At 46.0% G+C, this 144179-nt stretch overlaps 1 protein-coding gene across 3 annotated transcripts; it reads right to left on the bottom strand.

Annotated features, from left to right (window-relative positions):
- Nucleotides 1–37310: 37310 nt before the first annotated feature.
- Nucleotides 37311–127658, bottom strand: LOC146772812 (uncharacterized). 3 transcript variants are annotated; one of them, XM_085637748.1, is made up of 6 exons: nucleotides 127394–127581; nucleotides 91406–91604; nucleotides 77117–77274; nucleotides 59777–59920; nucleotides 53085–53252; nucleotides 37311–37783 (listed from the first exon to the last, which is right to left on the bottom strand). In XM_085637748.1, the coding sequence occupies exons 3-6, from the start codon at nucleotides 77252–77254 to the stop codon at nucleotides 37652–37654; spliced, it is 582 nt and encodes a 193-aa protein (XP_085493874.1). In that variant the 5' UTR covers nucleotides 77255–77274; nucleotides 91406–91604; nucleotides 127394–127581; the 3' UTR covers nucleotides 37311–37651. The 3 variants fall into 3 exon arrangements, with proteins under 3 accessions (XP_085493874.1, XP_085493873.1, XP_085493875.1); XM_085637747.1 differs by lacking the exon at nucleotides 91406–91604 and having other exon boundaries at nucleotides 127394–127658; XM_085637749.1 differs by lacking the exon at nucleotides 91406–91604 and having other exon boundaries at nucleotides 77147–77274; nucleotides 127394–127592.
- Nucleotides 127659–144179: the final 16521 nt, after the last annotated feature.

Here is a 144179-nt window from a genome sequence, read left to right as displayed (position 1 = left end):
TAGGCACGTGGAGATTAAGTAATTTGCCCAGAATCACAAGATGATGAGCGTCGATGCCGAGACTCGAACCCGGTTCCCCAGCATTGAGGTCGACCGCTCTAGCTGGTAGGTCACATCTTCTCCCCTAAACTGTGTCCAAGTGCAATTTCAGTGCAACATGCACAAAAGGCTAGTACTTTTGTTGCATCTTTAAGAAAAGCTCCGGGCTAAAAAATCTTTTGTTTTTTGTGAACAAAAAAGGTAATTGTAACAAGATCTTATGACGGCAAAGCAAAACAAATGGACCTGGAAGTGTGATTAATTGCAAGCTACAGTTCATGCCGCATCTTCAGTCTACCCCAGCCCTTCTTCACAAAGTAATGGGAACACAAACTGTCCAGAAAGTACCATTGCCTGGATGGACAGCCTACCCTAGCAAAGGCAGACTACCAACATACATGAAATGCAGTGTCCAGTGGCTATAAAGGGCTGCTCCAAGCCCAATCTCTCTGTATGTCTTCCTATTGTAATTTGTGTACAGTTGGGTGACGTGAGGTCTTCTCGACAGCTAAAGCTTTCTGGCTCCAGAACCAGATCTAAAACATAAGTCTGTTTAATGAGAGCGCGTTGTGACTTGATGTTTTTGTTATAAATTCCATCGCTCGAGCCAGTTGGCTCCTCTCTACATTCCCAACTGATGTATCACACACGTCCTTTGGCAAATGTCTTAAAAGGTTCCACTTTTATTTGAAAGTATTCGTTGTAGGACACCGCCATCTGGTGTCCAGGTGTTATACTAGCAAGCCAGTTAACTTAATGAATAAGACAAGCTAAAAACGCCCCTGATTGTACTAAAATATCTTGCAGGCTCAGCAGTCAATCTTCAGGACTGTAACTCATTTTGGTTTAAAGTTGCACTTTCCAACTGCGAACTTTTCTAGCATTTTCCTTTTTATTAATATTTAGACTACATGTCCATATAAACATATTCAAAACAACGTGTGCATACGTGTATTCAGAACCAGACTACATCTGCTTATATTTATTGCTTACATTTGGGGCTCCCTGTTTTCCGTTTTTACAGATTTTTACATATAAATACAGACACAATTTTTTTTCCTGTTTGTATTCATATTTAAATACAGAAAGATAGGGAAAATAGGCCTTCTTTGGATGATTTTTTCTGCTGTCAATCATGAGTGTCTGGTCAGTAGGTGTACAGATCGAGAGGTAGGGGAGATGAAAAAACGACAATAGATTTCCTAATTAAGCTTAATTAAGTGCAGATCTACAGTTATTTATGCTATTCTACAATGTAAGTGTTTTCAGATAATGCTATTGCACTGTATACTGCTGAAACCTTTTGGACATTCAAATGCAAATGTACATTTATCAGTTAAATAAATGTGAAATAATACACATTTCAGCTTCATTTATACAGAAAATGCAAAATAAAAATGGATGAATACAGACAAAATGAGCAAAAAATAACGATGGATAAATGCAGACGGAAATGTCTAAGAAATAAATACCATAAAACCTGGAGCCCTACTTATATTTAATTTTCTGGTTCATGTTTTTCGGTTGCTGGAGCACCAGCATTTCAGTGTCGAGGACCCTCATCACAAAAGCAACAGGTTCGGAACCTTTCACTTTTGGTGTGGGGGCTCAGACATCCAGGGACTGTTTTACAAAGGTAAACTTACACTTTTGTGTAAATTTTCGATCGTTTGCTATTCACAAAGGGATTTACGTGTAGTATCTTTACGCGTGTCGAGTCTCTGCACATGAAAACACCTATTTTATTTGTGGAGACTCCGCACTGGTAAATATATTATTCGTAAATCCCTCTGTGAATAGCAAACAATCGTAAACGTACACAAAAGTGTACATTTACCATTGTGAATCAGGCCCATAGATCCTTGTGCGTTTGATATATTTACAGATAAATACCATAGAGGTCGTGGATCAAAACAGTGTTAGTATGAAAAACGGACCTATCAAAGATAAGCAATGCCTGGAAAAATTGGTTAGGAAAGTCCAATGTGCTTTCAACTGTAGCCTTTAAATGTGCACAGCAAAAAAACTGGCACCAGTGCTAAATTTGAAAAAGAATAAATGTCGGGTTACAAAGTGTTGCGCAGAATCCCGCGGTCAGTGCTACTGAATGTCAGGAGTACTAAATACCAAGGCTGCATAGTCTTTTTTTTTTTTTTGTATTATTTTTATTTGCATTTTTTTCTTATCACAAAACAAGAACAACCAAACAGACAGGTCATCACTGGTCATCACACCCACTTTGCTTGTCTCCCACCGCCCCCCCTCCCCCCTTCACAATCGTCCTTAATGTTCATATCTGTCCAGGCTCCTGGGCTATCCATGCCCTCCGTGGACCGTGTAGGAACCCCCTCCCAGCCGCCCTCCTAGGGACCCCCCTCCAAGCCATGATATTTCCTCCACCTAGACAACACTCTGCTAAAGTTCTTGGGACATCCCCGTGCCTTGTATGTAACCCTTTCTGCCGCCATGTAAAGGTCGAAACCCCTCCTCCATTCCTCCAGTCGGGGTGGCGCGGGCGCTCCCCAGTATTTCGCTACGTCCCTTTTAGCCACCACTAGGGCCAGAACCAAGAAGGTCAGTAGTGGGCGAGTGAGATCTACATCGTTGGTCATGCCCAGTAATACCAGTTTGGGATCTTCCTGCAATGGAACCTCTAGCACTTTACCTAGTTCCCCCAGGATCCCTCGCCAATATGTCTGAATCTGTGGGCATTTCCAGAGTATGTGATAGAAGTCCCCTCCTTCCCTTCCTCATCTCAGACAGGTCGTGTCCCCTATCTTCCCCATTTTGTATAATCGTATTCTGTCGAAGTAGGTCCTATGCAGGATATTAAATTGTATCAGCCGCAGCCGAGACTTAATCGCCACTTCTCGTGGATGCATGAGAACTGTGTTCCAATCCACTTCGTCCATCTTACCCACTTCTTTCTCCCAGGTATCTCTAAGTGCCCCCAGAGTGTCAGGCATGCTGTTCATGAGGGTCCGATATGTGAGGGACACCGCTTTCTCTATCATGTGTTCCTGTAATAGGCGCCCCTCAAGGGGTGCGTATTCCGGGAGTGAGGCCGCCTGCAGCCCTCCCGCCCTCGATGCATGCTTCAGCTGAGCATATTTGTAGTATTGCGTGGGGAGTAAGCCAAATTCCGTCTTAAGTACCGAGAATGACTTCAGTTCCCCCCTTACTAGCACGTCCCCCAACGTCGAAATCCCTATGGTGTCCCATTGTTTAAACCCTTTCAACTTATTCAGTTCCGGTAACCACGTACAGTGCCATAGAGGCGTTTGTCTAGTAAGTTTCTGATCCCATCCAATCACCCGGTTCGCCCTTTTCCATATCGCCAGGGTGAGTCTAGTTGCCGTTAATAGCCGTCCCGTACCTTTACCACCATAGAGGTAGTGGTTGTATGCGTGTGTGCTCATGGCGAACCGTTCTAAAGCATGCGTTGGGTGTGTGGCTGGGACATGAAACCAGTCGTTAATGGATACTAGGTGTTCCGCCCAGTAGTAGGTTTCAACGTTAGGAAGTGAGATCCCCCCGCTATATTGGTGTCTCTGCAGGGTCTTTAGCGCTACCCTGGGTTGCTTGCCTAACGAAAGGAAGCTACAGACCTCCGAGTCGATCTCCCGGAAAACCCTTCTGGGAACTGGATAGTATTCATTTTGGAATGCGTACAGGAACTTGGGCAGCGTCATCATCTTAAACATGGCTGCGCAACCCAGGATCGTAAGCGGCAGCCGTCGCCATCTGCTAGCGTCCTGTATGAAGTTGTTGAAAACCCTTCCTACATTCCTGTCATAGGAGACGTTCTGGTCAAGCAAGGCTGCATAGTCTTGATTCCACCTCAAGCCTCTTTAAACCGCTAAAAGACAGACTCTCTCTTTCCCTTTATCTCACTTGTAGATTCTTTGTCATTCCTGCTTTCTCTGTGTGTCATGTTTTTTTCTGTCTTTATCTTCCTCTGGCACTCACCTAGAACGAGTGTTGGCCTGGATGGGAGCACATCTTGAACTCTCACAGACCAAGCTGCTGCCTACTGTTGAGAGGTATGTTGTTACCACACCCAGGGGCCTATTTACAATGCCCTGCAGCACTTTAATGCTGCTGAGCATCACTTTTGTGAAGCTCCGGAGGCCACACAAAGCCACCCTGCATGGCTTTTCATGACCTTGTAAATATAGAGTAAGGCAATGCCTTACTCTGCGTGGAAGAGGCATTCCACGGGGGTTGCTGTGGGTGTTCCCATGCAAAACCCATGTTTTTTTGCACTGCTGCAAATTTAAAACAGAGCGTAAATCTGGAGCAGCGCCAAAACAAATACCTTCCCAAAGCAGGCTTAACGAGGAAAAAGTTTTACATTTCTCCTCGCTGTTTCCTCTTTTTACGTGTGCTGCATTGTGCAGCACACATAGAATGGGGAAAATACTTCCTTTGATTGTTTTTGTGCGGGAAGGCGTCCATTCAAGGTTGGAAGGTGTCCCTCCAGGGTTGAAAGGTGTCCCTTCCTGCACAAAAACAATCATGCCAACAACACAGACAGCCTTTCACCGTGGTGCAAGGGTGCCTGCATTGGCACTTAGCTGCAGTTTGTGCACCAGCAGAAAGGACAGAAATGCGCCATATCTTGTAGATATGTGGCATTCCTGCTGTTTTGTTTCACATAGGGCAGCACAACTAGAAGGCTTGCGGTGCTGCCCTATGCCAAAATATTGTAAATATGCCCCCCCCCCCCAAGTTACTCTGTCCTCTTGACAGCATTCCTTCTGCTCTGCAGTTCTGTTCTTAACTGCACATCTTCTGCCTGCACAGTAACCTTCAAGGCACTATACACTATTTTCCAAAAGTTGTATGCAGCTTTCGTCTTCTGTGAAGCTGCCAGATTATTGAGCAGTGGTGTGTTTTTTCTTGTTTCTCCTGTGCAACGTCTTCTTTCATTCTTCAGTGTCAGTTTCCCTAGTTCCTTGTTGTACCACTCCCTGCAATTTTCTCCATCGCCACTATTGCTTTGGTAAACAAATTCTTCTTCACCTTTTTAGGTACAACAGCAAATGGATGTATTTGTATTTATTTAATGCATTCAAGGTATATGCACAGTGGCAATAGTAAACCCCACCAGTAGCTAAAGAGGTTGCCTGCACAGTTTGCAGAACTTCATCACAAAGTCAGCTCTCCACTGGACCCCAGAAGACAAATGGAATAACACCTGCAGGCGAACTGTGGAAACAAAAATGAACACCCTGAACCTCAGCTTGGTATTGTACAGAAACTTGCCCAAGACAGACATAAGTGGGTGGGCCTTCCTTGCAGGTCTACATACCAGTCAGCATAATGGGTGGGAAATAAGTAAGTGAGAAATCTGGTAAAGGGGACATTCAATACACTAACCACACTCTATCTACCAGAACATGTAACCAGTTTGTGGGGCACATAGGAAACAACAGTCTTCTGATGGCAGTGGGGACGTGGAGGGAGCTAATTCAAGTAAGGTTTACTCATCTGGTCTACAGGACTTATCTACAGCTAAATCAGAATACGATAGCATAAAATATGCACATTTGAAGAATGGCCCCAGTGAACTCTTTTTATCTAAAGATGGGGTGGCAGTGGTCATGATCAAGCATACCCGCCTGGATCTAATCAATAGAGGATGCTTCTTGCTAACTTACTCTCACACAGACTGGGTACACGCAAGGTACATCTGAATAAACTTTTAAAGTACCTGTTTCTGAGGACTGGTAGGAGATGAACAACTATTCCTAGAACTGGACACAGGGCTGTTGGTGCAAGTAGGTGCTGATAGGGTCTGGGTGAGTGGCTGTGACTTGGGCCCAGAAGAGTTGTGTGACTTGATGGTAATAACTGAGGTGGGGAAAGGATGTGTGGTGGGTGCTAGGTGGCAAGTCCCTACGGTGGAGCTGGTGCATGGGGTTGGGTTTGGGGAGTATGGGAGCATTTGAGTAGCTCCTCAAGTGGGAACAATGCTTTGTGGCAGGTGGGCAGCGATGAGTTGGGCAGATGCAAGGGGTCAAGTTGGTAGCAAGTGAGGCAGGGCAGGGGCCAGCCATAGCATTTGAGATGGTGGAAAGGCTATGAGGACTAGGTAAGTAGCAGTTGAAGTGAGGCTAGGGTGTTCAGACTATATGTTGGTGACTAAGGTGAGGATATTTAGAATGGATGGGGGTGCTGGGTCCCTCCCTGACTTTGCACTGGCTGTCTTTCTCTTGCTAAAGGGAGCTCCACATAGAGTATGTGATGAAAGTTAGATATGAGAGCTGCGTAATCTAACACTCAAGAGGTGCAGTCAGCCGAGAGTGGCAATACCTCCTTCCAAACCATGCAACGATACCAGTCTATGTCACCATCTGAATTCTTGCACCCAATACCTGCCACGACCCAATCCTGACATCCAAGTGCTCATTGTAACACCCCGTACCATGTCATCCTTTACATCCCTGTCACCATCCTTGCCCCCCTCTGTGACATTTCCAGTCCCACTCTTTAACCATGTCTCTCTCAGAATACCAGTCTCTTTCACCACCTTAATGTCTGTCACATACCAGATCTCTGCCACCCTGTTAGAAATGTTCTGGTCAGGTTGAAACTCCACAGTAGCAGAATTGTTGTCATGCCACTCCTGCATGACTTCCTGGCTGGATTCAAGGTTACCGGAAGCTTGCTTCTAAAACGTAGCCATCTGGAGTCTGAAGGCCAGCATGTAGGTCAATACATCCTGAGGTACCTTGCTGGGAGCTTGCTTCCACCTCTCTTTCACCAGACTCAGAGGTCGCCGACAGGGTGCTCATACAACAGTTCAAAGGGGCTGAAACCCACTCCTCTCTGTGGCATCTTTCTGTAAGCAAACAACAAACACATAAAGAGGATATGCCACTTTTCTTAAAGGCCTCAGGAAGGCTTCTAATCGTGACTTTGAGGGTTTTGTTGAACCTCTTCACAATCCCAGGTTTGTGGATGGTAAGGGGTAGAGAACTTGTAAGTTACCCCACACTCCTTCCACACTGACTGCATATAAGCAGACATGAAGTTTGTCGGTCCCAACTTCCTTGGGGAAACCCACTCGGGTAAAAATCCCCATCAGGGCCTTTGCCACTGCGGGTGCAGTAGCAGTCCTCTGAGGGATTGCCTCTGGGAACCTAGTGGCTCGATCCACCGGGACCAGGATAAACATGTTGCCTGATGCAGTCAGGGGATCCATCGTCCCCACAACGTCGATGCCCACCCTCTCAAAGGTGGTGCTAACGACAGGCAAAAATTAAGGGGGTCATTCAGCCTCTGCCCTGTATTCCTGCTGGCCTGGCATGTCACACACCTCCTACAGAACGCATCTGAGGAATTCTTGAACGTAGGCCAATAGAAGTGGGGGACAAGCATTGTTCCAAGCTTGCCATCAACCAGGTGTTGGAGCAGCTCTGTAAAACAAAGATCAAGATTGTGCTCCTTCATAATCAAGTTGAGCAGCCCTGAATACTCATCTGTTTTGCTGCCCCTCACCCAGCCCTTCAGTGCCTTGCTAGCATAATCTAAGCAGTCCGCCCAGCTCTGTGATATGATGTGATGTTCTGACTGGCTTGAACCTCTGTTGGTATTTCTCAGGTGTCAGCCCAAACTAAGATGTTCTTTATTGCAGTGTAGCTTGTCTGGTCCTCTACCTCTAGTGTGAGAAGCCTATCCCTCCCCACTGCTGGCATGTACCTCCATAGACTACCACCCCAGAACTTCTCTGGGACCTTGTACTCTCTTAGGAGCCACTTCATTGGCTGCAAGCACTTGTCTAGGTCATCCCCCACCACATAGGTTTGCACCAAATCCTTTGGGATTCTGACTCTGGTTTTACTTGAAGACACTACAGGTATGCTACCACCACTGCTGGACCCCCCCCCCCTTTACAGGGCTCTCAGGTCCAGGTCTCTGAGGTTTAGCTCATGGGTTATTTTCCTCTCTTCTAGAGCCAACCTCCTTTCTTCTAGAGGTTTGTCTTTCTCAAGCTGGGCAAGAGTCTCTGCCTGCTCCAATTTCATTTTGGAAAGCTCTATTTTGATCTTTTCCTCCTCCCTCCTGTCCATCAGCTCCTCTGGCGACAGGCCTTTTGAATACACACTGCTCCCTGTTCTGGGAACCTGCTCCTGGCAATCTTCATCCTAACTAATCTTGGCTCCTACTCCTTCTCAATGACCTCATCTTCTGCCACTTGGGCCTCTGCCGAAACCATCAAAGCTTTCTGCATCTCCACTTTTAGGTTGAAGCCTCTCATAGAGATTTGAGATTCCCTGCAATAGCTCTTCAATAGCTCTGGGCCACAGTCTATGAATCCTGATCAAGCTCCTCTGCTGCAGGTGCAGGTGCTGTGGCTACTTCCTCAGAGGTAGACATGTTTAACCCCTTGCGCGCTCATGACGGAACTACTCCGTCATGAGCCACGGGCGGCGTGTGCTCATGTCGGAGTGGTTCCGTCATGCTGCGGCCGCGCCGCCCACGCGTCGCTGATTCCCCGCCTGTGCGGGCGAATTAGCGAGTGGGCGGAGTCATGACGGAACCACTCCGTCATGAGCACAGCGCGCCCGTGACTCATGACGGAATGGTTCTGTCACGAGCATGGCGGCGCCGCGCTCACCCCACACCCCCCCAGCGCCGCGGCAAAATTCGCGCCGCGGCGAAGGGGTTAAAGCACAACAAATAAAAAGGCCAAAATCAGGGAGAATTAAAAAAAACTCAAATTGGTCTTGGTATAGAGTTGTAGTGAATAATGAGTTACTATAAGGTATTGCACAAGTGCTATGCCACCACTGCCACCAATGTTACAAATGGGATTCCTGTTTGGTTGGGGTATGCACCCAGGCCAGGCAGGAACCACCACTCTAATCAGATTAGGCTCGATACACACTAAAAGATAATCTGTGCTCACCCTCTGGTAGCTTGACACAGGGCAGACAGGCAGATCTAAAGAGGCAAGGTGTAAAGTATTTGTGCAAAATACACACACAGTAACACATTAAATAGACTACAAAAAGACTCCACACGTTTAGAAAAATAGAGAATATTTATCTGAGTAAAACAAGACCAAAACAGCAAAAGTCCAATCAGTATAAATTGAGATATGATTTTTTAAAGATTAAATCCAAAAACGGTGCTTAGAAGCCAACAACACTAAAAGTTTACTTGGGTCATGCACCCTAGGATAAATTCAAAGTTTGACGGCGTTGGAGGGTGGCTAGCCACAGAACTAAGGCAGGGCCGCTGAGAAAGTGCCTTGGATGGAGCAAAGGGTCGACGCTTAGGCAACGATGTGTCAATCTTTGAAACGCAGTCGGGTTGCTTCATCGTCGTTGAGCTTCGCTGAGGAGCAGGCAATCCATCATCATCAAGCCGTGCAGAGCGTCAGTGTCTGCTCACGCAGGCTGTAGATCGCTGTCATTAAACAGTCTCTGCATTGGCGTTGAGGGTGATGCGCCAGTTCTGATCGGTATAAAGGTGACGATGAGTCGATTTTGTAGCAAAACAGATGCAAAACCCACATCTGAGGCCCAGAAAGGCAGAGGGCACCCAGGCAAGGGTAGGACTCACAGATGTCAGCAGCACCAGCAGAATTGCCAAAAGTCTTTTGTGTCCCTGAGACTTCAGAAAACAGGAGGCAAGCCAGCAAGCCCATGGACATCACTTGGAGGGAAGGCAGAGTCCAGCTCTCATTCAGCAGAATCAGAAAGCAACAGGTAGCAGGGCAACAAACAGAAAAGCAGTTCTTCCAGAAAAGCAGTCCAGTTGATTCCTTTAGGCAGCACAACATTCCGTCTGATCGAGGTTCAGTTCAAGATCCAGAAGTGTCTGATTTTAGGGGGGCAGAGACCCAGTACGTATACACAAAAATGCCTTTGATGTAGGAGGTGACTTCAATGAAGCTCTCTGAAGTGCACAAGGATCCTTATCAACCCAGTCCAGTCTACCAGGCTATCTGTGGACTTCTCGTGCCCTTAGGGGTCATTTTAAATCCCGCTCTGCCCTGCCATTTGCCTGTGGGATTCGCATCATTTTCTTTGTTTTGGCGCTATTTCACTCCTTGCCCTTCTCCTTACCCCCCTCTTTGGGGGTGGGGTTGATACTTCCAGTCTTTTGTTCGTCCCGTCCAAGACCCACCACATTTCTGGGCCTTGGCGGGGTTTAGTTCACCAGCCCCTTTTTCCCCATTTGGGTGCAGGCCTCTGTCCTAAAGGTGACATCCCATGAATTTTCCACATGTGATGGCTCTTCTGGCAGAAAATAAGTAGTTCCCTCACTTCTGCATGGAGATGAAGAACAATTGGTAAACCAGGACAGGTGATGCACTGATGTAAGGAGGACCTTTCATGCAACCAAGCTGTAAATGAGGCCCTTAGTTAGTCAATGACCATCTAGTTATAATAGACCCCTTCTCTTGAAGCCCTGCCCACTTTAATGAGCAGTCTTGTGATTCCCTGAGATCCATTGTAGCATAGGTTGTGCAGGTATCCTGTAGGACAGGAGTGAAAAGCTGAGACGGTGTCTTTAGCTTAATCTAACCTGGGTCTCCCTCTCCCCAAGCCTGATAAGCGACTTTCCTAAAGGTGTGAAGTGCAGTCACATATAAGAAGCGAGGGGATTTCATCCTTTCCCGACTCATGCCCTGCTGCCTCACAGCAGGCCGCCACCCCCATCATCCAACATTACCCAGGTCTGAACATAGCCAAGCCACAGCTCATCAGGTCAGGGGACTCTGCTGTGACCGTAGGGCAAAACCTGGGCATGCCTACAGAGCCCTTGTCGCAGCAGCCACCACCGATAGAAGTCACAGCCACACACATTGTCCCCCTCCCAGTCCTTGCCACACACCCAAAGTCTTCGACCACCCCAACTCCTGTCACACTCCCACTTCCAATTCCAGTCACAGTCCCACTTACAGTTTGTGTCACACTACCCTTTAAAAGTAGAGGTGGGTGAGCCCAAGAATTCATGGGACGAGTCGAGCCAGAGCCCAGTCAGGGGTCCGTTTGGCTCTAAGAGCCCAAGTACGAGCCGAGCCCAGAAAGAAAAATCACCATGGGAATTATGAAAATGTAACTCACAGCTTCAAGCCCTGCAAAAGCCAAAGAATAAGCAAGGCAGGCTGATTATAAATTAATTAACATAGCCCTCTCACTGGTTCATTGGGCTGTCGGGTCCGTGAGTCCATTAATTGTTTACAGTGCTGCTTTGCTGATGTGCTAAAGGGCAGTGCGGGCAGGCTGATTAAATGTAATTAACACACCCCTCCCCATGGGGCATTGGGCTGGGGGTTCTGTAACGATGTGCTAAAAGGCAGTGCCTTCCTTCTCCTACTGGCTTTTCTTTTTTTTTTTTACTATTTTTGCACAATGCTGTTTTTCACAGCCTGTGAAAACCAACATTCTGTTACAACTTTAAAAAACACCAACACAGGTGTATTTTTTATTAGTAAAAGTTGCCACTCAGGGGAAGGGGCTGAGCTCGGATGTGTTAGGGCCGATTGTCTATGAGGACCCCGAGCCAGAGCCAGGCTCTTTTCAGGGCTCGTCAACCTCTGTTAAAAAGCATGTCACACTCCAATCCCTGTCGCTTATTAATCTCTAGAACCCGAATGTGGGATAACAAAATGGTGTTAGAGAAACAAAGTTTTGTGTGGAAACCCACCACTGAAATGTGCTGCAGGTCCCGCGCAAGACACAGTCGCATTGACTAAGCCTGATCGGAGTTGGCGAAGTGACCAAAAAAACTCCACCGCACTACTCGGTGTTCCGCAAGTGGCAGACTGCGTTACATCATGCCGTTCACGCTTTTAGCATCGGGTGTTTGTACAGTACGATCGGAATAACACGCAGCGCAAGAGGGCAATGCTTCTTTCTACCGCTTGAGTAGATGTTCTACTGGAGCAGCTTCCTCAACGCGAATGGAAGGTTTCTCAACAGGAGCGGTAGCGAAAATCCGGGACTGCCCACATTGAGAAATCTCGCCGGGAGGTCTGGAGTAAGATGTTCCTCGCTTGCGCTTGCCAACATAACATTGGCGAGTGCAGGAAAAACGATACTCTGTGGAGTTTTTTAGAACCCCGCACGCTACAGAGCGCAGAGTGGGAGAACTCCACGAGCAGAGAGGAATTTCACACCCAGGCCTAGCATTGAAACAGCTGTGTGAGCGCACCAGTACAGGAACAGCAGGTGGTGCTGCGCGTCAGCAATGAGGTTAGTTACCAGATCTGTGTGTTTCACAGAGTCATCATGTCAGAATGGATGTTGATTTGGCATTGACAGAGCTGGGCGTGTGTACGAATTATACCTGTAGTCACTGAGGGGCATATTTATCAAGGTTTTGCGTCGCCCTTGCACCTCGCAGGAGTGTGTAAGGGTGAAGCAAAACCTAAATGAGATTTATCAAGCCACACCAGGCCACCTCGCATGGCCCTGGGTGGCCTGATGAATCTAGAGTAACGCAAGGCAGTGTAAATCGCTGCCTTGCATTACTCTGCAGCAGGGAGATGTGTCATGGGTAGAGCATGGGTGTTCCCACGCATCCACCCATGGATTCTAACCCATTCCCAGATTTACCAAAATTGGTAGGCCTGGGAATGCAACAGATTTGTACTCCCAGAGGTTCAACAAGGAGAAATATCTTTATTTATCCTTGTTTTTCTGCAGCACACATAGAAAGAGGAAAATGCCTCTCAGGATGTTTTTGTGCAGGAAGGTATCCCTTCCTGCACAAAAACAATCCTGCTTACAACGCAGGCCCCCTTGCACCAAGATGTAAAGGTACCTGCACTGGCATCACCCTTAACAAACAAATCATTAAGAAAACCAAGATGGCTTGGTTGCAGCTTCCTCTATGAAAACAAGCATTGGCATAGCCAAGAGGTCTCGCCTTTGGGACCTTGTAAGTGTTTAGCCATGCAGCACATCACCCACAGGGCAGATTTCTGTAATGAAACTAGTACTTATGTAAAGTGCTACATAATGCAAAAAATAAAAAGGAATGAAAGAAGAAGTGCTTGCAGATTTCTGAGATGACAAAAACCATTAGGTTATAGGATCCGATATTCGTTTGTGGCAAATGTATCATCACAGCGAATCGACATTCTAACACTTGACACTTTAAACTGAAAATGCAAATACGTGTCAGCAAAGACAGAATCCTAACAAAGTGAAGTATGCAATTGGCAACGCCTGAAAGGGAGAAACATAAAAAAATGTAAAAAACACCGGGCTCTAAATCTGCACGAGGCCGGCCCAACCTTCGCACTGTTCGTAAACATGTTGCACCTATTAATGTATGTATATTCTCATCATTCGGTATATCGTTTTGAAATTGGCAGTTCAGTTGTATACTCCTTTCTACAGAAAGAAACACTATTTTGGGACAAATACTCGTTCGAAACACTTTCTACACAAAAGTTCTTTTAAACTAAGGGGTGACTATTTGCATTCGAAGCATCAAAGAAGAGGGGAGCTACTAGCCAATCAACAGTAAAGCGATTAACAACAACGTGGGAATAACATGTACCCTGTATCTAATTGCATACAAGGGATCGGCTTTTAAAAGGGATTCCATATCAGGTATGCTTGAATCAAGTTTTAGAGGCGGTTTGATGTAGTTTTTAGGCCTAAAACGTTTTTGAAGGGATTAAACCTTAATTCAGACATTATAACGTTTAATCGAGTTTAGAAGACAAATTACTCCATAAGAGGGGTATTTATACAACATTTAAGGGTATGCGTATCCTAGATGATGTGTTACATAAAATCAAAAAATAGTATGTGTGATGGGAGATCGCTTACATTTCAGGGGTAACAGAGCTCCGCATATTCCAAATAATGCGAGAGTATCATGTATACAATTATACATTCTGACGGAGTGACGCATTAATAGGATTCAAAATAATTTGCCTTTGACAATGCACACTAGACTAGTTCACGGAGCGGGAACTGTACTGGAAAGTTACAACACCTTCGAACAGCAATCACCCCACTGCGAGCCAATAACTGCACAAACACGCCGCGCTCAAGGTCCCCCGAGGGCACTTTAAAAATGGCAAGGAAAAGATACGAACCGAGCTGCTTAACTTTGCAGCGAGTGTAGCCAGGGCTCTAAGCTGCTACAGAGGGTTCGTAATGTGTGTCACAAGCCCGGCCGTCCTGTAAACACGGGTTCTGCGCGTGGGGAGGGGTGGGGGTCACCTGCCCTGGGAGAACCCGTGTGTGTGTAGCACCCAGATGTGCAGCAGCCGGGCGCGCTGCTGGCCCATTCCTGCTCTGTGCCGGGGCCGGATGGTTGTGGAGAGTTGTTTGTGACATATCGTAGACACCGGATGTTCGTGCAGATTGGGGCCTGGCACAATTCGGGGATATCTGATACAGCCACAGGGTGGAACAATGAACGCTTGGGTGTGTAGTAGTGTTGAACGGAGGTGTCCATTTTCAAGCACCGCACTCGCGCCGCTGCTCGCTCCCACAAGGTGGATGCCGCCACAAGCACGAGTGTGTGCTTGAAAATGAGCAGAGCGACGGCTAAAGGCCGTCCTATGCAGCGCATGCACGCTGCGTAGGCGAGACCTAAAAAAATGAAACCGTTTATTCCAGAAAGAGACTTCACAACTGCCCTTCTAGCCCTCGTACTCACAAATGTGGCAACGCCCTGCTCTGTGGGCTCCAAAACCCAGCAGGTGCCGCACTTACAGGCATTCTCTATGCTACTGCACACTTTCAATAAAGGTCCTAAAGAAATATGATCACATCACCTCAACCCAAATGGAACTAAGTTGGGTCTCCATGCTGGCCCCCATCACTATTAAGGCCTGCAGCAGGAGGCAAAGGGAAGAGGAAGGCCAGAGAATCCATCTAGTGCCAGTTGTAACTGCATTAAGGCATATCCCAGTCATGTTTTTAGCAGCTCAGGGGCACTGGCCAAGGAGTTACTCTAATCTACCGAGGAGGAGACACGTGAACCTGGACTGAGTGCGAATGGCATTTGATGGGAGACAGGAAATGGTTTTAAACTACAAAGATGAGGTGACTGAATGAAGAAGGGAGGGCGTGAAAAGGACTAGAGGATTGCAAGGTCATGGCAGGGGACTGAGATGTTGACCAAGAAGGGGCAATCAGGCAAGTGAGAGTTGGGAAGGACTGTTAAAATAGGGGGAAATCAAATGGAGCTTGAGTGTAACAGAGCAGAGGAGTTTGGAGTATTACCTCATATGGAGAGGAGTTGGAGAACACAGAGCATAGAAAAAGGTGAGGCTGGTGGAGGTGGTTGAGGAGAGAACGGCTCACTCCAGGACTGGTGGAGGGAAAAAGAGGATAATGTGAGAGGTTGTTAAGGGGTATGGGGGGAGCAAACAGACACTAAGCATTGGGGCATATAAAGTAGAAAGGGGATAAGAGTTGTGGGGTTATCCTTGGGGAGTGTACAAGAGGCTGCGGATAGGGGCATGGTGTAACAAAAGGTCTTTATAGTGGACGCGCTGGACGACTGGCTGGGTGGGTACTTGGAAATGGGACTAGCATATAGATTACGGAAGGGTTTTAGGCATGGCTGTAGTCCAGGTTAGGGTAGCCCAAAAGCAGGGAGCTGGACATAGCATTTGCGGTTGGCCCTGGTGAAGCCAGAATTGTTCTGCACAAAGTGAACAAAGAGGTAGAGGAGGGGAGAGTTGCTGTAGCCATTCGTGGATCTCACTGTATTAGACTTTACAGTGTATTTGGTTACTTCTGTATATGAAGGCGAGGGATCGGGGAGTCTACCCACCTCTGTTTATGTACTTTCCCTGCATCATGGCCTTCTAGAAAGGGGCTTTGTGTTCTGTGCAGTTTCCATTTGACAACCTGGCAAGAGGATCACTGCATTTACCTACATTTCACTTCCCATTTATAAGTCCTGTAAACTTTATACTGGTCATGAGCACCTCGGCCCACACTGCCCATCAGCCTCATGCTGCTGTGTCCTCCATTGTAATCTGGGTCCCTCCCCACAAGAACATCATCCTGAAAGGATCATGTCTGGGTTCCCGGTCTATGAGCTGTGTGTCCGTGAAGCCTCTAGGACTCCAATTCACTAGGGTGTCAACTTTCCATTATCATTTCACAGGACACTTTGTGCACAATGAGACATTTTTGTGCATATAGAGACATCAGATGTGTGTTGAGGAGCTGGGGCGGGGGCTGAGTTAAGTAGCTAATTTTTAGAGTTTCATTCTATATCCCTCGTCTCTAAATCCGGGCATCTTGAAAGATATAACTTAGGAGGTTATGAGCCTATTATCATAATGGAATGAATTAGTCATAAGCCCTGAAACATCAGTGGTAAATTCACCATGGACACTACTCAGTAACCTCCTACTGCCTCAAGACCTAAAGAAAAGGTTTTGCAATCTACTTTTGTCTTTTTTAAATTAAATATAAATATTAGGGGAGCTTAAAAGAAGGCTCAACGGAGCTAGTGGGTGCTACAGAAAAACTATTTACAGGACCTCTGACAAGGTGGATAGACAACAGAACAACGGGCCTGTGAGAAGTTGGCCTGGTATATGATGTTCACTAGTTAAACTGACCACCTTGTACCATGCCAAGCAACCCTTATGGTGTGGTTGTAAGTCAACCTTTTCGGACTAGCTGCCCTAGTGGTAGCATAGGCTAAGCAGTCTTTGAGGCTAAACTCGTTAAAGCGCGTTAAGCAGGCTGTTTAACCACATGTAACCCCCCTTTATACCAATGAAAGGACACCACACAGATATATATTGAAAATATATATGTATTTATTCTTCAAAGTATCCCCTAGACTCTTTATGAGCACAGGAGCACAAATCGTTAAACAAGACAACGTTATAATATACAGAAGTTCCACTTTATATGGATGGGCCCTGGTGGCCACTCAAACCATATACTATAATAGTGGTATAAGTACCACGAACAGGAAAGGGAAAAGGCCTAGGGCCTCTAGAATCGCTGGGCCTACAAGGATCTAACTTCAGTTAGTGACCAGGAGGTCCACGGGTCGCGTGTGCAGTGAGGAAAGTTACACACGGGCTCCCATAGGTTTTCAATGGGTGCGTAAAAGTTTAAAAGTTACTGCAGAAAGGGTCTTCTGGGTGGACTACGATCTTAAGATTCAAAACACAGACACTAGAGATGTTTCTCTACACTTGGGCACCGGAGTGCCAGCTTTACCTCACCCACAGGAAGCGGGTGCATAGGTCTCAAAGTGCGTCTGGTTTCTTCTATCGATTCAATGGAGCCTGATGACAAAGATGATGCAGGCGGTCGGTCCAGAAGAGATGCGGTGGATCCATGAGTGGATCAGAGTTGTAGAAGACCTGAAAGCAGAGGGGACAGTGTTCACAGTCACTAGCCAGTGACCGGCGTGGCACCAGGTAGGTACCAGGCGATGTCGGGTGCAAACAGGTGGTGAGGTGTAGCTTGTCTCAGCCACGTGGTCCCTGAAGGTTGACGACGTCCAGGAGTCGAGTCACGAGCTGTCCCATGCAGGCTCTCGCTGTCGGCGGTGTCGGCAACTCAAAAGAAGCAAACAAGCCTTGGCAAAGGCAGCAGTCGTGGAAAAAGAGGAAAGCTGATTGTTTGGACCAGCAAGGTCAGAGGGGCTGCTCTTTTGGAGAGCAGCTAGGGCCTGTCTGGAGCAACCAGACCAGCGTCGTTGATTTCAAAATAGGTCGCCAAAATGGCCACTAGCCAACGGGCCAGGGACCGGGCAGGCGCGTCGAGATGCAAAGTGCAGAGGGGCCCCACGCAGATCGTGGAGATGCTGGAGGGCTCACCTTTGGTGCAGATGCTGCTCGGTGGTTGGACTTCTCAGGACCCAAAGCACAACTTGGAGGGAGCCTCTGTCGTTGCGCTTGCAGCTTGTCGTCGGTCTTCCAAGATGGCTGGCTCCACGTGTCTCGGTGCCTCCACGGGTTCCTTCTTTGCAGGGACTGTGGATCCGGCGGTGAGAGGTCTGGAGGTCCAGGTCTTGTCGGGCTCTGGGCTCGGGCTCCGGCAGGAGGCGGCGGCAAAGCAGACGTTCAATAGCTGGTTGGTGCTTGCGTTAGCAAGATGGTCACTCCCTGACCAAAGGGGAGATTTCCTTCAGTCCTCTGTGCAGCAAAGCGTCGAAGTTCCCGTCTTCTTCTTGTGGTTAAGTTGATTCCAGGATGTCTGAAGTCTTAGGACACAGCTCCTACCTTTAAGCGGATTCTAGGGGCAGGACTACCTGCTAGGTCCCTCCCTAAGGGTGGGACCAGGAAGGGGGGTGGTTACACCCCCAATCCTTTGTCCAGCTCGCCCCAGGTCCGGGGCTGGTGTGCCCCAGGACCGGTTTGAACTGGCATATGCACCGAGGCTCCTTGTGAGCCTCAGGCATGTCTGGTTTCTTTCAAGCCCTACCTGACCAATACACAAAATCCTGTCTGGGGTGGTGATCGCACCTCCCCTGGCAGGAAACCCTTTGTCCACACCTCCCAAGCTGGAAGGACTCCCAGCAGCAGGAGGGCAGACTTGTGTCTGTGGTGGCAGCATCCATTTTGTGGAGCTGAGGCTATGTCTGATTTTTCCCGGGTTTCAGGTACTGTACATGTCGTGTCCCTCTAGAAGGGTGGAATGCTAACCCCGTCGCCAGAATTGGCGAGGGGTTAGTATTCCAATTTGTATGACACCTTACTCGACATGTTTTGATAAAGCCAAACCAAAGTTAGCATTTAACCGCGAGGTTCATAATGCACTTAAGAGTATATGGTATGACGATATCTGGAAACAGTAGAAGGAAGTTGTTCCGACCACTGCAGACAGGCTCAGCTCATGCCAGAGCACCATCTCACATGGAACCAAGCACTCTGCCTTCAGGATTGTTAAGGCCTGCCATAGGAGTGACTTATAGGTTAACATGTGTCCCATTTAAGGTTAGATATAGGTATACTACACCTAAGTAAGAGGTGGTTACACCAACTTACCCCAGCTGAGTGATCAGCCAGTTGTGTCAAATTTGTTAGAGAGAACAGCAGGCTGGGGGTCTGATTAGCAGGCCCACAGCCTCAATATGTCAAAAACCAGTGAAGTAAAAAGCAAAAATTTGGGGTGACCATAGGATAGCAGACCCTACTCTCCTACAGGGCCTAATTAAGAGTGGACCGCCAATCTCGCCGTAGAGGTGTAGTGGCGGTCGGGGACTGCTGCACCAGTGGTCCGACCGCCATTTTACGAGTACGATGGTCGGACCGTGAGGGGACCGCTGCAGGAGCCAGGGATCTGCGATCCCTGGTGCAGTGGTCTTGAGGCCGCAATATTCTTGGCAGTGCCATTCCGGCTCAGCCAAGCATATTACATGTTTCCTCACTGTGAACCTAACCGAGGCGGTGGGACCGCATTGGAAAGGATGCTGGTGAGGAAACAAAGGGGGCCCTACAAGGCCACCAGGTGCCTCTGGCCTATGGGATGATTGCAGGGGGGCACATGATGTACCCCTCTGTGTGCACCCCCTTTCCTGCACAGCATGGACTTCATAGTCCATGCCGTGCAGGAACGAGTTTTGGCGTTCCCACTGCAGTGCCTGTTTCAAAGACATCACTGTGGGAACGCCAAAGGACCGCCAGCCAGACTTCGAGGAAACTCATAATCTGGGAGGCAGCCGGTGGTCGAGTTTGGCAGTCTGGGAGCTGGGCAGTTGCATGCCGTCTGCACCGCCAAACTCGTAATCAGGCCCTAGGTGTGTTCTAATGGGTAGTTTTTGGCCGGGGAACCAGGATATTTGACATCTACTCTCGGCCTTTCCTCTTATTGTATTCTAAAGCAGAGAAAACATTAACACAGTGACTGTTCCAGGGAAGGTTAGTTTCCCGGCCCTGCCATCAGTATCACTGCCACTGAGGTTATGGTCTAGTGGACTAGTTGGAAACTGTCGAACCAGGGCACATGGTTTTTAATGCTGTCTTCCTCTTGTGGCCACATTGTGTGCTCTTAGCCAATCACTCTTTGACCTGTTTCTCTACTCCGATTTTGGAAAGGTTTGTAGTTTTTTGAAAAATGTAAAGGTTGCTATTAAAAGTATGTTTAAAAAAAAAATTGACTGGATGTTATCTGGAGGGTGTAGGGGTTGGGCAGTCTCAGTGCGCAGTCTTATGGTATATTTACTAAACTGCAATATGGTGGTAAATTTATAGATTCAGGGGGATGCAGTCGCAGGCTTCCTGGGATTATCATACTCGCTCTGCGCCGCTGCCCACTAATCTGACATGTGAGACATCTGAGACAGGCTTAAAGCCCGAAATAAACTCAGTGATGGCTGGTGGAAATTGAAACTGGTGAGGCGTATTCAGAATGAATCAACGTATGCGAGCGAGCGCAGCGAGCGAGCGAGCCCGATGGCAATAAGTGGGGTTCAGGGGGTTCACCCCCAATGAAGAAATTTAAGAAAAATTGGCATCTTTTTGGTGCGATTTTCAGCACTATTTCTGTGATAAATGAACTAAAAATTCAGTTCTTCTAGGCATTCATAAAAGAAAACTCATACATTATTTCAGGGAATTTCTGGGTTGCCAAGAAAGTCTGACTTCTGAAGAGGGCTAGGGTACTAAGCATGACTGCTTTGGCTCTACACTTTGCAATAGAAAACACTAGTTAGCGATGTGAACAAGTTCAATGGACAAACCTGGGGACTAGGGAGAGTCTGTCTCCTGAGAAAGAAATTTAAAAAAGATTGGCAAATTGTGCATTTTAAAGCAAATGAATGCAGCGATAAAGCAAGGCTTATTAAGCAGTGGGAACGTATAGTCTTGAAATATGAAACACATTAAAAACTGCCCCGTATCTTCTTGCATTAATTTGTTCATCAGTTACTGTAACATGTAAATTGTTCTGCATGATAACTTTTGCCCATTAAAATGTATGCTTGCCCAGTGTCTTGCACTGCATGCAGCGTTAACATTGGAAAAATATGCTCTAACCAGACTTCGGGAAGCACCCACAGCTGCTGGCTGTAACCAGTCATATAGAAATATGTGCAGATGAGTGAGTTGAGGCAGCCTATCACGTATCCTTTTATAATAATATCCCAATAATGCTTGACCGTGCCTTTTATTTCATTAGACCTACCCTTAGCACCAGAAGTGCAGAAGATTTAAAGTCTCTTGGTTCCATTGCTAAAACCTAACCACTAAAATATATGTAGTGGTGGCATTGGTGGTCTTTTCCACCCAGTGAATTTCCCACCATGGTAGATGTGCTGTTGGCATGAGTTTGATTGATTGGTAGGCATTCCCTATACGAAATTAAACCCTCCCAGTGCTTGCAGATAAGGGCATAATAAGGATAGAAAGAGATGGGAGGAGCTGGAGGGAGACAGTAGATAGGCTTTTTTCCTGTGTCCTGGGCCCCAAGCAGCCACTGACCAGAATCCCTGGTGGATGCTGTTGTTCGCCATTGGTGTCACATGGTCCAGGATGTCATTGGATAACAAACTAACTCTTGGCCCTTCAAAGGGACAAAGGCAACCTCAAGAGGTGAGAGAGGAAACAGATACTGTCACAACTAATCTTATTAAATAAAGTCAATGTCCGCAGATCTATGTTTATTAAAGAGATGAGGGGCCTAGTTTGTAGGAGGGTGGTGTGGCATGAACCCCAGAAAATGCACTCCCAACATGGTACGAATTAACATCCAAGCCCACAAAGTGTCCTGTAAAATCACAATGTGAAGTGGGCCATCCTGAGCTAACATCACAGAGCTGTCTGAAATTAAAAACAAAATAGACAAGTGGAGAAAACACCCAGCTGTTGCAAAATAAAAAACAACAACATAAAACACGTCCTCCCATCGGTGTATGATTGTCCATTCTGTCTCTCATGCCTCTGGATTCATCAACTCAAAAACTGCACCTTTATAAAATGTCTACTTTACATTTTTGGAGAAATGAGATGTTTGCTGTGTGCAAAGAGCAACGTTCAATAATAGACATGGGGATGGACAGCTGTTACAACCAATGCGGTGAGATCGCATTCATTTCCTCTCATTGAATTGGCACACAGACTGCCATCTGCGCCTGCCTTACCAACAAGTGGCTGTAAACATGCAGCCGCAGGATGGAGGCTGGAAGCTATTAAAAGCATCTCTGAGCTTATACAGCCAAGCGTCACTTGGGAGTCTTTCAAGGATAATCAAAAAGCCAATACACGCTGCAGCAAGACAATAAAAGTACAGAGCTATTAATGTCTTTGGGTCGTTAGTTACTTTCTATGTCAATGTTCTCGCTAAAATATACGAGTCTCTGGACAGTTACGAATTTTGTCAGAAGTTATCAGATATTACAACACCTGTTTTATAAAGGATTGTGTTCAGAGTACATAATCCAGCTTTTGATACTGTAAGTCAAAGTATGAAAAATATTTTAAAATGTGCAATGCTGGAATATTGGAAGCTTTGCCATCAGCCATAAAACGATGGGAGGCACCACCACGCAAGCACGCACACAATTGCAGCTTGCATCGCAATTCTCGTGGGGGGGGGGTTGGAATGAATAAAAATAAATAAAATAAAAAGAATGAAAACTTACCTGACCGCCGGTCTGCGGCGCATCTTCTGGGCCCTTGGCGCCTTCACTGGAGTGGCAACCCCGCCCTCCTCAGCCAATACTGGTGCTGGAGCATCGCCAGGATTGACTCAGGGCACAGTTACTCTCCGCCCGCCTGCCCATTAGGAGACCGAGGTTTGAGCCTTTGCTCAACCCTCGCTCTCCTAATGGGCATGCGCCAACCAGAGCGGACACAAGTGCGCATGACTGGGTACGGCACGAAAATTCGCTTACCTTCCCTACTCATGCGCACTTGTGCTGCTGCCCCATGTCTGACAATGCATGTCAGTCAACATGACGCTGGACCGCCCACCCCCTTCAGAGTCTGAAGGGGGTGTGCGGTCCGACGTCATGCTGACTGACATGATTGTCAGTTCTCCCTCGGTGTCTTTGAACTTAAGTAAGTTCAGAGACACCGAGGGAGCTGCGGAAGCGGGCGGGGGGGGGGGGGGCAATGCCCCAGCGCCCTAAAGGACGTACCGCCCCTGAATAAGCTCCAAAGGTATATTTGAAACCCAGGACCCCAGCATGGTGTCCATTCACACCTTAAGGGTAGTTTAGCAACCAGTGGCGGCATTCTGTAATTGCCTTTATAAAGCTGAAACTACATTCTCCAGAACCCACCCTGTGCTGCAGTCACCCCTCCCCCCCAGTACTACAGGCACCTCTTCATCAGCTCCAATGAGGTTGAAAGAAGTGTGAGTTGAATCTACTCTAGAGAGAAAGGCTTGGTTTGGTAGTTATTTTCTCATACTCAGAAGTGAACATAATGTTGCAGATTGACTAGTACAAACATGGCAGAGAGCTGGTTCTCATCAGTTTTAATACAAGATCTTCCCATGGCCAGCCCAACTATGTTTTTTTTCCTCTTTAGTCAATTCAGAGCATCTTTGTTTATCTTCTTTTATCTCGCCCATATTGCTCTTTTACCTCTGCATATTTATGATTTGTTTTTGCTCTCTGCAAATATTTAATGTGTATAGTTTTTATGTTATCACTCTCAAGCCCCACCTAACCTTTCTTCCCTGATCTCCAATTATGATCCTTGTTGGTCTTCGTGCCCTGGTTCCATGTGTCTTTTGTCAGTCCCTGGTGCGCCTTGTTTTTTGTCTAGGTTTCATTCTTTTGTATCTCTGGCTCCTTGGCTACGGAATCACCTTTGACTACAAGCAGGGGCGGTGCGTCCATTAGGGTGCTGGGGCGTTGCCCCCCGCCTGCGCCCGCAGCTCCCTCGGCGTCTCTGAACTTACTTAAGTTCAAAGACGCCGAGGGAGAACTGACAATCATGTCTGTCAGCATGACGTCGGACCACCCACTCCCTTCAGACTCTGAAGGGGGTGGGCGGTCCGGTGTAATGTTGACTGACATGCATTGTCAGACATGGGGCAGCAGCACAAGTGCGCATGAGTAGGGAAGGTGAGCATTTTCCTGCCGTACCCAGTCATGCGCACTTGTGTCCGCTCTGGTTGGCGCATGCCCATTAGGAGAGCGAGGGTTGAGCAAAGGCTCAAACCTCGGTCTCCTAATGGGTAGGCGGGCGGAGAGTAACTGTGCCCTGAGTCAATCCTGGCGCTGCTCCAGCACCAGTATTGGCTGAGGAGGGCGGGGTTGCCACTCCAGTGAAGGCGCCTAGGGGCCAGAAGATGCGCCGCAGACCGGCGGTCAGGTAAGTTTTCATTCTTTTTATTTTATTTATTTTTATTCATTCCAACCCCCCCCCCCCCACGAGTATTGCGATGCAAGCTGCAATTGTGTGCGTGCTTGCGTGGTGGTGCCTCCCATCGTATTATGGCTGATGGCAAAGAGCGAGGGTCAAACGTTAAAAGCTTCCAATATTCCAGCATTGCACATTTTTAAATATTTTTCATACTTTGACTTACAGTATCAAAAGCTGGAATATGTACTCTGAACACAATCCTTTATAAAAACAGGTGTTGTAATATCTGATAACTTCTGACACAATTCGTAACTGTCCAGAGACTCGTATATTTTAGCGAGAACATTGACATAGAAAGTAACTAACGACCCAAAGACATTAATAGCTCTGTACTGCCACCTTGTGGATTTTGAATCATTCATTTCACTGTGCGTGCAAAATTTATATGCTGACTCGTTAAATGCAGGGCGAAATTCCATTGCTCTGCCTTAGTCACGTATGACACACACCCACTTGGGAATAACTCCTCTCTCTAATCGCTTGCATTGTCCCAGCCTCCCAGACAATATTGCCTTTCCGCTTCACTCCCATAACAAGGTCTCCATTGCCCATCCCACATCTCACTCAATGTACGGTCGCTGAAAATAAGTTTCCCCCCCCCCCCCCCCCCACCAAGACTCAGCCCTACCAGTCACTTTCATGGGTGTTTTAAAACACTATATAATCACCTCCATGACCGTTTTGCTAACAAGATGCCCTGTCCTTTATTGAGAATACGTCACGCAAAATGGAAAATAGCCCATATGTTCAGATTTGTGTGCAGGGAAACTGTGAGTTGAATCTACTCTAGAGAGAAAGGCTTGGTTTGGTAGTTATTTTCTCATACTCAGAAGTGAACATAATGTTGCAGATTGACTAGTACAAACATGGCAGAGAGCTGGTTCTCATCAGTTTTAATGCAAGATCTTCCCATGGCCAGCCCAACTATGGTTTTTATCCTCTTTAGTCAATTCAAAGCATCTTTGTTTATCTTCTTTTATCTCGCCCATATTGCTCTTTTACCTCTGCATATTTATGATTTGTTTTTGCTCTCTGCAAATATTTTATGTGTATAGTTTTTATGTTATTACTCTCAAGCCCCACCTAACCTTTCTTACCCGAGTTTCCAATTATGATCCCTGTTGGTGTTTGTGCTCTGGTTCCATGTGTCTTCTGTCAGTCCCTGGTGCTCCTTGTTCTTTGTCTAGGTTTCATTCTTTTGTATCTCTGGCTCCTTGGCTACGGAATCACTTTTGACTACAAGCAGGGGCGGTGCGTCCATTAGGGTGCTGGGACGTTGCCCCCCGCCCGCGCCCGCAGCTCCCTCGGCGTCTCTGAACTACACCAGTATTGACCGTTTTGTTCACAAGATGCCCTGTCCTTTATTGAGAATACGTCACGCAAAATGGAAAATAGCCCATATGTTCAGATTTGTGTGCATGGAAACTTCATATCGCCGATGTAAATTTAAAGCTATGAGCCCAGTAGTAAATATTTTGAGCACCCCCTTTATTGGAACCTGTCAATCTGTAATTCCACATTTTAGTCACATTGAAGATGGTTGTGAGGAAAGGGTGTGTTGCACTGAGCTACTGCACTGACGTGATGACATTTTATGCTCATTACGTGTGCACTGAGAAGCACTTGGAGGCACTGTGAAGTCGTTACATTTGTTATTTCAAGTTCAAATTTTCAAAGTGTGTCTGTTTTACACATGAATCAAACAATGAATGGTCTGCCAACACGTGCTTCACTGCAATTTGAATATTTGGAATAAACTTTTCATGGTAGAGCAGATATGCTAACACAAAGCATATCCTAGCCAAGCAATTAGTGGTCTTAAGCATCACAAAAAGAGACTCAACATTAAAACAGGTGAAGCCGTGCCGCAAGGTTTCTCTCACGAGTGGATTATTCGATTCACATGCAAATAATACAAACATTGGGAATATTAACCTAAAAAACATAACAAATCAATTTTGAATCTGAATCCTTCTCTTGCTTTCCACTTTTGTGACATCAATTTGAGTTACCGGCTTAAACCAAAATCCATTGCCCCGTAGAACATTTTTTTTTAGTTTTCTTTTCTTGTTATTGTCAAGTAATTTTAAGTGACACGTTTTTGCATGGTGCACCTTTTATCTTTAGTATGGCCTTATTACACCTCTGGGGTCGATAACCTTCATGCCCCGGTTTCAAGGAGTTCATCACAGAGGAGTCTGGTGTTGTTTAAAGTGTGTTGTTTGCTCGCATTACTTAGAGGCAAGCGGTGCTGTAAATGTCACTGCTTACTTTGCATAAATGTCAGCACTTGCACTGTATTCCAGAAGCGCCATCGGCCTGCCACTCCCATCCTCCCATCCGAAGCATCAGGTGTGGAGATTGGTAAATCTGCAGAGTCAGCCGCGGCGCGCGAGAGGTGATCTCCCTTCTCTTTTTCATCTTAAGCTCTGTTTTTTCCCTCTGATGTAGTCAAAGATAAATCAGCTCGCTGGGCCACCAACTACTAGACTTGATTAGTCAGACACCAGGAAAGCAGCTTTTATTGTCTTGCTGCAGCGTGTATTGGCTTTTTGATTAGCCTTGAAAGACCCCCAAGCGACGCTTGGCTGTATAAGCCCAGAGATGCTTTTAATAGCTTCCAGCCTCCATCCTGCGGCTGCGTGTTTACAGCCACTTGTTGGTAAGGCAGGCGCAGATGGCAGTCTGTGTGCAAATTCAATGAGAGGAAATGAATGCCTTCTCACCGCATTGGTTGTAACTAACAGCCGTCCCCCCATTGAACGTTGCCGTTTGCACACAGCAAACATCTAATTTCTCCAAAAATGTAAAGTAGACATTTTATAAAGGTGCAGTTTTTGAGTTGATGAACCCAGAGGCTGGAGAGGCAGAATGGACAAACATACACCGATGGGAGGACGTGTTTTATGTTGTTGTTTTTTATTTTGCAACAGCTGGGTGTTTTCTCCACTTGTCTATTTAGTTTTTAATTTCAGACAGCTCTGTGATGTTAGCTCAGAATGGCCCACTTCACATTGTGATTTTACAGGACACTTTGTGGGTTTGGATGTTAATTCGTACTATGTTGGGAGTGCATTTTCTGGGGTTCATGCCACACCACCCTCCTACAAACCAGGCCCCTCATCTCTTTAATAAACATAGATCTGCGGACATTGACTTTATTTACTAAGATTAGTTGTGAAAGTATCTGTTTCCTCTCTCACCTCTTGAGGTTGCCTTTGTCCCTTTGAAGGGCCAAGAGTTAGTTTGTTATCCAATGACATCCTGGACCATGTGACACCAATGGCGAACAACAGCATCCACCAGGGATTCTGGTCAGTGGCTGCTTGGGGCCCAGGACACAGGAAAAAAGCCTATCTACTGTCTCCCTCAAGCTCCTCCCATCTCTTTCTATTCTTATTATGCCCTTATCTGCAAGCACTGGGAGGGTTTAATTTCGTATAGGGAATGCCTGCCAATCAATCAAACTCATGTCAACAGCACACCTACCATGGTGGGAAATTCACTGGGTGGAAAAGACCACCAATGCCACCACTACATATATTTTAGTGGTTAGGTTTTAGCAATGGAACCAAGAGACTTTAAATCTTCTGCACTTCTGGTGCTAAGGGTATGTCTAATGAAATAAAAGGCACAGTCAAGCATTATTGGGATATTATTATAAAAGGACACGTGATAGGCTGCCTCAACTCACTCATCTCCACATATTTCTATATGACTGGTTACAGTCAGCAGCTGTGGGTGCTTCTCGAAGTCTGGTTAGAGCATATTTTTCCAATGTGAATGCTGCATGCAGTGCAAGACACTGGGCAAGCATAAATTTTAAAGGGCAAAAGTTATCATGCAGAACAATTTACATATTACAGTAACTGTTGAACAAATTATTGCAAGAAGATACGGGGCAGTTTTTAATGTGTTTCATATTTCAAGACTATACGTTCCCACTGTTTAATAAACCTTGCTTTATCGCTGCATTCATTTGCTTTAAAATGCATCATTTGCCAATCTTTTTTAAATTTCTTTCTCAGGAGACGGACTCTCCCTAGTCCCCAGGTTTGTCCATTGATCTTGTTCACATCGCTAACTAGTGTTTTCTATTGCAAAGTGTAGAGCCAAAGCAGTCTTGCTTAGTACCCTAGCCCTCTTCAGAAGTCAGACTTTCTTGGCAACCCAGAAATTCCCTGAAATAATGTATGAGTTTTCTTTTAAGAATGCCTAGAAGAACTGAATTTTTAGTTCATTTATCACAAAAATAGTGCTGAAAATCGCACCAAAAAGATGCCAATTTTAAAAAAATTACTTCATGGGGGGAGAACCCCCACGAACCCCCCTTATTGCTGTCGGGCTTGCTCGCTCGCGTACGTTGATTCATTCTGCATACGCCGCACCAGTTTCAAATTCCACCAGCCACCACTGACTACAAGTGCCATCGACTACAAACTTCTGGCCCATGGAATGTTATGATCTTATCCTCAACGTAATCCCTGGTTAGGTTGGCCAGCAAAACACAAACTTGTTTATTATTGTATATTTTGCATGTGTTTGAATCTAAGACCCATTTTTCGCATCTAGAAACTAGTGTCTCCTGTTCAGACATGTCAAATTGAGATGGTCAACGTAAAGATGGAACTGGAGATGTTTATCTTTCGAACTCTGTAGAACAGGCTGTTACACATCGGATCTATGTCTTTGGTGTGATTTCTTATGGCAATCTGGGTAAGTCGCTTTAAGTGTTAAGAAAATGTGGTAGCTGTGGGGTGGCCTTCACCCTCATCCCATGAGCAAATAACGTAGGGATGTGATTAGTGGAATTAATGTTCGGACCCTTTTTATTGCAAATGTGCCCTGCTTGATACAATGGATTGTTCTGTTTTAACACTGCATCTTCTATTAGGATAACAGCTGGTCTGTTTTTTTTTAGCCTATTTTTGTATTATTTATATTATTTTTACTTTGTTGATCTGTGTGATTGAAATAAAGTATTTTGACTGGCTGACTGCTTGACTGGCGTAGGCCTGGAAGTGGAAACCATTTCAATTACCTCAACGCTGGGCACTGTTGTGTAACAAATTGCTGGAATATCCCACAAAGCAGTACAAAAGGGGGTGGTGATGGACGGAGCATCAGAACCAATCAAACACTCACACCCAGTCAACAGATCTGGGTTTGATCCATCACCGTTCTTTAGCCCACTCGGCCACCCCAGTTCAGACATGGCCATATGCAAATCAGTCTGACCCTGTGCCTCATGGGAACAGTCCAGCCCGAACTGCCAAGCCATGCCTTCCATGGACCGGAAACAAGCTTCCTAGGACCGGTTTCTGGCACTTCAGCCGTCTTCAGCCAGGCTTGCTTGAATCCAGTGGCAAAGTGAGCAAGGGACTCACGTCTGAGCATACCCTGCCAACTTATGGCGAACAAAGCAGTACAAAAGGGGGTGGTGATGGACGGAGCATCAGAACCAATCAAACACTCACACCCAGTCAACAGATCTGGGTTTGATCCATCACCGTTCTTTAGCCCACTCTGCCACCCCAGTTCAGACATGGCCATATGCAAATCAGTCTGACCCTGTGCCTCATGGGAACAGTCCAGCCCGAACTGCCAAGCCATGCCTTCCCTGGACCGGAAACAAGCTTCCTAGGACCGGTTTCTGGCATTTCAGCCGTCTTCAGCCAGGCTTGCTTGAATCCAGTGGCAAAGTGAGCAAGGGACTCACGTCTGAGCATACCCTGCCAACTTATGGCGAACAAAGCAGTACAAAAGGGGGTGGTGATGGACGGAGCATCAGAACCAATCAAACACTCACACCCAGTCAACAGATCTGGGTTTGATCCATCACCGTTCTTTAGCCCACTCTGCCACCCCTGTTCCCATGAGGCACAGGGTCAGGCTGATTTGCATATGGCCATGTCTGAACTGGGGTGGCAGAGTGGGCTAAAGAATGGTGATGGATTAAACCCAGATCAGTTGACTGGGGGTGAGTGCTTGCAATGTTCAACACTCCGTCCATCATTCCCTTTGGTTTTGCTTTGTTCGCCATAAGTTGGCAGGGTATGCTCAGACGTGAGTCCCTTGCTCACTTTGCCACTGGATTCAAGCAAGCCTGGCTGAAGACGGCTGAAATGCCAGAAACCGGTCCTAGGAAGCTTGTTTCCGGTCCAGGGAAGACATGGCTTGGCAGTTCGGGCTGGACTGTTCCCATGAGGCACAGGGTCAGGCTGATTTGCATATGGCCATGTCTGAACTGGGGTGGCAGAGTGGGCTAAAGAATGGTGATGGATTAAACCCAGATCAGTTGACTGGGGGTGAGTGCTTGCAATGTTCAACACTCCGTCCATCATTCCCTTTGGTTTTGCTTTGTTCGCCATAAGTTGGCAGGGTATGCTCAGACGTGAGTCCCTTGCTCACTTTGCCACTGGATTCAAGCAAGCCTGGCTGAAGACGGCTGAAATGCCAGAAACCGGTCCTAGGAAGCTTGTTTCCGGTCCAGGGAAGACATGGCTTGGCAGTTCGGGCTGGACTGTTCCCATGAGGCACAGGGTCAGGCTGATTTGCATATGGCCATGTCTGAACTGGGGTGGCAGAGTGGGCTAAAGAATGGTGATGGATTAAACCCAGATCAGTTGACTGGGGGTGAGTGCTTGCAATGTTCAACACTCCGTCCATCATTCCCTTTGGTTTTGGAATATCCCACAAGTTAGCATTATAACACACATACAGTATACCACCAGGCGGCTTGAAGGATGTTTGTAATTTGAATAATGATCCACTTTGTGCAGTTTAGGTGATTTTGGTATGTTAAGAGTTAATTGGGAGCTCGGATACAATGTATGCAACCTGAACAGTAGTCCACTTTGTGCACTTCAGACAGTTTCGTGATGCAAGTCTTAGGGATAGTTTGTGGTTATCCAGAAATTCATGCATCTGAGACCTTGGTTTGACTGTGCATTAATCTATTAGAGATCAACTTATAGCGAGGTATTCCAGTAAGAAAATCCAAGGCTGATCATTACGTCACTGCGATCCTACATTGCCAGAGCAGATGATATGTCCAAACGTGTGGACATAGTGGCCTATTTAATCATTGAGGAAAAGTCATTGGTGATTGAAGACGCTGTAGAAAATAGTAAGAGGAGTAAAGCAAATCAGGTCACCATGCTAAGAGATAAGGGAAAAAATCCAAGAAATAGAAAGAGGTGTTAAAATGTACTTCATAAATCTTTTGGGTTGTAGTAAGAATTTTCCAGCAATAGAGATTGCTAATGTTTGTAATAAATGTGCAGACAAGGCATCTAGCTCATGAATGGGACGTGGCAGAGAAGATTCAGTGAATTTGGCATTGAGTGGTTGAAGAAAACTAGGACTGCAGTGTAGAATGTGTGTCAAGCAATCACACTCCAATTTATGTGGTAGATGAGGAACCATATGTTCCACCTAAAGTTGTTGAAAACATTGATGGAAGCCAAAAATAGGTTTTGGCACATTTTGGATCACTGTTACCATTATTTAAGAACAGTATTTTTCCAAAGATGCTAATGACATTAATATTTAAGCAAATGGTGGTTGTATTATTAATATAGTTGTTTTTTCGTTGCAACAATATGTTTTCATGGTAAGTGATTTCTTGGAAAAGTGTATGTAGGTATTAATGTTCAACCCAATTAGGATATCCTGGATCAAAAATTCCAGTTTCTTGTATGTGTATTTAGATAGTAGGACTAGAGCTTATTTTAAACAATTATTAAAATGTTTCCAAAAGAAATTAGCAGAGATTGAAGGACGTGACTTGAGCACAAAAAACAGAATTCAAATATGTTACTCCTGTCCAACATAAACTGAGGAATGTTAGGAAGGATTTATTCTTATCGTTGAAAAATGACTGCAGATGACGTGGTTGAGATAGTGACTTCCTCACAGAGGATTGCTCCTGAAGCTTTGGACCTCAAAATATCAGATTCATTGAGCTTCTTTGCAGATTTACAATGTTTAATCACTCAAATTGTTGTTGATTGCCTCCCCCTACCAAGAATTCATGACATCTTGAGTGTTGGAAGGTGCTAAATATTGTTCTACTCTTGACCTCAAGATGATTTACCATGAGATTATAAGTATGCCCAAAAGCTGTGTTTAGCTACATTCATTACACATGATGGTGCACTCAGTACCTAAGGCGGGCATTTGGGTATCGTCTGCTCTTACCATGTTCTAGAAACACAGACCTTCATGCTTATGAACATGTAGGTGGTGCCCCCTTTAAAAATGATATCCTAATCTTTACTAACATGCTAGAACACCACAGTAATACCGTAGTCAAAGTATTGGAACTCTTACTCTATACAGGAATGACATTACAATTAAACAAATGCATTTCACTTTATAAGTAGAGCATTTAGTGTATACATTTAAGGTGGTGATGATAAAATGAAAGATGATTGCTTTAGGCCATTCTACTACTGAAAGCACTGACCAATAAAGATCATCTCTTTGTCCATGCGCATATTATGCTAGGATTGTGGAGGTTTCTTTTGAAATAATTTGTCCGTTTAATTGGAATAAGGAGCATAATTTGGCTTCTGAAAGCGTCAAGTTTCAATTATAAAAGTACTAGCTCTCAGTTTTTTCTCAACTTGAAATACATTTAAGGTAGATGTCAGGTTGGAAGGCTTAGGGTAGTGTTGCCCCAGTGGACAAATAAGAAGTAAAAGCCACTACAGTGTCACTAAGGCTCTAGCTACTGTTAAAAAACCAATTGTCATCCCTGGACAAAGAAGTGCCAGTCTGGCCCTGGACTGTAGAGCATTTCAAGGCTTACATTTGGGGGGTAGCCATTTAGTTTTAGTAACTGATCATCAACCATTATGTTGTTTAGAAGGTACTGGAACAGGAAAAGCTTCTGTAAGCTTAGCCTGCATTCTGACTAAGTTGTAGAAGTAAATTTGCTACACACTAGAATCTGCCTGAAAGCAGTGTTTGGGACTGATCTGTGTTTGTTGCAATCATGGTTCTGGAATATGAGGAAGATGTAATTTTGTCTGTTGTGGTAGGGGCCTGGTGCTTCAGGTTATAATGGAGGACCAGTGGTTTGCAGATGAGCAACTAGAGAATTAGATGTCGGTATGGCGCGGCACAGCAATTTGGTATTTGTTTTTCTTTGGTGGTTTCCTTGCTGCTGTGGGGAAGGTTTGATGAACTGGAAACTTAATTCTGACTCCAGAGACGATGCTACATGGGGGCATGTTTTCCTTTGCAAACCCTTTACTTAATGAGTCAATATACTTCTCTAAGATAGTGTTTCCCAAGCGCTGTGGGTTAACCGGCTTAGGCGATGCAACTGTTTATGGATATGGGAGAATCCAAGATGGAGAAGGAACAGTGAATTACTTTTAATCCTAGTTCTATAAAATGAATACACCACCCACCCTACTCAGCTGACATCAGGATCAAGGACCACGCAGTGGTTCCTGGAGAGCCTCTCTCTCATTCTGATCTACAAAAGGAAACTGCTTTGCAGATCCTGCTAAGCTAGACGGGAGTGCTGGTATCTTGTAGAATAAGTGATGGAAGAGGGGCAGATGTTTATCTTCCACTATGTAGGGAGTTCAGTTCTTGCTTTTTTAACTGCTTCAGATATGGTACACTCTCCTCCTGTAGATTTCCGACTATTGCACTTGAACTGACAGATTTAGTTAATTGATGACTGGTTTTAAACATTTAAAAATGTTCTGTTGCAAAAGTAATTTTAATTTAAAATTGTATGTACTTACTGAAATGTGCTCCGTGATCATGCAGAAGGGTGAAGACATTCTACTAATTAAGAATTTTAAAGAGAATTCCATGATGAATAACAAGACAGAGAAACAGCAGCGGAGTGATGTGCCGCAAACAGAAGCTTGAAATAAGCAGGCTTTGGCTCCACTTACTCTTTTATTTAAGTACAAAGGGCCTTACTTAGAGCTTGACGGATGCAATACTCCGTCAGACCGTGATGGATATCCCGTCCGCTGTACTACAGGTACCACAGGCGATAATGCACATGTAATATGGTGGACAGAACTTTGATACACTTGTGACAGAATATCTCGTCCACCAAACTCTAACTAAGATTCAAAGTAAATTATTTGCTTGACTGATTTGTCAGTCCCAACACTTTCTCAATCTTGCATCATGCCGTTGTGAAGGTCGTTGAAGCCGTCTAGTACATCAAACAGCACCGCAGAGTCGCATCCTCTGGTCCATCATCTCGAAGATAGATCTACCACCATGTAGGAGGGCCGTCTCAGTATCACTGTGTGGACAAATGCCTGATTGCAAATTTCCCAGGTTGTTCTCAATTAACTCAAGGTGTTGCTGGGTAGCAGTTTTATTTCCACAGCTTTATCTGAACAGGGACATTTGAGATTGGATGATGATGGTTACAGTCATTTAGTCATAGAGATGCTTTTGTTAATAACCTAGTAACCTACTCAGATTGAAGCAAGTGAGATCCATAGGTGAATGAAATCTGTAGTGGAGTGATGGGAGGATACATACTGTCAGGAAGACAGGAACATGAGGCACTGCAGCATATAACAAGCATTTGCAATGCAATAGGTCTCGCATTTACTAGAGTTTGAGCTATTGGCATAGTAAATGACAATGCCTTTTATTTATGTGTTGCTTTTGAAACAGATAAATAAAAGGCATTGTCATTTACAATGCCAATAGTTTAACCTCTTGCAATTGTGAGACCTATTAGATTGCAAATGTGTGCTATAACAATCAAAATAAAGCGTTAGGAGAGAGCGTGTCTTGCCTGCAACAGCAGGCGGGACAAAGCTATTTGAGAAAATAGTGCTCGGAGGCTGTAATTAAAGCCTACCGAGTAACAACACTCATAACAGGGGGTGTCGCAATGGGAGATTACAAAATGAGATAAGGCGGTACTAAGGAGGGACTACTAAGCCTATTGACCAATGAACATCCAGTTTACAGTGGACAGTGACACAAGCCAATGAAAAATATGGGAGAAGAGTGGGCAGAGCATCAAGTCCCTACCTGAATACAGCATGCCTCACAAAGCAGCGCATGCGCTGCCCAGGCTCAACCAAAAAAGGGGGTATACTTGTAGCAAATTATAATCAGTGGAAATAGAGACTGGGGGAGTTTCTATTGGTGGGAGGACAGCAGACACAAAGCACTATGGGACAGCAGCATGGGCACATGTAGATGCTGTATAATAGGTGTAAGGGACACATGGGTGCTTAGAAAAACGAAAGACACCAACATGGGTACTTGGAGCAAACAGCGACTGAGAATTGCACCTCTGCATCAGTAACAGAGATGCTGTTAAAGAACAATATGGACTGGTGGAGATGCTGCCAAATCAGCACACAGAATCTAATCTATCAGGACTAAGAGGGAAGAAGACATGTGACATGGTTACCTGGGAAAGAAGATATTCATGAAGCATGGTAGAAAAGCAACAGCGATATATGGAGATGCTGTCAAATCAGCATTCAGGAAAATAAGAGGATGAGAACAAGCAAAGGAAAAGGAAGAAAGTTACCTGGAAATACCAGAACCTGCAGAGATGGTGCCAGTGCAGTACCCAAAGAAGCAGAGTTAACAGCACAGACTAAGCAGGACCAACAAAGCAGACCTGGAAACCAAAATGGGACAAAGAGACAAACAGCAGACGATCCGGCTACTCAGAGACTGCAACATATGATGGGTGTCATCACAGCTAACAGACCAAGGATTGCAGCTGACAGGCAGGATTTAACACCCCTTTACAGCACAAGCCCACATAGAACGGAGCTGGTTCTGACTCACATCTACTGATCTTAACCTATCCCACATTAGTTTGATAAGGTTCCGGTCTCCGGCTCAAAAGTACCAGAAAAGCATGTAGGTCGCAGAATGCTGCAGAGAAACAGAGTCAAACCCTGAATGGTGCACAAGGTGCATTCGCCCCAACCCCACAGCAGTCTACTGTTATAGCAGCAAATAATTCAGTGTTAAGAGTTTTGCCATGTCATTTAATAACAGCATGCTATATTTATTTAACCATTATAGCACGCTGCTGTGGGCAATAACAGTTCTTAAATGCAACAAACCTAGGTTATTGCCCTGAGCTGCAGACGACGGCCTAGACAAGGGTAAGGAGCCTTAACAACTGGTATTGCCTGAGCAAGTAGTGCTATAAAACTAATAAAACATTACACCCACGGCTGGTGGGGCTAGAATGTTCTAGGTTAAAAGGGAGGAACAGAAAGACAAACATTGGAACATTGTAGCAGGATTTCTCAACCAGCCATTATTGGCCCAAGCCACTCCTTTGTCTTCAATGGTCTCCATGGTCTCCCTACTGTCCAATGTTCTAATAAAATGGATTGTAAAATGGAATCATGCCACTGACATACCATAACTATATGTAGGCAATGTAGGATACTGTGCTCTTGCCAGTGATAGCACTGTGTAGGATGCAACGTTTGTGATACATTCAATAGCCTCCTTCTGAAAATCACGATAAATCTACATTCGAGGGAAAACAATATTTGTATATTGTAAATCAGCAAATGGAGCTCCGACCGAGGGTTTTGGCCACACAAATCCCTTCAGTAATTACCTGGTGGCTTAGGCGCCACCAAAACAGTGTACAAAGCGGAATGCTTTGCAACTTTACAGGTCGGAGACCAGGCATCCCGCGCTCAATCTGAATCAGACACAAACACTATCTGGGCACATCCCACAACCATGTGGTAAAGGAACTTGCCCAGTGTGGGTTTGTCCCCGTTTATACCAAGCCTTTCAGAACAAGGCTCTTAGAATTGTCTAGGATTTATGCTGGGAAGACCTCAGGGTCCTAGAATGCCTTCCCAAGCATACATTGTTCACCTTCTAGAAACATTGGGCCAGTAACTTATTGTTCTGACAATGATAAGCAAGGATGATGGGTCTAAAAGAAAAATATGGAAGAAATGAAATACGCATATCCAACTTAAGAAACCGCTTTATTGAAGGTTACCATACTCGGAAGAAGCAAATTTTCCATATTATTGTTCTGATGGTCCTTCCTGAGAACCATACTTTACTGTAGTGGAATATGGAGATTTTCTTAAAAGCAAGAACTTTTAGAGGGGTCACAAAGTGGGGGAAAGTCAAGGACTATACTCCTGCCCCAAGGAAGAGCTCGTCCTTGAAACCTCATGGTTCCACGGTGGACTAGTCCATCTGTCTTTCCTCCTCTATGTCCCTTCTCTACAAAAGCTCCATCAGCATCTTTTCCACTCGCTTGAATGCCTTCCTCCAGATCTTGTGCTGCAGCCTGTTCTTTTAACGCTTTTTCTTTTCTTGGTTCTTTAGATCATTGGCAAACCTTTCAATTATCTTCCAGTATTCAGAGAATTCAATTTCCTGGCTCTTAGAATCGAGGCCCTTCAGCACCTGGCCAGGATCTGAATACGCCTGTATATAAACAGAAAGAGCAGGTGATAGGAAATTGGGAAACATTAAACGTGTAACAAAAGGCAGAGAAAGTGAATAGTAGGGTAAAGGAGTGAGGAAGTGGAAGGGGAGAGACCAGAAGGGCAGAAGCATGACAAATTGAAGAAATGTTAGTCTCTTCATTGATTCACTATGTTTACTGAAAACATTTTATAAACATTTATAGTCAATTGTATTAAATGGTCAATTATTTACTTACATCCACTTAAAATTACCAACTTCCAATGTTGAGTCTAGTCTCTGAAAATTGTAAAACTTCAAACCAAGAAACAGTAACTGCTTCGTTTACTGATATAGGAGTAGTGTTTGGCAGGTGATTAGCCCCCACAAAAAAGTAAGAACTTAAAAGAAAATCGGGAAACTTGCAGAGAATGCAGATCACACGCTATTACATTTGTACCCATCTAGAAAGTCTTTTTTTGTCATAAGCTAATGCTCATGTGCCACTTCAGACCTTTATCGAATGCTCCAGTTAAATGGACCAAATACTTACATGTAGAGTTTGATGGGCCACCTAATCAGTTGTCACAAGTAGGTGCAAAAAAGCTTCTGACAGCATAAAATACAGGTGCATTCTAAGAGTGCTGAAAGGAGCTACAGCCTGAGTTCAAACCCTAAAGTGAAGGTTTGTAGAATTTAGATTGCCTGCCCTTCAAATTACCATAATACTCCAGTTTTTGCTATACTACTTTCGTTCATGTAGCTATCAAGACACAGGCTAATTAGCCCACACATACTCAAAGGATACCTGATTAACTACTATTGTACAAGACTGCAATGGAGACATTCATTCATTTCTACAAATAAATGTTTCAACATACAAGTTGATCCTCGAGCATCAATCACGTTATGGGGAATTTGGAGTCAAATACTAAACTTCTCTGTGGGATCTAAGAACAATAAATAATATTTTAGAATAACAAATTGGTTACAAGCACAACAAAAAATATATAATTTCTCATTGTTGCTAGAAAGCAGAGATGTTCGACCAAGGAGCAGGAAGGCAAGATCCATGTTGAATTATCAGAATAGGAACTATCTATCCCATGTCGTTTAACATATGTAAGGAATATGCTACTTACCAGTATGCATCTGTTCTTGGCATGTAGAGCTGCAGAGTTGTACACTTAGCATAGATCGCCATCTGGTGTTGGGCCCGGATGTTTGCAGTTTGTTTTTGTTCTTTGGACAGTCTTTGGAAGTCACGAGTTCGGTGACTCCTCCTTCGGTCCGTACTGCGCATGGGCTTCGGTTCCACCCTCAGATTGTTTTTCGCCAACAGGGAAATGATGGAGCGTAGTCATAACAGTGAGAAACCCATGTGTGTTGTATCTAAATAAGATGGACTGGAACGGATACAGGTAGCCGGGGAGGCGGGTGGGCGTGTACAACTCTGCAGCTCTACATGCCAAGAACAGATGCATACTGGTAAGTAGCATATTCCGTTCGAGGCATATGAGCTGCAGATTGTACACTTAGCATAGATTATATAGCAGTACCCAACCTTAGCGGCGACCACCGGTATCCGTTGCAGTGGTTTGAAAAAGTGTCTTTAGTACAGCCTGGCCCACACTAGCTTGCTGCTTTGAATGCACATCTACACAGTAATGTTTTGTGAAGGTGTGCGGTGTTGACCATGTGGCTGCTTTGCAGATGTCATCTAAGGGTATGTTCCCTAGAAAAGCCATAGAAGCCCCTAACTTTCTAGTAGAGTGGGCTTTAGGTGGAACAGATAATGTTCTTTTTGCCTTTTGATAGCAAATTTGTATGCACTTTACAATCCACCTAGCTATCCCTGATTTAGAGATGGGGTTGCCTTTATGTGGTGGAGAGAAGGAGACGAACAATTGTTTAGTCTTCCTGAAAGGTTGCGTTCTTTGTATGTAATACAGCAAAGCCCTCTTAACATCAAGTGTGTGTAAATCCCTTTCTGCAACAGATTGAGGTTGCGAGAAGAAGACAGGTAATTCCACCGATTGATTGAGATGGAAGGGGGAAATGACCTTGGGCAGAAACTTCGGATTTGTACGAAGTATGACCTTGCTGTGGTGTATTTGTAGGAAGGGTTCCTGTATAGTGAACGCTTGTATTTCACCAACCCTTCTAAGGGAAGTGATAGCTACGAGGAAAGCTGTTTTCCAGGTGAGAAACTGTAGCTCACATTTATGCATTGGTTCGAAGGGCGGACCCATTAGCCGTGTAAGAACTACATTTAGATTCCATACAGGGGAAGGTGGTGCCCTGGGAGGAATTACTCGTTTAAGGCCTTCCATAAAGGCTTTAATAGTGGGCACTCTGAACAGTGATAAATGCTGTCTGTTTTGTAGATAAGCAGCGATCGCTGCTAGGTGTAGGCGTATGGATGAATATGCCAGGTTACACCTGTGAAGATGGAGCAGATAGCATATGATGTGCTGTATGGATGCATCTAAAGGGTTGATTGTATTGTTACGGCAGTAAATTACAAATCTTTTCCACTTTGCAGCATTGCATGCTCTAGTGGTAGGACGTCTGGCTTCCATGATGATGTTCATGCAATCAGGGGGAAGGTTAAGGTATCCAAATTCTAAGATTTCAGGAGCCAGATCGCAAGGTTGAGCTGAGCTGGGTCCGGGTGCCTGATTTCTCCATGGTTCTGGGTTAGGAGGCATGGGGAAAGGTGCAGTTTTTGATGTGGTACCACTGATAGTTGTAGTAGTGTGGTGTACCACGGCTGCCTGGCCCACGTCGGAGCTACTAGAATGAGTGTGAGGGAGTGCTGTTGTAGCTTCCTTACCACTAATGGAATTAGTGGGAGAGGTGGAAAGGCGTATGCAAATCTGCCTGACCAGTTCATCCATATCGCATTGCCCTTGGACAATGGGTGTGGGTACCTGGCGGCGAAGCTTGGGCATTTTTTGTTTTCGTGGGTGGCGAAGAGGTCTATCTGAGGATGCCCCCACTGTTGGAAGAATGGGTGAATAACTTGTGGATGCAGTTCCCATTCGTGTAGTTGTTGCGTTTGTCTGCTGAGCAGATCTGCCATGGTGTTTTGTACGCCTGGAACGTGCTGTGCCAGGAGAAAGATGTTTTGGGGAATTGCCCATCTCCATATGCTCTGGGCTAAGCGGGAGAGCTGGGGAGAGTGTGTCCCCCCCCTGTTTTTGGATATAATACATTGCAGTCATGTTGTCTGTGCGAATGAGGACTGCTTTGCCCGAAATCTGTTTTTGGAAAGATTTTAGGTCTAGAAAGATCGCCAAGAGCTCCAGATGGTTGATGTGGAGCGATTTTTGCTGTGGCGTCCATAGACCTTGCATTGTGAGGTGTAGGAGGTGCGCTCCCCAGCCGGAGAGCGATGCGTCCGCTGTTAGAATCACCTGAGGAACCGGGTCCAGGAACGGCCGTCCTTTGGAAAGGTTTGTGGTGTTCCACCACTGCAGAGAGTGATGGGTGCGGCCGTCCACCAACACCAGATCCGTCAGCTGACCCTGGGCCTGGTTCCACTGTCGTGCTAGGCACTCTTGAAGTGGATGCATGTGGAGTCTTGCATGGGGCACTATGAAAATGCAAGACGCCATCATTCCTATCAGCTTCATAAACACTCTTGCTGGAAGAGAGTGTTGAGGAAGGAATGTTTTGCGCAAGGCTTGTATGCTTGCGATCCTGGCTGAGTTTGGATAGGCAATACCTTTGGAGGTGTCTATAGTGGCCCCGAGATATTGCTTTGTGTGAGATGGTACAAGGTGGGACTTTTGGTAGTTCACCGTGAAGCCTAGTTGGTGGAGCAGCTGGATGGTGCTGTTTGTATGTTGCACACATTGGTGGTAGGACGCGGCTTTTATCAGCCAGTCGTCTAAGTAAGGGAAGACGTGAACATGTTGACGCCTGAGGTGTGCTGCTACTACCGCTAGGCATTTGGTAAACACCCGTGGTGCGGTGGTGACCCCGAAGGGGAGAACCGTGAATTGGTAATGCTGACCATCCACCACGAACCTGAGGTACTTCCTGTGAGAAGGGTGTATTGGAATGTGAAAGTATGCGTCTTTCAGATCCAAGGTAGTGAGAAAGTCTCCCTGACAGAGGAGCGGGAGGACTTGTTGTAGGGTGACCATGTGGAAATGGTCTGAATGTATGTATGCATTTAGAGGCCGGAGGTCCAGAATGGGCCTCAGGGTCCCGTCTTTCTTTGGTATTAGGAAATACAGAGAGTAGACCCCTAGATTTTGCTGATTGACGGGGACCTGCTCTATAGCGTGTTTTTGGAGGAGGGAGAGCACCTCCTGTTTGAGCAGTGTGGAATGTTCTTGAGACATTGGACGGTGCCTTGGTGGGATATTGGGTGGGGTAGATGTTAGCTCGAGACAGTACCCTGACCGAATGATTTGGGTCACCCATTTGTCCGATGTTATGGACTCCCATGCGTGGATAAAGTTTTGTAGCCTGCCCCCGACCGGAGTGGGATGGTCTGGGGGGAGCGGAGGGAAGTCATTGTGCGGGTGGGGTGGCAGAACGGGTGGTGTTAGTTTTGCCCCTGCCCTTATTGTTGTTGCCTCTGTAACCACCCCTTTGATTGCCCTTTTAAAAGGTATTTTGAGGAGGGGACTTGTAGGAGGTAGAGGCGCTATCGGTGGAGAAGCCTCTGCCTGTGCCACGAAAGGATGAGCGTCGAAAGGAACGTTTAGAGGCTTGTGTTTGGAGTGCCCCCATAGACTTTGCTGTGTCTGTGTCCTTTTTCATCTTTTCCAACGCTTCGTCCACCTTAGGCCCAAAGAGGGTCTGTTGGTCAAAAGGGTGATTGAGTATGGACGCCTGGACTTCAGGCTTGAACCCTGAGATCCTCAGCCAGGCATGGCGACGAAGCAGGACACTGGTATTTATGGCTCTAGAAGCAGTGTCGGCTGCATCGAGGGCACACTTAATGGAGGTGTTTGTAATTAGTTTACCCTCCTGTATCAGGTCATGAGCCTTGCGCTTGTGTTTTTCTGGAAGGTGCTGCATAAGAGCCTCAAGTTCGTCGTAGTGTGCTCTGTCATAGCGCGCAAGTAGTGCTTGTGTATTTGCAATGCGCCACATGTTTGCAGCTTGGGAGGCAGTGCGTTTGCCAGACGCGTCTAAAAGTTTCGATTCCTTGTCTGGCGGTGGGGCTTCTCCTGAGGACTGGGAGTTAGCCCGCTTTCTAGCTGTGGAGACAACTAGGGAATCTAAGGGAGCAGGGCCCTTAATGTATGCAGGGTCTGTGGGTGCCGCCTTGTACTTTTTCTCTATTCTAGGGTTCAGTACCCTGGCCCTGACAGGGTCCTTGAACACCTCTGCAGCATGCTTGGTGACACCCTTAAGCATGGGCAAAATAGACGTGGATTTGTCCTGAATGTCAAATGTGTCCAGTAGGAAGTCGTCTTCCACTGGTTCGCTGTGCATGTCCACCCCATGGTAGTGTGCTGCTCTCTGCACTAAGTGATGGAACCCTAAGGAGTCCTCTGGGGGAGACGGCCTAGATGGGTATAGGTCGTCCTGAGGCATATCAGGTATGTCAGGGTTGTGGTAGTCTTCCCATGGGTCTGGGGTCCCCGGTGGAGTGGGATCCATGGGGGCGTCCGCTGGGTCATAATCCGGGTCCCCGTCATCCGGATCTGGGGACGGGGTCGGGGAGTAATGAGGTAAAGGTGGCGGAGACCTGGGAGGGGGAGGGGGTGGAGTAGGTGGAGGAGGCAGAGGAGGAGGTAGTGGGGAGGGCACTCTGAGGGGAGAAGTAGCAGAGTCCTTCCGTTTGGGTGGTGGAGGAGGAGCCGGAGTGTCCAGGCGTCTTTTCTTGATAATTAAAGTCAATAGCCCAGTCTTTGGATCTTTAGATAGAGTCTTTTGCAAAGGGTCTGGTGTAAACAGAGCTAGTGGCGCCGAATCGTCCGCTGGCGCCGATGATTTCGGAGCCGAGGACTTCGATGGTTTCTGTGCGCCATGCTTCTTTGGGGCCTCCGGTTTTTTCGGCGTCGAAGGAGTTTTCGGCGCCGGAGCGTCGGTGCCGACAGATTTTTGTTTGTGTTTGGTCGGCACCGAGAGTCCAGGCTTCGGCACCGGTGGCTTCGGAGTCGAGCTGGGTATTACTTTCTTCGGTGCCGTATGCTGTTTTTCGGCACCAGGCGTCGGCTGGCTCGAGCCCGAGCTGCCGTGAGACTTTTGAGGCTTCGACACCGGGCCCGAAGGTGGGGTGATAGAAGCTTTGTGCTTGGTTTTACCCAGGCCTGCAGGCGAGGGTGTAACCTGAGTCTCTTTGGTTTTGGGCGCGGGGGTGGGAGGGGGTACAGTACTCACGACCCGCTGCGCCGGTGTGATGTCCTCCACGTCGGAGTCGTCGGCCTCGGAAGCGCTGACGACGTCGTCCTCCTGCTCGGTGTGTAGTTGCCCCGAAGCTTCGGCGCCGTCTCCGAAGATGTCCGGTGGAGCTGCGGACGATGAGTGCGCCATGGTGCGTCGAGCTCTTCGATCCCGGATGGTCTTCTTTGATCGAAAAGACTTACAGGCGGGGCAGTCTCTAGCCTCGTGTTCTGGAGAGAGGCAAAGGTTACACACCTGATGGAGGTCGGTGTGGGGAAATTTACACCCACATTTTGGGCACTTTTTGAACGGAGTCCTTTCCATCGGCCGGGACCGGAGTCGAGGAGGGCCCGAAGGCCGGTGCCAATGTACGTGATGGAGAAAAGTGCCGCTTCGAGAGATGAAGATGATGAAGAAACTCGAAGAAACGAGGATTTTCCGTCGAGGCTGGAACCGTAGAAGTTCGAAGCCGGAGCACGAAGTATCATATCCGAGCCCGATGGCGGAAAAAAACAATCTGAGGATGGAGCCGAAGCCCATGCGCAGTACGGACCGAAGGAGGAGTCACCGAACTCGTGACTTCCAAAGACTGTCCAAGAACAAAAACAAACTGCAAACATCCGGGCCCAACACCAGATCGCGATCTATGCTAAGTGTACAATCTGCAGCTCATATGCCTCGAACATATATGTTTTGAGGATATTCTGAAAGTTATGCATGGACCTGGCCCTTGTAGGCCAAAATTAGGCACAGATACCCTGTCAAAACGTGGTGGATATCCTATCCACCCTATTACAAGTTACATAAACTACAGCGCACTTGTAATAAGTTGGCTGGGACGTCCGCCATGTTTGTGATGAGTTCTCTCATCCGTCACACTCTAAAATAGTCCCTCAGCATCTTGTGAGGGTAAGACTTCTAATTATGCCTCTCTTGTTTCCAAGGCTCCAGCTGACCTGCAGCCCTGTTTCAAGGAGTTAGTAATGTAGTAGTCCAGTTTCTTTGCTTCTGCGGAATACTTGCAGAGAGTATTTTGCTTTAGAATAAATTATGTTTGTGTTAATGAAGTGATAATTCACAATGAAGTTCAATAGTCTACATGTGACTCTTCCGTTCCTCTTCACGTTCCTGGGGCAGCTTAAATTCGAGCTAATTTGACTTCAGCTTATTTGAAAATGTTTTTGCTTCTTCACTTTGGTTTCTTGCTTGAAGGTTGTTTCTATCTCAACAGAAGGCTGGTCTAATCTTTTATCCTGATATTACGCCATGTACTTATTATTTTTATATAGGTGCTTTGCCGAAACGCGTCTGTTGTGGGTGCACGAATAATCCAATGAAAAGGATAATTCTTCTCCCGATATATATATATATATGTCTGATCTCAACTCGAAAACTAATTTGGATACTCCTACAAGTGTCAACTTTAATTCCAGAACTCACTGGCACTTCTATGTTAAAATAATTGATAAACTATACTCAGAAAGGTACTGATTTACACTGAACAAAATAAAACCTCTACATGTCTGCCAGTATGGTTTACGACCCGTTCATGGTACCAGAACGTCCACTCTTAGGGGGATGTATTATATACTTTGGGCATGGCCACACCTAGCTGCTTATTGTACATCTCTAAGTGGTGTCTGATACAGTGGACCATGGAGCTCTCTTTTACTGTGCTTCAAATTGCATGGGACTGTAGGTTTTCGAATGGTTTTCATTCTTTCCCTCTGGACGCACACAAAGTCTACAGACTTGTCTTTGAGATCCTTCCACTTGCACTGTCTTCACCAAGGCATGGATCAAAACGGTTCCTCTAAATTTAACATGACAACGTTAGTGTTTCTACCAGTCTCCCAGAGGAAATTTTCTTTTCTGTGTTCAAGTTTTTCTTACTCTCTTTTCCAATATAATACTTTTTGCCACTTTGGTTTTATTCGTAAAATCGTAATTTTTATTTTTTTTGCTGGGTCCTAAATTGTCTTTTTGTCAACATATTGATAGTAAAACACAATTCAGCCCTTAATTACTGCAAATGACTTTAGTTTTATTATTCAGGCACTAGTGCTTTTCTTCTTGTGCAGAATGGAGACTTGTTTGGTTTTCCAAAATGTATTCTCTAGCTATTGAGGAGTGTCCCCATCCACCTGCTTATCTTGTGGGAGTGGCGCAAGGGTCCATAATTTCTAACAATCTGAAAGACATCTAGCCGCAGATTCCTTACCTATGAATTTTCCAGGTGTCAGACTGGATCCCCAAGATGTTTGTTTCAGCAATACACCTGCCAGTAGATAGCGTTGGTTGGCTCCACTTGATGGCATTGTCCGTGCCGTTGTGACCTTCACATCACTTCTATAGGCACCACCTCGCCGCATTGATGTCTGTTCTTTTCTTTCTGTGCGAGCCAGCGCTGATCCATGAAGAGAGCTACCCTCTCACTTTTTGACAGGCTTTACTTCAAAGGTTGGCGACCCCTTTTTGGTGTGTAGGTTACCTCATGTCCAAGAAACGGTGTGGCGCCTGCCACCACGCTATGTCGGTGACGGAGCCGCATCTGGTTTGTCTCTGGTGCCTGGAGCGCGACCACGACTCAAAGCCGTGCTGACTGCCAGGCTATGGCTCCGAAAGCTTTGAGGGATCGGTCCCTAAAGCTGCTTGCAGCCCGGCGCTCGGCACCACGTCGTTCTCCCCGGAGGTCTTGTTCACGGTCCCAGTTGAGAAAAAGTGTGGCTACTGCTCCAGGAGTCCTAAGTCTTCGTCATCCCACTCGAAGTTGTCGAATCGATCAGGTAAGAAGCACAAAAAAACTGCGTGTTTCGACTTCTCCCCGTCCATCGGCAGAGGTGACTGAGGACTCACGGTGCTCTAGGCCTCTTCCCTCGAAACCTACACCTGGGTCGGCTCCCCGCTTCCCAGCCTTCCCAGGAGCCAAAGCGGCCCGGACAGCTCAAGGAGTTTTATGACGCCATGTGCCTCATATTTGGGCAGCCTGATCCTACCGGCGCACCTTCGGGCCCCGGAGTCTCACAGGGTGCTCCTTCGGGTTCTGCACAGGTGGCTCCAGCCCAGCGCCGATGACACCCCATGGATCCAGCGATGGATCCGGACCGATGCCAGTTGTACCGCTTCAACCTCTTCCTCGGTGCCAGTCCCGATGTCGAGAATCCCTGTGTCCACCAGCTGTGTCGGCCCCATTCTTTTCCCCAACACCCCATAGCCAGATCGGCACCGAACAGAACTCTTAGGTTCTAGGTCATTTCCTCAGCCCTATTCTGAACGGCTAGGAATAGAGGAAGATTGGGAGGAATCACTGGACCCTTTACAAGACCAACCTGATCAGGAAATTAACTGCTATGAGGAATTGGGTGAGGCCAGTGGACTGGATACCTCTCCAGATTCTGGCCTGCTTTCTCCCCCTACTGTGGCTACAGAGGAGGGAGCATCATATGCTATTGTGGTGCAAAGGGAGGCGGAGGTCCTGGGCTTTCAGCTCCCTTCCGTGGCAGTCAAGACGAATATCTTGACAGAGGTTCTGTAGCCTGGTGCTTACTCCTCAGAATCCCTGGTGCCTTTCAACAAGGCCTTAACCAATGTCCTACTGAGAACCTGGATGAAGGCCAGCTCAGAGGTTCCTGTGAATAGGATAATTGCCAGAAGCAAATTGCCCTACACCGAGGGAGACAAATTTCCTAACCAACCGCCCTGCCCCGAGATTGGTGGTCCAAGCCACTACCTCCCAAGGCGTGTTCCCTTCTGCACACTCGGATAAGGAATCCAAGAGGCTGGATGGTTGGGGCAAGAAAATGTTTTCTTACTTGGATTGCAGTCAGTTAACACTGCATGCTTTTTGGGCTGTTATTCGAACACTGGAACACGGTTGCGCAAGTGCTGCCACAGGTCTCAGAGGAGGACCGGGCCATCCTCTCCCAAGCAGTTTCAGATGGGAGAGATGCGGAAATGTTTGCCAATTGTTGGGGTCTTCACACGACCGACTCGCTGGGCAGAGCGATTTTGGCGGTGGCTGTTCGACGCCACACCTGGTTGAGGACTTCTGTCTTTTTAGGGAATGCCCAGGCTTCTTTCATTGACCTGTCCTTTGATGGCACCTGTCTCTTCGGAGAAGAGGCAGACATGGCACTGGAGCACTTTAAGGACTCACAGGCTATGACCAAGTCTTTGGGCCTCTCAGTGGCCACATGTCTTTCTGCCTTTCACCCCTTTCATGGCCACGGAAGGGGCTTTCAGCTATACCAGCCATACCCCAGCCACAAGACCGTGCAAGTTCAACAACCTCTGTGCGGCTGTGGGCATGGCTCGTTCCAGCTAGAGGTCGGGTCATCCACCCCCCCACCCCACAACCTCAGCCTCCAAACCTTCCTAGTCTGGCATTTCAAGATCATAAGCGGCCAGTTGGTGGCAGGATCAGCGATCACCTCCACCACTGGCAGAACATCACCTGGGACAGGTGGGTCCTCCAAATAGTCCAGAAGGGCTACTCACTTCTCTTGGAGACTATGTGCTTCAGGAGGAATCATGACTCTCTCTGCATTGGAGCCATAAAGAGGGTTCCAGCGCCAGAAGTAGGCTGTGGTTGTTATTACCGCTCCTTTTTGGTCCCCAATAAGGAAAATAGTTTGCACCCTATCCTAGGCCAAAAAGGAAAAGTTCAAGATGCTCGCTTTAGCTCAGGTCTCATCTGCCCTGGACCCAGGAGACTGGATGTTAGTGTTGGATTTGCAGGACGCCTATTTTCACATTCCTATACTGTCTGCCCATCGGCGCTACCTGCAGTTTACAATAAGCCAAAAGCACTTCAGATCACCGTGCTCCTCTTTGGCCTTACCAGTGGCCCCTGGGTGTTCACCAAGATGATGGCGGTGATCGCAGCTCTTCTACGCAGATCAGGGGTGCCAGTATCCCCCTATCTCGACGACTGGCTGTTGAAGGCGACTTCCACCTCTAGATTACGGCGAGCCTCCTCCATTCCCTGAGGTTCACAATCAGTGTGCCCAAGTCACATCTCACTCACTCTCATATGTTCCATTTCATCAGAGATGTTATGGGCATAGTTCAGTTTCGGGCCTATCCTCCCTAATGGCGAGTTCATGATATTCAGACTATGATATCGATGTTTCAGCATCTATCCTGGAATTCGGTAAGAATGGCTCAGAGGCTACTGGGCCTCATGCCCTCCTGCATCCGGCTAGTGACATATGCCAGGCGGCATATGTGGGCTCTGCAGTGGGACTTGACTTTCCAGAGGGTGCAGATTCAGGGGAATCTCTTAGACATGGTCCAGATGTCGGAGTGAACTGCATAGGGCCTGCAGTGGTGGTTAACCGCGCATGATTGGGTCAGAGGCAGACCCCTCTCCCTTCCCCAACCAGACCACACAGTAGTGACAGATGCATAATTCCTGGGATGGGGTGGCCATCTGACAGAGGTGGAGATCTGAGGACTCTGGTCTCCAGTGGAAACCGGACCCCACATCAACCTGCTGGAGCTCCGAGCAATTTGTTTGGCATTGAATGCCTCCCTTCCATTACGGGGAAGCTAGTGCAAGTGTTCACGGAAAACACCACCGCCATGTGGTACTGCAACATACAGGGCGGGGTGGGGCATTGTGCACCCTTTGTCAAGAAGCCCTGCGTCTCTGACTTGGCTTCAACAGCAGGGCATATCCCTGGTGGTTCAAGACCTGGCACGTTTGCTGAACACCAGGGCGGAAAAACGCAGCCATCAATGCCTAGCGGATCACAAATGGTGTCTGCACCAGAGGTGGCACAAGTTCTCTTTCAGCAGTAGGGAGAGCCTCGGTTGAATCTGTTTGCCTCTGCCGAGAACGCAAAATGTCAGCAGTTTTGGCGCTTAAGTTTCCAAGGGGGCTCTATCTAGGAGCACTTTTCATCTGAAGTGGAGCTCAAGTCTCCTATACGCCTTTCTGCAAATACCGCTGCCTCTTTGGGAGGATGTTCTGTCACAGCAGCAGGGGAATGTACTCCATCCGAACCTTCAACTCTATGTCTTCTTGCATGGAGATTGAGCGGCGGCAGTTAATAGCATTCAACCTTCCTCCCGAAGTATGCAATTTTATTTAGACTGCTAGTCGGATCTCCACCAAGACCGTGTATGTCTGCCGGTGGAACAAATTTGTAAAATATCGTACAGAAAGGTCTATTGATCTTGTCTCTGCACCCCTTTCTCAGGTCTTGCTTTTCATTTTGACCCTTGCCCAGCAGGGTCTGCACTGGGCACACTTGAAGGTTACCTTTCAGGCCGGTCTGCCTTTCTGAGGCTCCCAGGCCAACCATCATTATTCAAATCTTCCATAGTAAATAGATTCCTTTAAGAAATTGTACATATGTTCACACCTTCCCCTTTCATTATGCCTCAGTGGGATCTTAATTTGGTTCTCACTTTGCTAATGTGCGCCCTGTTAAATCCCTTGCACACTTGTCCTCTCCGGCTTGCTTACTATCAAAAAGCTATCAAAACAACCTTCATATTGGCAATCACATCTGCCAGGAAGGTGAGCGAATTGCAGGCTCTGTCATCTAAGCCTCCTTACCTGGCCATCTTCCCTGATAAGTTGGTGCTTCGCACTAGGACCTCTTTATTGCCAAAAGTGGTAGCATCGTTCCATGTGGGGCAATCTGTCACCTTGCCCACTTTCCATGCTCCTCCCCACCCCTCTAAAGAAGAGGAGCAACTCCACCGCCTGAACTCAAAAAGAGTGTTGCTGTTCTACCTTGACTGCACTAAAGAGTTACGGGTGGACTGACAACTCTTCGTGGGGTACTCTGGAACTAAGAAAGGTCGTGCGGAGCCGAAGAGGACTATATCCTGATGGGTCATCCTCTGCATCAAAATGTGCTATCCTCTGGCCAAAAAGCAGTCTCCTAAAGGCTTAAGAGCTCACTGCACCGTAGTTAAGGCTGCTACCATTGTGTTGTACTTGACATTTCTCAGGCAGCTATGTGGGCATCTCTTCACACGTTTACCAAGTATTACTGCCTGGACAGTCATGTCCGCAGAAACTGCCTTTTTGGCCAGTCTGGCCTGCAGGACTTCCTGGTCTAAGCTTATCCGCAGTCTCTTCTCAGAGGATGGTCTTGCTTAGGTAGCTTTTCAAAGGTAAGGAATCTGTGACTAGATGTATCTATCAGATGGACAAGTTACTTACTTTTGGTAATCCCTTATCTGGTAGAGACATGAACTAGCCGCAGGTACCTTACTGACCCACCCATGCTCCCGGCACTGCGGACAGGTTTTTAGTGTTTTAGTGTCAGGGCTGAGCCCTTTCAGGGTTCTAGTTATTCAGAAACACACCAATGTGAATGCACTTCATATCTCCCCGCTTCTAGCGTGGAAAGTCGTGAAAGTAATTGACGTCATGGCACCAAGGTGGTGCCTATATAGATGACGCAGACGTCCTAATGGCGCGAACGACACCACACAGAGCTGACCGACGCCACCTACCAGTGTGCGGAGGTATTGCTCGCAGAAAAATCTACTGGATCCAGTCTGACGCCTGGGAAATTCAAAAAGGTAAGGAATCTGCGGCTAGATCATGTCTCTACCAGATAAGGCGTTACCAAAGGCGAGTTACTTGTCCTTTACGAGCTCTAACTTTGGCTCCCTCTGGATTTTAGCGTTTTATCCAAAACAGGATGCGTTGGTTTTAAAGTCTTGATCTTGAAAGAGTCTGTCTACCTAGCAGCACTGTTGTTGATCGCAGGCATTTGCGACAGCAAGAAATAAAGATCTGATCTGCTTGAAGATTGTTAGAGCTAAACGGCTCGCTGCTGCACTGTGGTTTTCCAAAGCTGTAAAAACAATTCACTACTCATATCCATTTGCAGCTCATATACTGCATCTTTATTAGAGGTAGCACAAGACTTTTTCTTTTTTTCATTGGTTGCACCTGTCTTGGGGTACCTTATACTTTTATGGTAGCTTATACAGTATTTAATGAACTTCGATTTTGCACTTTGGTATCAATGTGGTTAAGCACTTTGGTGCCCCACAGAGGAGCTATGAGCGCTATACAAATGTACTAACACATTGCTAATACAATACTACAACTGTATTTTTATTTTTCAAAATTATTTATCTTTGTAGAGCAGTCATTTAGCCTTAGCTTGTCCTAGATTAATTTGGCAGATTAATAAATAAAAATAAATCCGAGAATTATCTTTTCTTTTAAAAGCAAAGTGGTGACCCCCTTCAGACCATTCAGTTTTTTTGAGGTTTCTTCGAGGTAAAAGTTATCTGAAAAAAACGTATTGCTAGGTAGAACCTTTTTAAGACAGGACTGTCCATATGATGTTTAGGATCTGAGCAGGTCTGACCTATTTCACCGGAATTTCAATAAGTAAATTATACCTACTCATTCAAAAAAGTTTGCTAATCAGGCTTTTTGGGTCTAGATCCGTGAGATACCAAAGAACCTCTCAAATGGAAAAAATACTTATCAGTGTATGCATCAGCACACTGTTCCATCTTTCCTAGCTTACACATTCCCATTTTTCCCCCATGTCGTGATAACAATCTCACGAGTTTCTTCAGATTGTTCATTGTAAGGGTCCTGTTGATAGCATGGCACAATTTTTAGTCATCCTCAGAGCAGGAATACGAGTAACGAGAGCTGTAGGTAGGAGCCAGAACAGGTTCGACAGGACAGAAAACAGTAAGAAGGACCTCTCTCTATCTCCAGTACTTCTTGATGTGTGCATGCGCACACACAAAAACACCACTTCTTTTGTATCCCCTTCGCTATTTGCCTCTCCGACCTAGGAGCTATTTGATCAACAGGGCATAGAGTATTAATAACATGGTTGCTCTAGTTTCCAGCCTCTTGCCTGGTCGAGCCTGAGCCCTACTTTGTGGACAGCATGCTGCCACACAAGGTTTATCCCTGTGAACAGGAGGAAGGACAGAGAGCACAAGATTGGGGAAAATATGCCTTTACCTTGATGCAGTTTAGGAAATCGGCCTGCAACATTGTCTTGAACTCTTCTGTGGAGACGGTCTTCGGGTCCCCCTGCACCGTCGAATGTTCATAGAAATAGCGTACAATGGCATTGATGCTACGTTCGACATCGGTCAATCCATCGACCGGAGCATTTGAAGGTTTAACCTAGGCAAGAAGAGGAGGCAAAGGAGAAGGTGATCAGCAGATGTTTCCTGGACTCCACTCAACTACACACTGTAATTGGAGAACACATCTAGGAATAGGCAGCCATAAAGAGAAGGGATAGCTTCAGCTATCACAAGCAACAGAGGGCTGTGGCTGAGTTGGTTATGTGTCTGTCTGATATATTATTGAGTCTGTCCTGTTGGCCTCTCACAAAATCTCCCAATTTCCCAACAGTGGAATAGATCTTTGCTTTCTGGTACCAACATTTTCGGTAGTTGCAAGTATTCCAATCCTGCACACAGTACAAGGATCATTCACTGCTAATTTCGACAACAAATTTGCAAAACATCATTCGCATATATATTTTACAGCACACAAATGTTTCTGCAGGACATTAATTTTGCAAAACAATTTATTGTTGGGTAGAATTTTACCTAAAAAGTAGCTCTTGTTTTTTCTCTCACCAAATCTACTTTTTGTGGGATTTTTACCCGCTATTCTTTAGTATCAATTTTTCAACATTGTGGATTGAGCAGTTTTAACAAACGATTATAGACCTGGGAATAGCAAATTCATCACAGTTTTGATTTAGGGTAAGAGCTCTAAGGCCCAAGTACAAAGCTATTTGCACAAGTGAAACAGGTGTGTTAATAGTATTTGTAGGTAAACATTTTAGTTTCTGATGCACAGAATCGGAATTATAGGATATAGCCAGTGCCAAGTTAGGATTTGCTTAGTCAGATATTCTACCAGTCTGAGCAGATTAGCTCAAAAGGAAAGGCAACTCCACCATAGCCAGGTGTGTTAACGTTTCAAGGTGGCTCCACCTGCAAACATTGCTATTCACACACAGGCTGTCGGTATTCTATAAAGTTTTGGAGGGGTCTTCCTACCCAGAAAATATTTAGGGATTTACTCCTATCAAATGCAGGAATAAAGTTTTAGAGAGGATGTGGAAAGGGAACACTCCTAAAACTGATGGGGCTGTAGGGCAAGAGGTTGCAGCACAGGAAAATGTTTTCCCACAGACAAACAACTAAGAAATGTATATATTTCATTTTTTTGCATGAACAATAGAACATCAGTATATTTTTATTTGTGTAGATGCATGAGAGCATCCCTGCAAATAAGCAAGAGCTGCAGATTCCAAGGGGCACTCTGTGACAAATCAATGTATACATGCCAATTGATCCGATCCAGGTGGAAGACTCCCAAGTTTTGGCATTATTTTGGCTGTCTTTCACCTGAAATTATCCCTCCTTCAAAAGAAGTCAATGAGAAAAACACATTCTCATGATTTTAATTTTAAATCACCCACTTTCCTCTTCTAAAATGTTGTCATGGATGTTTATGGAAGTCAAAACTGTACTCAAATTGCAGGCATAAGCCTGAGTAAGTGTATTTTTCATGCTGACTTAGCCCAACGCAAGACAGTGCTGGCACATTAAAACGTTTTTCCAAAACTGTTTTGAAACAATAACTACAGGTGGCCTAAAACCAAGCAGCAAGGCTGCCCCGCAGCCTAATGCTGCTGGATCACCAAACACCGGCTCTAAAGTCATTGTACTGGCCCCCAGTCGAGCAGAACGCAAACTTTAAAATGTTATGATTGTCCAGCGAGCACAAAAGGTGAGTTCACAAGTTTCTAACTAGACTGCCACAGAACAATAAGCCAATACAGAACATGAGGTTAATGACAATTAGTAAATAACAGTGGACATCACTCCGCTGACCATGGTTTGTGGCAGAACCTTGGGAGCTATGAATCAAAAACATCTTTGTTGCACGAGGAAGACTCCTCAAGTAAGGCACCTTCCCAGAAGCTCTCAAGACAGGCCAAATTATCCCAATCCTAAATAAATCTACACTAGATCTTGATGACTGTGAACTACCAGCCCATAACAGCCCATAATAACCTACTCTCCATCGGCAACATCAAGATCACTTCAATGCCAACCATCTTCTGTACTACTACAAATGTATGTATCCGCATTTGACAGCTACCTAACTAATCGCAGACGAGGACCTTCTGTCTGTAGATGAAGACCCTGCAGTTGGATATTGTAGGACCTCTCAGCTGACTTCAACACCACTGACCACCCTACCGTCATCCACACCCAGCAATCTTGAATGGGACTCACTGACAATGTCCTCCACTGTTTTCCTTCCCTTTCCAATGGACATCATTGGCCCCCCAGGTCTCAGGCGGTCCCCATCACCTGTGGAGTCCCCCAGGGTTTTATCTGCCATGTTACGATTCCATCTGCACGCCTCTGAAAGATGTTATACATTGGCCAACTGCAGCCTACAAATCACACTAGAACTCACCCAAAAGTTCTATTATGACTTCGGACTGCATGCTATTTCAATCCTAGACCCGCAGAAAATCTAAATTTGTTTTCATGAACTGCACATCCCCGAGTGAACTGCCAAGTATTCAGACAGACACATCAATCACTATGCAATGCTTTCAATAGAACGGCTACTGCTCTACATTGGACTCTCTCAAAGCACATGTGAGAGAATGTAATTAAAAACACACATACGGCTAGTCTTTTGCGGCCTAAACAAGCGAATCCACGCCGGGCTTGCTGCTGCCTAGAACTGGGAGGCACCATTCCCTAAAACGCTTTGTCAATGCAATGATGTTTAAATCTCTGTGTCTTAGAACACTTGTTGCCTGTCTGCTGACCAATATTCAGCTTATCTTTGTCTGAACCCATGTCCTGTTCTAGTCCAGCTTGCTGCAGATTTCCCTGTGCCCTGCAATGCATTTTGCTTTACTGTTTTATTCCTTTTGTCTCAAGCAAGGAGCAGCCTCTGGGTTGAGCCCTCTCTAATGTGCTCCTAATTTGTTCTTTCTCTTCTACAATTCCCCTTTGCTTCCTGTCCCATATGCATGCTTCTGATTGAGTTGTTCTTTTCAGTTCCCTTGTTTTATTTGACAGAGACAATGAGTTTCCATATCAGTCTAGAAAGGTTCTGAGTCTTAACGGTGTATAAACCTTAAGGCAATCTAGTGTATTTGACCAGTTTTTGGTTCCTTTCCCTACTTGTACATGTTAGGGTTGCCTTGCCTTCTCTGTCCTCTTCTTGTCCTTTACCCTGTTTGTGCCTGGTCTTCATGTCATTGCCAACTCCTCTTTATTGGAACGCCAAATCTCTGCTTTGTAATCTGATGTACATCCCCATAACAGTCTACAGTCATCTTCGATCTCTACATGAAGCCCCTTAGGCGCTATAACAGCATCAAAATTCATCAATATGCCAACAATACACAACTCTACTATAAGTCTCATCCACTGCAAACATCACATCCCTCGGACACTGCTTGCAGCACCAACCTGAGCTCAAGAAGGAATTCATGTTATTTACTAAGAACAGGAAAGAAATAGTCCAAACATGGCTCAATAACATGAAGTGCCGACTTTAATCCCCTCCTTTCAAGTCCCTTGGACTCAATGTGGATACCAACCACACTCTCAAGGAACACAATGCCAAGAAAACAGGATGACCTGGTACCAGCTGACTACTAAAGAAACTGAGACCAAACCTACCAGAAACAGACTTCAGAACTGCTCTTTCACCCATTGTACTCTTGCATCTGGATGGTGGAAATCCCCTTCCCCATGGCCTCCTAGACGCCATGGCCCAGGGAAGATGCTTCATGCTGTAGTCTCTCATCCAGTTTCTGAAGAAATATGATCATATCACCCTCCACGGATGGAATTTAACTGGCTCTCCTTTGCCATCCAGCATCATCTTCAAAAGTCACCGCATCATTTGCAAAACCATCTCAACCAGCACCCTCCCCCACCACCAATCCTGTCTGGCTGACCAGCACAACATCTCTGGTGACTCTCAGCACACCCTCAGGCAGGACACCATCGAGTGAAGACAGCTAAGTGTAAAAAAGAAAAAACATGGCAAAAGGCATTTTTGTCGAGGCACCTGGGATCTACATGCACATCCCAGCATCCATTAAGACTGTCCCGACTCTGCTCCACTTCAGAAAAGAGTGCCGGAGCCAAAATAGCAAAACCTAAACCAAATCTATCTTGCCTAAGTCACATGAGCACATTGCTGCAGCACTAACGCAGGCATACGTTGCAGCAACTACAAATTTAAATGGTATTTTGCAGAGCTCAGCTTCAGGTGGCTTGGGAAGACTGGGGAGTGAGATATGATGTTCTCATTCTGGCATTTGCAAGAGTTCCTCAGGGCTATATCCACAGTAGGCAGATTGTACTGTTTAACAAATGTTATCAGATGTGAAAGGAGGTAGCTGCCTCATGAATAATGAATACACAGCTGTTTGCCTGAAAACTGAACTGTTGGGTAAATTTGTGTTGCTGAACAAGAGTGTATCTGCCTGTTCTCAGAGTTTTATGTTAGGCGTTCTGTTAGCGCTCTGGAGCTTCACATGCCATCCAGCTGAAAAAACCTTGCTTTCAGAGAACAATCTTAGTACATGAATTTTATTTAAGATTTCGGCTTTGACAATCCCTCTATGAGCAGCACTTCAAGGTACAGTAACAGTTCACTTCTGTATATCTTTATTGCAACATACCGATCAAATTGACTCAATTTTTTTATAAACAGTAAGAACCCAACTTTTACGCTTAATATGGGGTACCGGACAGCCTAGAATTAGCTGGCTAACACTATCCTATGACAAAGGGGGATTTGCCGCACCAGACTTTTACGTATAGTATCTCTGAGTTCAAGCCCAATATGCGTACTACTGGTTCAGAACACACGACTTTATACCACACGTAGAGGTAGAGGACGGAGATTCCTATCCCACCCCACTTGGAGGCATACTGACGCACGTAAACAGACACACGCCAAAGACAGAAATCAACACACTGGACATGACAATTGCTGCGTGGCAGTCGATTGGCAACCGGGCACACAAACTACCACTGTATGCACCCACACTGCCTCTAGTCCATCACGCCACCTTATCCGTCACTCAGGAGGTGGGACCTCTAAAATCGTTAAAAGAAGCTGACATTACTCATATGCGTGACCTATACCCTGAAGGACGCTATCTTGAAAAGAGTGATTTAGAATACATACAGAACCCCACGTCCTTATTTCAATACACTTGTTACCGCCTCAAACGTACCATACGAGACCATTGCCCTAATTTTCCTGTTGAGCCTCCGACACTCTTGTCCTTACAACTACTACTAATGACACCAACCAAGAAAAAATTAATTACTAAATTATACAGGGCTGTGCAGGAGGAACGGTCAGAGGACCCGATAAAAGCCTCGCAAAATGGAACGATATGTTAGACCCCCAGATCACTGGGGAGGAATGGGAGCGAGTAAGCCAATTGACGGGCCGCCTTACACCCAATGGGAATTTACGCATTATTCATTTTAAATTTCTGCCTCAGATATACTATACCCCCTCCAAATTACACAGAATGGGTTTAAGAGAATCAGATCAATGCAAACGTTGCAGACAATTGCACTCTGATTTTTAACACCTTGCCTGGCGCTGTGGCCCGGTACTCACATACTGGGAAGGGGTGCTTGACCGTATCCACACTATGACGGGCACTATGCTCCCCTGTACACCTCTTGTATGTTTACTAAACTATATCCCCCAACTGAAAGGCACTATGGGCAGGTTTGTGAGAGTTGCCCTCCTACTCGCAAAACGCCACACTTTGTTTACGTGGAATAGTGCATTTGCTCCAAAGTTGGAAGGGTGGATGAAGGATATGGTATATTGTGAAGAAAATTTGGAACTGTATGCCGAAGAGCTGCCTGTATCCTCCAGACCGAAAGATATTTGGGTTCCGCTCAAACAATTCCTTGCCATTCCAACACCTGCTGATGATGATGATTGACATTCTCAACCAAACATGTTGCTATTAACAGTATTATGTGATTGCACTCGCTGTGTGATGTTTGTAAGGCCTATGCACTGTCCGTGTTGTACACTCTGATCACTGAGGACTTACTTGATACTGCATTGTTGTAATCTTATGTTCACTATGCTTACGTTGATGGCAGTGGATCTATGTTGCACCATAACTCAATAAAAAGATTAAAAACAGTTCACTTCTGTGCACAGCAACTAGCTATCCCTCCAGTCACTTGTTGTCTGAAGCCAACACTGTACAGCACTCCGCTGCATTTTGGATAGATTCACTTTACACTTATAACACATAAATAAATATGAAAAACATACATAATACACAGCAAATTAATAAACATGAGATTCATCCTGCACAAAATGTTTTCTTTAAAATTCCTCAAGCAGACTTGCCCCAAAATGTAAAAATGCACCAAAGGGAAAAATATTTATGTTAAACATTAATTGTATTAAGTTGTGCATACATTGCTCACATTGCTAAGAACACAAAGGGTGAGTGTATTTTGGGAAAGCTAACCTACCATTACTAAAACAAGGGCCAATGAATGAAGTTTGCAACCACCATAAAATCTGGAATCTCTCATGGCCAAGACTAGTCCTTGGTCAAGGCTTCTCCTCTAGCCACTTACTTCGGAATACATGGCCATTTGCTTGCTCAGTGTGTCGGTGATCAAGCTGATCAGGCTCCAGTACTCCTCAAAGCTTATCTTGCCATCTTCATTGGCATCAATCAACTTGATGAGCTCATTGACCTCTTCTTTGTCTTCGGTGCTCTAGGCATAAGGAAATTAAAACATGATTCACAAGGGCATATTTCAGCAATGCGTTACTCGATATATTCTCAAAGATGCAATAATATTAATATGACAAAGAAAAATAAAATAGTAAACAAGCAAGGCTTCAATTGCCACTGGAAGAACTACTGATATTGCATTATGGACCAGAAACCTGGAATTATCTTCTTTTCTTCCCTAGACTTAAAGGACACAAAATGTGCATCCTTCTAGTCTTATAAGTTCCAGGAAGATTGTATCTTCAGAGATATTCTCCTGAAGATAACTTCATTCAAGTGAGTTCCATTCCAGAAGAGGAATACCAATTTACTTCTAACCTATTTCGAATGTGCTATAAAACATACACATAAGATACATGTTGCTAGAACCCACACATCACAGATAAACCCTTTTTCAGATAACCCCTTGAAGAAAATCACTATCTAATTACAACTTCTGTTTTCTAAAGAGGGCATTGTCATAATTTTTCTTTATCTGATCCTCATTTCAGTTTATCCGAGCGGCCTTTTCTCCAGCTTTAGATGTCATTCTCTCAACAGCTAAATGCAATGAATTCTTGTCACATTTTGTTGACAAATCACTTTCATCAGAGACAACATCGTTCTCAATCAGGCCTTCCTAAAACTGATACTACCTATAACTAAGTAATCCAGCATCGTAAAGGCCTCGGGAAGCCATCAAATCTTGTTCCTTAAAAGAAGAAAGGACTTGCTCAGCAGTGATTATTCTGACCATTTTGTGTTTCAAAAATCTGTTCAGAAATCACAAATCAAGAGTTAAGTATCATTCTACCTTTCATCAGCTCAAGCAGGTTTCCAGAATAATATAAATTCCCTCAGACAAATAGGAACAATTCCAGTTGAATACTGCACAACAAGAGAAAGAACCTCTTTCAGCAAGATGCTGGTGTGTGGTGGCAGGGTGAGGTAGGACACAAGTGGGTGTTTTGAGGAATGACAGGGAGTAACCCGATCTCATTATTTACAGAAACCACTGATCTGCTGTTCACGCCTAACAAATTTGGAAAAACCACCTGATTCCCCATATGGCCCAAACATCAGAAGGACTCAGGAAGGTATTATAGTGGTTGGAGCAGAGGAGTAGGTGAGAGATGAGTACAGGGACTGTCTAACTCTGCATGAGCTTTTGCAGCTGTAGGAATGAAAAAGTTGCTGAGATATTGGCTGCAGCTGCCCAAATAGGCCAAATAAGGCCTGTTTTGAAAAAAACGGAAGGAGGTGCGAAGGTTTGGCGGTAGCGAGGTCCAAATTCTAGTTGTATTACCAGAGAAGGATGCGTTTTTTCTATTTAAAAGTTGGAGGTTCAAGCAGTAGATTTTCAGCATTGCGTGAAGGTTTGGAGCCGCCTGATATATATATATTGTTTTTTTTTTGTTATAATTTTTTTTATTTTTAATATAACATTCGTCATTTACAGATCTTTGTGATATACAGCTTGTAGATTGAAAGAGAGAAATGCTGTATTATATGCAACAACACAATCAGGTATTACATTCTTTGTGACATTTCAAGTTCTACAGTTGGCGAAATGCATGGTTCCCCCCGATAGGCATTCCAGGCCCCCCACTTTTTGTTACACTTCTTAGGGCATCCTCTAGTTTTGTAGACTTCTTTTTCGGCTACCATACATTTGTCCATTTCTGCCACCCAACCAATCAGCAACAGCTTGTCTGCGGCCCCCCATTTCATAGCAATGGCTCTCTTAACCAGGGTGTATCCCAGGGTGCTGAATTGGTGTTCTATGTCTGTGAGATCATTTGCCTCCCAAACGTTCAGGATTCCCAGTGTGGCTGTCTGCACGAGCGGTTTCCCCAGTGCCTCTTGCATCTTTTTTTTTGATAAACAAGTTTTTATTGTTTTGAGTGATACAACATAAAAACTTTGAGCCTGTCGAACCACCAGCATACAACAACATAGCATGAGAACACGCCACTTCCCTGCTCCCCCGTCCCCTCCCCCCCGAACCGCACGCTCATAGTACATTGCCCAACCATTTCCCCCAGACCCTACGGTATTTCTTTTGGCAGCCCCTTGCCTGGTAGAGAGTCCATTCCTGTGCCGCACACCAGTCCACTCCGGTGCTCCATTTGGCCAAGCTAGGCGGCTGCGGTTGCTTCCATGCCGCTGCAATGTCACGTTTCGCTACCATTAACGCTGTCGTGAGGAATAACTTCTCTGCGCGTGTGCCATCCAGGCCCTCAGTGATGCCCAGTAGGGTGTGTCTAGGGTCATGTGACACCTCCCACCCCAAGACCTCCGTGAGTTCGGCTTCTATGCCCCTCCAGTACCCCCCCAGTTCCGGACAAGACCACACCATGTGGATGAAGTCGGCCGGCTCAAAGCCACAACGGGGGCAAGCTGCGTCAGCGGAGAGGCCCGCACGGTGCAGGCGAGCCGGAGTGAGGTAGGCAGTGTGGAGGTAATAAATTTGAATAAGCCTCAGTCTGGCGGAGGCCGTCACCAGCCTGGGGGCCATAAGGGCATCCCGCCAGTCAGCCTCGTCCAGGGGACCCACCCACCCCTCCCATCGTTCCCTTAGGCCTTCCCGGGACATGGGGGTGTTGTTAATAAGAGAACGGTAGATCCTGGAAATACCCCCCCTCCCCAGGTTGCCCAGCATGACCTGAGCCTCCGGGGGGCTGTGGTCCGGCAGCCGAATGTCCAGTGGGGTGTAAGTGCGTATGGCGTGTCGCAGTTGGAGGTATCTATAAAATTGGGATGAGTGGAGGGAGAAGCGCGCCTGCAGTTCTGAGTATGAGCACATGCGTCCCCCCCGCCAGACATCTCCCAGCTGGGAAATGCCGAGTAGATCCCATGATTTAAAGCCCTCCAGTTCCGCAACGTCCCGCAACCATGTCCTGTGCCAGAGGGGGGTGGCGCGAGTCAGCTTCCCGTTCCACCGGGTGTGGCGAAGCTCCGCTCGCCAAGCCAGGAAGATCGCTTTGGTGATGTCTGGGCAGGAGGCGGGGACGGGGGCGCCGTACAGGCGGTCCTGAATACGTGAGAAACCCAGGTCCTCTAGTTCCACTCTATAGGCCGGATCGGACCATCCCCCCCAAACCAATCATGGACGACCAGGAGGCGGGTGGCCAGGTAGTAGAGGTAGAGATCAGTCATGCCCAGACCCCCATGAAAGGTGGGCAGGCGACATACCGACAGGGCCAACCGCGGTCTCCCACCACCCCAGAGAAATCTGGTCGCCATCCCGTCCAGCTCGCGAAACCAAGGCCTTGGAAAGGACAAGGGAGTGTTTTGCAACACATAAAGGAACCGGGGGAGAATCATCATTTTGTATAGGGCCACCCTCCCCAGCGGGTTGAGCGGGAGTGATTGCCATCTCGCCAGATCTACCTTGGCTTTCTTGACCAGGGAGGTCACGTTAAGTGCCCAGCTCAATTCCGGGAGAAGGGAGACCCAGATGCCCAGATATTTGAAGGACAACCGGCGGAGGGGAATAGTGTCCTGCCAGTCGAAGCATTCCCGGGAGGGGTGCAGAGGCACAAGGACCGATTTTCGCGGGTTTAAGTAGAGGCCAGATGCGCTGCCAAAGCGGCCCAAGATGTGTAGTGCGCGCGGTCCCGAGCGTGCCGGATCCCCAAGGTACAACAGGACGTCGTCTGCATAAAGGGCGATTTTGTCCGCCTCAAGGCCCGGCCACTCCCAGCCTTGAAGGAAAGGATCCGTTCTGATCAGGGCAGCAAGGGGCTCCATCGCAAGCACGAAGAGAAGGGGCGATAGTGGGCATCCCTGCCGCGTCCCCCGGCCGATCCGGAATGGCCCCGACAGCGCCCCGTTAACCAACACTCTGGCGCGGGGGCGCGCGTAAAGGACCCGTACCATTCCGACGAACTTGGGGCCGAAACCCATGTGGGTCAGGACGTCAAACAAGTAGGCCACCCAACCGAGTCGAAAGCCTTTTCGAAATCGGCGAGCAGGAGGGTGAGATACGGAGGTAAGCGATGGCGGTGAGCCAAGGCCACGTGAAGGCGACGGAGGCAGTGGCGAGTGCCCCGGTTTGGCATAAAGCCGCATTGGTCCGGGTGGACCAAGCACGACAAAAAGGGCCGGAGCCGCTGGGCCAGGACTGCCGCGTAAAGCTTGATATCAGTATTAATAAGAGAAATCAGCCGGTAGGCCGACCTATCACTGGGTGGCGGCGTAGACTTGGGCAGAACCACAATCGTGGCTATGTCGGCTTCCAGAGGGAAGGAGCCTTTTTCGACCGCTTCCGCAAAGAGATCACACAGCCGCGGGACCAGTTGATCTTTATAGGTGGCATAAAACTCCTGGGGGAAGCCATCCGGCCCCGGGGTCTTCCCCGCGGACGTACGCCCTATCGCATCCCCGATCTCCTCAGGAGAAATGGGCACCTCCAGACTCTCCCAGTCTCCTGGCCTAAGTTGGTTAAGTCGTATGTTACTAGCGGCGAGCAGAGAGGCCAGGGAAAGGTCCGGCGCTCGAGCCCGATACAGCTGCGAATAGTACTGGGCGAAGGCTTCTGCTATCGCCACGGAGGAAGATTGGAGCACGCCATCGGAGTCGGCGACCGTCGGGATGATGCGCGACGCCCTGGGGTAGGTGGCCAGCCGATGCAGCAGCGCACCGTTCTTATCGCCCCACCTGTACACCCTCGCCAGCGAGGATTGCCAGAGGAGCTTGGCCGCGTCAAGCGACCATTGGCGAATCTCATCACGCAGAAGGCGCAGTTGCCGAGTCCCGGTCGGATCACCGGACTCGGAGAGAGATTGCTCCAGTCGCAGCGCTCTGGCCTCACAGGCGGTGAGCTGCTGCAGTTGCGTCTGGCGGTGCCATACCACGTGCGCCTTGGCAGCCCCCCTAATGGTGGCCTTACAGGCCTCCCAAAGGGTGCCCGCCGAGGAGACTGAACCGTCGTTGTCACCATAATAGTGCGTCAATGCGGACCCCACCTCCCTACGGAGCATCTTGTCCTGGAGGAACCAATCGTTAAAGCGCCACATCTTGCGGGCAATGCGGGGCGGGGGGCCCAGACCCAGGAGGACCGGAGAGTGATCAGATATTCCCCTGGGGAGGATGCGGATGTCCTGGATGCCTACACAATCGGCGGGGGGGACGAAGATCGCGTCAATGCGTGCATGGGTGTGATGGGCGGCCGAAGTATGAGTGTATTGACGTGCGTGAGGGTGCCAGATCCACCACGCGTCGCACAAGCCCTGAGCCTCCGCCCAACCCGCCAGCTGCTTCGCCTGTGCGGCGCGGGAGTCTGAAACCGGTCCAGAGGAGTCGAGCTGCGGGGCCGAGACTGCGCTGAAATCCCCCCCAAGAACAATAGTGCCCGGTGGGAGACTTGCCAGCAGAGATGCGACATGAGATAAAGCCTGCGACAGCCCGGAGGGCAGCGCGTAGAGCGACAGGAAGCTGATCGGCCGACCCTCAAGCGTGCCGCAAATGGCAATACCCATTGCGTGGGGGTCGTTGATCACCCGGGTAAAAACAAAAGGGAGGGAGCGGCGCAGCAGGACGGCGACCCCCCGCGATCCACGCGAGAACCCGGAGTGCCACACCCGGTCATACCCATAGCGCGCCAGAAAGGGACATTTCTCGCCAAGCAGGTGGGTTTCTTGAAGCATGAGCACATCTACCTCTGCTCGCTGGGCATATTTAAGGACGGCGGTGCGCTTGAGCCTATCCAACAGGCCGTTCACGTTCCAGGACAGGGTGCGCACCTGGGCCTTGGGAGCTAGGTCATCCATGACAGCGGTGGGAGCGGGTCGCGCTGGGAGCGAAGCGGCCAGGGGACGCCGGGAAGACACCCAACGGCGTGGGTGCGCAAGGAGGGAGCATGGAGCATGCTGGCCCCAAAGGGACTACGGATATCGCGCTAGGGGAAGCCAGTGGACGGCGGCGGAAAACGAGAGACGGCGGAGTGCGTGTCAGTGTCTGCATGGAGTAGCGTGGCGACACTTGTGGTGTGGTGCTGCACGAGAGGCTCATTGGAGAACAAACCCAAACCAAACAAAACACCCTCCCAAGGAGGAACAACCAACGAATACCCAACCCCGACCCCCCACCCTACACTTCAAGAACGGAAGCATCTGTCGCCCTAACTTTAACCAACAGTTACAAAGCCCCAAGCCTGGGCGCTCGGGTGTAAAGAGCGTGGTGGACCCCTCCTGAAGTACGGATTCCAATGTCCTGTCCTAGGTTTCTACGTGAAGGCGTGAGACTGCAGAGCCCCCCAACCCTGCTGCCGGGCGAGGTCTCCGCCTCCCCCTGTGGATACAGAGAACAAAGAGAAAGTCATATAGCAGGGCTGCGGGAGAGGTCTGACAAGTCTATTTGCGCGTTGAGGGGGGTCAGAGACCTATCCGGCAGAGGCGACAGATGGCGCCGAGATCCCCCAGCTGCATGAGATGATGTCCCAGACGAGGCGGATGAGTCTCTCGTTGTTCTTCCAGACATGCTCGCGGACCGGCTCCTGGCCACTGCCGCGCCTCGGCGTTGCCGGGAGTGCGTGCGCTTCCTGCGCCGTGGTCGTTGGGGCCCAGCTGCATCATGGCCCCGGGGCACAGTATTGGGCGACACCCTTCCAGACTGGCGCATAGGTTTTTCCTCGGTGAGCCAGGTCCATGCTGCCCTGGGAGTGTCAAAGAACAATGTCTTGCCCTGGAAAACAACGCGTAGGCGGGCTGGGAACTGGAGTTGGTACTGGAGGCCCATGGAGCGCAGTTTTTGCTTCACCACCGTGTAGGAGCGGCGTTGCTCCTGGACCTCCCGGGTGTAGTCCGGGAAAACATGATGGTGTGATTGTTAAATGTCAAGGGGCCGCTCACCCGCGCCTCCCGCAGGATAGCGTCTCGGTCTCTGAAGTTGAGGATCCTCAGAATAAAGGGGCGCGGGGGGGCTCCCACTGGAGGTTTGGCTGCCAGCGACCGGTGCGCCCTCTCTACCAGGAACCAAGTTGACAAACTAGCTGCCGGCATCCAGGACTTGAACCAAGCGTCTAGGAAGTCGTCGGCTCGGCCAGACTCGACCCCCTCCGGAAAGCCCACCAGGCGAAGGTTGTTGCGGCGGGCTCAGTTTTCGGCATCCTCTGCCCGTCGATGTAGCTCCTTGGAGTGGGTCGTGAGCTCCCGGACCTGGTCCTGTAGCTGGCGAATGTCATCCTCCGCCGTCGAGATCCAGGATTCGGTTTCCGTAATGCGGGCCGTGGCGTTGCGGAGGTCCGGCCGCAGGAGTGTAACGTCCACCTTCACTTCCCCAACCATCCCCTCCAATGATGTGCGGGAGGCATCAATGGCCTGGAGAATGATGGCCAAGTCCTTGTTTGGAGAAGGCGCCGCCCCTCCGCCCGTGCCCGGCGGGTCTGAGCTCGCAAATTGGTCGATCTTTGTTTGGTGGGACGTTGTCGGCGGTTTGGGGCCCTTCTCCTTGCCCCTGGTGGCCACCGGGGAGTATGTGCCGGGCTTGAGGTTTAGTGTGGTGGACCGCCAGGCGGCCCTCTCCCGCCAAGCAAAGCGGCCTCCGGCGCCGGGCCCGGGACGGAGAAATCGAGGAAAGGGGAAGGGTAGAGGTATGTCTTGTCCCCAGTGAGGGAGGGCCCAGAGTCCGTCGGGCACGCCACCTCCCCGGTTTGATCCGGGCTGGGCCTCTCTCACCTCGCCGCAGGCACCTCGTTGTAATCCGCACGCTTGGTGGTCACCAGTCGAAGCGCAGCTCACGGGCCGTCAAATCACTGTCGCCCGCCCCGGTCCACAGGCCCGTCCCAATCAGCAGGTCAACTCCGCATCCACCTTCAGCCCGGGGCTGACAGCTGGACCTCCCCGGGTGCAAGGGCCATGGGGCGCCCCCGCTCGTCCAACCGCAGCGCAGGGGGCCACCCCGCCCGGTCAAGATGGGTAAAGTTCGAGGGGGGAGGGCGCTCCCGCCGGCAATGCCTTCCGGTCAGTGGTACAGGGCAAGAGTGGCCTCCAGCGGCCGCTAGGCCCGGCTCAGCATCCCCCACCTGCCGCCGCTATGTGCGCCAAGGAAACGCCGCAGCCCCGTGTGTGGCGGCTGCCCTTAGGGTCCGGCGGGACGTCACCGCCTCGGGGATCGCCCAGACAAGAGTTCCCCCGTCGGGTGCCCAGGATATGATGATGGGGGCGCCAGCGACGGCAAAGCCGGATCCGGCCTCTCGGTCAGGCCCGCGCAGCTAGGGCCGATCCGCCCGTCGGACAGGGTCTCCCCGCTACAGGTCGCGGGCTTCCACCCCTTGGCAGCTCTGGGGGCGCTCACCAGCCACCGCCCCCCCCAACTCACTTGAAGTCCGTTGAAGGCGCGGGCTCCCCTCTGCAGGCTCCCGCGATGGCTGGCCGGCTGCCGCTGGTCACGCGGCCTTCGCACCTCGATGTACGCCGCGGGCTCACGTAGCTCGCAGTGCCGGTTGCGTCCTTCTCACCGGTGCAGCTTACGGGCCTCCTATCTCGGCTCCGGTAGCTCGAAATCGGCCGGAAATCGCACTGAGGGTAGGGCAGCAGCTCCTCTATAAGCGGTGACCGCTGGATCGCACCTAGGACAGCTGTGGCGGATGCAGGTCGGATGCGAGGGGTCAAGCATCAAGGAGCCTCACATCAGTGCGGCCATCTTGGTTAGCGCCACCTAGCGCCCTGTGCCTCTTGCATCTTATTCGTTGCTCGTTCCCAGATGTGCCGTATGTTGGGGCAATCCCATAATATATGATCAAATGTGACAACTTGGTTACTGCCACGCAAGCAAAGCACATCTTTTCGAGTCCCTATCTTGGCCAACGTCACCCCTGTGAGGTATGTCCTATGCAAGACCTTCAGTTGAATCAATCGAAAGTGTTGGTTAACAGCAGCTTCTCTGGGGGACATCAGGGCGGTCTGCTAGTCCTCATCATCAAGTTGTCCTAGATCTAATTGCCATCTATCTCTAAGAGTAAGGAAGTGGTCTGGTAGCTTATTACACTGGCTGATTACAATATGTAAGGGAAATGGCCTTAGTGGGGAGGGGCTCAGACAGAAGTCGGTCTTCCAGAGGGGACGAGTCAGGGATGGTTGTCAGGTCTATTAATGCTGTATTAAGCGCATGTCAGATTTGTAATTATCGGAAAATCTCTTTGGGTGCCAGTTCGTGTTTCACTTGTAGTCGTTTAAATGTGAATAATTTCCCTTTCTGTAGAAGGTCCCCAACAGTGGAGATCCCTATCGTATCCCATCTGTCGGACCCTACTTGATAGTATAATAATCCCAGTTGTTGAAAGGACCATAGAGGCGTAGCCTTTGTCAACCTCCCCTGCCAACCCAAGCGTTTGTTAGCTAACTGCCAAACGGCGATCGTATGAGCCATTGGACCCAGGTATCTCAGTGTTTCAGTGGGGGCTGGATACCCGATGTGGGGGATCGAACAACTGCATATCTCGTGTATGACATCACTTGAGATTGGTCACAACTTATCAAGCCAAATAAAGATCTCTCTACATCATGACAATTAACAATAACAAAAACCTTAGCCCGAAAGTTGAATACTCTTGCTACGATAGGTCTCGGGGGAGCCCTAGGCTTGGGCCACCCCCCGGGGGCTCGATGGGCCAGTCAATGGAGAAATAATCGGACAGGCGTTTCGGCTGAAGCCTTTTCGTTACCAGGTCTTCTACAAAGAGGTCCGCCGCAGGTCCACCTGCTCGCTCCGGGACCCCCAGTATGCGTATGTTGTTTCTTCGCGCCCTTCCTTCATAATCATCAAAGAGGCCTTCCATTTTCGCCTGCCGGTCTCGGAGTTGGGCTACTTGCTGTTTAAGGAGGTCCGTGTCAGACGTTAATGTAACTGTAGCGTCTTCCACATCTTTTACTCTAGCATCCATTTTGCGTAGGTCCGCTCTGTTGAGGGAGATCTCGATGTTGACGGTGTCAATCTGTGATTCTAGAGATGTCTGGACTCCTGCAATGGCCTCCATGACGTCCCGGAGGGTAGGGTCAGACTGAGGAGACTTGGGATGAGGGTCGTTTGCCCCACCCTTGGCAGCTGTATCGGTCTCATCGCCTGCTTTCCCCCATGCGAATTTAGCAAGCGTCTTTTGGGCCTGTGTTTTGGGTCCCCTGCCACTGGCCATTGCGGGGTGTGAGCGCTCACTATGTAGACCTTGTATCGGTACTCGCCGCCGCCTGCCCAGGGAAGCGGGAATTACTGAGTCCCTCCCCGTTGGCCTGTTGGTTTTCCCTGTTGACTAGACAGTGGGATAGTCCAGTAGATGGGCGCCACTAAATTCTGCTTCTGGGACATCCTGATGGCTGTTGATAAAAAAGGGTGTGTGTTGTAGTTTGTAGGCGAAGGTAGGGGCAGTCTCGATGTGTAGTTCTGTGGGTTTTAATTAGGGTGGACTCTGGTGTCCCCCGGCGACTTTCCCTTATTCGCGCCCCTGCAAGCTTGTGTCCTCAACCCTCAGGGCCACGCTTAGCTTGGGCTGTCAGCAGATGTTCAGGCCCCCAGCGATGCCGCAGCCTAGTAATCTAGCTCAGTGAGGTGATATCGTGAGGCAGCGGAGATCCCGGGACACCGGTGGGGGGGTGGGTCCCTCGCACTACTAGGCCTCAGTCCAGGGCCTCAATTAGTAAATGGGCCAAGGGCCTGGGGGGGACGGGGGTGAACGGACGCGCGCCACACTCCACATGTAGGTGTCAAAACCCTCTGCCCAGACGATGTGTGTGCGTCGTCAGGTAAGTCTTTGGTGAGTTATGGGCCTCCCCCGAGCCCTCCAGACGTTTTCCTGCTTCTATGCTCTGGTTCACTCACCGCGACAGTCGGGAGCACCAGAGCAGGCCGCCATGTTGTTTTCTGCAGTGCTCCAAGGGTGGTGCTCAGGCCCTCGGCAATGTGGCAATGCAGCAGGTCTGTTTCTTCGCCCAGCAAGATGGCATTCCGGGCTGGTGGAGATCTTAGGGCGACCAAGGGGTTCCTGCTCGCAACTAGGCCTCAAGCCGGGGCCTCGATTTGTAGACAGGCCAGTGGGGGGGGGGCCTTTTAAGGAACATGCGATGCCCTCCACTAGTACGCGTCACCCCCGACTATCCAGATGGTGCGTGCGCGGCTCTCGGCAGGTTCCGGTTCTGTGAGGGGTTGCCCTTGAGCCCTCCAGTTGCTTCCTTACGCCGGTGTTTAGCTCTCTCTCCTCAGCAATCGGGATCTCGGGAACGGGCCACCATGTTGTTGCCAGCGGAGCTCCAAGGGCGCCGTGCTGCCGCTGCTGTTACTTCTGTTCAGGCTTGGGCCGCTCGGTTCAAGCAGCGCTGGTGTTCTCGGGATCTGTACCCCTCAGATCGAGGGGATGGCTGTCGATTTCGGGACGGATAGAGGAAGAAGGATGGCGAGAATAGCAGAGCCTCTTCAGAGCGCGGCCATTCCATTTGGCTGCTAGCCACGCCCCGCCTGATATTTTGTTTGTTAGCCGGGTAGCGAGGGGTGGAAGTGTGTATGGCTTTACGGGTGATCCATGCAATCTTGTATATTGACCTAACTTCAATGGGATGCCAGCAAAGAGAAATCAGTATGGGTGTAATATTGTAATTTCTTTTGGCCCCGTAGACGTAACACGCAGCCAAAAAGAAGATGGATTTTAGAAGGGACAGGTGGGTTTTTGGGAGGCCTGCAATGAAAGAGTTACAGTAGTCCAGTTTGAAGAGTACCAAATGTTGAACCAGAATTTTCAGATCTTGCTCAGGAATGAAACGCTGGATCCCGCAGAGAAGGCGCATTTGGAAGCAAGTGTTCGTGGCCATGGTGGTGATTTGGGATTGGAGGTTTAGTCTTTTGTCCAGGATGACACCTATGGATTTGGCACTTTCAACAATGGTAGGTTTGCTGTTAAGAATGTTCAGATTATCCATCCATGATTGCACAGGAGGTGGAGAGTTTGAGGGTGAGATAAGAAGGAATTCTGTTTTAGAGGGATTCAGATTAAGTGATGAGAAATCATCCATTCTTAGATGGAGTTGAGGGGGTAGCGAGGAATGAAGTGTTGTGCGCAGAGGACACCTTGAGGTAGAGTTTGGTGTCATCAGCATAGAGGGGATAATGGGTCCCAGTCTTTTTCAGTAGGTCTACTAGCGGTTCCATGTAAAGACTTTATAGGGTGGGCGTGGGGATTAACAGCCTTTGATGTAGTGAGACAGTTTTCAATTTTAATCATCTGAGATCTGCCTGTGAGGTACGATTCAAACCATTTGAGGACTGTGCCTTCAAATCCCATTCTTTGTTGTGTCTTATGGTTTACAGTGTCAAAGGCTGCAGAAAGGTCCAGAAGGATCAGGAGTTGTTCGAGTCAAAAACTTGTAAAGCATTTTCGATAACTTGTAGCAGTGCAGTTTCAGTGTTGCAACCTTGATTGAAGCCGGACTGAAATTCATCAAGAAGGTCATTGTCCTCGGTATGGAAGGGGAGGTTGGTGATAGGGCAGAAGTTGTTAATGTCATTCTCATCAGCGGAGGATTTCTTTAGAAGTGGGGTCACCTGACCTGTTTTGAGGGCATCAGGAAAGGAGCCTTGGCTGAGAAATAGGTTAACCAGATTAGTCCATTAGGGAAGCGTGTTGGTGTAGAAGCCTATTGCAATGTCGCTAGGGATAGGGTCAATAGAAGGGTTTGAAGGTTTTGTTTTCAGAATGCTCTTGAAGAGAGCATTTTCAATGATGATGTCAAAGCTGTGCCAGGAGCCTTTGGATTTGCAGTCCTCAAGTGGGGTTGGATGTGTAACATGGTCAAGGAGCGAGTTCATGTTTGCTTCGAAGAATTGCGCAAATTCGGCTGCTTTCTTAGGTGGGAGCATCACATTTGATGGTTGAGGATGAGGCAATGTTGCTGGTAGTTTTGATTAGGTCAAAGAGTTTCTTTGGTCTGTTCTTGGCAGAGTCGAGAAGGGCTCTAAAGTGATTCACTTTTTCACTAAAGAAGTGTTTGTGATAGCACGATCTTGTGCAACAGAGATTTGAGATATTAATGATGGAGGGGACTATCTCCATTTCTTCTCCAGGTATATCAGGGTTTTCCTCTCATCATAGTGGGACTTATTGAACTATGGGACAGAGGGTGTGGGCCTTTACTTTTTGCTTTGAAGTGGAGCTACATTGTCTATCAAGACGGAAAGATTGGTGAGACAATGGGTGGTCATGTCATTGACATTGGAGTTGGGGTTGATGTCTGGTAGTGCCTTCTTGGCTGCTTTGCAGAGTGTCTAGGTCGATGTTTTTAGTGTTGCAAAACCAGGTAGTTGCTCTTTTAGGTTGGCCTAGGGTTACAAAATGAGAGAGGTGCAGTGAGAAAGGAATAAGGAAGTGGTCAGGCAAGTCTACTGGTATAGGATCATCAGGTGTTAGCAGGTCATCTTTGGAAATGATAAGGTCAAGCGGGGAGACTTTGGAGTGTGTTGGTTAAGGGTTGTGTTGTAAAAGATTATTTCCTGAGAGGAACGTTTGCCAGCAGGTTGGTGGCTGAATCTTGTGAGATGCCCCAATGAAGATTAAAGTCTCATAGAAAGATCAATTTAGCGCTTTGTGAATATGTCATTTACAAAGTCTGTGAATTCTTCAGTGAAGGCAGAGCAATTACCTGGCAGGTGGTAAATGGCATAGATGCCAGAAGGGGAACAGTGCTGTACAATAAGTTCCAGAGAAAGGCATAGGGGTTATGTTCCTGTAGGTTGGTGCTTGGGTTGTAAGTGGCCTGCGTTTGCTGCGGATCAGGCAGATGGTGGGTATAGTGCATGGTTTTGTGTTGTCTGGAGAGGATATGGTGGGAGAATTAGAGGTATTACAGTTAGCAAGTAAATTAGCAATTTCTGTTTGTGCACAGCTCTTATGGGGCAGGGGAGAAGAGTACTCCTCTGAATTAGGAGTTTAGGGTATTGTGTGCTCACCTGGGGGGAGTAGGGAGTAGACTACAGTAGACATTTTAGAGCTTGCGTGGGAGATGGTGGCTTCAAGCTCGGAGATTGTGGAATGGAAGTAACCTAGTTAGTTTTCAAGGGTGGGCAGAGCAGAGCATGGAATGCTATATGGCTGGAGAGGGGCGACGGGTTCTAAGGGGAGCTCTTGAGAGGTGGACTGAGGAAGGGGGGTTAAGGGGATGTGGGGGTTTATTGGATTATGGTGGGGAGAGTGCAACATCGTGTGTTGTTGACAAGAAATATGTGTGGGTGCTGCTGTGGAGTAAATGAAGTTCTCAGGGCATTCATTGAAATAAATAGATGTGTTGTATATTGGTTGAGGTGAAGAAGGGTGGTAACTGTGGTGGGAAAAAGGTATGTGGGTTCGGGGGAAGGAAGGAGAGGAGAAGGAGGACAGGAGTCTGAATAGTGGAAAGGGAAGAGAAGTAGGGTGAAGGCACATGAGCTAGGTTGTGTGAGTGTGTGGGGGCCCGTCTGTGTTTCAGTTCTTTTACCCTTTAGTGGCAGTGATCAAGGTTTGTCTGCTGAGCCAATGGAAAAGGTGCCTCAAAGTCAGCCACGATGGCGGTAGCTACAGGTCTGCTTGAAAAAGAAAGGGGAAGTGATCGTGGGGAAGCAAAAGGGAAGTAGCCACGGGGGCAGGTTAAGAAAAAAAAAAAAACAAGCTTGGTGAGAATGAAAACACCACAACTACTGAGGGCTCGTAAACAAAGAAAAAAAGTCTCTAAATTGGTCACACAATGATGGAGAATGGAGGGTTAGTGTACTTGGTACCTGCGCTCGGGGAGTGGTAAAAAGAGAAAGAGGCATGCACGCCATGGACAAATGAGGATAAGGAATAACGGAGCGATTTGGGAGCCAGCAAAGAGTAAGCCTATGGGTGGAATGAAGCCCACAAAGCAGATACATTACATAACAATGGGGTAACCCAGTAGACTGTAGGACATGGGTACAGGGCGGTACAGAAAGGATTTGGTCCCAACGGAAACTTTCTACATACTGCAATTGAATAAGCCAGGACAGTACTGATTTGAACACTGTACCTAAATATTGTGGGTGGAATTTGGTTGATTCTGAAAGTAAAGGTCTCAGACAGGCCATGGCGCTACATAAATTGTTGTTTCAATTTGCTTAAATTATGTTGGATTCCTTTTGACTTCTTTTTCACCCATGAACGAGCACTTTTTTCAAGCATTTCCATTCTGCACAAAGGAGCAACCAATTTAATGTGTATATATGAATATAGCTTCAACACAATTTTGAATTATTTTCAATTGACTTTTGTGTTTGTGTTTTGTAATGGTGTCACGCTCTTCCCTTAACTCATGAATGGTAATTTCCATTCTCCTTTAGATTGGGGTTCTATGGTTACTGGTGTAGAGTCAGGATAGGCATATTCAATTGCAGTATCTAGAGAGTTTCTTAACCAAATCCTTTCTGTGCCGCAAAGCAGATACCCAAAAACAACAGTCTTGGGTTTTGGCTCAATGGCAGCAAGGCCTAGCCTAATAATAGCAAATACCAAACAGTGTGCCAGTGCTGCACTTGATTTACATCAACATTTTTTGCTGCGTGTATTGATTGAAATAATCACACTTATGACTACTTTTTCAGTCAGATTTAATCAAACGCGTAGACCTTAAAATCTATGGCCAATCTATTAGCGAAAACTTAAAAACAAAGAACAAAGAATTTAAAACACTGTATATGTGGATGGCCGTTTTTGTTTTATGGATACAATATCACTTAGTTTGTTTTAATGTGATAAAGGATATGAATGGGTGTGAGTGGGTATGAGTGTAGAAAAAGTGAGTGATGTATATGTCATTATTGTTGTACTACGTTAGAAGGTGTCTAAAAAGTAAAAAATGTATGTACAAAAAATAATGTGGATACCACTATGAGATGCGGTATTAGGGCTATGGAATATTTGTTGTAAAGAAAATTTAATGTAAATAAATGTTTTGCTTTTGATTAAATCTGACTGAAAAAGTAGTCATAAGTGTGATTGTTTCAATCAATACACGCAGCAAAAAATGTTGATGTAAATCAAGTGCAGCACTGGCACACTGTTTGGTATTTGCAAAGGAGATACAGCATGTCTTGGTTCAAGACAGCGTATGGGCGCCGTCTAGAGCCGAGATCTAAAAATGTCGATCCGAATATGATCTGCTGTCCTATTTATATTTATATGTCCTTTCTCTGAAGGAGTAGTTACAGATTGAGTACAGGATCGGGTCTTGGGTTTCAGTGGAGTCCTAGACCGACTTTTGATGGATTTCATGTAAAGCTTGGTTTTTCGTCTAGCAGTTAGTCTTGGATGCCTTTGAGCGCAGAGGAAGCACCCTGCTGTGATTCTTACTCAAATACCACAGGGCAGTCCGTCAGTCAGTATGAGGGTCAGTAGCAAACATGATCTGCAATATGATAAACATAGCTTTGAACCAAAAGATTTCAGTGGGGAAATGACCAAGAACAATCTATCTGCGGCTCAATCTCCAGATGTGTGGTAAAAGGGACTGGATATCACTAGTTTATGTGGTACAATATCTAGGACTGCTCCGTCACATGCAGAGAAGTTGTGGGATGCCCATCTGAAGCCAGGTGGCCCTACCTGGTGCCTGTGACTCCTAATAGTTCAGATTGGGTAGGGGCCTTGGGTGGGATTCCGAAGATATCTCCAGAAGCTAATCTCCATCAGAAAAGATACTTTTGTTGACACTGAGGGGAATGAGAGTAGCAAAGGAAATACCTCCAATCTACACCACTTTTAGAGCAACTGTTCAGTTCACACATTTGTGTGCAAAACTAGTAATTGCACACATGTCTGCACATTTCTACCAGCAGACCAACCACCCTACCACCAGCCTCTTTAAATAAACATGCTAAGTGGAAGACTGAAAATGGCCTCCTTGGTCTTCTAAAATACTCTTATTTTCGGTGTTTGTTGGATGTATGTAATATGTAAAATGTTGAATAGAAATTATGTTCGCTGTTAATTCTTTTTCTATTGTTTACTCTGGAGACAAATTAAGGTTTAAATTAGACGTTTATCAAACACAGTATACATGTATTTGGCAACACCCTTAGTTACACTGACCATGTCGGTTATAAATGTTCCTTGATGGTGTTTCTTGGACCACAGCCCCTGTTGAGATTCCCCAACCTTTTCATCCAACGTAAAGCACTACTCTACTAATACCATGCTGCATTGAAAAGAAAGGCGGCTTTCACTCACTGTAAGGATGTGGTTAAGCTCCGTGCTCACCATCTTCTGGAACTCCTTCCTGTTCATCCTCCTCTTTCCGGCATACTGGTAGAAAGTCTTCACCAGGACACCGATGCAGAACTCTGGGTCAATGTCATTCGACGCCATGACGGCACAGCACCCCTAGGCTAAAAAATAAAATAAAAATAGAAGTATGGAGTCAGGAGGGATGTTCCCAAATGCAAATCAGCCATCTAACACTTGTTGTCATCAGTCAAGTTTTAGGCACATCTACATGCACTCAGAAATCTCGTAAGGTCACTAACACAGTTTACAAATAATTCAGTGTAGGCACTGGATCAACATGCAGCTCAGGGTATTGAAACCTATTAGTTAAAATAATATCCCAAAACCTCAGGGAAACCCATTTTCAGTCTTCAGCAATGCCCCCAAGGTAGAATGTTCTGATGAAGCATTTCTTTCCTGACAAAACGTACTCGATCCCAGAAATGCTCAATTCTCCTGATTTCATTTTAGGAGAGGCAACACCCCTATGCATTGCTAAAAATGTACTTTGTTTCCTGAGATGAGGAACTGTGTTATATGTGCTTAGAGTCCAATGTTAGCATACCAGGATTCAGCAAAGTATATATGCATTTATATGGTATTTCTATAGTGCGAACCAAGCCAAAGGCAATGGGACACTTTAAGTGGTTAGTGACAAGAATAAAAACAATGACTAATAGGAGAGGAAACTAGGATGTGGACAGGTAATGCAATGTGATGTAGTGTTCCATAAAGAGATGAGTCTTCAACTCTTTCCTAAATTGGAGCTGCGTTGGAATTCGTCATGATGAATATGGGGCTGATGTTGCATATCCAGCCTGCACACATCGAAAAGGCCTGCTGCCATGGATATTTTTCATTTTTACACCTCTTAGTCTGCAGTCTGATGGTGTCTGCTGCAGGTGCGCCGAGGACCACCAGAGATGGTGAGATACTCTGCTAGGTAAGCTGGGATGCTTGGTGCATTGTGTTTGTAAATTACACCGCTGGTTTTGAAGATGGTGCGGGCTGGCAGGGGAAGCCAATGGAGTTACATCAAGATGGGGTAATGTGATCACATTTATTCTGGCCCTCAATGAGACGTGCTGCTGTGTGTAGGATGATCTTAAGTGAGGAGCCTAGGATGTCATGGTGACAGGCATTAACACCATCCAGATGCAAGAGTAGGAGGGCTTATCAGAGCTCTGAAACCACATTCTCGAAGAAATGGTTTGACTTTAGAAGCGAAAGCTGGTACTCTGCTGCCTTTATTTTTTTGGCAATGTCTTGCATGAGAATGAGTTTGGTGTCCAGGATGAATCCAAGTGACTTGACATTTGGTGAAAGTTGTGGTTTGAAGTTGCCACGGTTTAGGTCATTGAACCAGGTTTGTATTAGATTTTCTTTGTTGTTCTCTGCAAATAACGGAAATTCTGCCAAGGTTTGGTTGAGCTTCAGGTAGCTGTTGAGCATCTAGGTTCGGATGATGTGCAAGCAGTATTTGAGGAGTTGGATCTCTGAATGAGAGGTGATTTTCAAGTACTGTTGTGCATCATTCGCATATTGGAGAATCTTGATGCTGTATAGCACCAAGCGGCTCTAAGTAAAGGTTGAAGATGACGGTAGGCAGTATAGAACCCTGGTGGAATCCACCGGTGATAGGGATCTGGAGGTCCCCATGTGAGCAAATTGGTGGCGGTATGAAAGGTAGGAGGAAGACCAATGAAGGACACTGCCAGTGAATACCATTTGAGACTCAAGGGTGCGTACGAGGGTGGGGATGGTCAACTTGTGTCTAAAGGCAGCACTGAGGTCCAGCAATATCAGGGGACCGGGGGTCATCTTTATCTATGATTATGAGCGTATTGTTTTCCGTGTGTACGGTAGGGGTCTTCATGCTGCAGCGTGATATGAAGACAGTCTGGTATTCGGACAGAAGATGGTTACCATTGATGTGATCTTGAAGTTGAACACTGACTGCTTATGCAATGATCTTGCTGATGAACAGAAGGTGAGTGAATCACCTGGAGCTAAGGAGGTCATCAGGGTCTAGTGTAGGTTTCTTTAGGAGTAGAAGGGTATGGTCTGTCTGGAGTGCTTCTGGGAAGATGCCACAAGTGAGGGAGGTATTGACAATGGTACGTAGGGATAGGAGAGCATCCCTAGAGAGAGCTTTGAAGAAGCACAATGGCAAAACCAACTCCCTAAGAAGTGGCTTTGATGGAGTTGAGGATGTAAATAAGATCTGGGGGAGATAACGTTTTGACCGCTGATATTGCAGGATGGTATGGAAAGAGGTGGGTGTACGAGATGAAGCCGGATCAGTATCGTCGATTGCTGTCGGATCTACTACATTTTTTCAGTGAAGAGGAGGTTGATATCATTACAGTTTTCGCTGGAGTGTGAATCTGTGGGTCTGGCAAAGGTTTCATGCAGTGCTCGAGTGTCTTAAACCGTGTTCTGCTATCGCTGGTTGCTTCATTGATGGTGTAAGTATAGTAATTTGTTTTGGTTTATGTGTTAATCTGTCTGCGTGATGCAGGGGGAATTTAGTAGCAGTAGGTCCACTGGAGTTCTGTTTTTTTTTCCATTTTCTTTCCTGTTGTCAGATGGATTCTTTATCTCCAGCAAGGTCTTTAGAATACTAAAATGGTAAATGCATTGACTTTCATGTGCGTGTTTTTATTGGGACATGGATGTTCATATAGATTTTGTTTTTACTATTTCATTCGTTTAGAATGGTGTTGGCATCGGATGTGGCGATGATACAGTGAGAGTTGACTTCAAACATTAGGATGTCTATGGAAAAGTCTTTGAGGGTTTGTTTTTCTTTTCGGTATTGACTGTGGTGTGTTGGTAGTATGATAAGCAGAGAGACAGGGGTGGTAAAGTGATCAGTCCAGTCAAATTCTATGTCTGGACCGGAGGCTCCAATTATGCTTCTCATTTCTTCACTGTTTATTCACAGCAGCCAATAAAATAACACTTAACCAAAAAACTACAGTACCCATGAACACTTTAGTGCCACATAACTATAGAGAGCATCCTTATATAAACCCTGACTGAGGTAACCACGTCCTCTTTCTTTGCTGCTCTGCAGCCAGTTAAGTGCCTTCCTTACTACTTATGCTTTTGTGGTATGGTAGTGTATGGGTTAATGTGTTAATGCTTATTGCATATGCGCTCTGTAAACTGTAGTTATAGTGAGGTTTAACTCTGCCTTGTGCGCTTTCTAAAAACAATAGCCTTTAATCTTTGATTCTATATTTGCCGGCTCTCTGGCAACTTTCTCTTGCCTTGTGTGCTTTCCCCGTCTCAGGAGAGATCTGCCTCGCGCACTGCTGTGCTCCGATTAGGTCACGCATCGGATTGGGAGCGCTCTGCCTCCCCTGCCGGGCGCATTGTGCTCGCGGCAGTTACTCGGTGGAGAGGGAGGGGGAGCGAGGTCGCGCGTCAGCTAGACGCGCAGTCCTCTTTTGACTGGGACGAGCGGCCATCACCGCGGCAGCCATTTTGCCCGCTTTAAGGGCTTGAATTGAGCATGGGAGCAATGCTAATTGCTGGGTATTCACACGGCTCGTCCTCAGGCTCCCGGTGACGCCCTCATTATATTTCCTGCTGGGGTCTTTGCCTAGAGAGGTTTGGCAAGCCCTCCCTCCACCTTATAAATACTGTACTGCGACTTGGCTTGCCTGGGGTTGTACCTCTCCCCCTTGGACTCCACTTTCTGGATACTTGATTGTGGGTTAATCCCCCATATTAACCAATTCCCTGTGGGGTATTATAGTTCTCTCTATTATTTACCGCTATGGACTAATTCTTTTATGAGGAGGAGTACTTTGAGGTGGAACCCTCAGGTTCTATGGAACAAGACCTCATGGAGGCACTGGACGCAGGGGTATAATACTCTGTCAATACAGCCCTTGTGAGAGCTATTGAACCCCTGAAGCGTAAATTATGTATATCCGCCTGGCAGCAGGGCTGGCTTCCCAACGCTGGCTCACGCCCCAAACCCAGTGGCAAAAGGGTCCTCAATCCTCATGTGGCTGATTTTGCGAATCCAGCCAAGGCTCTGGTGAGTGATCACGATTATAGCACCCCTGATAAGGAGGCAGCGACCACAGACACATATCAGGATGATGATGGAGACACCGCCATAGACCAGGCTTCCGAACAGGAGGAGGCCAAAAGCCCCTCCAAAAGATCCAAGAAGGAGTGTCACTTGGAGACATCCTCTCAGCCTAGGCTCCTCACTTTTTAGCCAGCGGACATCGTCCACCCTAATTCTACCGCATGGCTCCCGCCGCAAGAGGTGGCGCATTACGTCCAGACACACCTCCGGCAGGCCTTTGACAAGGACGTCAGGGTATGGCCGAGGTCAGAATGCCCAAGACTGGATCTGGCAGACAAAGTGGCGGAAACCCCGGAGGTGGATCCCTCCATGCTTACATACATGAAGAAGTATGCCAAAGACCGTAAAAAAGGCATTAATCGGGCATGGAACCAAGATCCTAGAGTTGAACTTTAGAACCAAAGAGTCTGCAATGGCGATCGATCCAGACGAGTTGATTGGGTGGGCGCAAAGGGCGGTGTGCCAGCTAGGCAACACAAACTGCGCCATGTTAAGCAAGATGAGACGTTCCATCCTCCTCAAGCTAGACCCTAGGCTAGCAGAGATATCCTCCTCGGAGTCAGGGCCCTTCAGGGCCTCTTATTCTGACAGCCCTTCCGAAAGGAACTTACAAAGTTTGTAGCCACTTTGGTTTAGACAAAGTGAGGGCTCCCTCAAACGGGTTTTCCGGCCGGTTTTCGGCAGGGCCCGATGATACCGAGGGCGGTCGTTCAGCCGGGGGTTCAACAAAGGCACCCCACGCGGCCAGTATCAACAACAGAGATGAGGTTACCAGTACCCCAACTACACCGGCAACTCCTCCTTCTACCCAACCCAGCGAGCCAAGAACAGATTCTGGAAGGGCAGATACGGAGGAAATCAGGGTGGCCAGCAGGATGCCGGAAATTCAGGTGAGACTGATCTTCGTGTTCGGAGGTAATGTTGGGGGGAAGAATCCAATTTTTTCGGCAAGCATGGCATACGACCTCACAAGATGCATGGATCTTGGAGACAGTACAGGGCTACAAGCTGGAGCTGTACGGTACTCCCAGTCAGGGCTCTTCTCCCCGCCAATATATTTTTCCCAACAAGAACAGAGCTTTATCACAGAAGAGACAGGTCCTCTTCTGGGGAAAGGGGCTATAGTCGCCACAGAACCTCATCCCCGAAGTTTTATCAGCCGTATCTTCCTGGTCCAGAAGCAAGGGGGCGGATCCAAGTTAGTCCTAAATCTGAAGAACTTCAACTCATGGGTAATATACCGGCATTTCAAGATGGAGGGAATCCATCTTCTGCGCGACCCTCTTCAGGAAGGGGATTGGATGGTCCGTCTGGACCTGAAGGACGCGTACCTGCCAGTGCCCATCTAAGCCCCACACCGTCGGTTTCTTCAGTTCCTCTGGCAGGGTGTCTGTTACGAGTAGAAGGTCCTTCCCTTCGGTCTTTCGTCAGCACCATGGTGCTTCACGAAGCTCCTCCGCCCGGTGGTAGAATCTTTGAGGGCATGCGGTGTTCGATTAATCTTTTACTTGGACAATATCATTATCATGGCTCGCTGCCCTCAGCTAGTGATTACGCATCTCGAATGGTCAATCACTCTGCTGCAGAGTCTGGGATTTATTGTGAATCCACAGAAGTCAACAGTGTCTCTGGCACAGTCTACGAGTTCCTGGGTTTTCAGATCTATTCACGGAGCTGCCAGCTTCTCCTCCCAGCTAAGAAGAAGGTAAGATCAGTCAAGAGAGAATTGAGATTGATTCTGAACAAGCAGATTGTATCCTTGAGGTCAGTGGCCCGAGTAGTTGGACAATCTTCCCGGGTCCCCTTCACTCCCGTGCACTCCAAAGACTAAAGATTCAGCATCTCCGCAAAGGCCTTGGATATGCGGAACGGATACCTCTCTCAGAGGGAGCGAGGTTGGAGATGCTGTGGTGGCTAGACCACATGGAGTCTTGGAACGGCAGAGCCATCTTCGGATCCACTCCAGAAGTAGTGATCGAGTCGGATGCCAGCCATTGAGGTTGGGGAGCCCTTTGCGGTCAGTTATCCACAGGGGGCCGTTGGTGACAAGAGGAACTCTCATTACACATCAGTTGTTTGGAGCTGCTGGCAGGTTCATTTGCGATTCGCAGTCTTTCGCCTCGGAATACAGACTGTTGTATCCTGCTTCGCATGGACAGCGTGTCTGAGGTTCGCAATGTGAACAAATTGGGAGGGGCGAGGTCCCGGATTTTGGCGGAGATCGCCAAGGACTTTTGCCACTACTGCCTCCTTCACAGAATATCGGTGGTAGCGGAATAGCTCCCAGGGCCCAACAACGAGGTGGCCAACTGGCATTCTCATTATCTTCAGGATTTCAGGGATTGGAGACTCCATCCCGGGTTTTCCGAGCGCTGAATGTTCTATGGGGTCCATGCCAGTTGGATTTGTTCACATCACGTCTCAACAGGCAACTCCCAGCCTTCTACAGCTGGCGCCTGGATCCGGAGGCGATCGCCTCGGCGTGTTTCTCCAGAACTGGCCATCAGTCCTGTAATATGCCTTCCATCCGTTTATCATGATACTCAGGGTGCCGGCTCAGACCCGACGTCAGCAGTCGGAGCTAGCCCTAATCGCCCCGTTGTGGAGAGTGCAAGCATGGTTCCCAGTCCTTCTGGAGATGTCATGTGCTGCGCCGATCCTCCTTCCACAGAGATGGATCCTGTTGTTGGACCCTCAGAAGGCTCTGCACCCATTGATAGAGTCGGGGCAACTACCTCTTGTAGCCTGGTGGGTTTCAGGGACAGATGGGAAATCCCGGGACTTTCAAGAGATGCTGACAGGTTCATTAGCGAGGCCTAGTCCGCTAACACCCACAAGCGATACTCATCAGCTTGGAAAAGATGGTGTAGCTGGTGTTCTCAACGGGAAGTGAATCCCACTAAGGCAAATATCCCTATGGTCGTGAATTTCCTAGCCTCCATTGCATCATCTGGCCTAGCTTACAGGACTGTGAACAACTTCCGTTTTGCCATCTCGGCAGGGCATGTTCCAGTGGATGGAAAACCAGTTGGTGAGCATCCCCTGGTATGCAAGCTGCTTAGAGGTATCCGGATGGTCAAACCCCCTTGTCCTAAATACTCGGTTCTGTGGGACGTATCCATTGTCTTGAGGTTCTTGGAAACCTGGCCTGCCAACAACAAATACTTTTCAAGAAAGCAGCTTTCTACCAAATTTACCATCTTGTTATGCCTGGTTTCATACAAAAGGGTCTCTGATATCCGAGCTCTGGATCTAGCGGGACGTAGGTTTTCGCCAGAAGGAGTCACATTTGTTATCTCAAAACGCACTAAATGCAATACTTCTTCTGTATCTTACCCAGCTTTTCCGCACAACCCTAAGCTGTGTGTTATTCAATGTGTAAAAGCGTATGAGGAAAGTACTGCTGAATTTCGTTCAGATATGAAGGGTCAATTACTGATTGCATGGCAAAAGCCCTTTCGCCCAGTGAATCTAGCCACCTTGTCAAGATGGGTGCGTTGGCTCATGGGCAAAGCAGGCATTGATGTATCGAAATTTGGTGCCCACTCAGTTCGAGGGGCTATGGCATCCAGGTTTTTCTCTTTAGGAGTCAGTCTTTTGGATATAATGAATGCAGCTGACTGGTCAACTGAAACCACTTTTAAGGCATTCTATGATAAGCCTATTGTGAATGTAGCATTGGTGGTGGTGGCTAAGCTTTGAACAAGCATAATCGGAGCCTCCGGTCTGACATAGAATAAAAAATTTGCAAACATTTGTGACAAGAATTTTCAATTCTATTAAGGACACGGAGGCGAGGATGATCCCACCAAGACTATGTGTATTTATAAATTAATTTTTGCATTGTATTTAATACTGCATAAATGACTAGGTTGTTTTTTCCCCCCCTTTGTCTGACTGTGATGATTATGAAATCAGATACGGTTACTGGTATTACAGATTATCCTTTCTATTTAGGGAGCGGATAGCAAATAAAGCGTGAAGAAGATGAACGCTGGAGTATTTGGAAGTATCTGTCGAGGACGATCTATTGGTATAGTTGTCCAAGGGTGTTTTCGCATGTCATTGGGTCGAGCCCCAAGTTCAAAAGTTCAGCCCCGTTGGGCTTCAAGATGCCTTGTTTCGTGGAGGATTCCTTCATCACAAAGGGTGGTTCTACAAGATTGAATTCTTACCTTGTCGGACTCAACTGTTCTGTGATCATTCAAAGAAAGAGGACGTGGTTACCTCAGTCAGGGTTTATATAGGGATGCTCTCTATGGTTGTTATGTGGCACTAAAGTGTTCATGGGTACTGTAGTTTTACGGGTTAAGTGTTCTTTTATTGGCTGCTGTGAATAAACAGTGAAGAAATGAGAAGCAAAATCCTCACCTCCGTGTCCTTAATAGAATTGAAAATTATTGTCACGAATGTTTGCAAATTTTTAACTGTGCAATCTTCATTGCTCTTTGTTCAAAGTTTCAATCTCCAGAAATGAATGGATGTTAACTGGTCGAAAAGCGAACAAAAGTATTATAGGAAATTGTTACCGGATGGGTTAAACCAAAGAATATAAATAATACTAGAATTCACTCTTCCAGTTAGGAAATCCTGATGTATCCAGTCAATGTCAGGGGTCAGTGGAAGAATGAGACCGCTCTCAGCTGCAAGAATATCGAGGCAGCTGGTGAACTGATGCAGATCCAATAACATGAAAGAAATAGACGGTCCATAGTATAATAACGCAGGCAACTGAAGAGCAAAAACCAATAAATGATTGTGTAGTGACAATACCATTTACGGAATGCTTTTGTTACACAAACAGGCAAGCATAGCCCTCACATTCAGCCACAAATGTATATCACACACAAAGTGTGCTACCACTGTATGGTTGATATTGCTCTAAATCACTCAGATTCTCTCCTTATAAGTCAGCTTTTTGCTAGAATATATCCCGGTACTCATACTATATACTACTCATACCTCATGCCAGGTATTGCTACCACAGCACCGGTTTTTCAAGCGTTACACCAGATGTTTACTCCATTTGCTTAGGCATTTTCACTGCATACCAATGCTTCTATATGTGCTGTTGCGGGTCTATAGAAGCAGACGTATCAGTGGTTCAGCAGAGGTAGCACATGGCTTGATATGCAGAGTTTTGTTGGAATTAATTTGCTTTTCTTTATGGAATCATAGAAAAGTAAAACATAACTATAATTATACATCAAAAAAGATATATATCAGTGTGTTAACGTATTTTGCAAAAACATCTAAAGATACATCTGGGTGTGCATGGCTTTAAAGGCACACAAGTAATATCAGTGATTCTAGTGTTAGTGGTTTTACTGCACAATCAACGGTCAATGGTTACAAAGGCATTGACAGGGGTCCTACAAATGCACATATTCATGCTAAAGGTTCTGTCCATGGCCCTTTGTACAAATATTGCATCAAAAAACAGGTAGGTAATAGGGTCTGAGGGAAAATTACTGGACAACGTGGACAAGTCCCCCTACTGAATCAATACAAACATACAGGTCCACGGGTCCCAAAGAAAGAAAAAAGTTATAAGACTATGGAAGACTGTGTGGTAAAACACTAGGACCACTGTCTATATAAAGAGTCCTCATTAAGAGGACCTAATCCCATCACCCACCGAAGTGGCATGCTTCATCATGTGGGATCTCCTCTTAACCGCAACCTAGTGCGATTAAGGAGCTACAACTCCCAGCATTGGTCAAGTGAAGGAGCTCGCGGATGTTTTCAACTACACTATGAGGACTAGATCTCCTAAAGATCGATGAGGCCAGCCATTGGTGTCGTGAAAAGTGTTGCAGTGTCAAATGAAAGTGATATTAAAATTGACTACGGGGAGCAAAAAAAAATATATTTAATGAGAGACTCCAAGTGCCAACATTAAAACAACAGTAGAAGCGCGATCTAAGCAAATTGACGAGCGCGCATATAGTAAATCAAGAAACGGTCTACATGTTTCAGCCAACAGAGATCAAAAACTGCGATCGTGGCTTTCTTCAGGACCAATAAATACAACTACTGCAGCTGTTTTATGTGACTAAATCACACTGGTGTAAAAGTAACTAAAACCAAAAAAGAATTAGAATAACAGTGGAACGATACAACCAACTGTGTACCTGTGTGTTGTATCGTCTAAATGTGAAACACTACAAAAGTAGTGGACAGATTCCCGTATCAAATCGGGAATATAGCCTACCGCTCCTGGTCACAACTCAGGGCGTGAGGCAACGCTCTGTCCGTCGTTACCCCGGGCTTCCTTCCTAGTTGCTCCGAGTGGTGCAATTCTAATTCTTTTTTGGTTTTGGTTACTTTCACACCAGTGTGATTTAGTCACATAAAACAGCTGCAGTAGTTGTATTAATTAGAATTGACCGCTCGGAGCCACCAGGAAGGAAGCCCGGGGTAACGACGGACAGAGCGTTGCCTCACGCCCTGAGTTGTGACCAGGAGCGGTAGGCTATATTCCCGATTTGATACGGGAATCTGTCCACTACTTTTGTAGTGCTTCACATGTAGACGATACAACACACAGGTACACAGTTGGTTGTATCGTTCCACTGTTATTCTAATTCTTTTTTGGTTTTGGTTACTTTCACACCAGTGTGATTTAGTCACATAAAACGGCTGCAGTAGTTGTATTTATTGGTCCTGAAGAAAGCCACGATCGCAGTTTTTGATCTCTGTTGGCTGAAACATGTAGACCGTTTCTTGATTTACTATATGCGCGCTCGTCAATTTGCTTAGATCGCGCTTCTACTGTTGTTTTAATGTTGGCACTGGAGTCTCTCATTAAATATATTTTTTTTTGCTCCCCGTAGTCAATTTTAATATCACTTTCATTTGACACTGCAACACTTACTTTTCACCACACCAATTGGTGGCCTCATCGATCTTTAGGAGATCTAGTCCTCATAGTGTAGTTGAAAACATCCGCGAGCTCCTCCACTTGACCAATGCTGGGAGTTGTAGCTCCTTAATCGCGCTAGGTTGCGGTTTAGAGGAGATCCCACATGATGAAGCATGCCACTTCGGTGGATGATGGGATTAGGTCCTCTTAATGAGGACTCTTTATATAGACAGTAGTCCTAGTGTTTTACCACAGTGTCTTCCATAGCCTTTGTACAAATAGTCAAACCATTACTTCGCCTCGCTACTGTCTCTGCGATGGTGTTAATCAGTAAACGGCAACTGCTTTGACAGCATTTTTATTTTGTGTGTATTTACGGAGTTAAATCGTCATTTTGCCCAAGCATCTGAAAAATAACTTTGAAGTCTAATTTATTATAAAGATATGTAACAACAGTGGTTGAATAGGACAGATCCATTGTACGGATAGGTTTTTAATGAATAAACATATCCTAAATACTTCTTAATAAGCCCTAACCCATATAACAAGGATGGAGCTAGGTACTCTTTCTAACCGTAAGGGAGAATTTGCTTATATTATTGTCAAAACTTAACATCACACACAAAGGAAACACATTTGAATGTATAAATGTTTCTGTGTTTTGAGAAACACCAAATCTAGTTACATTATATACATATATGGTTGCTCCAAAGAGATACGTGAAGGGGTGCTTGTGTCACCTCATTGTTATGTGATGGTAATTTAGTATAAAAGCAAAAAACAATACATTTGTATTTAGTGATGACAATGTGCCCATGTTTAACTTATGGTAAGTGTTAACAGTAAATACCTGAAATTATTAGTATACTAAAACTAATGAAGGGATTAATTAAATGTTTGAATAAATTGTAAATTTGCTTCATTAGATTTTGCTTAAAATATATCAACAACATGTATACTTATGGTGAGAATTAGCATTAACCTAAATAAATACATAAACAATGATTTTAATAAAGGCAAGTTAGGATATGGTAAAGGGCATTTCACTGTTCCAGTCAGAAGGTCAAGTAAAGCGGTTCTTTGAATAAACATTTTTAGAATACATATCATGAATAACACTAAAAAAGCTATACAGAGAATGGACAACCATTCTGAAAACAAGGATCTGCAACTCCGATCTAGCATCCATCTGGCTGAACCCCAAAATTAAAATTGATGGACAATCAGTTGTGCGGACTGACTGGTCGAAGAAAGGAATCAATCTGGACAAACACTTATTTGTCGGGACCTCTCCATTCCCCTTCTCCGATTTGCAAGAGCGCTACCTGTTGGAAAACCTCGATTTTTATAAATTTCTAAAACTTAAGGTCCGGTTATCTAAACAATCAGTTCTAAATAAAGAACCATCACTACCTAACCTCGTTACTAACTTATGTAAAGCTGGCCAAGTGGTTTCCGAAGTATACAAGCTACTCCTGCCAAAATCAACTAAACTTCATTCACAAAATGAATAAAAAGGGGAAACAGAACCCCGCAAACACAACATAAAATATGATTGGAAGAATATTTACAAATCCCCATTTACAAATAATGTATCCCCAATGCTGTCCCAGACTAAATGTATTCTCATTCACAGATCCTTCTGAACCGCTGAAAAACTACATAAACTTAATCTATGGCCAGATCCTAGCTTCTGGAATTGCGGAGAACACAGGTCTGACCTGGCTCATATGCTCTTTTAATGTTCCGCACTGCAAAAATACTGGGGTAGCATTTTTAAGTTTATAAAATGTACCTTGGGCATTACCCCCTCTCATGAATACTCATATCTATTACTAGGGCAACTCGATTTACAAATAAAAAGGGAAGTTGACATGCTTCTTCTAGACTTAAAGCTATCTCTGTCTTGTAAACTGATTCTCTCCAATAGGAAGAACTCCGGTATTGTATCCTTTCATATGTGGCGAGAGTGGCTTGCATTTCTTAGAGGAGCAGACTACACCGCGTTGCAATTTACTCCTAGGCGCACTCCCAGCAGGCCTATGTGGGGTTCACTTGATGATGCTACCCTATCGTTCATACCACCATAGATAGACAGCTCCCCCACTATGGACTAAAGCAGCAAGATGCACTATATACTCCACCTTAACTATTTATTCTTAAACACCAATAATGCAACCCATTGGGAGCAAAATCAGATCACTCGATCTCACTCACTCATGGAGACCATCAGTTGTTCACTGTATTTTCAACTATGCATATACAACATGCAACTACTGCACAATCTTACCCTCCTCCCCATATCTCGTTTTGCTCTTATACCTGCTCGACTTGCGCTTGTTAATGTATTATGACACTATTGATGATATGGATTTTATGACATGGCACAATTTGTTTCTTTTTTACTTGCTTTACCATGCTGTCTTTGTTTGTTTTTGCAAATAACTAATAAAGATTATGGGCCACATTTATCAAAGTATTTTGCATTTGCAAACGGTGCAAATCGCTAAATTTGCCCATTTGCGAATATGGCCTTTCTGAATGTATGAAAGGATTTGGCATTTTGGGTAATGGCATTTTTTAGCGATTACCTAAATTGTGAATACAAATAGGGAATCGCAGTTTGAGAATACCTAATGTACATGTAAGAAGCCTTTCGTAAATGTGAACTGTACATTTAGTAAACGCTATTACTATCAACTTCAAGTTGATGGTATTCATGAGCAAAACACTGAAAAATGCACACAACTGCATTTTCAAAGTGCCATGTAGCGATGTGTGCCTTACATGTGAACCTTTGTATTTTTAGGGGCTCTTCAGGGGGCCTTAGGGCCCCGGGCATCCTTGCCTTTGCATTACCTAATTTGCGATTACCAATTAGGTAATCGCAATTTAGGTAATGCAAGACCATTCGCACCTGTGGGCCTTGAGGCCCATAGGAATGAATGGAGGCACAATTACAAATAACGATTCCCTAATTGCATTTGCAATTCTAAGAAATCGTAATTAGGGAAGCGCTATTTTCTGTCTGTTTTGTTACATCGCTACAATTTCTTAAAAATCGCTATCTGGTCATTGCAAAATTCTATTTTCATACATGTGACCCTATTTGAAGAAAAAAAACATAGAAGACGGTTTGTAGAACATCTCCCTTACGGCTGTAAACGTATGAATAGTACTGCTTTTATTAGAATGGGGCTTAGCATCAGCCAAGCTGTTTTGAAATCGTATTTACAATACATTCTTGTGGTATAGCAAGACGTGCAGGCCTTCTCACCTAGGAAAGCCTAGGCCTGGTTTTCACTTTGGCACTCGTAGGCGAGCAAGTTGGAGTCCAGTTGGCTCAGAAGAGAAGATTCTGCAGTATATCCCTTCTTCACGGTCCTTTCCACCATTTTCTCAGGAGAACGGGGGTCCCTTGCCTCAGCTCATGTTATCTGGGGTTTCCCTCTTGATCATGTGACTCTGTCGTTTGCCTATGTGAAGAACATGTACAAAAGTAATGCAATGTACAGGCGGGTTAGCGTTGTGCGCTCAACAACTTTGTGAGGGGTTATGTAGGTTGGTTTCTCCATTACTACTTTCCATGCTTTCAGTTATTAAACATATTCCAGACTTCAAGGAGGCAGAAAGAATGATATTTATTTAAAACACGACAAAGACACCTTGTTGCTTTACAGGATGCTCAGCAACAGACCAAACTGGGTAAATGCAACATGCTCTCATTACCACTAGTTTTTTCAGTTTGAATAACACCCAGGAAGGCATGAGTTGATACTTTAAAAAGCCCCAACAAAAAAAACATAATACCACTTTCCAAGTCACACCATTCAAACAGCACCAGCACAGATCTTTCATTCCACGTGCACACCAATTGTACAGCTTAACTTATTCAGACCAGCCTCATAGCATCAAGACAGCTGAGGGATGGCTTCTCACCCATAGCAATAATACCTCATCAGCAGATCTCTCAGGGTCTCATTTACAATTTTCTTTCAGCATCTCCACAGCGAGCATCTTTCACTCACACTGAGGCTCAAAGCCCCTTCACATACAGCACTTCTCTCACTCATAACCTCACTGAACTTTTAACAAAGGGCTTCTTTCGCTCACATAACGTGTATTTGTAAAGCGCACATTCACCCCATGTCTCTTGGCCGTTAATAACAGATTCTTTTCTTACCCAACTCAGTTGAACTCATGTTATCGACCTCAGAAGGATGAAAGACTGAGTGGTCCCACCCGGATTTGAACCTGTTACGCTGAGGTCGAACACAGGCCCCTACAGTGGGCGCATTAGTCCACTGAGCCACACACCCCGGCTCATAGCATCTGCCTAGTACTGGAATAACTCAAACACACATCCCACCTGCACAGCTTCTCAGACACAAACGCCTTCTCCTAACCTCCACACACCCTAGAAAGGAGGTCTCAGAAATGGTGCAATGGGCTAAATGTGAATGAGGGAAAATTATATGAAATGAAAACAGCATTTGTTAAGCGCGCAGCTACCCAGGGACATCCCAGCGCTATGGCAAGAACAGAGACGGACATCGCAGCACACTCAAGGGAAAAGCCAAGTCTTCAGTAAAATGGCCTCCAAGCCAGAGCGGTTAGGGAGCAAATGCCAGCTATAATGAGGTGGAGCTGCCCCCCCACATTGGGCCACGGTGCCACTGCACTTACAACATTAACAATAGCTAAGGCCTTACTGGGACGCTTATCCATATAGCCCTAATCTTTATTAAATACTTGCGTTAGTCCACTGAAAAGTATCATCATCACCTTCACACACAGGTTCTCTCTCCTCCACTCTCAAACGAATGTCTCTTCTCGCTTGAGACTCATTGCACCTTACCATAGTGTCTCCCCCTCTTCCACACACAACACATCCCACTTCTCTAACTCACGTACCTTGTCCGTCTTTATTCTTCACTCATATTAACCCATCTCCTCTTTTACCTATCTTCACGCTGGTCTTTAGGTTTCTCCGCTTCTTTCTGCTCCTATCTCCATACATACTCACCCCTGGTTTATCACGGTCTGCAAATTATGACCCCTATTTCCCCGCCCAGCACTGCCCGTGTCTGAATGTGTACACATCTGTGTTTTTGTTCTTGATGAATGCTTCTTGTATTCTAGTGAGTTGATAACTTCTCTTTCGTTCAATACCTCTGCGCCCTCTCCATATAGTGCTTTGTTCCCTTTTTTCATTTCACCATTCAGTTCTCTTTCTCTCTCAACCCATCTCGCTGCCCTCTCCTTCGCCTTTACGCTATTACTCAGTAGGCTTTATCTCTCACCCTTTTCCCCTCTTACCATATCAGTTCCAACTTGTCTCTCACTCGAGCTGTCTGTATACACTCCAACCATTCCTTACACCCAGTGTATGATGCTCTATGATGTCATTACTGACCTAGGCATTGTTCCAACTCCTAGGTAACAATGACAAGGGAAGAGTCTAATTCCCCAGTAGTGTTACCATGTGAGAAGATCATAACAAATTCGCTCTCCCACTAGGAGACCCTCCTTCTCTCCCACCCTGTCACTCTGTACCCTTCCTGTGGTATGGGTACTTGTGGTCTTATAGTAGGTATTCAGTATGTGATTGGAATGTACTGTAATGGAATTATTACTATGTCAATGGTGATGTCATTAGGAATGCGAGGGTGAAGCGGTTGGATCTGGTGGTAGGTGGACGCGTTACTCCTCCTCACCAGTGGGCCCATTAATTGGCATTTAAATTAACTTAGTTTATTTTATATTTTTTTACTTCATCGCTTCATTAAAATGGCGACGAGTTACTAGTGCCGGCCCACTATGTAGGAGTTACCTTTTAAATTATGTTGTTGCAGAGAGATCCTGAGGCGATCAACTAGCAAGATTTGTGTCGAAGTGCTAGCTGACGAAGATTGTGGGGAGTGAGCAGTAGACAGCGAAGACTGTGATGTTTTAAAACCTCCAGCTGGATGTCATGTATATATCTGCTGGCAATTTGAGTAAGGTACTGTGAGAGTCACAGTAGTGCTTACCGTTAAAGAGGTTGCACGCTACTGTGCCACCTGAGATCTCGTTCTGGGTGGATGTGTGCACGCGCACCCTGTTCAGGAGCTTGCCTCACGTGTCTGTGAAGGGGTTTGATAACGCGCTGCTGTGACGTTACACGACACGCTACGTGGGGTGTATAATCTGACTCCAAGCTCCACTGCCCATGAAAACAAAAACGTACAAGACGCTCTTTGGCAGCCATTTTGGAATCATTCAGGAAGGCTTCAGGAGTTCCAGAGCTTCGTCATTGGAAAGGTTTAGATGTTTAATTACCAGTGCGCATCAGCCCATATCAGTGATACGCACACTTGTCTCGGAAGTGAAACTTCGCCAGCCTTTTTGCGTGTCAGTGACACACACATTGGAGATTATATTGAATTTATTTCTTCTCGCTCCTTTTGGTTGGATTTCATCAAGCAGTGACATGCACACTAACTTGGTCGTTGGACTGCAAACTGATTACGCAGTGATGTGCACACTTAAGATGTGCATATTGTGAATTTAGTTACACAAAAATTGTTCCTCATTTTGGTTGTTTTGGAGTTTCAGTTTTTTTAAATATATTTTTACCTTACACTTGTGCAGTGTTTATTATTGTATAAAAGAAGTCATGGCCAGCTCACAGTTATGTAATCAACCTGCAATTCTTTTACAGGTACCAGGTAAACCAAAGTTAATTTGGAATAAATGGTTTAAAACTTTCGAGAACTATTTATTAGGAATTGATGAAAATGTGTTTCCAGCAGAAAGGAAAAAAGCTATGTTACTGTAGTAAGTTGATTATATTGTATAGTTCTTTATGGGTTAATGTAACTTTATGGAATGTAGCCATGTAAGCAAAATGTAGAATGCTTCTTGGGATCTAGAATCTCAGGGAGATGTTCAGATGAAGACTGGATTCGTATGTGACTTGTCGTGGGTCATTTACTCCAGAAATAAACATCTCCATTTTCAACCATCTGTTCCTGTGTTCCTGTATCTCATTCCTGCTCTGAAATTGAAGAGAGCTTACTACAGTTACTTAGTTTTCTTGGCATGGCAGCCATTGAAAGTTTTGAAAACTTACCTCCTATGCCCGCACCTAGGAGTCAAGGTGATGGTTGGAATGTTTTTAAAGAAGCAGTAGCAAGATTGGAAAAGCAGTTTGTAGATGAGCCCACCATGATGATTGAAAGACACAGTTTTCATAAAAGAAAGAAATATGCTGAGGAGTCAGCTGAAGAGTATGTAGCAGCACCAAGAGTACTAACGGCTAACTGTGAATTTGGAGCTAATGTTGATAATTGTAACAGAGATCAATTTGTATTCAATTGTGAGTCAAAGAAAGACTGTTAGCATGTCATAATCTTACTTCGGCCTAAGTATTGGATTTGGCGAAAGGCATAGAAAGATCATTTCAGTCAGCTAAAGCAATAACAGCAGAAGAAGCTAAAATCTCTTTTCCTGTTTGTATGGTACAATCGTTTAAGGAGCTGGTGAAAGCTGGGGTTTTGAAGGGGACTAAACCTAGCTTCTACAGATGTGGTTCAAAAATGCATTTGGCCAATAGTGGGGAATGCCCAGCATTAAGAAGGAAATGTATAAAGTGTAATAAGTATGGTCACTTTCAAAACGTTTGCAGAGCACCACAAGCATGTTTGAATGCCACTGTAAATTTGTTTACTAATGCCCATGGAATTACTACAATGCCAATGGTGATGTCATTTAGAATTCGAGGGGGAAGCAGTTGGATCTGGTGGTGGCTGGACGTGTTTCTCCTCTGAACCAGTGGGCCCATTAATGGGCACTTAAATAAACGTTGTTTCTTTCGTATTTTTTGACTCCTTCGCTTCATTAAACTTCCTCTCTCCCGCTCCGAGTCCCTCCTTCTCCCCCACCCTGTCACTCTGTAGCCTTCCTCTCTCCAGCTCAGAGTCCCTCCTTCTCTCTCACCCTATCACCTTCTTTGAGCTTTCTTTTTCATGTTACTATTCCATTCTCTCCTGTGTTGTTCTTAATTTTACTTTTACCATATCGCTTTTGTATCACTTTTACCCACCAGCCTGTCTCTTTCTCACTTTATCGGACTTCTCTCGTTCGTTTTAAAAGAGTCTATCGGTTGGCGGCTTCCTACAATATCCATGCCCTTCCTCCCCTCTCCACGGGCCCCGTTTTAGGTTCCTCGTTTCTCCTCGGAGTTCAACTCCAAAGTTTTACCCTCGCTAGTTTTATTTCTGTCCCTCCCACCTCCTTAACTGTATAGTGGTCATAAACGAATGATAGACAATTATTTCTTACATTATGAAGATATTGGAAAATTCTGTTTTGCCTGCAAAGAACATAAAGTGACTGAGCAAGTTTCTATTTACTTTTTAGTGCTAAGACCCACACAGAAGGCCCACGAACCGAGCCTTTACTACGTGCTATAAAGTTGGTGACACACTTAAGAGTTACGGTGGAGCCATCTCATAGATACATTAGCATTACTAACATAAAGGGGGCCTGGGAGGTTTTGGGTAAAGATAGCCCAGGACAAAAGGCTTAGCTAAAGGGGTGAAACAGATAGGATGAGATGTAAGTATCACACACAGTGTTGGAAAGCAGTGTGGGTAAGAAACAGCGAGCGGCGCGGGCCAGCAACAGCGCGCGGTTCGGGCCAGCAACAGCGAGCGGCGCGGGCCAGCAACAGCGAGCGGCGCGGGCCAGCAACAGCGCGCGGCGCGGGCCAGCAACAGCGCGCGGCTCGGGCCAGCAACAGCGCGGGGCTCGGGCCAGCAACAGCGAGCGGCGCGGGCCAGCAACAGCGAGCGGCGCGGGCCAGCAGCAGCGAGCGGCGTGGGCCAGCAACAGCGAGGGGCGTGGGCCAGCAACTGCGCGCGGTTCGGGCCAGCAACAGCGAGCGGCGCGGGCCAGCAACAGCGCGCGGCTCGGGCTAGCAACAGCGCGCGGCTCGGGCCAGCAACAGCGAGCGGCGCGGGCGAGCAACAGCGAACTGCACGGGCCAGCAACAGCGAGCGGCGCGGGCCAGCAACAGCGCGCTGTTCGGGCCAGCAACAGCGAGCGGCGCGGGCCAGCAACAGCGAGAGGCGCGGGCCCGCAACAGCGAGCGGCGCGGGCCCGCAACAGCGAGCGGCGCGGGCCAGCAACAGCGAGCGGCGCAGGCCAGCAACAGCGCGCGTTCCGGCCAGCAACAGCGAGCGGCGCGGGCCAGCAACAGCGCGCGGTTCCGGCCAGCAACAGCGAGCGGCGCGGGCCAGCAACAGCGCGCGGTTCCGGCCAGCAACAGCGAGCGGAGCGGGCCAGCATCAGCGAGAGGCGCGGGCCAGCATCAGCGAGAGGCGCGGGCCAGCATCAGCGAGAGGCGCGGGCCAGCAACAGCGATGTTTGGAGCAGTGGGGAAGAGGCAGCAAGTGCTTACATGTGACAACATGGGGGTAGGTGTATGTGCTGGGAAGTGCATTGTGCAGCAAGGCAGGGTTATGTGGCTAGGCACAAAGAGGAGCATGATGTACATCAATGGAGTCAATAGAGGGCTAACGATGGCAAGAGGTGATGCATATTGAGGCATGGGGTGCAGAGGTGCATAGGCCCTGGTCAAGTCTCAGTATGACTCCATCCCACAGCAGGCAGGTTAGAGCCTGTGCAGGGCTTAAATAGAGCGGGCGTATCTTCATTAAACTGATGTGCATGTCAAGAAATAGTTGACATTGGCCTGGCCTGACAACCAGGCGGAGGTCAATTTTCGGAAACCAGTGGGCAGATTAGGATTCCGAGGTCTGGGGCATGCTAGAATTCATAAACTGAGTGACATGCATCTAAATGAGGGTAAATCCATCTCCCGGAGGACATGCCACAAGTCTGAAGCTGGTGAGCACACTGGGGTTCTGAGATTAGAGGTGATGCATTAAATCTGAAAAATGGGATCCAGCCATGGGTGAGAAACACATTCATTCTGATACTGGTGGGCAGTCTAGAATCCTAAAACTGGTCAGCTAGCTTGCTTCACTCATGGACAGTGGGACATTTGAGCATGCTACAAATTAGGAAGCTCATGGACATGAAACCTTTTTTAAACTCACAGGCATTCCACCATCCGATGTTAGCAGAATTAAAACATTCTAAACCTGAAGCGAATCGACCAGATTCTAAAAGTGGGAGGCATGCTATGATTCTGAAAGTGGCAAAGGGTCTTAGGGTTCAAAAGTCTGCTGACCAGATAGATTCTGGTTGCCATATTATGGAACCAGGAAAACAGTCTGTGTTGCTGTACATTGAATCTTTTAGGAAATACTGATTTACAGAAAGGAGGTCATTGTCTTCCCCTCTGAGGTCACCTTACATTCTACAGCCAATACAAAGTATATTTCTAAATATTCTTGGAACTGCGTTTTGATTGTAACCCTTTGTCTTAGTTTATGATAAGCATTTCTTGAGGAACTTGCTAATCTGTTAAGGGGCCTACCTCTGTACACTACATGTGGGAATAATCTCAGTGGATTTTTAAAAAACAGTTTCTATTAAGATGTTTTCAATGAGCAAATGCAATACAACGCTAATACTCGATCGGACACTTGGAATCACATATACTCGTATTCAATGTTCTACAATGGACGGTTGTGGAAGACACCTACATGGGTCAGGACATGTAAACACTAAGTGCCTGGCCCTCCCTTCCCGTTTTTAACCCTGCTCCCCCCGAGCCAGGCTCCAATTTCTATGTAGCCACCTTGGGTCCTTTTACCAGTTAAGGGGCTCATCCCTAGTCTCAAAAGTCTCTTCTTGGACCCCAGACGTTCTCAAACTTCAGAGGGCATCCCCGCAGACAGACAGTTCCCCAAGCATGTACCTGTCCATGTGCTGCCCATTATTCCACTGCTACAATTATTGTGCTACCCACAACCTGACAATATCTCTCCTAACCACTATTAGTGCTGTATTGTAACCGGACCGGAAAGGCTGTATGCATGGTCAGCTCCATAAGGTATGAAGCAGTGCTAGAGCCTGTCCGGCAGTATTTATTGTTTGTCCTCCCAATATAGTAGAGTCTGGTCCGTATAATGTCTGCTTGGTGCAGGATTTTAAATTGTACCAGTCAAAATCCTGACCTAATTGCAACCTCCATGGGGTATTGGCATGCTTCTCCACGCATTGCCCTCCCTAGGTCTCGTTGCCATTTCCCCTTCAGCGTGTCTAGGTTGGGCTGACTAGCGTCCAACAGTGTTACGTGGATATGTGAAGTGGAGAACCTGTGCACGGTGGTATCCAAGATTCAGGACTTTAGGGGGTTTCTCGCCACCTCTTGTGGTTTATCCTGGTGACATGCTGGCGTGTGCTTCATCTGAGTGATTCCGCTACCTGGTATTTTTTCTGTAATGCTTATCCCATGTCTCCCAGTTTGGAATTGCCCAACACGTCCCATTGTCTCCACCCCAAAAGCCACTTCAAATCAGCTATAAAGTCGGAGTCCTACACGGGTTGTGCCTAGTGTAACCTTCCTTTCCTAGCTCAGCATCTGCATAGTTTTTTTTTTACACATCCAGAACACTGAGTCTGTTGTGGACTGACATCGGGCTGGTCGAGCTTTGCTATACAGTCTAGATGGATACCTCTGAGTGTCCATATCATGTCAATCTGCCCTTAGTGCCTGCTCCTGCTGGTCCACGAACACCCAATTGTTCACTACCAACTGTTGCACTGCCCAGTAGTACAACTTCAGATTGGGGACGGATATTCCCCCATCGTAGGGGTTACTAGTTAGGGTCGCCAGTACCATTCTCAGTGAACCACCAACCCATAATAACAGTCTTGTCAGTCTGCCCACAGTTCACAAGATGTTGTCGGGGACCTCAAACAGCGAGTTTTGCAGCATCTATAAACATTTTGGTACCGTTATAATTTATATAGGATTGCCCCACCTAGCAGCGAGATGAGGAGTCTGCAAAAGGGACTCACTTCTTCCCTATATTCTTCTAGGACCTTTCCTAGATCACGTCTATGGAACTCGGCCAGGTCTAGCATTATGTACATGTCCAGGTATCGAGACCCCCTCGCGCTTCCAGCAGACGGGGCACTCCCAGCTCGTCAGGGGAGGGGCTCCATGGGGTTATCGATAATGCCACTGATGTGTCAATTAATGCGTAGCATGGAAATTCTCTAATATGGTCAGAACTTCCACTATTCGGACAGCAGACTGCAGCGTGGTCGGCAGGTATAGTACAATATCATCTGTGTACAGGGAGCTTAGGTCTTCCCAATCTGGCTTCTATCGTATCCCATATATCTAGGTGTTCACTCTCCCCCAGTTCGCCAATGATTTCAGTGCTAGCACAAACAACAGGGGGGAGAGTGGGCACCCCTGCTTTTCCCCCTCCTCTTTTCAAATTCCCTGGACAGTACACAGTTGACTCATACCCTTGCCACTGGTCTCTCGTAGCTTTATCCATGCTGAGAACTCAGGAACAAAGCAAACCTTCTGCTAAATTGCCATTAGGAATCGCCACTTTACCGAGACAAATGCCTTCTCTGCATTGAACACCATTGCCCCCATCTTGCCAGGCAACCATACAGCCTCCTGAGATCATGCTGCTTGGGCCTCAGCAGCATGAAGCCAGATTGGTCTGCCACTATCAATTTGTCAATCACTGTATAAGCTGATCAGCTAGAACCTTTGCTAAGATTTTGACTTCAATGCTTAACAGGGTGATAGATCTGTAAAAGGCTCACTGATCCACCGGTTTGCCTTACTGGAGAAACACAATAGTGGCTGTCCTAAGATCTATAGGTATACTTCCCACTTTCTTTGCCTCGTACAGCAATTCTTGGAGCAGTTCCCCGAGTTTACTCCCACAAAGTCTAAAATATTCAGCTGGAAACCAGTTAGGTCCCCGTGCCTTCCCTGCTTTAAGCTTCCTAATGGTGTTCCCAATCTTTTTCGCCCTAATTTCCTGATCCAACATAGTCTGTTGTCCTCATCTAATGTGGACATTGGTATGCTGGTAACAACCCTCTGGAGTTCCTCTGATTGTTCCCCCATTTTGGATTGTTACAAGTCAGAAAAATAGGTTGCAAAGGTCTCTTCCACCAGGGTCCTCACCTTGGTTTTTATATAAGGTATCCACTGTCGACCTCCCTCTTTCTGCCCTAGCCAGGCCAGTAGCTTGCCCACATTGTCACTGCACTTCAAAGAGCTTTTGTTGATTAGCCCCATATTGTGCCTTTGCCCTACCATCAACGGTAACCCTATACTCCTCCCATATACTGCTACTCGATGTAGCAACTCGGAGCTCGGTTGTATCACATATTCCGCTTCTCAACTGAAAAGTCTCCTATCTTCCAGTTCCACTATAGTTTTAAGCCTCTCTTTTTCCCAGGTTACTTGCGAAACCAGGAGACCCCTGACCACTACATTGTAAGCTTCCCAGACACTGATCCGTGACAGGACAAAAATAGCATTTTCTTTAAAATAGTGCTCTGGGCCAGCCATCATGAACTTTCTTGTGTGCCAGTTAATCAGTTCGCACAGGTCCAGTCTCTATTTAACCTGCCGTATAGGGACCTTATGCCCAGCAGCAAGTGGTCAGAAATCCACTGTGGTAGGAACTTAGTGAACGACTATCTTTGCTCTTGTGCTCAGGGGACCAGGAAATAATCCAGGCTGCACATCAAACTTGTTGCGCCTGACATAAAGAAGTATTGTCTGGCATTGAGGTTCTCCTCACGCCACAAATCTATAGCCTCTATAAATGCCTGTAGTCGTTTGTCTCTATCCCTCAGTTGACGGTAATAAACAAACCTATCTCAGTCTCTCCTCAATGTGTGTTTGAGGTCCTCTCCCGACCCACCCCCTATGATGAGCACCTCCAGGACACTCGCCAGCCAATCTCCTAGCATCGTTAACATCCATGACTACATTCACGAGGCCATCGTTACCAGCTCCCGTTGCCACGTCCCAATTACCACTGCAAAGGAAATCCCTAGGTCCCACCATGTTTTGGTAACCTCAAGTGAGAGGGACCTGCATACCAGGATACCCACTCCCCGCGATCCTGAGTTGAATGCAGAATGCACTAGAACTTTGTACCTACCCCTCCCTAGGAACTTACTATCACTACTGGCCAGGTGTGTCCCCTTCAGTACTATGACATTCGGGTCCTGCTTGTTCAGGAATTGCATCTCTACCCCTCTCTGCACCTTGCTCCCCAGCCCACTGGCTTTCCAGGATAGAAGGTTGAGCCCCCACACCCTACCTGAATCTCATGTGTGCATGTCCATGGTCATCAATTTCAATGGAGTTTGTTTGATAAAACTGTAGGCTTAGCATCTGCTATGATATTTTGAAGCTATGTGCAGGGAATGTTATAGTTTCCCTATTGTCATCTCCTGAAATGTCATCTGACAAGTGTGATGTCTCGTGCCCAACCCCCATCGTTTTTTGTGAATCGATGACAGTGACTTAATTCATTCAGATGGTGATTTATTATTCTTTTATGTAGGGGTTGTCCCCAATGAGCTTTTTTTTTTTCTTTTCACTTTTTCATCTCCTTGGTGAAGAGAAGTCCTTGGCCGTTAGTCTGAACGCAGCGTTGTGTAAGGCGAGTGTCCGATACTGTGTTTGAGCAGCATAGAGCATGGGCTTTTATGTTAGTGTTACACTTGGTGGAAGGTGCCTGACTTTTCTGTCTTGCTTTATACCAGTCTGACTGCTGTTGGATAGGACTTGATTCTTAACCGTTTTCCCTGTGTTGTGCGGGCTGGATGTGAAATATTGTCTACAGGCTAATGTAACAATTAACACACAGGGTTAAATGAATCCCCCCAGTGAGATTCTCCCAGCATACATTTCTGCACTGCTCACTTGGATTTGTAATCTCTCATTAAAAGGTAATGTATTCTCCACAGACTGTTTTTCAGCTGTAACCTCCTGAACAACATTTGTTAGGCTGCTCTGGATGAAGCACCATCTCAAGGGTTTCAGCTTTTTTCTAAACAACAGCTGCAAAATGTAGCCGTTCAGCAATGGTCGGACACTCTGGAACTGGAAATTCCACATCTAAGGAAGTCTCATGACCACTTTATTTTGAAGCTCTGCCAACAACGCAATATCAGAGTCTACAGTGGAAGCATAATATATGCTTCACTGTTGTCACCCTCGCTGTGCACGGAAAGTACTGTAAACGCCAAGAGTTAGAGTGCGACTGGAGGAGTCGGTGAAAGTACTCAAATGTTTCCCATCTTGTAATAAGCTGCATAATAGAGTATTTCGTCTTGTAATAGGCTGCGAGCTATAGTTACTTCAGGCACGAGTAATAGTTTCTTGACATAACTCTAACTGCTATATTTCTATTTTTTTGTGTGTAAATTCTGAAGCTAACTATAAGGTCCCGGTGACCTTTGGTTTTCATAATGAATTTCTAAGGTTTTTTAAATTCTATTTCCTAACTATAGCGTCCCTCTAACCCTGGTTTTTTTCTGTGAATATATATATATATATATATATATATATATATATTCACAGAAAAAAACATAGGTTTCATGGGTGTTATAGTTAGCTGGCCATTTCACTCGTACAAAACCATAGACATTCCTCCGTTATAGTTAGTTCTGCTAATTATAACTCACGCGACCGCAATGCACTGCTGATGATGTCACATATTGCATCATTCATGACATGGTCAGTGACATCACTGATGTCATTTGAGATGTCATCACTAATGACATCATCCAGTGAATGTGGTTTAGTTTGACATTTAAATATGTATTATATACCAATCTGTATTGAAGAGTGAGTGGATATATAACTGTCTGGATGGAGGATTTAGTAGCTGTCTGACTGTCTGTTTAAGTGAGTAATTAAAAGTGTCTCACTTAATACATGGATTAGTAACTAAACTATGTGAATGTGTGCAGCACTGCCTCAGTTGTTTTATAACATGCTGCATCAGTTGGTCACTAACTACATGAGTGTGTATATTAGTTATTGATTAGTTGGGTGAGTATTTGTATGGGACACTGAGTTTGTGTGTGGTTGGATGGGGTGTGTGTAACTATGCATAGATGTGTGAATGGTTGATTGACTAGGTGTATAGGTTTAAGAGTGCATGTGGAAACAGTTGTTTGGGTGACTGAGTGTATTTATTTGTGTGTTGGTGAGCGAATATATGTTGTAGTTGTACATCTTCAACAAAGTAAAAAAATAAAAGGCATTGTATGTGAGAGTTGGTGTATATAAATAAGTATGTGTAAGAATCAGTGATTGTGAGAGTAACTATATGAATGAGTGTATAATTGTAATGGTGCTTTTTTAACATCTTTACTATGAGTTACTATGTGTTTGAATAAATGAGGTGCTGTTGGATAATTGTGTAAGTGAGTAAATGTAAGTGCGATTCATTTTTTTCATGAGTGAGTAGGATGACTGCATAACCGACTAAGATGACTACTGATGTGTCAATGTCTATATATGTGTATAAGTGCATTTGATAGTGTTCTATTAATTAGTGACTGCATGTATAAATTATTCTGTTGTTGGATGGGTAGTTGTGTGTATAGACTTAGGAATCAGTGAGTGGGTATGTAGTAAATGGTATTGGTGTGTCAATGGTTTCAAATATGGTACTCTGTATTTTACAGTGAGTGATGAAAGGTTATACTAGTGTATGATGAGGTGTATCAGATTGTCATGTGGATGATGTCATCAGTGATGTCATTTGAGATGTCATCAGTGATGTCACTGACCATGTCATGAATCATGCAATATGTGACATCATCAGCAGTGCATTGCGGGCGTGCGAGTTATAGTTAGCTGAACTAACTATAACGGAGGAAATTCTATGGTTTTGTACGAGTGAAATGGCCAGCTAACTATAACGCCCCTGAAACCTATGGTTTTTCTGTGAATTTCTAAGGTTTTTTAAAAGCTAATTTCTAACTATAACGTCTCTGAAACCTATGTTTTTTCAGTGAATTTCAAAGCTTTTTTAAATGCTAATTTCTAACTATAACGTCTCTGAAACCTATGTTTTCTTTCAGTGAATTTCAAAGGTTTTTTAAATGCTAATTTTTAAGTGTGATAGTAGTTATACCTATTTTTTTGTATTTATTTTCTAGTTTTTAACTATTTATAAATATTTATTAATTAAATAACATATTTTTCAGAAAATTGCAAAAAAATTTAAAACTGAAATATTGATTAATTTTCTTGTTTTCATTTTTTATTTTAATATATTTATATTATTTTCTTTTTTTTTTTTAAATTCAAATTTTTTTCGGAGCCGCGCACTCAATGCGTACACATCACGCTGGGTGCGCGCATTCTAGCCGCCATTGTAGAAAAGTCATGAAGGATCCGCGTATGGTGTGCGACGGCTGCGTGTCTTTCAGTTACATCATATACATTTAATATCACGTGATGTGCGCGATTGGTATGCGAACAGTCCGCGACTCCTGCTCCCGCGCATTCGCGACACATGCGCATTACGGTACGAGTTGTTTGCGCGGTTGCGGGTCCCGCGTGACGTCATATACCTGCTGGGGCGAGCTGGGTGCGCGACTCCCGCAAAATAATTTTATGTTCCCAAATGATATGTATGTATCTTTCATATACATATTAGGGCAAGAGATTGTGTAATATATTCATAAAAATAATATATTTGTACTTATAATAAACTTATATTATTTTTAAATATATTTTCGCGAAGTCTGGTGCGTGCATCGTGAGTGCAGAAAAACAGGTCAGCAGAGCTGCTGTACAGCCAGAGAACCAGGTCAGCAGAGCTGCTCTAGAGCCTAAGAACTAGGTCAGTAGAGCTGCTCTAGAGCCAGAGAACCAGGTCAACAGAGCTGCTGTAGAGCCAGAAAAACCAGGTCAGCAGAGCTGCTTTAGAGTCAGAGAACCAGGTCAGCGGACCTGCTTTAGAGCCAGAGAACCAGGTCAGCAGAGCTGCTTTAGAGCCAGAGAACCAGGTCAGCAGAGCTGCTTTAGAGCCAGAGAACCAAGTCAGCAGAGCTGCTTTAGAGCCATAGAACCAGGTCAGAAGAGCTGCTTTAGAGCCATAGAACCAGGTCAGCAGAGCTGCTCTAGAGCCTAAGAACCAGATCAGCAGAGCTGCTCTAGAGCCAGAGAACCAGGTCAGCAGAGCTGCTGTAGAGCCAGAGAACCCAGGTCAGTAGAGCTGCTTTACAGGGAGAGACCCAGGTCAGCAGAGCTCCTCTAGAGGGAGAGAACCAGGTCAGCAGAGCTGCTCTAGAAGGAGAGAACCAGGTCAGCAGAGCTCCTCTAGAGGGAGAGAACCAGGTCAGCAGAGCTGCTCTAGAGCCATAGAACCGGGTCAGCAGAGCTGATTTAGAGCCAGAGAACCAGGTCAGCAGAGCTGCTCTAGAGCCAGAGAACCAGGTCAAAAGAGCTGCTGTAGAGCCAGAGAAACCAGGTCAGCAGAGCTGCTTTAGAGTCAGAGAACCAGGTCAGCGGACCTGCTTTAGAGCCAGAGAACCAGGTCAGCAGAGCTGCTTTAGAGCCAGAGAACCAGGTCAGCAGAGCTGCTTTAGAGCCAGAGAACCAGGTCAGCAGAGCTGCTCTAGAGCCAGAGAACCAAGTCAGCAGAGCTGCTTTAGAGCCATAGAACCAGGTCAGAAGAGCTGCTTTAGAGCCATAGAACCAGGTCAGCAGAGCTGCTCTAGAGCCTAAGAACCAGATCAGCAGATCTGCTCTAGAGCCAGAGAACCAGGTCAGCAGAGCTGCTGTAGAGCCAGAGAACCCAGGTCAGTAGAGCTGCTTTAGAGGGAGAGACCCAGGTCAGCAGAGCTCCTCTAGAGGGAGAGAACCAGGTCAGCAGAGCTCCTCTAGAGGGAGAGAACCAGGTCAGCAGAGCTGCTCTAGAGGGAGAGAACCAGGTCAGCAGAGCTGCTGTAGAGGGAGAGAACCAGGTCAGCAGAGCTGCTCTAGAGCCATAGAACCGGGTCAGCAGAGCTGATTTAGAGCCAGAGAACCAGGTCAGCAGAGCTGCTCTAGAGCCAGAGAACCAGGTCAGCAGACCTGCTGTAGAGCCAGAGAAACCAGGTCAGCAGTGCTGCTTTAGAGAGAGATAACCAGGTCAGCAGAGCTGCTCTAGCTGACACTGACTGACTGACACTGACTGGCTGACACTGATTGACTGAAACTGACTGACACACTGACTGCTCTCTACTACTCACTCTCTACTACTCTACTACTCTCTACTACTCTCTACCACTCACTCTACTACTCACTATCTACTACTCTCTACTACTCACTGTCTACTACTCTCTACTGCTCACTCTCCACTACTCACTCTCCACTACTATCTACTACTCACTCTCTACTACACACTCTCTACTACTCTCTCTTACTCCTCACTCTCTACTACTCTTTCTACTACTCACTCTCTACTACTCTCTAATACTATCTCTGCTACTTACTCTCTACTACTCACTCTCTACTACTCATTCTATGGTTTTGTACGAGTGAAATGACCAGCTAACTATAACACCCCTGAAACCTATGGTTTTTCTGTGAATTTCTAAGGTTTTTTAAATGCTAATTTCTAACTATAGCGTCTCTGAAACCTATGTTTTCTTTCAGTGAATTTCAAAGGTTTTTTAAATGCTAATTTTTAAGTGTGATAGTAGTTATACCTATTTTTTTGTATTTATTTTCTAGTTTTTAACTATTTATAAATATGTTAAATAATTAAATAACATATTTTTCAGAAAATTGCAAAAAAAATTAAGACTGAAATATTGATTAATTTTTTTGTTTTCATTTTTTATTTTAATATATTTATATTATTTTCTTTTTTTTTTTTAATTCAATTTTTTTTCGGAGTCGCGCACTCAATGCGTACACATCACGCTGGGTGTGCGCATTCTAGCCGCCATTGTAGAAAAGTCATGAAGGATCCGCGTATGGTGTGCGACGGCTGCGTGTCTTTCAGTTACATCATATACATTTAATATCACGTGATGTGCGCGATTGGTATGCGAACAGTCCGCGACTCCTGCTCCCGCGCATTCACGACACATGCGCATTACGGTACGAGTTGTTTGCGCGGTTGTGGGTCCCGCGTGACGTCATATACCTGCTGGGGCGAGCTGGGTGCGCGACTCCCGCAAAATAATTTTATGTTCCAAAATGATATGTATGTATCTTTCATATACATATTAGGGCAAGCGATTGTGTAATATATTCATAAAAATAATATATTTGTACTTACAATAAACTTATATTATTTTTAAATATATTTTTGCGAAGTCGGGTGCGTGCATCGTGAGTGCAGAAAAACAGGTCAGCAGAGCTGCTGTAGAGCCAGAGAACCAGGTCAGCAGAGCTGCTCTAGAGCCTAAGAACTAGGTCAGTAGAGCTGCTCTAGAGCCAGAGAACCAGGTCAAAAGAGCTGCTGTAGAGCCAGAGAAACCAGGTCAGCAGAGCTGCTTTAGAGTCAGAGAACCAGGTCAGCGGACCTGCTTTAGAGCCAGAGAACCAGGTCAGCAGAGCTGCTTTAGAGCCAGAGAACCAGGTCAGCAGAGCTGCTTTAGAGCCAGAGAACCAGGTCAGCAGAGCTGCTCTAGAGCCAGAGAACCAAGTCAGCAGAGCTGCTTTAGAGCCATAGAACCAGGTCAGAGAAGCTGCTTTAGAGCCATAGAACCAGGTCAGCAGAGCTGCTCTAGAGCCTAAGAACCAGATCAGCAGAGCTGCTCTAGAGCCAGAGAACCAGGTCAGCAGAGCTGCTGTAGAGCCAGAGAACCCAGGTCAGTAGAGCTGCTTTAGAGGGAGAGACCCAGGTCAGCAGAGCTCCTCTAGAGGGAGAGAACTAGGTCAGCAGAGCTGCTCTAGAAGGAGAGAACCAGGTCAGCAGAGCTCCTCTAGAGGGAGAGAACCAGGTCAGCAGAGCTGCTCTAGAGGGAGAGAACCAGGTCAGCAGAGCTGCTCTAGCTGACACTGACTGACTGACACTGACTGGCTGACACTGATTGACTGAAACTGACTGACTGACACTGATTGACTGACACTGACTGACACACTGACTGCTCTCTACTACTCACTCTCTACTACTCTCTACTACTCACTATCTACTACTCTCTACTACTCACTCTAATACTCTCTACTACTCACTCTCTACTACTCTCCACTACTCACTCTACTACTCACTCTCTACTACTCTCTACTGCTCACTCTCCACTACTCACTCTCCACTACTATCTACTACTCACTCTCTACTACACACTCTCTACTACTCTCTCTTACTTCTCACTCTCTACTACTCTCTCTACTACTCACTCTTTACTACCCACTCTCTACTACTCTCTACTACTCACTCTCTACTACTCCACTACTCTCTACTACTCACTCTCTACTACTCCTTACTACTCACCCTCTACTACTCTCTACTACTCACTCTACTACTCTCTCTCTTCTACTCACTCATACTATCTCTGCTACTTACTCTCTACTACTCACTCTCTACTACTCATTCTCTACTACTCTCCACTACTCACTCCCTACTACTCACTCTCTACTACTCTCTCTCTACTACTCTGTACTACTCACTCTCTACTACTCTCTCTACTACTCACTCTCTACTACTCTCTAATACTATCCTTGCTACTTACTCTCTACTACTCTCTACTACTCATTCTGTACTACTCTCCACTACTCACTCTCTACTACTCACTCTCTACTGCTCACTCTCTACTGCTCACTCTCTAATACACACTCTCTACTACTCTCTCTGCTACTCACTCTCTACTACTCACTCTCTACTACTTACTCTCTACTACTCTCTACTAGTCAAACTCTACTACTCACTCTCTACTACTCTCTGCTACTCACTCTACTACTCACTATCTACTCTCCATTACTCGCTCTCTACCTCTCTCTACCTCTCTCTCTACACCTCTCTACCTCTACACCTCTACCTCTCTACCTCTCTCTACCACTCTTTACACGCACACATATGCACATATATATATGCATTTATATATATGTATGTGTGTATATATACACACACATACATATATATATATAATCTGCATATCTATATAAATATAAATGCATGCATACATATATGCATTCATATGCATGTTATGTATATGAAAGTTTGAAAAACACGAATAAAAGCAAAGCTAAAAAGCCACCCAATTACAAACAGAATTGCTTTAACTTAAACGACGGCGAGACCTATTGCATTTTCAATGCTTGTTTACTTGGGTTCCATCAAGAAGGCATTCAGATGTGTCACACATTTGCCATAAATTCTGAATGGTAGCACTCTAGCTCCTCATTAGATCACTGTAGTAAAGCTACTGCTCACCAAGCAAGTCTGCTGCTGGTATTCAAAGTGCATGTTTCAGTCTGCATGTCAGAATTTTTTAATGAAATAGAAGAGGATTTGAGAAGTCAAAATGTGCCCTAATTTTTCGTTCTGCAGCACTAATCATAATTTCTATGGCAAAATGAACCCCCTCATTTTGTTCCTTTGCAAATTAAATGTTTTAAGTGTTACCACTTTATTCCAATCAAGATGGCTTCAGGTGTGCCATACTTTTGTCATAAGTAAGACTGTTAGCGCTCTAGTTGTTCTTTAAAACACTCTGGGACATTCTGTCATTGGGCTATACTTGGGCTACATCTGAGTGATATTTGTGCTACATTTGGGCTCTTTTGTCTCTGGTGGCCATCTTGGGAGATTTATTTGTTATGAAGTTTCCTAATTTCCTCATTTACTACAGTCTCCTCAGTAGGAATACTTTCAGTTTTTTACGTTGATTCCATCAAGAAGGCATTCAGATGTGTCACAAATTTGCCATAAATTCAGAATGTTAGCACTCTAGTTGCTCATTAGATCACTGTAGTAAAGCTACTGCTCACCAGGGAAGTCTGCTGCTGGTCTTGAAAGTGCATGTTTCAGTCTGCATGTCAGAATATTTTAATGAAATAGAACTGGATTTGAGAAGTCACTCAAAATGTGCCCTAATTTTTCTTTCTGTAGCACTAATCATACTTTCTATGGCAAAATGAACCCCCCTCATTTTGTTCCTTTTTAAATGAAATGTTTTAAGAGTTACCACTTTATTCCAATCAAGATGGCTTCAGGTGTGCCATACGTTTATCATAAGTAGGACTGTTAGCGCTCTAGTTGTTCTTTGGAACACTCTGGGAAGCTGCAGTAGAACACAAATGAATCAACTGACAGTCTCTGCCCTTGTTGGATGTACATGTTTTACTGAGAATGTCAGACTTCATTCTCACATGACTGAGAAAGATAATGTGAATTTACAGAAAATACGCTCTCAGTTTAGCTTATAGATCACCTTCCAAAACTCTGTGGGAAAAGCATGAGAAAATAGTTTTCTCTCAAACATGATTCATGAAATCCCAGCAGAAGGCTTTTTCACATGATAAAATCACCTTAGAGCATACCACAATTCCTAAAATGAGTATGGTACAATCAACAAATGATTTATAATGTAACTAAAGTCTTAAAACCTTCTATTAACTGCAATGCTTTTTAATGAGGTGCTATCATGTATATTGGTACCAAGATGGCTGCCAACACGTCTTGGATGAAGTGCTGACAGCCAATCAGATCTCACGATGAGATGTGTGGTTAGGCTCCGCCCAGATATATATGTGATTTTACTTTTGATTTTCTCAGAAATTACTGAACGGTTTTACACCATTTAAGCAAAAGGCACGACTCTGAATCAAGGTCTACCTTTCTGCCAAATTTGGTGTAATTCCGTTCAGCAGTTCGGGCTGTAGCTGCGGCTAAAGGTCCTATGGGAAATTGCATGGGGAAAACACGTTTTGGGACCCCCCTTTTTTCTCAGCCCCCGCTACACAAATCATCCCGAGACATTCAGGATAGGAGCGGACCGGAGCTGGCCAAAAGTTTTGAAAATTTCACGAAGATTCGTCAATGGGCGCCAAAGTTATTCCAAATAGAATGTTGCGGATTTCCTATGGAAAATTGGTCCTAACTATAACTACCTACTGGCGACCGCCAGTAGGTAATATATATATATATATATATATATATCTATTATCTACTGGCGGTCGCCAGTAGATAGTTATAGTTAGGACCGTGTTTCCATAGGAAATCTGAAAATTCTATTTTGAATAACTTTGGCGCCGGTTGACGAATCCTCGCGAAATTTTCAAAACTAATGGGGCGCTCCGCTCAGCTCCTACCCTGAAAGTCTCGGGGTGATTCGTCAAGCGGGGGCCGAGAAAAAAGGGGGGTCCCAAAACGCATTTTCCCCATGCATTTTCCCATAGGACCTTTAGTCGAAGGTACAGCCCGAACGGCTGAACAGAATTACTTGAAATTTGGCAGAGAGGTAGTCCTCAGGTCAGGCATGTGCCTTTTGCATGTATGGAGTAAATCTGGTCAGTATTTCCTGAGAAAATTGCAGTTAAACCACATAAATATCTATAGCCGCGCACCGTGCGCGCACCCTACCGTGCGCGAGTGTAATTCTGATTGGTGGTTACATGTCAGTCAACGTTCGAATCGGTCGAAATCAGGAAGTGTCGGCCGCCATTTTGTTTGTTGTGGGTGCGAGAGTGAAAAAGAGAGGTGGCGAACGTGAAAAGGGGGCAGGGTAGAGAGTTCCTGACCCCCTAGCCTTTGTCAGGGGGTCACTAAAGGACCCTGAAGGGTGAAAAAACATTTCTTTTTTTAAATCGCGGGGTGCGCGTACCGTGTGCGCACGGTGAAAACCTTGAAAAAAAATAAAAAATATACATAACTTAGCATTTAAAAAAAACGTACAAATCCACTTAAAAAACCATAGGTTTAACACACGTTATAGTTAGGAATTAGCATTTAAAAAACCTTGCAAATTCACTTAAAAAAACCATAGGTTTCACACATGTTATAGTTAGGTGGACATTTCACTCGTAAAAAACCAATGAAATTCCCACGTTATAGTTAGGTCAGATAACTATAACTCGCGCGACCGCCACTCTATCACAAGGATGATGTCATCAGTGATGTCATGAGTGATGCCACTGACCATGTCATGAGTGATGTAATATGTGACGTCATGAGCACTGGATTGCGGGCGCGCGAGTTATAGTTATCTGACCTAACTATAACGTGGGAATTTCATTGTTTTTTTACGAGTGAAATGTCCACCTAACTATAACATTTGTGGACCTATGGTTTTTTAAGTGAATATGTATATATCTTCATATATTCAACTCCAAACTCCCTCAGCTGTCGGCAGACAACGGGACACAGACACCAGTTGAGTGCTCCTTTTTTCTTTTATTCAATCACGCTGTACATGGCAAAATGACGCATTTTGCCCACCATGTGACCACCTAAATGGCAGAGTGAAAATTGTAAACAGACTCTACACATGTAGTAGTTTCTATCACAGTAAAAATACTAGTTTGACCACAATTATCAACATTGTGCAAATATCATAGTGTGCAAATACTGCAGAATCCTGGATCTATAAGGTGTGCAAAATAATGAGAAGTACAAATACTGATAGATCCTTAAAAACATGCAGAGTACAATACAGGTATATTATTGGCATTAAAACAATTCATAGGCTAAAAAAACAGTTCATAAGCTTAAAAACCTTTAAAATGCATTGATATATTGCGTGCAAATAATGCAAATTCCTAGTTTTATAAACTGTACTGGAAGATACTAGGTACGAATACCACTAGATTACTGATGTATCAAAAAGTGCTCAGTGCATTCCAGATATGCTTAAGGTATTTAATAACATAATTCATAAAAAATTTACAGATCACGCATTTGTTACTAGAAACAGTGTATAAAATGCCTGGATGCTTGCAATATAACCTGATATACAAATATATATGTATGGAAAAAATATATATTAGGTACCACTGTGCCAATCACATAAAATGCAAAATGCAATCTTTATAGACTCAGGTTAGAGCCATACTCTTGACATGTAAGCATGGTGGAATTAAAGCTATATAACTGTGAACCTAGATGGCAATAATTGCCTTAAAAACCAATTGGAATTAGCCTCCTATACCTCATTTCTAGCATTAGATCTTGCCTACTAAATGCTCAGTGTATCAAGATCAGTACATGGTACCCAATTATATGGGGGTATATGTGGATTTTTTCACTATTTTTCCTAAAAATCAAGAAAGTGCAAAATAGTGCTAGTGCATATAATTACATAAAGTGCTGTGCATTAAAATCTGTTAACTTCAAAACAGAGGGGGAATATATAGCAGCAAATTCCATTGCAAAGTGTGTAATAACTCTTACAGTACTAGGAGCAAAATTTGGTCAATATGCAGAAAATGAAGGAGTTTTATAAGAAAGTAAGTAATTCTTCCCCATTGTTCAATCCATTAGGAGCTCTAGTGTCCAACTCTAATATGAATTTCGCTTCAAGTTTTCTCAAGAGTTTTTCCCTATTGCCACCTCTTTTTAGTGGGGGTACTGATGCGATGACAAAATATTCCAAACCATTGAGATTGTTTCTATGCACTGATTTGAAATGTCTCGCTACGGGGTAAGCCATGTCTGAATTTACTATAGCTCTTATGTGTTGGAGGATGCGCATGTGCACTTGCAGTTTGGTGCTACCCACGTATTTGAGTCCGCAGGAGCAGGTTAAAACATAAACTGCATATTCAGTGCGACAAGAATATCTACTTCTCAACTTGCAGATACTAGGGCCATATACCGTGGTGTATTGGGTCGTGTTTACACCAAATTTACACACACGGCATGAACTGCATTTCACAAAACCATTTTGAGGACTTAACCACATGGTGTTAGGTTTGGGTTTATTTGGAGCTAATTCTGGACTGCACTTTACCAGGGCAGGATGCATAGACTTGGCTTTTCTAAAAGTCAGTGCGGGCTGCATGGGAAATAAACTGACTAAAACAGTATCAGTTTGTATTATTGGCCAATGCTTGTTAATGATGGTCCTGATCTTTCTATGCTGGCTATTTTATGTGGTTATAAGCCTCATTTCTGTATTGTTTTCCTTTTCAATCTCTTGGGGGCTTGCTAGATCTATACTTGGCACCTCTTTAATACACAGCAGATCGGTGCGTTTGTGGGTTCTTACCTTCGCTAGTGCTTGTGAAATGTTTTTGTTATCATATCCTCTAGCCCTAAACCTACTGCTACTTTCTCTGGCGCAGCTTTCAAATGCTGCATCAGTGCTGCATATTCTACGTAATCTAAGGAATTCCCCATAGCGGATACTCCTTATTAGATGGCCCGGGTGACAGCTAGACGCGTGTAGCGTAGAGTTGCCTGCAGTCGTTTTTCTATGGAGAGTAGTCTCCAATTTGTTCTCTTTAATATAGAGATGGATGTCTAGGAAATCAATAGAATCATGATCCACTGTAGCTGTAAACTGTAGGTTGACGCTATTGTTGGGGATATCATCAATAAAAACCCCTAGCTGATTCCTGTGAACCCTTCCATACTAGATATATATCATCGATGAAGCCCATCCGGCAAAGGATGTGCTAATTCCAGATCTCCCCTTGTGCTATCTTAAGAACTTGATCCTCCCACCAGCCCATGTGTAAACATGCGTAACTAGGGGGATAAGCAGGCTCCCATAGCAACACCTCTGGTTTGCTGGTAACTGTCGTTATTAAACATGAAAAAATTGTTATGTAAACAAAAGCAGATCATATCAACAATAATCTTCTCATATCAACATTTTTCTATAGGCCTGTTTCTCAATAAAAGAATTCCATAGCATTGATCCCGTCAGCATTATTATATATATATATACACACACACACAAACATTTGCAGACAAAGGGTCAGATAAAATAAATTTGCATGTGATGGAAATAAAAATAGGCTAAATAGATATATAGACGACTAGACCCACAATAATTGTACAATTTTTGTGGTACTTTAAACACAATCAAATAAACTGCCCCTACAGATATTTCTGTTGAAGAGGTGAGTCCAACCAGTCAATCACAAGCTACCAATAGCTTGGAGACACCTTCAGAGTAGCTCCCAGCCGTGAGCTCCTTTTTAAATTAGCACAGGATCACATTTTTAAAAAATGTTATGGCAAGGCTATGTATATTTTGCATTATTATCATCAGGCTGCAGATAGCAGGGCTCAGTCTGATTTATGACCCAGGCAGGGTCACAGAGGTGAAGAACTGAAACAATGGGGTATTTAACGCTTTAATAAAAGTTCTTGTCAACTCAATATTGGCCTGTGAGAACAAAATTATGTTCTAAATGCTTTTAAATGGAAGAACATAAAAATGAAAAGTTATCTTTATGATTACGTTAACTCTTCATTTTAACTTTCTCCCATTTCAAAGTGTTGCATTTACAAACAGCAGGTCTCTTGCGCCACGTGGCCAGTGAGCACTGTGCCATATTTATAACTGAAAAATATGTTATTTTATTTTTTAATGGGAGAAAGAGTGAAGAAAAATATTTTTATTAAACATTTAAATATTAAAGTCTTAGGGCCTCATGTAGGTAGCCTAATACCGGTCGGTAACGGCCGATTTTCGGTAATTATACCGTTACCGACCGGTATTTAGGCTTTTGTAATGTAGGGGGATCATTTCTGTATTCGGTAATTTACCGAATCGGTAAAATTACCGAATCGGTAATTTTACCGATTCGGTAAATTCCGAATACAGAAATGAGATGTAGGGTGTGTGTGTGGTGGGTGTGGGGATTCGTTATTTACCACCAACTGGAAGTTGGTGGTAAATGACGAATGTCTCAGTAAATGCATTTTTTGGCCCGTATATGTGTGCAATGTGGCAGACACATGCCCTTAGGGCATGTATGTGTGCCACATGTGCACACATGCAGGAAACAGGGGTGCAACAGGGTGTCAATGTGACACCCTGCCACCCTTGATTGAGCTCCCCCCATTACCGAATCGGTATTTACCGATTCGGTAATGGTAACTGGCTTCCCATTGATTCCTATGGGCGTCCTGGCCCATAGGAATCAATGAATCAATGAGATGAGATTCTAAGATACCGACACTTACCGATTCGGTATTTTTTTACCTACATTGCATTTACCGATTCTAAAATACCGAATCGGTAAAATTCGGTATTTTAGAATCGGTATTTTTCTGCCCGACCTACCGCAGAGCAAGGAACTACTGGCTTCGGCCCCTTCTTAAAAATATGGGTTTTAGTCACTGTGCTCCCGCATTTAGAATATTGAAAACGGACCTCTCCCCTCCAGTAGTCTTTGCGGTGGCAAAATTTTTAACTTCTATGTGGTTTACCCGCATGCGTTACATCAAGTCTTTCTAAATGAGTTTAATGCTGGACGATTTTAAAAATTGTACTAATGTAATTTTAATTGTCTTTATTGTTTTGTAATGATGAACAGTGTTTTCTTTTATGGCCCTGGTGGCCGAAATAAAGATTTGATGATGATGATGATGAATCGGTAAATGTAATTTACCTACATGTGGCCCTTAATGTTTTTCTCCACCTTCTATTAAGCCAATTATATCTTAATGTTTATGAAGCATGTTTCTTCACAAACAAATGGCTGTATTGTTCTGTTATAAATATGGAAGGCAGCGTGTCTACAGGCCACTGGGAGAGGATGCCGGCTGTCTGTAAATATGACACTTGTAAATGTGAGAAAATTTAAATGGTGAGTAACAGACAATTCATATAAACAAAGTTAACTCTTCAGTTTAATTTTCTTCCATTTCAAAGTCTCGCCTTTGCACGCAGTAGGTATCTTGCTCTTCCAGTTTGGTGGAGCAGTGCCATATTTATAACTGGGAAACACATTTATTATTTTAAGTGGGAGAGAGTTTAAGTGCAATTTTTTTCTCCATATTATGAACATTTTTCCGCACTTTAAATTTCTCCCATTTATAAAAATGGTTGTATGTTTGTGTTATACATGCAACGGTGCCACTTATGGTGAAATGTAGGTCCCGTGTCACAAGTACATACGATACAGGTTCTCAGTCACCCATACACATATATCCCATTCATACGCACACATGGTTATGTATCCCCAAAGACCATGCTCTCAATGACACAAATGGCAGCCATGTCATAGTGACCCTAGTCAAAGTATTTTATTCAAACAATAGAATCTGGCTCTAAGGACATCAGGCTTAAAGTAAATAAAGCTGGGCATGGGGGTGTATGGTGGTAATGTGCCAGTTGCTTAGCCTTCAGTAGCTCAGGATGATTTTCAAGATTCAGAAGTAGCTCTCAGCACAGAAAAGGTTGGAGAACACTCCTGTAGAAGGACATGGATAGTGATCTGGGCATTCCTGTTATTCGAGCCAAAGTTATCCTGACACTCATTTCATTCACAGTGAACATCGCGAGACCAGCTGTTTGCACTAACTCTTCATAAGTGTTTCAAACATAAATTGAAAATATGTCAGTTTTAAAAAGGCACACACATATTCGTTGAAAATGTTTGTCACCAAAATGCCCAAATTTTATCAATTAGTTTGCCCAAATTATGATACAGATACCATATACTAATTTGCTGTTATTTGTGGAATCGGATTAATGAACAGAAACAAAAGGCATGGAGGGAATTAATGTCTTTTGTGCTAGTGAAGGCAACGGACACAGAACGGAACTGAGCGTCAAAAAGGTGTACTATACAAAAATATATTGATTAAGGTGACTTCTGGCAGAAAACAGTTTTAAATGTGATTCACCATTAACGTGTTACGCTGACAGCAGGGCCCAGCACACTTGGCCACAGAAGAGAGGAGAGCAGAGGCGTATCGCTCTCAGGCCTGTCTCCCGCAGACAGCAGCTTCGCTTCAAGCTCCCTTTTCTGGGCAATTAAGTACATTTAGCTTGCAGTTGTCTGGTTTCCTGAAGACACCTTGGGGACATATGGAAAGCTTCCCTGGGAATGTATTCCGCCCATTGTTTACCATTGGCTTTGTGGTTTGTAACTTACATTTGTTTGATGCCTACTTGCTGGCTCTATTTGTTTTAGGGTGTCCAGCTCGAGTTCATCCCTTCCCTTGCCCAAACCCTATTTGCTGTATTCGTCCACCAGTGCTCAATTTCTGTAAACAGGCCTTTACATTTTGCTCTTGTGACATTTGCTGTGCATTCAGACAGAGGTCAAATGGCAGTCTCTGTCTTCCTGGGAACTTGGTGTTTACTTTTCTTTCTGACTTAAAAAGGGAAGCATTTATGTGACGATCATGCCGGCTTCAGGGGAGTGTTTGAAGAAGGCTGTCCAATGTTGTTTTTTTCTAGTCCACAAAAAAATGTGAATTTCTGTAAGTGAACTACGCAGATATTTCAGAATTAGAAAAGCCCAAATGAGCACATTTTTTGGTAATTCTAAAGTGTGGTGGAAATTTTTTTTTTTTTAAACGATCAAAACAAATCAATACACTAGGTGATGACATTTCCACACATTATTGTTTGTGCATTGTATACTTTTATTAGTAAAACTGTATGTCTGTGCAAATAGAATGGTGATTTCAATTGAAGATGTGTTGTCAAAAATGGAAGTGTGCTACCACACCACGCATATTCCATAATACATCTCTCCATTCTACTTTGCACAACTCTACACTACGGCACAGCACCCTACTCTGCACCACTCCACTCTATGCTACTTCACTCTACTCTGAAATAATCTTCTCTATGCAACTGCACTCTATGCCCTTCTACCCCACTCTGCGCCATGCCGCTCTACCCCACTGGGCTCTACGTCACTCTAAACTACTGCACTCTACTCCAATGCACTGAACACTACTTTACTCAAAACCAAAGCACTCTATGCAACTGCACTGTACGCCAACTACTCTGTACTCTATGCCCCCATGCTCTTCTCTTCAGCACTCTACACTGCTGCATGCTACGCCACTGCACTCTATGCTGTGCCACTCTACTCTGCACCACTCTATACCACTGTGCTCTACACCACTCTACTCTAAACCACTGCACTCAACACCGCTTTACTCAAAACCAAGGTACTCTATGCCAACTATTCTGTCCAACTGCACTCTGTGCCACTGCACCACTCTGTTCTACTCTGCATACTGTTGTACTCTGCGCCACTTTGCAAGACTGCACTCTCCACCATAGCATCCTACACTACTCTGTACCACTCAAATCTATGCCACTGCACTATAAGCCAGTATACACTACACCACAACACTCTATGCCACTGTAATCTATTCTGCACCACTGCACTCTACGCCACTGCACTCTAGCCTGCACCACTCTACTCTGCCCTGCACCACTCCACTCTACGCCACTTCACTCTACTCTGAAACAATCTACTCTATGCCATCACACTGTACTCCACAGCACTCTACACCACTGAACGCTTCTTTATGCCAGTGCACTCTGTGCCACTCTACATCCCTGCACTCAAAGCCAATACACTCTACGCCACTGTATTATACTCCACTTCATCCTAGGTCTCTTCACTCCACTCTGCATTCTGTGATATTCTACTCCGTTAAACTCCACTCCACGTAACTCCACTTTATGCTACACCACTTTACAACACTCTACTCCACTCTACATCACTACTCCACTGTGCAACGCTCTACGCAATTCCCTCTATGCCACCCCATACCACTTTGCTCCACTCTATTTTACGACACACTCCACTCAACTACTCCACTCTGACATTACACTCTATGCAACTTTATGTCACTCGGCTCTACAACCTTCTACTCCACTCAAAGCAACATCCTCTACACCACTTCACTCTGCTCTACACCATGACACTTTATGCCACTCCACTGACATTCTACAACTCTCTACTGCCTTCACAACACTCTACACCACTCCATGACACTCCAATTCACTCCACTCCATGTCAGTCAACTCTACAACACTCCACGCCCACTCCATAACACTCCAATCTACTCCACATTAAGATACTCGACTCTACGTCTCTCCTTTACGCCACTTTTAGCCATGCTGAGAGACAGACACACTGGTATACAACATGGCTGAAACATATTGGCAAAGCCATAAGCTCTAGCTGTAGGCAAGCCCTATTGGCTTTGTCAATGCTTTTTGTTTTGAGGGTGTCAGAGGACAACATTGGGAGAGAGGATGTGTGGGGTTGAGGAGTGCAAGTGGGGTCAGGCAGACGAACAGAAGAGGAACACAGATGGGGAGAAGTAAAAGAGGGATCCAGTTGAAACTGATGAAATGATCGGGAGATGTGCTGGGATGAACTATGTTACCATCACCCCATATCTGATTTTATTGTCAGTGTGAGATATGAAGATATGTTCATAGTATGTAGCTAGTTGGTACCTTCATTGGTAGACTGAATTACGAGCCCTATGTTGGCCAGTGGTATATGGCAGATCGCTTCAGTTAATCCATGCATGTTCAGTTGGTTATAGGGGTGATTTATTGCTATAAAGTGGTAGAGTGATGGGTGACAGGCATGGCCTGTAACAGACCTGTCTCATAGTGTAAGAAGATCAAGCAGTATAATGGAATTATAATTCAACCTGTATGAATTACAATCAGCATCCCAACCACGGAGTGTATTGGTATTAGTATTCAGTCTGGACAGGGCCGGGAGAGTTGTATATGAATTGACATTGCCATTTAATACTGAGGCTTGACATAGGTCAGCACTTCATAAGATAGACAATAGAAAAATGTGTGTGCTGCTGTGTGTGTGCTGCTCCGACTGTTCCCGATCTGCGGACTGTAGATTATACATGAAGAAGCAATTATTATTTTGGGTTCTGTCTCAGGGTTGCAGGATGATGCAGTTATCTTGGAAATAGCCAAGTTTTGAACTCTATTCTAAGTAGTATATGCTTGTGAACACTCCGAATCTCAGGTGATAGTGAGTTCCAGAATTTAGTGACTTGTTACTGAGAAAGCGGCTCTTCCTATGGATGCCTTATAACCAGGTGATATGATCTGCTGTGCAAGCCTTAACAACTGTGTTTTATTTTGTTAGTATTGCTTGAATTTAATTTGAAGTTATTGTGGTCCTATTCCTTGGGAGCCTCTGTGGACAGTGAAGAGTTAAACATTGCTCTCCTAGCTGTAGGTAGCCATAGAGTGACAGCAGGACTGGAGTCATGCATTCTCTTGGATGAAGGTAAAAGAGTCTTTCAGCAGCATGTTCGATTAGTTGTATTTTGTGTATGATGAAACTGTGGGAGCCAAGATACTAGCTGTTGGCACAGTCAAACTTGGATATTACAAGTGTGAAGTTAGCTTGGAGCTTTTGCTGGCATCCAAGGTATTGGCAAATGTGATACCACGTTTTCAAAGAGTAGAAGGTGCTCTTTGTGACCTTGTTAACACATGTATCAAGGATAAGACTGAATCCATGGTTTCTTACTTTTCTTGTTATTGGGTAGGCCTTGAGTTCATAGAACCATATGGTAGTATGTTGGTATGTCTGCCAGTGTCTTATCTTTGCAGTGTTCAACTTAAAGAGATTATTCATCACTCATGCATTTATGGCACAAAGGCAGTTATCAAGTTTTGAGTTGTAGAGGTCTTAAAGGATGTTAGAAATGGGGGTCTCTAGTTGGCAGAGGTAGGTACCTTTGACCAATTATGGACCCTTGCTTCTAGTCAGGGTAAGGAGGATAAACACTTTAGATAACCCCTGCTCACCCCCTTGGTAGTTTGGCACAAGCAGACAGGCTTATCCCGAAGGCAATGTGTAAAGTATTTGTAACAACATACACAGTAACACAGTGAAAACACCACAAAAGGACACCACACCAGTTTAGAAAAAATAAATCTCTTTATCTAAACTAAACAAGACCACAACGACAAAAATCCAATATACACAGTTAAAAATATTACTTTTAAAAAGGTTTCAAGGACTGGTACCATAGAAAACTATGGATGCGTGACTTTTCTCCAAAGTTCTTGTAGATGGCTGCGTCAAAGTTCTCAAGCCAAACAGCCGCAGCGTCGGAAAACAGAGATGAGACACTCCTGAGACCTTGGGGAGGCGATGCGACAGTTCTGCGACACGTAGAGGAAGAGTTGCGTCATATCCGGTCTGTATGGGGAGTGATGAGTCGATCCTTCGTGATGGTTCCGGATCGCAGGTGATGCATCAGGAAAGCATGCCGCACGATGCGTGGAACTCCAGGATGTGTCAGCGATCGATGAAGCGGCGTCAAGGAACGCTGCGTCGGTCCTCTTCAGCCGCAATCCCTGGATGCGTCAATTCTTGCAGCAGCAACAGGCGCTTTGGCGGTTTCCGCAGCGGCACAACAATGTGTGGAAATTCTTCTCGCGCCGTGGAGATGTGTTGGGAAAACAGGCACAAGAGGAGCTATGTGTCGATTTTGGCAGTTCTTCACGTTTCTTCTTTCTTCCATCTCCTAAACTGCACCTCCCCAGCCCCCGTCACTCCAAAGCCAGACAGTCAATTCACAAACAGGCAGAGGCACACAGGATGGTTGAACAAGAAAATAGCCACTTTCTAAAAGTAATATTTTCAAACACACAATTTAAAAACCATCTTTACTAACAGATGTGTTATTAAATCCTAAATTCAGGGATATCAAACTCCATTTTTCCATCTTATCCCTATGGGAAGATATGCTTGTAAAATGTTACAAAGCATTATCCATTCTGTCCTATGAGGCAAGATAGCCTTTAAATAGTGAAAAACGAAACTGGCAGTAGTTCACTATCAGGACAGGTTACACACACCAGTACATGTCCTACCTTTCACATACACTGCTCCCCGCCCAGGGGGTACTTTGGGCCTACCATGGGATGCCCTATGTGTAAGAAAAGGGCAGGTTCAGGCCTGGCAAGTGGGTGCACTTGCCAAGTCGACATGGCAGTTAACAAACTGCACACAGGCACCGCAGTGGCAGGCCTGAGACATTTTTTTAGGGCTACTCATGTAGGTGGCACTACCAGTGCTGCAGGCCCACTAGAAGCATTTGATTTAACGGCCCTGGCACACTCAGTGCACTTTACTAAGGACCTACTGGTAAATCAAATATGCCAATCATAGATAACCAATCACAATAACAATTTACACAGAGAGCATATGCACTTTAGCACTGATTAGCAGTGGTAAAGTGCCCAGAGTTCTAAAGCCAACAACCATGGTCAGGAAAAAATAGGAGGAAGAAGCAAAAAAGTTTGGAGATAACCCTGCAAAAAGGGCCATTTCCAACAAAGGCCATCTGTGTTTTCATCTGCATAGCTGTACCAGGTGACGTTGAATTATTTAATCAGGTCTGGCAAGAGGGTTAGGGTGCTATTGAAGAATAGAGGTGATATGATATGCTCCAGAGAGACACGGCAGTGTTGGGCATGAGGAGTGGATGCAGTTGTGCTATATTTTGTCTGTCTCTGAAGTAAGAGACAATCTTTTTAGAGCATTTCTTGCTTACTTGGATTACGTCTTTGTAGTAGCATGCAGTGGCGGACACTGTCAAATCGCACTGATAAACCCATAAGCAATAGGGCAGCCAGTCGGTCTATGGCGAGCTTCAGGTCATCCCAAATTGATATAAGAGCTGACTCTGCTTTGCAGATTTTTATTGTGCACTAATCACCCGTGAGGGTATCCAGGCTCTTGATGGTGGGTAGGTGGGGGCTTGCCTGGAGTAAATCAAAGAGCCAAGTCTTCATCTTCCTGTAGACTTTGAGGGGTGACAGAGGACCTTATGTGGTGGGGGCAGTCGTTCCAAGCTTTAAGAGTGATGTGTGAGAAGGCACAACCTCCTCCTCTGGTCTTGTGTATGCAGACGATGTGCACATGAGACGGGAAGAGAGAAGGTGCCTGCAGTGTTGGCAGAAGTGGATGCGTGCATTGAGGAAAGCAAAGCCTATGTTGTGCAGGGCCTTGTAGTGTGTGGGAGGAGTATGAAGTGGATGTGTTTGTGTAAGGGGAGTCAGTGGATTTTCTTGAGATGTGGGGAGGTGTGGGTGTGTTTTGAAAGGTTGCGGGCAAGTCTTGCTAAGGGATTCTGGATGGTATGGAGTCTGCTCAGGAGCTGTTTATTGATTTTGGCACAGAGTGCTTTGCCGTAGCCCAATCTGCTTGTTTGAGTGCTTATGTGACTGTTTTACTAGTGATGTCCATTATCCACTTAAAGATTTCTTGCAGCATCTTTAGCAGGTGCAGGTAACCTGTTCTGTCATGTCCAGTTTTTCATCCCAGGTTTCTGACGTGGGTGGGAGGAGTGGGTCCAAAGTACGCCAGCCACCACAGGGAAGTTTTGTTTCCAGAGATCACCGCCTTGGTTTTGTCCCTGTTGAGCTTGAGGCAGTTGGACCTCATTCACATGGGTACTGCAGCCATGCAGGTGTTGAAGTTGATCTTGGTCACGTGAGTCTTATCTGAAAGGGAGAGTACGAGTTGGGTGTCATCTGAGTAGGACAGGGTGTTGAGGGATCTGATGATGTCGGCCAGTGGTGACATACAGATGTTGTACATGGGTCGGGCTGAGAGACAAGCCTCGGGGAACTCCACAGATGAGCTTTATGGCTTTCGACGTGTAGGGTGTCATGCGGATTTTGTGTTATTCCCTTGAGGAAGGAGCATATCCATTTCGGGGCAGAGCCTTGGATGGCAGACTCACGTAGTCTTTTGATCATGGTGGAGTGGAAAACCATTTCAAAAGAGGCACAGAGGTCGCGCTGGATGAGGGCCACAGTTTCACAAGATGCATCCTGATGTTGTTTGTGGCAGTGATGAGTGCAGTTTCTGTGCTGTCGTTTGGTCAGAATACGGATTGCGAGGTGTCCAGAAGCTGCTGTCGGTCTAGGTGGCTGGTGAATTGTCAGCAAATCTGAATGCATCAGGACATTCACAGGGACACAGAGAACATAGGGGAAAAGAGGCAACAATCAAAAAGCAAGTGATGACCGTAGTCTAAGGTGCAATTCCATAACAGAGTGGCAAACCTCTGGTACCATGTAAAACAAGAAGTCACCACAATGTTTTTGACAAGCAATCATAACACACACAATGACTCAAAGCAGACAAACTCCGTCTAAGAACTTAGTATACCACAATTTAATCACATAAGTACTCATAGAAAGGCCTTCAGTAAACACTACATCAAAACGCTCTCCTCTGTAACACTATAAACTTCAGAACACCGTGAAATAATGAAATCATTACCAAAAACATTCAACTTATGTGGTAGTTTCTAAATGAATATACCATCACAAACTCAAAATAGGTTTTCTAAACCATTATAAAAAATAGGTATACTGACAAAGTCAGTCTTACTTCCGTCTGTACAGTGCTTGAAATAGAACTATAGAGGGGCAAGTTACTCCCTGTCCCAGAGTACCTGTGTGCTGCTGAGAAGTGCCAGTACTCTCCAACTGAAAGCATCAGGGCAGTGCTACATTTCGGTAATAACCCTTCCAAAATAAAGTGCTGTCGCAATTTAAGAATCCAAACAAATTTAAGAATCCAAACACCGAGAAGAATATATATGACATCAAGATACGTGTTAGATACTGCCCTAGGTGGAATCCTGATGCGCAATCCATCCAAGAACCCACATCAGGATTCAACCCAAGATACCACAAGAGCCTTTCTTGAATAACATCGCATCTGGCTGTTACGGTAACAGCCCTAATACCAACAAGCTGTATTCTAGATAACCATATTTAAATGCACAGGGGTGCTTTGATTTGTTGATGCACTGCCATGCACATTAGAAACGGGGGGTGTGTTGTGCTGAAACGGTGTGTACAAACCTATTTTGAGCTGATCTCTAGGTTAACCCCATGGATCGTTCCCCTCGTTCTAGTAAAACTAATTTTATCTGCACACTCCATGGATCGTTCCCCTCGTTCTAGTAAAACTAATTTTATCTGCACACTCACTGTGTTAACGTTGCGCCCACCATGAACTTGAACAATGCCACGTTCTGGTGTAATAGAGGGTGCGCTCGTCCGTGTGCGAGCCAGGTTTTTGGGTACGGCTTACTCGGGACGAATCAGCGTGCGCCGGAAGCTGCGCTGCGTAATCATTTATTCAACCAACCTAAACTGCATTGTACGCCCTGTAAAAGGAAAGCACAGATTTCACACAACATGAGGTGATATGGGACAGAGGAGCGTGCTTGGTCATCAGGAACGACTGGCAACGTCAATCACTTCTATCAACGGACCAGACGAAGGTCCTGCTTAGTTATTCAAACACCGTCGGTGCGCCTGCAGCGCGCGCATACCATTCAAAAGGGGGTGGGGGTGTAAAATGACCGACTGCTTTAGTGGTTACCTGGGCACGGCCGTTAGCGAGGTCCCTTGCGTTGCATTCCGAGTTTCGCTCTATGTTGAGCGTTCACGGTAGGTTTCGTTTTCCCACGTAAGCGGCATTCCTGAGAGGCTTCCTTCGGAATCTTTATCTGATTTGGGAAGCCCTGCGGTGAGTGACTGGCATTTCCCGAACCCGATTGAGCAAGAGGCTCTATACTGTTGTATGGGAAAAATACCAAAACAAAGGAAGGACTATGAGCTTCATACGACATAACCTAGTCTTAAGGGTAAAATACAGGGATAAGTAAGTATATGAAAACGAAGGAAGGACTAGCGAGCTTGTAATGAGGGTTTGCAGTTTTATGGTATTTTTTTTTAACATTTCCGTCGGCATTTATCCGTTTTTATTCGTTGTCCATCTTATTGCTATTTCTCTATATTTATTAAGTGCTTTGAGAAGGAACGGAGTCGTAAAATGGTATGTTTCCTTATTTATTTAAGTGCTAAACATGCATGACGCCTGCCACATTTTAGCAAATTAAGCAGCCAAATATAATATAACACTAGAACCCACTGATATTAGCATCATATATAAATATATGTTAACAAATGCCTATATTTAGGGAAATCGCATCCTGTTTTTTTTAACTCTCATGCTATCTGCTCATCAGTCTGCCTGGAATTCATAAAGGACAGCATGGAGAGACTCTCACAAAAAGCTAATATTCTGCATTAAAAAATAAATACAAACAGTAAGCACATTGTTTTTGGCCTATATCTGTAAAAATCAGTAAAAACGGAATCCTTACTTGTAATCCAGACTCAGGTTTCACCCACATCCTACGGCCAGGGCTTTAAGTGGGCCGGGTCTCTCCGGTGCTCAGCACTGTAATGTTGCAAGGGTGGTGGAAGCCACCACGCCTCCCACTGTGTTAGGAGTGGTCCCGTTGGATCTCCCTGTAAGCGTAAGACATAATGGGCCTGGCCGGCATACGCCGGCAGAACGTAACATTTGCAAATAAATAGCCCAGGGCTCTGGGTGTGGCTCAGTTACGATCTGGCCACCACCACAAACGTGTCTCCAGGTCGTCATTCATTAGTGGCCCCTGGGCCTAGGCCACAATACTACACTGGCGACGAGGTGGTCAAGCGGTCCGCTGCACTGCCTACACTCACCGTGGCAGCTGCCGTCTCTCCTCAGAAGCGCTTCGGCCACGCATCCAGGGTAATCAGCCTGGCGCACCCCAGCCGCGTGCACCTGCAGCTTGCGTGAGCATTGCCTTGCTTGCAGCAACCTACCTACCTTCTTGCCCACATGGCGCCTGTTCCACCGCTGGAGCCATTCGCCGTCACAGGGCCTTCCCCCCTCCCAAGCGGCGCGCTGGAAGGCATGGGTAGAGCGCCTGGAAACATACTTTGATGCAGCAGACATCCAGGCCCAGCGGAGGCGGCCTAAGCTCCTTTACCTGGGGGGGAAGGGACATTCACAAAATCGCAAAGACTGTGCGCGAAGCTGGGCCCGCGAGGAACTACGCCACGAGGCGCGACGCCATTACGGCCCACTGTGAGAAGTTGGCCTCGTGTATGCTGTCCACTAGTCATAGTGGGCACCATGCACCAGTCCAAACAACCCTTATTGAAAGACAACCTTTATTGAAAGCTTTCCTAGTGGTAGCTATGGAGAGTAGCCTTCAGGCTAAGTCTCGAAGGAATGTAAAGCAGCTTGGTTTACCAGATTATAACCTCTTGAATGACCAAATGAAAGGAGAACCACACAAGGTATATATATATAAAATATATGTATTTATTACTAAACACTACTAACCTCTCTATGAGATTAGAGAGCAAGGCACACAATATTACAGTTCTAAAACAACAGTAAATAGCACATTATACAATGGGCGCTAGGGGAAGACCAAACCATATATTAAGAAAGTGGTATAAGAATCACGACTTGACTAAACACTGTGCCTAGAGCACGTAGAATTGCTGGGACCCCAAGGAACCACCCAAGGTAGTGACACAGGGAACCCACGGGGACGCGTGCACTGTGAGAACACAGCCGCGAGCTCTGTACAATCCTATGGGAAAGTCGCAGTTGAAATTTTAAAGATTAAGGACACTTAGGAGAGGACTTGGAGCAAACCCTTTTAGACTTAGAAGGTTCTAAGGCCAGCACCCAAGTGAGCATCAGAGTACTCGTGTTATCTAACCCGGGAAGCCGGGTGCATAGGTGCCAAATGGTGTCGGGAATCTTCGCTGTTTTCAATGGCGAGTTGCTGCAAAGTGCTGCTGCCGTAGAAAGGAGAAGTGTCCGGTGTGATCCAAGCCTCGATTGAAGATGAGACGAACCTGAAAGCAGAGGGGACACTGTCTGGGTCACTTACCAGGGGCACGATAGACGAATGCCCACCGATGTCGGGTGTTTCAGGTGCGATGAGGTGAAGCTTGATTCCACTGCCACGGGGACCAGGAGGCGTCGACGATGACCACATTCTGTAGGCAAACTGTCCCACGAAGGATGTCGAGTGCTGGGGGGTCGGTGTCCGGATTGGAGACCAACAAGCCTTGGCAACGGCAACCCACGCGGTGAGAGTAAAATGGCTTTGGTGTGGACCAGCAAGGTCCTGTAGATTCCTCAAGCGATGGAGAGTAAGGGCACGTCTGGAGCAACTAGGTAAGCCCGTTGAAAGTCACAGTACCCTTTCTCAGGGACCCACAAGTCGACGGACAAGGGATCGCGAAGGGACCTCCAGAGGAATCACTAAATACCAGCCCACGAGTCACTCGAGGAGTGTAGGCCAGTAATCTTCGGTGGAATCACTGCTCGGGGTATGGACTACAAGTAGCCCAAAGCACAGCCTCAGGGATCGCCAAGAAGCATATGCTGCTGCATATGTGCACGGTGTCCAGGGGTTCGGGTTGCACGATCCCCACAACGGCTTTGGATCTCAGGATTGCTGAGAGCACGCATCAGCCTAGGGGAAGCTTGGAAACCCACCTCCTGTGTTGCAAAGTCTTCGGAGTCCTTCAGGAGCTGCGTAGTTGCAAACCGGACAGATGCGTCGTTGGTGCCTGCCTTGCAGGGCAGTAACTCCTTTACTCCAAGGGAGATTCTTCGGTCATCCAACGTCGTGTAGATAGTAGAAGTTCTGGGATTCTGTAGCAGAGTTTCGTCCAGGTAAATCTAAAGTCCTATAGTCAGGGGTTCCTACTTTATACCCAAGGAAGGGGTGGGGCAAACTCTGGGGACCCACCTATGGGAGGGTCAGGGCAGAGGGGTGGCTATACCCATGTCCTTTGTCCAGTTTCACGCCAGAGCAGGGGCTGGTAGCCCCCGCAACCAGTTTGAGCTGGACTATGCACAGGGACACCAAATGTGCTCCCAGTGCAGACATCAAAGCACTCTTGGACTGCACCCACCCAGCCCCAATACACTAAAGCCTGTCTGGGAGGTGGTCACACCTCCCTGTGACAGGAGACCTATTGTCCAGCCATCCCCTGCCGGAGTTTCGTCCAGCAGCAGGAGGGCAGACTCGTGTCTGTGGCTGGCAGCATCCATTTTGTGATGCCAGGGTCTGTGAAGCTGGTACCGGTGAAGTCATGTTTCTCCCTCTAGTAGGGTGGAATCATACCTCCCACACCAGTTCCTGATGTGGAGGTATGATTCCAAGGTGTTTGACACCAAACACAACATGTTTCCATGCAGCCATTCCAAAGTTAGCATTTACCACGAGGTTATAATGCACTTAAGAGTATATGGTGTGGCTGCATCACAAACAACCCCGGAATAAAAGTTCTGAAGGCTGCAGAGGAGCTCTGCTCATGCATGGGCACCCTCTCACATAAAACCCAGCACACTGCCTTTAGGACTGATAAGGCCTGCCATAGGGGTGACTGATAGGTTTATATGTGCAGTGATATGGAGAGATATAGTTAACCAATATCTAAGTAAGGGGTGCATACATCACCTTACAAAGACTGCTGTGCAATTTTGAATGGTCTCCCAGGGGTGGCATAATACATGCTGCAGCCCCTGAGGGGCCTCTGGGGTACCTATGCCCTAGGTACATAGTATACCATATACTAAGGACTTATAAGGGTTCCCCAGAATCCAATCTGTGGTGTACCTAAAGTACAAGCAATCAATTTAGAGAGGAAGCAGCTAGGATGGGGCCCTGGATAGCAGGGTCCCAGCCAGAGTAAAGTCGAAAAACAGTGGAGCATTAACAAAAAGTGGGGGTAACTAATTGAAGCAGATCCTTCTCTCCTACACAACTCCCAAACGTAAGGACATTAAACTAACAACCAGTTGAGTTTTCATGTTCTAAGTGAAAATATCTGGAGAGTCCATCTGCATTGGCATGGTTACTTCCAGGTCTATGTTCCACTGTATAGTCCATCCCCTGTAGGGAAATGGACCACCTTAAAAGTTTGGGGTTTTCACCCTTCATCTGTTTTAGCCATAAGAGGGGCTTATGGTCTGTCTGAACAATGAAGTGAGTGGCAAACAAGTATGGCCTCAGCTTCTTCAGAGCCCAAACCATAGCAAAAGCCTCCCTCTCAATAGCTGACCAACGGTTCTCTCTGGGGGTCAGCCTTCTGCTAATAAAAGCTACTGGCTGATCCTGACCCGCATCATTCAATTATAAGAACACAGCCCCTACCCCAACTCAGATACATCTGTTTAAACAATGAATTATTTGGAGTAGTTAGGTCTTTGCAGAATGGGAGCAGTACACATGGCCTGCTTCAGGGTCATCAAATGCCTTTTGACAGCTGACTGTCCATTGAACTTTCTTTGGCATTTTCTTAGAAGTTAAGTCATTCAACGGGGTCACTATGGATCCATAACCTTTGACAAATCTTCTCTAGTACCCATTCAGGCCCAAGAAAGCTCTGACCTGAGTCTGGGTGGTTGGAGCAACCCAGTCCATGATGGTCTGGATTTTGCTCTGCAGTGGTTGAACCTGGCCTCCACCCACAAGGTGGCCCGGGTACACAACCGGACTCTGCCCTATCTGGCACTTAGTGGCCTTGATAGTTAGGCCTGCTTTTTGCAGGGCCTCCAAAACATTTCTTAGGTGGACCAGGTGGTCCTCCCAGGTGGAGCTAAAGACAGTAATATCATCTAGATATGCTGCATTATAGGCTTCTAGGCATGTAAGTACTTTGTTCACCAACCTCTGAAAAGTGGCAGGTGCATTTTTCAAACCAAAGGGTATCACCACACATTGGTAATGCCCACTTGGGGTAGAAAATGCTGTCTTTGGCTTTGCATCATCAGCTAGTCTGATCTGCCAGTAGCCAGCTGTTAGGTCAAATGTGCTCAGAAACTTGGCTGAGGCCAAAGTGTTTATAAACTCAGCTGCCCTAGGGATTGGATGGGCATCAGTCCCAGTGACTGCATTGAGACCCCTGTAGTCTACACAAAACCTCATCTCTCTCTTACCATATTTGGTGTGAGGTTTAGGCACTAAGACCACTGGACTAGTCCAAGGGCTATCTGAGGGTTCAATAACTCCCAATTCCAACATCTTCTGGACTTCAGCCCTGATACAGTTCCTGACATGGTCAGGTTGCCTGTAAATCTTATTTTTTAACAGGTAGACTGTCCCCAGTGTCCACTTCATGAGTGCCCCAGGTAGTATGACTTTGAGTCAGTGAAAACATATGTCTAAACTGATTCAGGACTTTTCTGCAATCAGTTTGTTGCTGGACAGTGAGGCTGTCTGCCAAGGCTACACCATCTACTGATCCATCATCAGGGTTCTTAGAGAGCAGGTCAGGGAGTGGGTCACTCTCTTCCTCCTGTCCCTCATCAGTAGCCATGAGCAAGCCCATGTCAGCCCTGTCAACATATGGTTTGAGCCTGTTGACATGGAGCTCCCTATGTGGGCTCCTGGGAGTTCCAAGGTCCACCAAGTAGGTAACCTCTCCCTTTTGCTCAATTATGGTATGGGGGCCACTCCACTTATCTTGGAGGGCTGCTGGGGCCACAGGCTCCAACACCCATACTTTCTGCCCTGGCCGGTAAACAGTCAGCACAGCCTTTTGGTCATGCCAGGCCTTTTGTAATTCCTGGCGAGCATTCTTCTAAAGGATTGACACCACTGCTGGAGGCTACACCTTACCTGGATCTCTCCCTGATTCTTGGCCCGCGCACGCTGTCTGTTTCCCTCCCGCCGCCGCAATACAAACGCGGCCGCTGTGCGGAGGGGAACTACGCTTCCCAGCATCCTCAGCGCTGGAACAGGAAGCGGAACAGGAACCCGCCCACCGCAGTTTCGCGCTTGGAGCCCTTTAAAATCAAACTGTGTCACCGCCACGCGGGGACCGCACGCGGGACTGCGCCGGGCTAAGCCCGGGACAAGGGCGGGACCGTCTGAGGCCGTCCGAGGTTGGACTAGGTTGGGTTGGGCCAGGGACCCTGCCTGAAAATCTATTTGTACTATTCTTGCACATACGAGCAGTTTGGTCTAATCAGGGTAATTATAACATCTATTTGAATCTTGTGCTCCAAGTGTATTGATTACCTTAGCCACCTTATTGACCTTACTCATGCCTGGGAAAAAACAAACCCCTGCTAATAATACTATAGATAATTATCTTATCCAAGTTGTGGCTAAAATTAACAGCGACAGGAGATCCTCACTGGGATTAGATTCATCTAATCAATCCCATATGGCCGATAAAGAGTATGGGGATTCCTCGGCTTTACACAATATTAGTACATCTTGTGTGGCTCATGACCCTCTTTACGATACAAACCCCATTATGCCTAGTGGCGTAGTTGTTCTTACTGAAGCCAACAGTGATAGCGAAGGGGTGTCAGTGACATCCACCAACATCGAGTCCCCTTTTTCTACTACCCCTGTTCCAGCTCCGAGGGTTACTAGGGGTAAAAGCAAGGTTATCCCAAAACGAGGGGGTCTAAGATCTGGCAGAAACAAAATTGCAACCCCTTCGAGGAAAATATCAGAGGACGAGGAGGAGGAGGTTGATCTGCTTAGTGAAGCTCACGTTACCCTTTCTAACGCTCAATTTACTAAACTATGGAGCTTGATGGACACAAAAATTAAAGGTATAGTCAAACCCCTGGTTAGTAAAATTGATAAATTAACCGCCGAGGTCAATAGACTAGGTGGTTTACTAGAGAAAACTTTGGTGAAGACAGGAAATATTACTGAAGTTGTTGTATCTAGGGTAGAGCCAGTAATGAGTAAAACAACACTTGTTGAGAATAGTGGATCTGTCTCTAATCCTGTACCACTGCCTAATGTCCCTAGTGGTGCCCTTGTAGATACACCCCCTGTCTCTGCCACTAATAATTCTAACATGGGGAAAGGGTCTTTCGAGCTCGTAGTTGAAGCCTCTCCATTAGTTCTTGTCCTTGCAAATGTCCCCCCTTTGGCTTCTGGGGAGGTCGAATCTGCCCCCTCTTTATTAAATAAATCTTTATCGTGGCTCACTAACAACATGGTAATATCACCTTGGGGGAAGCAACAATTATCTGTAGAACTTGTTAATGCCAGAAGGGTTGAGTGGATTGGTAACAGCGTTAAGAGGTTCAGAGGGGATTGTGTTATTCTTACCTTCACTGACCCCGAGGTTTTAACAAACATCTTGCCTAACATCTTGCCTCCACAGCGAAGGTCAACTTCAATTGTACCACTGACCCTGGACTTTTTTTATCCTCGGAAAGGAAGAGGTCCGAATCCTAGCATTCTAAGAACTAAATGGAATGTTGTGACCAATAGGAGTAGTAATGATGCTGGATTTCGCGAATGGGGTCTATGTGTGGAAAATAGGTTTTCGGCCCTGTCAAACCTGGATGCTTGTGATTGACAACCATCCCACCATTCATCTGAGTCACACTGTATTGATGAGCTAGGTCAACGAGTAGGTACTCGTCCTGAGATTGTTAACATGGAGGCCATAGCTGGTTTAATTATTGAAAATGTAAAATAGAATGGTTTAAACGATACCGTGATGAATGGGCTTGTCTCTAGCCCCAAACCTGTAATGGCACATGACATTGGGAACTTATTATCCTGGAATGTGGCTGGGCTATGCTCAAAGCTGGATTGTGGTGATTGGTTTAGGTTTGTTAGCAATTTTGACGTTTGTATTTTTCAGGAAACATGGGCTTGTGACCCCGCTTTTGCTTTAGGGTACCTACATTTTTATGTACCAGCTTCTAAGGGCCCTAAAGGGCGTCCGATGGGGGGGCCTCACTATATGGGTCAAACAATCTTTAAAGGTTGTTGTAAAAAATGTGGAGACTGGTCAAAAAGATATTCAGCTCATTAGACTCACGAGTAATTTATCCTTATCCATCGATATTTATAACATTTATGCCAGAGGTGGAAATGTAGGAAAATCTGAGGTTCTTCTTACCCTGTATAATCTCCTTGAGACACATTCTGGTGGGAAAAACATAATAATTGCAGGGGATTTAAACCGTACGTTTGAACCTCTAGACACAGGCGAAGCCTTTTTAGGTGCAGAGGAAGACAAACAATGGGACATCCCCTTACTAGATACTATCCCAGTAACTCGTTGGACAGAGGATATTCTGGGTTTGAATGCAATGTGCCTTGAACAAGGGTTAAGAGCTTTGAATGGAAGGACAAAGTCAGATAGAGTACCAGCTATGACCTTTAACAATGGGAGAAGCAAAAGTCGTATCGACTATATTATCTGTAGCTTTTCCCTTTGGCCAACTGTTAGAGATATGGTTGTAACAGAAATGCCAGAGAGTGACCATAATCCGCTATGTGTTACTCATAAATGGTGGCTGTCTGAATCCAATGCTTCTATTCCTCTGGATGATTGCCTACCCCCGCTTATTGTACCAACAAATGATATGCGTAGGCTAAGATGGACAAGTGTTAGGACGGACCAGCAAGCTATAGAAAATATAGGAGTTGCGACCGATAAGGCCATTATGGCCCTAGACGGTGAAGCAGGGATCACTTCAGGTCAAGTCAACACTATTGAAGTACATGAGTCTTTTCCAAGAAATTAAAAGCTACTTTCTGAAACCAGTAAACTCTAAGGTGACCCGTGTTCATAGAGCAGCTAAATGGTATAACCATGCTTGTAAGGTGGCACGAATTTCTTTGGGAGTTGCAATTAAGAGCAAAAACCTGGGGGCCATCCGCTCTGCCAGAAAGTCATACAAAATTTGTATTGCCAAAGCAAAAAAAGATTGGGACGAAGCCCATTGGGATAAGTTGAAGTGTGCTAGTGATCGAAAAGATTCTAGATTATTTTGGCATATTGTCAAATGGGGGCAAGAAAGGTCTGAAGAGGCTTGTAATAATTATGTCCCGCAGGATGCCTGGATAAACTTTTTTAGTGATCAGTATGCTACCAGGGATCAGATTGTAAATAACATCAGCCCTATCTATACAACTTCTGAGGACAATGTCTTTACGAAGGGTGAAATTCTGTTGGCCCTCAAAACTGTACATAGTGGACGTGCTCCTGGCATTGATGGAGTTCCAGCGGACGTTTTCTTAAACGACACTGGAAGGTGGTGTAAATATATTCACTTGTTAATAAACCACATAGCTAGGGGTGCAGCTATCCCGGTATCATGGCGGGGTGCTGTTATTATCCCTGTGTACAAAAAGGGTGATCGTTCCCAGCCTTGTAATTACCGCCCGATTAGCCTAATCGATACAGTGCAAAAAATCGTTGGGCGAGTGATTGTTAATCGATTGCTCGATTGGGCGGAAGAATTTAATATTCTATCTCCCTTTCAGGCTGGGTTTCGTAAGGCCACTAGTACTGTGGACCAAGTTTTTCGGTTCCAGCTGATTCAGTGGAGGACTGTGGTGCTAGGTGGGGGCAGTCTTTATGCGGCTTTTGTCGATTTGCGGGCTGCCTTCGACCTGGTACCAAGGGCGAAACTGTGGGAAGTACTTGTGGCCTTAGGAGTCCCAGGAGTCTTGTTGACTATGATCATGAGATTACATGAAGGCACCTATGCTAAAATCCAATGGGGTGGATACGGTAAAGACACAGCCGAATTTCCTGTTGAGCGTGGGGTTCGGCAAGGGTGCTCAATGGCACCAACTTTGTTCACCCTTTTTATTAATGGCATTGTCCCCCGCATTCAATCACAGGCAGTGGATGCTCCCTCTCTTGCAGGTGTAAAAGTTCCGATTTTAATGTTCGCCGATGACACGTTAATTTTATCTAAAACTCCAAGTGGACTGCAAAAAGCATTGGACATTTTCGATAAGTTTTGTGGGGATCACGGACTGGAGGTGAACGCGTCTAAAACAAAACTCATGGTTTTTAATCCGTATCGAAATTTTAAACCTAACATTACCATGAGTGGACGCACTCTTGAGGTTGTATCATCATTTACATACCTGGGGATCCTTATTTCTAATGATAATAGGTGGAACCAGCATTTAAATATTGCAATTTTAAGGCATAAGCAATTAGCTGGAACCATTATAAAGGAGCATAGGAAATCATTGACTAAACCGATCAAACCACCCCTGATCATATATGAGGCAAAAGCAATTGGGTCAGCATTATACGGGGCTGAGTTATGGGGGCATGATAACCTACAGGAGTTACAAACCTCAGAGAACAAATTTTTTAGGAAACTAACGGGTACTCCACAGAGTAGTCCGCTATTGCCTCTGAGATACGAGCTTGGTAGGAAAGAAATCTCGGAAATGGGCAAACTACGACCAATTTTATATTGGCGTAGGTTATGGACCACACCTGAGCTCACTCACTATGCGGCCGGGTTCACTGACGTTATTAAAGCAGACTGCTTTAATAGAATTAGATGGTTCAAATTATTAAAACTAGCACTATCTGAACTAGGCCTGAATGCACTTTGGTCCGACCCAGCTGGGGCATCATTTCCTAATAAGACAACCCTAAAAAATATTTTTGGGGAAAATGTTGCTAATAAAAGTTTGCTCAGTATTAATTGTGGGTCCATGACTGCTAGTTTTCTTGAGGTTAAACTGTACCCCATGTATGAACTGTATTGGGATTATATATCCAAACCTTTGGATAGGAAACTGCTTTTTCAACTAAGGGCGGGCTCTCTTCCTCTTCGTTACCTAACATCTAAGTGGAGGGAAGGAGGCCCTGCTACATGCCCAGCTTGTGGGGAAGGTAATGAAACACTTGGACATTTTTGGTTCTCCTGCAAACCATACTCTACTCCAAGGCGTGTTTGGTTGGCACCTATGTGTAGGAACCTGGGTACTAAAAGTAGTATGGTGGCTTTGCGCATAGTTAGATCGACTACTTTAACTTGGATTATAATTGCCACCGCTAAGTATTTGGGGTGGGCATGGATAATCAGGCAGAGATTGCTAGTCCGGTGACTACTCTCTGCCTAGACGTCCAGAGACGTCCAGAGACTGCTAGAGTACTGTCTATTCTCTGTTCAGTGTAATCTATCGTGTCATCTGGAAAAAAAATTTAAACGATTCTTTTTAGTACAAAGACTTTATAAATTATACTTAATTGTATCATCAATATCAATGAACTTTACACCTGTGAAATGAAATTCTAAATGGTTCTTTTATTAGTACAAAGATTTTACTAACTGTACTTAATTGTATTATCAATATTAATGAATTTTATTCTTGTGATTATGTATATTTCTTTTCTGAAAATAATTTGTATTCTTTTTAGCAATGTGCGTATGTCAATATGACATCTCAGATTTAATTGTTTTTTATTATATGTTTGTATGTTTGCTTTTATGAGTAACACTCGAATAAAGCACTTTTTGACTTTGACTTTGACTTTGAATTCCTGGCTAGCCTCAAGGTTTTTATTTGCCTTCTTTATGTATTGAGCCATCCTGGAGCGGAGACCAAGTACATAGTCCACAATATCCTGTTTAGGAGGTTTGAGCGGTAACTCCCACCCCTCCTTCACTAGACATAATGGACCCCTCACTGGATGTCCAAACAGAAGTTCAAATGGGCTGTAACTAACCGCCTTCTGTGGAACCTCTCTGTAGGCAAAGAGAAGGCAGGGCAAATGTATGTCCCATCTGCGCCTAAGCTTTTCTAGGAGACCCTTGATCATGCCCTTGAGGGTTTTGTTGAACCTTTCAACTAACCCATTGCATTATGGGTGATAAGGGGTGGCGAATTTGTAATTCACTCCACATTCCTTCCACATAGCAGTTAAGTAACTAGACATGAAGTTTGCATCTCTGTCTGATACTACCTCCTTAGGGAAACCCACACTGGAAAAGATTCCTAGTAGGGCCCTTGCCACAACAGGTGCTATGGTGGTCCTAAGGGGAATAGCCTCTGGATACCTAGTGGCATGGTCCACCACCACCAGTATAAATCTGTGCCCAGATGCTGTTTGAGGATACATGGGACCAACTATATCAATCCCAACCATTCTCAAAGGGAACCCCCACCACAGGTAGTGGTATGAGGGGGGCCTTTGTGGTACCACATGCCTTACCACTGGCTTGACAGGTGACACAGGAGCGACAAAACTCCTTGGTGTCTTCAGACATGTGAGGCCAATAAAAGTGAGGGACACTTTTGTCCCAAGTCTTGTTTTGGCCTAGGTGTCCTGCTAAGGGAATATCATGGGCTAGTGTTAATAGGAAGCCCCTAAACTTAAGAGGTATAACCAACCTCCTGGTTGCTCCATGCTTGGGGTCTCTACACTCTGAGTACAGGAGTCCATCATCCCAATAGATCCTATGGGTTCCACTAGCATTCCCAACAGCCTCATCAGCAGCTTGCTTTCTGAGGGGTTCAAGGGAAGGGCAGCTCAGATGCTCCTGGCTTAGATCTGCCCTGGAAGGGCCCCCTGTTCCCAAGAACTCAACCTGATCAGGTTCAAGCTCATCTGGGACAGTTCCATCTGCAGGACTGAGTTCATCTCCCTCAAGAGACTGATCTGTTTTCTGAGTTGGGGGGGAGACACTAACTTACCCCTACTGCTCCTTTTCTTGGGAGGCTCCTGGTCCATTCTTCCAGGATCCAGGGCATGTTCAGAGTTAGACATTTTTGCCTGTGACCTGGTCATAGCAAACACATCTGCAGGGATTCCCAACATTTCTGCATGAGTCCTGAGCTCCACTTCAGCCCAAGCCGAAGTTTCTAAATCATTGCCAAGCAAGCATTCAACAGGGAGGTCTGCACTTACCGCAACCTTCTTAGGGCCAGCTACCCCTCCCCAGGTGAAATTAACAACTGCCAAGGGATGGTCTGTCCTGACATTGCTAGCATTGGTCACTTGGTACATTTCCCCAAGTATGATTTGCTCAGGAGCCACAAGATCTTTTGTCACCATTGTGACACTTGCTCCTGTGTCCATGAATGCCAAGGCCTCTTTTCCATTTATCAAAGTCTGCTATCTATATTTGCCCAGATTACTGGGACTGACAAATAAGGACGCCATATCCATGCCTCCATCACAGATCAGTACAGCCTGAGTAGGAACTCTGAATAGGCCAGGGTCCATCTCAGATCCCAGGGTTAACCCTACTACACCCTTATTCTGAGTACCACCACTTGGAGCTGGACTAGAGGAAACAGTTGCCTTAGTGGCAATGGTGGCTGGAGTTGAGTCCTTGGACTTGGTACAATCACTTGTCCAATGGGATTTCTGTTTCCAGATTTCACACCAAGGTTTCGTTTGGCCTTTTCATTTGTTAGATTGGGACTCCCCACTAGATGCAGATTTGTGGGGCCCTTGAGTAGACTTCTGGTCTTTACCCCTTTCCCCACCCTTATCAGAGTTCTTAGAATCCTGCTTCTTGGAGTCACCACCTTGGTTCTGAACCTTCTGCCTTACCCTGGTTCTGACCCATTTGTCTGCCTTCTGGCCCAATTATTGGGGAGAGGTCAGATCAGAGTCCACCAGGTACTGATGCAACAGCTGATTTTGACAATTATTAAGGATCTGCTCCCTCATAATCAAACTGTACACTCCTTTAAAATCACACACTTTACTGCCAAGTAACCAGCCTTCCAGAGCCTTAGTAGCACAATCTACAAAGTCAACCCAGTCTTGAGTCTGTGCCTTTTGGGTATGTCTGAACTTTAACCTGTATTGTTCAGTGGTTAGGCCAAACCCCGTCAATCAGTGCACTCTTCAAGACTTTGTAATTATCAGCATCCTCTTCTCTAACAGTGAGGAGCTTGTCTCTACCTTTGTCTGCAAAGGAGAGCCACAAGATTGCTGCCCACTGCTCCTAAGGGACCCTCTGTACTTTAAAGGCCTTCTCAAGTGCAGTTATCCATTTGTGGATGTCATCCCCACTCTGGTAGGGAGGGACAATCTTGTTCAGGTTCCTATGGTCATGAGTATGGTCTCTACCTCTAGGGATACTGTTGCTACCAGCATGGGACTCTAGCCCGCCTCAACCTTGGAATCTCGAGCACAGCCGAGGTGTTCCAGAACATCGTCAAGAAGATTCTCCAAGGGCTAGAGGGAGTGCTCAATGTGAGCGACGACATCTTGGTGCACGCCCCCACCTTAGAAGAGCACCTCCTTCGGCTTCATGCAGTGTTCGTCCGCCTCCGGAATAGCAGGCTGACCCTACACAAGGAGAAGTGTGAGTTCCTGCGGAGGGACATCAGCTTCTTTGGATACCAGTTCTCAGAAAAAGGCATCAGGCCCGACCCGGACAAGGTGAAGGACATTCAGGAAGCACCCGCCCGACGTCACTGTCAGGAGTCCGCAGTTTCATGGGCATGGTCACATACTGCGGGCGCTTCATCAAAAACCTCTCCGACCTAACCAGCCCACTCCGAGAACTCACCAAAACCACCAGCCACTGGACGTGGGGTCCGGACTAAGAAGAAGCGTTCCAACGAAGAAAAGCTGCACTGTCTGCCGCTATCACGCTAGTGTACTTCGACCCACGGCATGACTCCCAACTGGCGGCTGACGCCAGCCCTACAGGCCTAGGCGCTGTCCTAGCGCAACAGCAAGACTGCGGAGAGTGGGCCCCCGTTGCCTAGTCCAGCCGGACCCTCATGCCTATTGAACAACGATATTTTCAAATTGAGAAAGAAGCCATCACGATCCTATGGGGGTGCCGCCCTTTCCACATATACCTGTATGGACACCCGTTTACAGTAATCACGTACCACAAGCCTTTGATCCCGCTATTCCAAGGCTCCTCATCTCGCCCTCCCCAACGGATCGAGAAGTGGGTCCTACAGCTGCAGGAATTTCAGTTCACAGTGGAATACCAACCAGGCACCCGAAACCCAGCGGACTTCCTGTCGCAGCACGCCCGGCCAGTCAGCCCTCCGGAAACCGCCACCACGGAAGACTATGTAAGGCTGGTGGTGGAAAGGTCCAGACCTCTCCCGATGTCCCTGAAGGAGGTCATAGAAGCCACCGAGATGACGACTGCCTCTAGATAGCCATAAAAGGCACTATGATAACCGCCCAACAAGAGCATGAGAGTGTGACCCGCAACATATCATTCTTCAAGAAAGTCCCCGATGGCGAAGTGGACGAATTCCCGATGCCCGAAGAGCACAACAAGACTTTCTCAGATGGACTCCCGGGCAACAGCAGTGAAGCCCATGAGCCCGTATCCTCAGCCGTGGAAGCTCCGCCCACCACTCCAGCTCATGGGGCGACCCCAGAACTGGAACCTGAGAGCAGCCAGAGGCCTGGAGTCTGCAGCGACCCACCCGGGTCATCGCCCACGCCTCCAGTGCAGAAGAGCCAGAATCAATACCATCTGCGGACTTGTCCAAGGCCGTCCCAGAAGTATAAAGACTGTGTCCCCTGAGGCTAGTCGGCGACAGCAGAACGGGTTGCAGCCAGTAAGGACAGCCGCACACAAAGACCAAGTTAGACTGTTTCATGAGTTACCCGCGCCAGGGGTTGTGTTTTATGAACTGTATGTTTTATTCTGTTTTTCCCCTGCACACCCGTTGATGTTTGCATTCAGCTGATATTTCTCCCGGTAAAGGAGGAATGTAATGTTGCAAGGGTGGTGGAAGCCACCACGCCTCCCACTGTGTTAGGGGTGGTCCCGTTGGATCCCCCTGTAAGCATAAGACATAATGGGCCAGGCGGGAGTACACCGGCAGAACGTAAAATGAAAATAAATAGCCCAGGGCGCTGGGCGTGGCTCAGTTACGATCTGGCTACCACCACAAACGTGTCTCCAGGTCGTCATTCATTAGTGGCCCCTGGGCCTAGGCCACAATACTACAAGCACCAGCATTTCTTAAAAGCAGGTGCCGAAACAGGTCCCTATCATGCTCTCAATTTTCACCTTCATGGTTGGAAAAAAAGCATAACTCTGCGATAGCACCATCCATCACAGCTTTTGATGTAACTTCAAAAACACAAATTATTCAGTATTATATAGCTCAAACGTGAGCACCAGTTACATAACACAAGCACACATTCATGTTTTGAATCACAGGATGTTGAGCCCACATGAGGCTCAACCCTGCTTTCTCAGCACGAAAGTCGGCAGCTCTAGCCTTACCACAACCTCGCCTACAAGAATGGAAGCATTTTCAATATTATATACAACAAAGTGAAAGTTGTTGCTTATTTATTTTATGCAATTTACAACCATTGACAATAGTCCTGGCTCATTGTAGGTGTAATGTTACATGTGTTAAATAGCTGAATAAATGGACAGAAACCGCAAAATACCAGTGGGGCGGCACACTATGCTAAGTACAGATTTTTAGCTTAAGTGGTTTAGGCCACGCAATCAATTACATCGGCTACGCCCCCTATGAGAGACACCCCCCCCCCCAGTTTTTTCATCCCAATTAAAGCCCTGCCTA

The sequence above is a fragment of the Triturus cristatus genome, chromosome 12, assembly GCF_964204655.1.
Source record: "Triturus cristatus chromosome 12, aTriCri1.1, whole genome shotgun sequence".
In the NCBI taxonomy this organism is placed as follows: domain Eukaryota; kingdom Metazoa; phylum Chordata; class Amphibia; order Caudata; family Salamandridae; genus Triturus; species Triturus cristatus.
This window is presented reverse-complemented; position numbering and strand designations above follow the sequence as displayed.

Bases quoted from the DNA above. Each gene is read 5' to 3' on its own strand.
- LOC146772812 (XM_085637747.1), bottom strand. From the start codon at position 77,254: ATGGCGTCGAATGACATTGACCCAGAGTTCTGCATCGGTGTCCTGGTG. The intron at 59,921-77,116 runs GTGAGTGAAAGC...CCTTATGCCTAG, and splicing joins AGCTTAACCACATCCTTACA to AGCACCGAAGACAAAGAAGA. The intron at 53,253-59,776 runs GTAAGTGGCTAG...CTTCTTGCCTAG, and splicing joins AAATGGCCATGTATTCCGAA to GTTAAACCTTCAAATGCTCC.